Source organism: Artemia franciscana, unplaced genomic scaffold (assembly GCF_032884065.1).
Source record: "Artemia franciscana unplaced genomic scaffold, ASM3288406v1 Scaffold_1012, whole genome shotgun sequence".
NCBI classification, from domain to species: Eukaryota; Metazoa; Arthropoda; class Branchiopoda; order Anostraca; family Artemiidae; genus Artemia; species Artemia franciscana.
The window spans coordinates 59,435-188,951 of record NW_027062722.1 but is presented as its reverse complement, the minus strand read 5'-3'; the positions used below and the strand labels follow the sequence as shown (position 1 = coordinate 188,951).

General features: G+C 33.7%; 1 protein-coding gene across 1 annotated transcript; it reads right to left on the bottom strand.

The window, feature by feature from the left end:
- Positions 1–18,340: 18,340 nt before the first annotated feature.
- LOC136042277 (E3 ubiquitin-protein ligase NRDP1-like) lies at positions 18,341–95,881 on the bottom strand. The gene is made up of 7 exons (XM_065727230.1): positions 88,693–95,881; positions 80,768–80,910; positions 50,143–50,704; positions 30,134–30,361; positions 28,173–28,370; positions 26,468–26,584; positions 18,341–19,895 (listed from the first exon to the last, which is right to left on the bottom strand). Exons 1-7 carry the CDS (start codon positions 88,780–88,782, stop codon positions 19,770–19,772), a joined length of 1,464 nt encoding a protein of 487 aa, XP_065583302.1. The 5' UTR covers positions 88,783–95,881; the 3' UTR covers positions 18,341–19,769.
- Positions 95,882–129,517: the final 33,636 nt, after the last annotated feature.

Sequence of the window (129,517 nt, the reverse complement as noted above, 5' to 3'; positions counted from 1 at the left end):
TTCAAGTGATCTCACTTAAAATCATACCATCAGATCCAGCCAATTGGACAATCCTAATGTTAGAAATTGTTGAAAATGATGCTGTTGTACAGTGTTGCTAGATTGTCAACGCACAAAAACGCCTTAGGGTTTTCAAAACAAGCCCGAACAAATTCCAAAAAATCTTACCAAAATAATCCACTTTTGAGATTTCAAATTATAGTGAGCGTGTCCGAAAGCTTCTTTCACGGAGAATGCTTCATCTGGATACAACATTCAGTCTGAATTTTCAGTCTGAAAACTATTCTCATCGTTTTTTCTTTAAACTTCAGGAAGAGTCGTAATTTTATTGATCTCCCCTCAAAATTCGCAGGGAAAAAGGATAAACCTCCCAGGCAGACGGCATTAATTGACATTTTTTGCTGCTTTTAAGTTTGAAATATAAAAGAATTACCTTGAGCTGTATGGCAGCTTAATAGTTTGAACTCAGGTTTTTTTTTCTGACGCTCAGCTTATGCATTGAAAAACTTATGGTGCGAAAATGAAACTGTTTACTTTGAAAAAAAATCGTTAATGGAATTTTCAAACTCAAGACTTTTGAAATCAAAGAACATGCGTTTAGACTTAGGATTAAAGTTGGACGATTTAATTGTGATTGCTGCTATTTTAGATGAAATGTAAATAAAAAAAAGACAAAGGGGTCATTCGAGAGAGAGAGAGAAGTTTATTATTAAAATACAAGACAATACAAAATAAAATTCAAAATTGAATCAAAATACACTTATTCCCCCTTGAAAGGCTCAATGGGCAGGGGTACAAGGGAGATAATTCTTTACAGTTTTAGTTTTCCCTCCGAATCTACACCTTTAAATAGAGTTGCCGCCTCGCCATACCCTGACAGCTAAATATTTTGGACTTTTATGGTTATTTAAGACGTTAAGACTTTTCACTGAAAACCTTCTTCTTTTCTTGTCTCTTAGTTTTAATGGACACGGTTCTCAGCTAATTCTTTTTGCATTGACATCGTAATACAACAAAAAAAATTTTTCACGAGTAATAGAAAACACAATGAGATCTCTTTAATAAGCAAAATAATTTTAGCGAGCAAAACAAAATCATGACCAAAATATCACCACTAGAAATACACAGGCTTAATTACTTCTTTGAATAGAGTGGTAAAATGCAAAAAAGAATTTAATTGAAGCTTGAAATTCTGTAACACAAAAGGAAAAAAAACTTCAATAGAATCAACGAAATGATTGAAAAGCACTTAATACTTTTGGTATATTTTCTTAATACCTCAAGCAAGAAAAATTAAAAATAATTTCTGAGAAATGAGATATAATGTACAGCTTTTGACAAAATCAAAGTGCTACAACAACTGAAATACCAGTATATTGAACGAAGACGAGGAACTTTTGATTTGGAAAAGCTAACTGCAAGCTAGAAATTCAGCGTCATCACCTTAGAATAATATGCATATCAAAAGCTAATTATTTTGTAGTCCAGTACTTTTGTTTTTAAATTGCAGCTTATCAATTCTTTTTCTTTTACCAATCAGGCTCCACCCCGAAGATTCCTAGTTTTGGCTCCACTGAAGGAGCTCATTTCTATATGAATTTCACAGAATCTGAAAAACTCCAATATTTGTTTTTCTTTCCTATTTGTACCTTGAGGTGCAAATGGAAAAAATTCTTATTGAAAAATAATTTTTTATCTTATTTTGAACATTTTTTGCTAGAATTATGAGGAAAATGTGGAATATTAAGCTTTTTCGTTGGATTTTCAACATTTTATTTTGTCTGCAAAGTCTGCAAAGTGTAAAATATAAAATTTTTTCACTAGAATTTCAAAAACAAATTGGTTGGACTTTCAAAAATAGGGTAGTGGAAAGTTAAAAGAACATGGAATGTTAAACTCTTTTTGCTGGACTTTGAACATTTGTCGTGGGAAAGTTAAAAAAACGTTGAAGATCACACTTATTTGTTCGGTTTTAAACCTTAAACCGCATTTTCTTGCTGGAAATCCTTTTTTTCTAAGTTTATCTACACTTTGAGAAGTTAGAAAAGAACACCAGAATAAGAACAGCATCAGAAGGAAAGAAAACGAATAAAGAGCTAGTTCTACGATTCTATAGTAATACCAGTATGTCATCAAGATAATTGTTAAAATTTACATATGTGGTTGCATCACAACCCCCAAGCCTATATATTTTACTTATGAACCGCAACATTTTTTTTAGTAGGCTCAAACTGCGAACAGCAAATACCATACACTGACAACCACAACCGAAAGACTACTATTGAGTTCAGCATAGGCAACAACATTCGATTCCGAAGTTTCTTCTTCACAATATCCATCATATAAATAACCCCTCAACTACAGCATTGCTTAGTGGCAGGCTGAGGAGGGTGAACACCGAAATGGAAGGACACCACCTGCATCAAGAGGGTACAGGACCTTGACCCAGAATCACTAGGAATTTCTCCGCCACAAGCTGATGCCCAGTCAACTACCAAGAATCTTTTCCAATAACTCTCTAACTCGCTAATATTCAGCACTGGAATAATATCCGAAGTCAAATCACTAAATCGAGGACGCAACTGCAACAAACAAATGGTGAAGGAAAGCACTTTCAGTTTACGCAGAGAATCAAGATCTGGGGGCGAGTGCTTTAAAACTGCTCTAGCAGCTGCCTTGAGATATTTGAGGCGACGCAACTTTACTTCATCCTTTTGATGACTGGTCAGGTTAGATCTTTCAAGCTCCCAAAAGAACTCGCATCCGTAGTCAACTCAGGCTGTAGGAAGGTAATAAATTTCGAAGTCCATATTCACTGTTAATGACACTGCAGACGTGTGCAATATTCTCCGCAGAAGACTTAATACAAACTCTTTTAGCTCTTCAAATAAACGAAAGTGATATGCGCTAGTGTTTCGGAAAAGGAGGTTAGCTCTCTGGAATTAGGCCAATAATGGCTTCAATAAAACAATATATACCATATTTCGTTCAATGACGTACGTTTCACCGAGCATTTAGCTTGTGTAGCAACGTTCCTTTTCCTTCGATAATTGAATGTTTGCTGACAGCTCAGAATACTGCTTGAGTATGTGAACGACAGCTCTACATCGAGACAGCCAACGGGTGTTGGAAGGAGCAATTTTTTCAACAGGGTATTCCCATCGCTTATGAGCTTGAGCATTTGCTAATGCTGTTCGTAGCCAACTAACGTTAAACAAATTGTAAGTCTCTGAGAGCATGAACTCCAAATTGCTTGGAAGCTCTCCAACAGCCTCAGAAGCACACAAATGTCGGGAGTTACACACACATTTGAAGATTTTTAGTTGAAGCAATCCGTTATCTCGTAATAATGTGAACAGCGAATGGTTCCCACCAAACATGTTGTTTGCTCCATCTGTCCCGATACCAATCAGACTTCATAGCCGAATTCCAGATGAAGCTAAGAGGTCTTTCAGTTCTTGACATAAAATTACAGAAGAGATCAAACGTACTTCGACCATGCCCAAAGTAGCACAAAAAACCTTCTTTATCTTAGGTCTAAATTTCATGGTGGCAACATCAGTCGATTCGTCCAGATTAAGGGAATATCCCCTGTCACAAATATCAGCTACAATCTCTCGGAGACTTTCTGGTCCAAGAATATAATTGGTAAGGGCTGAACAATTCATTCTCTTCAGTTTCTTTGTCTCAGAAACTGGTCCAGGAGAGGCACTCGTGATAATGGTTGATAGGTGTTCAATAGTTATAACTGACGAATGACATGCGACACGTGCTGCCTAAATCAGTTTGCTTTTAGTTCTTTGACATTGAGCAGAGTAATTCCTAGAAAAAATATTGGGTTTTAATTCGGCTGGTTAACCTACAAAGTGTCAAATATATCCTGCACCGCTTTCGACAGTTATTCACTTTTAAAAGTGAGAAACGATTTGGAAGAAGACTAAACTGACTTTTTATGTGATCTTTGGATAAGCAACTGACGTAAGGGTAAAGACGCCCTACAGACTCAGCTTGAGGAAAGCCTCATATTTTCAGGTATCGACTTTGAATAAAAAGCTCTGAAATTGTAACGTCCAGTTTGTAATTTTGTTCATACATCAATTGTTTGAGCTGACAGACCACTGAGACAGGCTACTATTTTTGTATGTAATGAGGCCCTGGATATGTAATAAAGCTTGAGGCTATGTTGATATTTTTAGCCTTCTGGTAACTATCTGCCTCCTTACACTCTATTTCCTTGTACATATACTATAAAGGCATCAAAAAGGAGATTTGAAATCAAAACATAATTTCATGAAACCTGTATTAACTCAGAAGAACGCGTAAAACTGAGTCGGCAAAGAAGAAGCAGGACATAAGAAGAATTTCGCATAGGAATCCTGTTAAATTCCCCTGAATAAAGTCTCCCCTGGAAAATTCACTCCATAGAAAATTCTCTCCACATGGAAAGTACTTCCATCAGAAAATTTGATCCCCCCACGGGCAAAATGTACATAATTACTGTAAGAAATACTATTCGTAAGCCATGGGCAGATTTCATAACTTAAAGACTTTTCCGTAGAGGCTGTGGGGGGACACGTTATCTCAAAAGGCACAGATTTTCCGCCTTTGAACTATGCTCTACAAAATGGCTATCTCAAAATTTTGATGAGACAATTTCAAGAAAAAGAGGTGTTTGACAGGCCTTAGTTGCCCTCCAATCGTTATGGCCATTTAAAAAGGGCATTAAAACTTTAAAATTCTGCTGTATTTTAATTTATGCCCTCTCCTGATGTTCGGGAAGACCACTGGAACATCGCCACGATCATGGTGACCCATTTTTCGAAATAAGAGAATCAGGCTTCTGTGATCTTTCTTCTATCAAAAAAATTTTACTAAATTCCGCATTTTTGCAGAAAGGAGCTTGAAACCTCTAGAGTAGGGTTCTACGCTTTTTTTACTTGAAAAAACTACATTTCTTTTATTTACTTGGAATCCATATGCAAGTTCTTAAGCTAAGAGGATTTAACCTAACACACAAACGAAAGTGAAAAAAATATTGATTTGCCCGAAATTAGTCCCAATAAAGAAAATACAATTTTTTTTATCGAAGGATTTGAAAACTACACTTGCAATTCTTTGGGGTTCCATATTATGCAAAAATACTTAGATAGGTAGAACTGACCCTCCAAAAAGGGATCTCAGGAAAGGGCTTGTGTTTTTCTCTATCGGCTTGGAACTATTTATCTGTAAGTCCTTGAGCAAAGGAACCCCAATGTCAAACAACATAAAAATTAAATAAATACTTTGTTTAACCTGAAAGTAGGTTCTAAGAAAAAATACCAGAGAACGTTTCATTTTTTCTAACAATAAGTTGGATTGTGTTGGTCATTGGGACTATGGGAGCCAATTCACAAAAAAATAGAGAAGCACAGTTTGGTATGCCCAGAAATTAAAATCGTAAAAAAATGGTTTTTACAAGGGCCTCGCATGTAAAATATGCTTTTTTTTTCTCAGGTTGGGACAAACCAAAAATTGAGCCCGAAAACAAACCAACTTTTTTATTTTCTGATGAACTTGAAAACTTTAGTGAGCTTTTCATAAAATGAGGGGATCTTTCGTCATTTTATTGGAGAGCGGGAGGGTTTAAGATAGACCGATCAAATTTTGTCTCTTCATAGGTTTGAAATTTACACCTAGAAAACCCTTGGGTGAGGACATTTTAATGTAAAAATAGATAAGATTGGGGAAGTGCCCCCTGAAAATGGTGTCTCAAAACTGCCAGTAAATTTTTATTCAATAGTTTTGAAACTTAGGTGCTAAAGAATTTGGGACAAGGGGTCTCAAAAACAAAGAAAACAAGAAAAAAAAAATAATCACCAGCGGGGTTCTGTTGTTGTAATGTAGCGACTTTCAACATAGGTGTTAGCATCATTGTAAATCTTAATCTGTTGATTTTCTACAACAACTATCGAAGTATAATCATGTTCTTTCTAGATGTATTTATAGAAATATTTTACCGGACCTATTTTGCCAACGATTTCAACAGAGATGGTGCATTGAAAAGTTTTTAAAGTAAATAAATATTTCTGTGTGGTGTGTGACATGACGATCTTATTGTGTGATTCGGTAATTATCTTTGTCCTTTGGAACACTGCAAGGTAATGTGAGAACTTTTCTTGATTATTTTGGTTCAATCTGGGGTCAAAATGGCAGCGATGGTTTGCTTGTTCATCATCCGCTGGAAATAAAATTTCTTTGGATTGCATTGGAAAACCGGAGTGTATTTTAATTTTTTATCAAAATTAACCAAGCATCGGGCCTCTTTAATTAAACATTAAATTTTTAAATACAGGGTCACAAGTTTTGGAATTTCAGCTGAAATTAGATAATTAATTCCCGTTGGACTATGGATTCAATTATCATGAATCACGATGAACAACAGATAAAAATGTAACAGTCTACAATTTTGCAATTCGATGGTATACACATATGGGGTTTAATAATATTGTCTGTTTATTAAATATTTACCATTTTTTGGAGACCCTTACGTACCACCTTCCAGAATTAAATGTAAGTGCCTATTGTACATAAAATAAAACTGAAAATTTGAGTGTCCTTCAGGTTTCCAATGCAGTAGAGTAGAGTTACATCTATAGCGGATGAGGGTAACCTAAGTATCGTCGTTGTTATAACTCAAATTGGACTGATACAAACACGAAGAATTTTAAGATAACCTTTCATTATATAGAATAAGGAAAGGATTATTGCAGAGTGGCATGATATAATCGTCAGAATGCTTTTTCACTAAAACGAAAATCTAATGCCACATCAATGTTGAATATGTTTGCAGGAAGAGTCAGGCAACGTATTTATACAAATACATCTACAAAGATAATTGTACTTCAATAAATGATGTCGACATTTAACAGTGTTTGGTTTATATTGAAGAAGCAACATTGTAGATGGAGGCTGCATTACACCAACTGAAGTTTACTGGTGACTATTTGAACTGGAAATCCAAAGAAAAAGTCATGTCTTTCAGTGCTTGAATATTCGTTTATCCAGGCAACACCCAATGTAAAATATTAAAAAAAAACACAGGAAGATTTGGTACATATTGGAAAACGAGGCTCATTAAAAGCCTATTTTTGATATAACCAGACATTGAAGCAATTGCAAACCAGCCAAAAATTTACTATTATTGGCATATACAAGGGCACATACAAGGCCAATTACATTCTGTCATTTGCTTGTAATTGGTCGAAAAAACAACGTAAATAATGTAGCTCATCTAAAATGCTTCTATTTGTGAATACTTCCGTGTTTGTCATATTTCACAAATCTCACTACTACGAATAATACTCTTTATGTGACATACTAACAAGTTGGCTGAGCTTATTGCCTCGCAGTAAATATTAAATAGTGGATAGATGGCTTAGAACAATTTTCAGTGCCCAAATTGCTTTCCGTAATGCGACTAGTTTTCATTCAGATTCTTGTTTTTTACGGGCTGCAGATAGAAAATGTCTTTAGGAAAGATTGCAAAATCAGTTGACTGATTTTATTCTGAATACACGGCGAAATAATGCATCATAGGTTACTGCCATCAAACGTGGTTATCGTATTATTGCATCCGAGTTGCAAACAAAAGCAAGAGAAGGCCAAGATTTTATTTTTTTGGGGGAACACATGGTATGCACAACATTAAGACTTACAAAGATGGCCAAAAATGAGCGTTCTAAATTCTCATGAGTAGCCTGCTGCTGGAGGACATATATATTGGCAAGGAAAACAGATTGAAATCGTGAACAATATTCTAGGAGCTACCAGTGACCCTAAATATATTGGAAGAAACGTTTTTCATTGATGGACAGGCGGTACCAGTAAAGCTTCTCTGTATAAAACTTATACCACATTTTTTATGGTCAAAACCGCAAAGCAAAATGTATTCTGTTTAGCAGAATCGCATCAAATTAATTGCATTTTCGGACAATTAGCGCGCAAGACATTTGACTTTAAAGTCCTACTTCCATAAGATTCAATTTCCAGCGTAAAATCTGGTTCAAACCGAATTTCGCAATTAGATCGAGTTGACGTTTTCTTTATAGACGATGCAACGATGTTACTTAAGTATTACACATGGAAAGAAAAAACGAGTGTAAGATAAAAAAGGATCAAGAACAATCAAGGAACCGAAACATCAAAAGAAACATCAACCGAAACAAGACATTTGACTTTAAAGTCCTACTTCCATAAGATTCAATTTCCAGCGTAAAATCTGGTTCAAACCGAATTTCGCAATTAGATTGAGTTGACGTTTTCTTTATAGACGATGCAACGATGTTACTTAAGTATTACACATGGAAAGAAAAAACTAGTGTAAGATAAAAAAGGATCAAGAACAATCAAGGAACCGAAACATCAAAAGATCTACTCGCTTGCCTTGTAACAACTAGAATTCATGGCATAGGAAACTTAAAGATGGAATTTTTAACATCCTTTGCAAGATCTTCATTTTATCAGGATCCAACCACCAGGAGATCGCCGAAGATGGATAGAAAGCTCTGCTCCGCATACTCAAAGAGAAAAAAATGAGGAGGACTGAAGGATGTTTGGGATCCATTATTTACAATGAAAGTTGCAAGTACATATACTGTGCCAGCGGGTGGAAGTCTCTCCGATGCACCTGCTATTGGAACTGTTTGCCCTCTAGCTTTGCTTGCAGGAAATGTAACGGGGTGTTTTGTGCTAACGCTGGAGCAAGAGAGAATGAGGAAGATAATGAAGAAGAACAGGAAGAAGAATTAGCTTCAGGTTGTGCTTTGAAATCCCAATTTTTTAGTGATTAATTTACCAGAGTTCTAAATGTGACTTTAACTAACTGATAAAAAGGAAACCTAAAATAGGGAGCCACAGCCTTGTACTTTGCATCGACTTAGAGGGATATGCTGCAAAATTTATCAATAAATAAGAATGTAATAAATAATTTCGCAAATTTAATAAGGAATTAGAAAATTCTTTGTAGTTTTTGATTGTGCATTATATTTTAAATTGATTTCAAATAGCATTAAAATGTTCATCTAAAAAGGTATACAAATCTAACTTTAATATCATAAGACTAAAAAACCAACAGCTTTTATACCTAAGAAATAAAATATCGTTAATATTATGTAAAAGGCGTCTGGAATTTGTGTTTCAGACAAGATTTTTGGTTTTTAAATTCTATTGCAACGAATAAATTTAGCATAAGTGACTGAGAGGATTGGAAGGCATCTAGCCCCCCACAAACGTTCAATTTGTCCAAAGTTGTCAAATCAAAATCTTAAGAAAACCATTCTGTTAAGCATAATAGCTACGCCTCCGCGGATGACATGGCACTCACCACGTGGTAGGCGTAACCAGTAACTGCATATATTATAAATTTTCAAATTACGCATCAAGATAATTATCTTCTTTTTAATTATATTCAGTTATTCTTCAGTTTTAAGTCATGAGTAAACAAATAATTAATTTCAATTGATTTAAAAAATTCTCGCATGAATTCAATTCATCCTTCCTATGTATGATTCATGGATTTATACATTTTTTAAGATTTGTACTCTGCATGGATTCATCATAATACTTACGGTTGCTTCTCTTCTAACCGCATATTTCGTTACCACTTCGTTGCGACTCTTACTGTCACTTGTGTTCTAACCGAAAATTTTATTTTTCATTTTCATTCATCATTACCTCAGACATTTATCCCATGGCTTGTGCTTTAGCTAAACATGATATAACTACACATGACATCATACTGAAAACAGATTTTGCTGTGCCAAATTTTTTTTACTGCAATTTAATGTGATTTTCACTATCGCGAGTTCCATGCCTTTTGCTTTATTTGTTCAGAGTCATTCCTCATCGATAATAATTTGGCATACCTCATACATGTTACAAACATCAAGACTATCCCTCGGAAAAAATGGAGTGAGTTGGTCTTTAAATGGATGGGGAAGTGACGTCATTTCTGCAAAAAATTTTACGATTAGATGTTATCCTTCCTGTCTTTTATTTTCCATCCGCAGATATTGTTGTCTATCAATTTCATTTATGATTCATTGTGATACTTGCTGTCAGATGTCTTCTAACAGTATTACTCGTTGTGCTTCATCATCGTTAATCATTTTGTCAGACATTTTTTCATGACTTTTTTTAACGGTTCAGGTTCATTTATCATCTTGTATAACTTCACATAACCTCATAGATACAAAAAAATTCTTTTTTCTGGTTCTCCCAGCATTTACGTTTTTGCTACGATTACGTTTACGTTAATCGTATTAAAAAACAAATTTTCCAACAAAATTTAATTAATTTGGGTAAGTTTATTTTTACTTTTTACGAAATTTACCGCCAAAATTGTTCCAAGAGTTTATTGGCTAGAGTTTAATAGACATTCAAATCAAGACAATCCAAGTGCCTATTTTACAAATTTCACTTCACTTGACTTTATTAAGCAAGAAAAGACATACATAAATCTTATATAAAGGAGACAGGGAAGCAACTCATTTTGTCTCCTTTAACAATAGAAAAAAAAGAAGTAATTAAACCTCAATAACTAGCACGGAGTATATCTTTTCAGGATGTTCTGATGAATATGATGTACATCCACTCTTTTCATGGAGGAAGTTTCAATACTAATAGTTTTAAATGACACGTGCTTCACTGCTCTCAAACTTTTCCCAAAAACAACGAATTTTGACTTCTCTAGGTTAAGTATTAGTCGATTAGCCTGAAACCAAGAATTTATATTAAAAGCAACAGTTTCGAGGGCCACTCGTAGGCCCTCCTCGTTGCCCACCTTCAAACTAATTGCTCTGTATCATCTGCAAAAAATATTGGTAATTCATTATCCAAAGGCATACAGTTTTGAAGGTCATTTATGTATATAAAAAGAGTAACGGCCCCAGTACAGACCTTTGTGGAACACTTATGTTGTTTAAAGAAAAATATAAGATTATTCCTCACCAACTTGTACTGTAAAACTTCTTTCTAATTAATAAGATATCATTAAATTAAGAGCATTTCCACGAATTCCCATGTGTTCCAACTTATCAAAAAGAATTCCATGTTGTATTGTATCAAAAGCTTTTTTAATGTCAAAAAATACAGTTGCCGCGAAATGTCTATCATCCATAGCATCTGATAAGAAATTATGTAAAGCAGCTACTGCTTGCTTTGTTGACCTGCCCCGCAAGAAACGAAACTGATTGGGAAAAAAAAATATTTTTTTTACCAAAAATGATTTAAATCTACTCTATGTTATTTCTTCATATACTTTAAAAAAAGGTGATAAAATAGTAATAGGCCTATAATTATCTGGATTATCTTTACCGCCTTTTTTAAACAAAGGTAAAACCTTAGCTACTTCAAGATAAACTGAAAAAAAGCATTTTTCAAGAAAGAATCGTAAATAAATAAATTGTGGCTGACGAAGTATTTCAGCTAATTCTTTAAACAGAGAAGCAGACAAACCGTTAAATCCCATCAGCAATCCGTTTTTCAAACTAGTAACAGCTCTTTGAAATTCCATGAAATGGATAGGGTACATAAATATAGTCCTAACTACTATATTTAGAATATATTTTCTATGATTATGTCTCCCAGCAGAAATTTGATCCACCAGATCAAGTCTAATTTTCCTAAAAAGGTTAACAAATGCTTCTGCCATTACTCTTTCATCCGTTATTTTAACAATTTCATTAGTTGTAATGCAGGATGGAATATTTCTTGTTTTTACATTATTTATTCTTTCATTTATAATTTTCCATGTCCTGCGGTGAATCGCATTCACAAAATTTCTTTTGGTAATATTTTCCCTCTGCGTCTCTGAGAACAAAAGTTAACCGATTTTTATATTTTTTTAAGTTTAAATATTAATTTCATTTGGATACTGCATATTCACCTTATATAATCTATTTTTTTTTCTTTCATACTATTTAAAAAGCTTTGAGTAATCCATAGCTTACGAGGTAAGTCCTGACTTTTTCTTAATACCAAAGGACAAACTCGGTCAAATATTTGGTTAAACTTACTATAAAATAAAATAATTGACTGATTCGGGTCTTCAATATTAAACAGATCACTCCAATCTATATATCTTATTTTTATTTTCATCTCATTTTTTTTTACGGTTAATTACCCTGTTATAACTTTTATTTTGTCTGTTATCATGCTTCATTACTGATCCAAAGAAGTCAGAAACAACAATACAATGATCAGACGTATCATTTAAAATAATATGGGTATAAAAGAAATTTTCCGATGTGAAAATGTTATCAATAAGAGTTGCATGGTTATCACAAATTCTTAACGACAGTAAGCAAGTAGGTAACAAACCATGCAAAAATGAAATGTTTGAAAATTCGAATCCCTTATTAGATGTCTAAACATATTGACGCATTATATCAATATTAAAATCTCCTATTAAATAATATGGATGGTGTTGCAGGGTGAGAGCGTCAAACAATGACTCATAATGTCTTCAAAACTCTTCAAGACTAGACGATGGTGGCTGATCTACTACAATTACCAAAAACGTATATCTTCCATCATTCACTTTTACAACACATATCTCAAATGGCATCTCAACATTCCAAATCTTAAAATCATTGCATAAAGAAGATGGAAAGTCATCTCGTATAAAAATACCTACTCGTCCCCTCCTAATTTGTTTGCAACTAACACCAAAAAGTCGATAATTTTCATCATGTTAAAATGTATTATTTTCGTCAAGAAATGTTTCACAAATTCTTAAAATATCTGTTGAAGATATTTATACAAAATAATGCAAAAAATTTAGGCTTCTATTTAGTCCTCCACAATTCCAAAATGACATTCGTCTTATATGATTATTCCAAGGTTGGAGATCCTGAATGCATAAATATTTATTTTTAGGTGCAATTCAAGGAACTGACAAATCTTGATCTTGTTACAAAATTTTAAAATTTTTAAATTTATATCAAGAAGATATTTTTCCAATTCCTCCAGCCCACCACCATTTGCAAAATACTCAAATCATCAATAGTCCCAATTCAATAAAAATACCACATCCCATCTCAGTGAGCCAATGTAAATTCAAAAAGAGGAAAGGAAAGTAAAACGCAAGAGAAAAAAGCCGAATATTTCGAAAATAAGAACAAAGAAAGATAAAAATAGAAATAAGAAGAACAAGAAAAAAAGAAAAAGAAGAATATAATCTCTTTTTGCCTTCTTTTTTATTTCAGTAATTATTCACATTATCATACGAAGGAAAGTGCAGTTTAAAATGGATACATGAGCAAGATCATATCCCAACGACAGTCATAAATGCAGCAAACAAATCGCAAATACTCATGATAAACTATAAATCCACCAAAAAAAATACTAAGCAACTTTTTCACTCTATTTCTCATACATGCATCTCACTTACAGGACTTTATACCTTCTTAATTATAAATTAAGTATAATACAAGCAGGATCACTGGGGGATCTGAACACTAATTCTCTTTACTCTAAATTATTTTTGTTTAATTCTAAGGGAATTGCGAATGTCACGAACTTCTTTTGTTACATAATCAGTAACAAAAGGGATTCACATCAGGCTACTCTTCCGAACGGGTTAACCCGAAATTTTGGATTACAGAAATTACAGAATTTGTCCTCATCATCCTGAAGCAGGATTCTGATAAATCGATCTGTAAACTCCTGTAGTTCAAATCGGATATTAATTCCAAGGTGGGAAACTAAGGCATCAACATGATCTTTACCCCTTAATTTAGGTTTAATTTTAATGTTTCATATATTATTATTCCTTCTTTTATTTATGTTTCCTAACAAAAGGACTGTAAATGGTAATTCACCCAAATCAGGCTCCTTTTCAATCTGGTTTTGTAATGCTGATATTTTCTGCTTGATTCTAGATAATAAACTTCCTTTGGAGGTTTTTGCTAATTCTAGATCTTCAACGCGAGATTTTAGGGACTCTTCAACGCGAGAGATTTAATATCAACGATTTCCATTTTTATTTCTAAAATATCATATTTAGTTGCTTCGATATTAGATATTATTTTTCGACTCTTCACTCCTCTCAATCACTTTGTCTTGGTCGTTTTCCGCTTTTTTTAACCATATTTATATTCAATAATGTTTATAATTTTCGAAAAAAAAAATGAACAAACGCCCCAGATAATTTACATGCAATGGGGATTATTTCATGCCTTTTTTAAAATAAAGTGTAATTTTCAATGTTCAAATTTCATAACTTATGACATTTACTCCTGGGACTGCGATGGTAACGTCCAGATATTTAATATCACAATCCATAATAATAGTCATCTACTAACAGTTGCTGAAGTACAACGGCTACAGAACGGCCAAGCTGAGATGGAGGATTGAAGTTCGAGTCACTCTTAGTAAAAATTCCGGATTTAGAAGTAAAAGTAGTTGTTTGATATAAAAGATATTACTGTCGCACATGTACTTCCACAAATATAATTCTTATACTTGTAGAAGTGATCTGGTATTATTTTGTGGCAGAAACTGCCTCTTTTTTTTCTGAATTTAAATTAAAAAAACTGTTGTTACAGCACTTGTTTAATGTGTTATCCAGCTTTCGTTGAATAAAAGCCAATTTTTTCCTTCTTAAAAACCAGTTTGTTTTTCATAAAAGTCAAATAAATTTGCTCAAATTCTCATAAATCTAATTCCTGAGTGGTCCATCCTTAAGCCTTAACCATAAATGAAAGATTTTCTCCGTATCACAAATGTAAAGAACCTTCGAGTGAAGCCGCTTGTTGAGTACTCCCAGTCTCAAGCATTATCCTATAAGACTCCTTATTTTTGTAACGATGACTAAATGAGTTGAAACTTAACATTCAATATTCTTCTAAATACAGATAGAATACGCCCAATTTGATGATTATTGTCTATAGAGCGGATACATACATTTCTATGGCCTGAGCATTGCTATTAGAATCCAGGAATTCTGTGTAAACTAGACTTAACTATAAGCTTTTGCAGACGAAAATAAAAAGAAACATTTGAACTAAAGGTGAGCAGAAATTCGCCTTTACATGAAAGGGATTGTAGTCCCAGTGTTCCCATTTCGTTTGCGCTAAAGAAAAGTTTGATGGATCGATTGTATTGAAGGGTCGTTCACTTTTTGTCACATCATTAGCTACCTGGATCACCATTTATTTGGAGTCTCAAGAGTTTCTTGCATAAATATTCGGAAACTGTGTTTTTCTCGGGCCCTAGCACTTGGCACGATTGTATATATCATATTCTCAATTTACGCACTAGCTTAATTATTGTCTTATTCTTTAGTTTTAAGCAAAGAGGTGGTAAATCATAAATATGAATAGATTTAAGAAACTCTGGCGTGATTTCAATGTCTTCTTCTTTGGAGTTGTTTTCTCTTGCAACCCATTGTGATTCTCGTTATTGCTTTTCTTATAACCACAAATTTTGTTTGAAAAACAATATAACCACAAATTTTGTTTAAAAAACAGTATAAGCATTACATATCTTCTAATCACAAATTTCGTAGTTCATTTTTGTTTGTTATTACCTCAGATATTTTTCCATGTCATTTTCTTTTAGCTGTTTGGATTCATTCATCATCTTATTTAAATTTGCATGACGCCAGCGAAACCAATTTTTTTTCCACATTATAACCACAGATTTTGCTGTAAAAACTACTTGTTTTGAAATCTAATATGATTCCCACTATCACGTGTTCTGCGCATTCTGATTTAGATGTTTGGAATCATTTACGGCACTTTCAATTGAAATAAGAAATTTTTGAGTGAATTCAATTCATCCTTCTTGTTTGTCCTTAATAATTTCTAAAATAACGCGCTTCTTAATTCCATTCTAATTTGTCTTCATATCGCAGATTTTGTTGTGCAACATTTTCGTTCGCAATTTGATGTGACTCAGTGTTGTCTGTTCAATGCCTTGTTTCCTAATCACAGATTTTGTTGGGCTTCATTTTGTTCATGATCACCTTAGACATTTTCCCATACCTATTGCTTTGGTTGTTCGGTTTTATACATCTGATAATTTCGCATTAAGTCATAGATACGATAAAAAAAACTCCTATGCAGCCCCAATAAGGAACAATAAATTTTCCAAATTTGGAAATTTTCTTAAAAATTCCAATAAACTTTCTTCTGGAGAGAGATCATTTTCCAGGCTAAAACCAATAAGTAAAACTATTCGATATCAACGATAAATCAGAACAATTGTGGACAATAAATCAGATAATAGCTTAGCAATTGTGTTTATTGAAAGTCAAGACGAAAGGAAAATAGACTTTAAAACTGTATCAGAAGAATTTTCAGAACAAAGTAGAAATATGCGAATTCATGTGCCCCTAATCGGTAATGCAAATTACAAAGGTATTTTGAGTAGTTTCATAATTTCTAGGGGACATAAAAGTAAATTATTGTAAGCAGAAAATGGATACAAAATAGAATAAAAGAGGACAAGAACCTATGCTCTAACTGAACAAACTGGACCATGAAATGAAACAAGATCAAGAAATCGACCTAAGAAATGTAGATGTACATGATAATGAACACTGATTTAACAGTGAACATTGATTTGAGGCAATGGTAAATGAAAATAAAGATATGTGCTTAGCACATTAGCAAAACTGACAATTAGAACAGCCTAAAAACGAAACTGAATAACATAGAAATATGTAGTTGAGCGATAAGTGGCAGTGAGAATCACGACGATTCAAAAATGAGAGTGAAAAACAAACAAAAAAATATGCGGTTACAAGACATGTGACCATGAGGTTCGGAAAGGATAAAAATGAAAATGAAAAATAGAGTTGTGTGTGGTTATAAGATAAACAACAATGAAAGTAAGAATTACAAGCAACATTGGCAATCAAAACGTGTCAAAAATGAAAGTGAAGAACAAAGTTAGGTTAGCAGACACACTAAAGCCAGTATCAGAAAGTATAAAAAATGATAATGAAGATAAATAAAAAAATCTGTATGCAGAAGACAGCGAAAATGAAAACGAGTAAAACATGAAAGTGCAAAAGAAATTTAAATATAGAAAATAAATAGGTTAGAAGAACGATACCATTGCATTCTGCGAGGCCAACAAACGCTGGTGTGAAACATATTAAGAACCTACAGAGATGACGTAAACTACGCAAATGTTATTCACAAGTCATTCATACCTCTCAACTCTGTATAGATTCACCATTGAGTTTTTTATTTTCCCACAGGCAAGGTAGCTAACAAAGATGATTTACTTGGAGGCTGCTGCCTTCTTGGTTGAATTCCATCGTGGCATATCAACAATTTCAAAATGAATTTGTTAGGCCTGTTCTGAGATATCATCATTTTCTCTCTAAAGAGTTTCACAAGCAAGTACGAAACTTGAACTTATGTGCTCCTTTAGCTCCTTTCAACGTAAGCAGTGATTGAACCATAAATAATCGTAATGTTTCAGCTTAAAAATACCTTGGCGAATTTTTAAAGTGTATATATATATATATATATATATATATATATATATATATATATATATATATATATATATATATATATATATATGGTGTTGGCTGAATTAAACTTAAAAATTTAAAGTGCAGAGCGGGCACAACAAAAACAAATTAATCGGACCCCGTTTTAAGTCGATTCAAAATAAGTCAGTTTCAAAATAGCTTGACAAATTTATCACAAAATCAATTTAGTGGTACACCCATTACAGACCCCTGAAGGGGATTTGAACCATACTAATATTACTTTTTAAAAAAGTTTTCTAAAAACTACATAGTACTTTTTAGAACTAATGGAAATGTTAAAGAAAGCCTTTCACACAATTTAAATTATTAGATCAGTCCTAACACAACAGATCTATTAAAAGAAATATTGCGAGACAAAAACAGCTATGCTAATGGTTATATAACAATGCGATATACATATATATATATATATATATATATATATATATATATATATATATATATATATATATATACATATATATATATATATATAAAGATATATATTGGCTGAATTTAACTTAAAACTTTAATATGCAGAGAATGCACAGCAAAAACAAAACAATCAGACCCCGTTTCAAGTTGAGCCGGCCCTGCATAGAGTGGCAAACCAATAATTTTATTTGAACTGAGAAGTTCAGGTATGAATTCGATTCCTCCTTCCTAAGGCTATATTGCTATAAATCTATAATGTCACGTTTCTCTATTCCCTTGTAATCTCGATCTTTCTTCTAAATACAGATTTCGTTTTGAAACATTTTGCTTGCAACTGATTCTCGCACATGCGCCGTTGATACCAAAAACATTTCCACATCTGGAATTGTCTAAGAATAGACAATAAAGCCAGCTCTATTCGCAAAAAGCCATTTTAAATCCAATAAATGTCACTCAAGTGTAAGTAAACTTTTTCAGTATTCGAGTTAAGGCCTCAGAAAGTTCAAAAAGAGTTTCAACTCCTTTATATTCCTGTAGATCAAGTCATTTCTTTGGTTTCTCCAACTGAACTAATTTAATTACAAACTTTTATAACATAAACTTCATTTACAAATAACAGACAAGGAAAGCCAACAAAGAACTTGATGAAGGACTGCTGCAACCCTTTGAGTCTCAACAGATTAAAAAAGCGAAAATCAAAATATCATCAAAACTTAATCATCAAAAAATAAAAACACCTATTATTCATTCAAAAATACTTTTTAAAACTATTTTCAAATACCACTCGCAATATTACTTCAAATTTACGGAGCCGAATAACTAATAATGGAGCATGCAGGTAGTGAACTTGCTGTATATGAGGGATTGGGCTGTAATTCTAACTTTAAAGACAGAAACCACATAACACCTTTTGAATCAAACAACAGCTGTGTACGTAGATTGACAATTTATTGGCCTCTTTCGTGTGCGCGTATTTTTTTACTGCAAAATTCGTAATCTGTGGGATAGGAAAATTTTAATGGGCCAATATATACTACTTCTTTAAAATGTTCATGGCAATCCTTATGAATTGCCTCAATAAACACATATTAAAGCACCATCTCTGATCAGTTTTTCACTCTTTGTCTTATAACTTTACATCACCAAGATGTTTTTTTTAACTTAACTGCAATATCAAAGGGAACCTACCTCCCCTGAGCTAAATTAAAAAATAGGTATTTCTTCAAAGCTATTGCTTCATTTTGTTTAAGAAGCATTGAAATAGTAAAAGTGCAGAATATATCCCATTCTTATTATATATGAACTGCATATATTATATACAAAGGGAAACCCAGCCCCTCCACCCCTAAAAATTATTCGTAAATAGCTATTTTCAAAGTTATTTATTCATTTTATTTTATATTTATTGTTAAGGCCTGAGTAAAACAAAATACCGCATAATATAACCCACTTTCATTATTCATGAGCTGTATATACATCACTGCATACATAATGTACTAAGTAAACCCACCACAACCACCATTCATGGTTGGGGGGAGGAGCAGGCTTTAATACAATTAGTACTCTTAATTCTTTTCTTCGTTTAATTGACTTCTTTTTCTAATTCGATTCTCTCCTTTTTCTATTATATTTGCAACAAAAAAGTTCCCCATATATCTGCCCAAATACTCCTCCAAACGCTCTAAAATATCCCAAAGGAACTTTCCCCAGTGTTTTCCCTTTAACTTACTAACAAAATAAATCGGAACACTTTCTTGCTTACAACAAAAAATATAGCTTCGAATAATCTCTAAATGTCAGTCATTTAACAAAAGCAGGAAACCTGCCTAGCTGAACCTTGAGGTTCTTGACTCCCAACTCTCATTGTGTCTGGGAGCTCATTATATGAATCTTCTTGGGCTTCTTGAGCTAAACAATTTCGAGCAACGGTCTGCAAAGAAAGAAATGGAAGCTCATTGAGAAATCACTAACAACAAGCAGTAAAGGCTGACGGACGACAGGTAAAAAATTTTAAACGTAGCCTATATTTTCTTGTGAGGACTAGAAACAGGCATACCAGTGAAGTTATCTTGGAGGAAGAAGCAATTTTAATGATAAAAAAGGAATGTTGCCAAAACTTTACACCTACTTCCAGCAGAGAAAGAAATGGCAAAGACAAAAAGAAAATGGACTTCAGGAAACCCATTAAAGAAATTCTTTGTTCTCATCTACTTCATCTGTTCCAAAAGCAAACCAATATGAAATAGTGCAGTTTTGCAGTTTTCTCAAAAACTTTAAATAAGCAGATACTAGCTTTTGACTGAGAACAGCCGTATTGTATAAACATTTAACAATTGTTTTTATAGCTGAAATTTAATGGTTTTATCCTGAATTTATCCTGAAAATATCCTGAATTTGTTGTATCCTATTTTAATAAGAGGAATTTATTTACTAAAATTCAGTTTGGATTTAGGTCGGGTCATTCCACTGAACAAGCTATTGCTGCGCGAATCTTACAGATTAATGACACACTAAATGGCGATAATTATGTGTCTGCTCTCTTCTATGATATAAAAAAGAGATTTCATACACTAAACCATGAAATTTTAATGGAAAAAATTAATAACATGGGTATTAGAGGTAAAGGCCTAGATGTAATAAAATCTTACCTGCATGATCGAAAAATTAAGGTAGAAATAAATGGACATCTATCAAGCCATATCATAATTGATGATGTTGGAGTCCCCCAGGGATCAGTATTGGGGCCATTACTATTTTTGATCTATATAAATGACCTCCCAAGGTGTTTACCCCAAGATAATAGCTTAGCAGTAATTTTTGCAGATGATGCGGCTGTGACAGTAAAAGCTAAAACCCCATCTTTGTTGGTTGAGAAAATGGTGACAGCAATGAAATCTTTGAATAAATGGTTTGTATGTAACTGCCTAGCTCCGAACTTTTCTAAAGCTGAATTCATGATTTTCGGGTGGTCACAATGGGCGATAAATAAAATTATCATAGATGAGTTAATTGTAAATCAAAGTAGGATAAAAAGAATACATTCATTTCGTTACCTTGGGATTATTCTCGATGAGCTTTTATCTTTCAGTAAGCATTCTGATTATTTGAGATTGAAACTTCCCCATCACTTAGGTTGTCTTCACAGATTGAAACAGATGTTTCCTTTCTCCGTTCTTAAAATTTTATACCATTCTCTAATTGAATCATATCTTAATTATTGCCCCTTAGTTACACATATCTTAATCATATCTTAATTATTGCCCCATAGACACATTTATTGTCCATCTGCAACCTCTTCAGATAATTCAAAATAAGGCAATTAGAATTCTGGGTGCTTTTGTTCATCGCCCCGTGGGACTTAAAAATCTGTCAGAAACCCAAGCTTTATACATTTTTCTCGATATACTTAATCTCAAACAATTGAAGGACGTGCATACAGCAATGTAGTATTATGATATCCAATCCTCAGAAAATTATTTCCATGATTTGGGTATAATTGGGACTCCCACTTGACCTGCCACTGCATCCACTCCAAAAAGTTTCGCCTTCTGCCAATCAAATCAGAAAGAGCTAGATTCTCAATCAGATACCAGATTCCTCATATTGCAAATAAACTTAACTTAGTAGAAATGTCCCGAAGTTTCACAAGTTGATTTTCTTTGAAAAAACATATTTTAAAAATAATTGATTGATTAATAATAATTGGTATTGAATAATAATAGATTTTAGTATGTATTTTGCTGTGGTGTTCTTGCGCTGGGCTGGCCTCCTCTATGATCTCCTACCTTCTATGTTTTTTTTCTCTCGTATGTTTTTTTTGTCTTAGTTTTTTCTCTCTCTTTTTAGAATTATTAGTATGACGAGACTTTGTGTTTTTTCTTATGCATTTGTGCTGCCCCAGCCTTACGAGCTCTGCTCTCTGTTGGGGCATAATATTGTTTTGTATATTTGTAATTTGAATCAATAAATATTGATTGATTGATTGATTGCCACTGTCGGTATTAACTTGGACTTCTACTAACAAATTTGGACATTTCAGTATTAGATAACTTGACTGTATGCTCTTAAGGAAAATTTCTAGTCATAGCAACAACTTTTAGAAGCCACCCATCTTGTATAGCAACCGCCTATACTTTTTCTTAGCATTTAGAGCTGAAACACTTGATTGAATCGTAACTTCTATAATAATGGAGATAATCCCTAAGAGAAACAAATAACCATGGGCCAAGCTACGAATGACGTGTGTTCTATTTATTGTTTCTATGATTTATATTAGGGTTAAACATCGCTTTCTGGAAAATCTTCTGGAAAGTAGTCAAAATTGTTTAGTGAAACTTGTAAGAATTGACATTTCCGCCGATTCTTGAGAGTTTAAAATACCTAGTTTTACTGTTTTCTTTGAAATATAAAAGAGATATTGTCCTCAAAGTGAGTACTTACCATAAACTGGGTGATTTGTTTCTTTTTATCATACTAACTAAAGTTTTATTTTGTTTCGGTATATTATAATATTTTTCTAGTCTTGGTTGATCTATTTATCTATGTAGGCTCAATAGATTTTCTTCTTGAATTGATCATACTGTTAATTAAATCACATTATCAATATCATATAATTGACAAGATTTGAATTATGCTTATGATTTTTTCGAACCAGAATGAATTATAGTTTAGACACAAGTTTAGACTGGTGAAGAACGACACAACTCTATTACGCCTGATTTCCCCCGCCTTATCGTTACAATCGATGATTATAGAAATTAAGAAAAGAGTTCTGCACCTCCAAATTTAGCAAATTCTAAGTTCTGTACCTCTTTAAGAGACGAGACGGAATATTCGATCTACAATCGCATGTTTTATAACCAGTAGCCCGACATGAAATCCGACAAAAATTTCAAAAGGGAAGTTTTAAACAGAAAAGTTGATTATCCAAAACTATGCCTCTAGGGGTAACATAGTGAGTGTAACCCAAAGGGCAAGGAAAGCAAGCTATATAAATGGATCACCTCTATATAGATAAATATTATTAGTAGAGAGTTAGACATATTACATCCTGTTGAAAACATAATAAGGTTAGCATTTTAGTCTAGTGCTATCCCCTCCCATTTTGCAATCGTTAAGGGCCATTAGAGAATAATCGTAAAAATTAAATGTTAGCCTCACTGATTAATTATATAGCAGAAGTTTTGCGGTGAAACTTTAAATATGGAACTTCAGCCGTCCAAGAGTGAAGAAGGGTGTAAAGTTGTACAGCCACTTAAGCTTAATTCTTAATCCTGTTGACAGTTTGTCCCTTCAAGCTCTTAGAGTGATTTTATGATATATATTTCCCTGTCTGGTTTTTATCATTAATCTCTCCATAGAAAAGGGAAGTTTTCCGGTGCAGTTTAAGGTGGTGAATGTCACTCCATCTGACAAAGGTAAATTGAATTCACTAGACTTGATCCATATCAATTCTACCCATCTTTTCAAAGATACTGGAGAAAGTGGTACATAAACGGCTCTATAATTCCCTTTAGATGAATAGGCTTTTGAGTAAGACACTGTTTGGGTTTCGTAAGGGTTACTCCACAACGCACGCCTTACAACACCTGGTTCAAAGTTTTAACTATGCATTAAACTCAGGCAACGTACCTATGTCTATTTGTATTGACATTTGAAAAGCGTTTGATACGATTGACTACCAAGTATTTTTTCATCGAATGAGAGGTCTTAGAGTAAATGGGTTTTGTCTAAGATGGTTTGAGATCTATCTTTACGGTAGGTCTCTTAAAGTTGTTTAAATGATATAGTCACATTGTTCTTCCTGTGAATTGTGGTGTACCTCAGGGTTCTATGCTGGGCCCTTTACTGTATCTAGTTTACGAGGACATGATACGCTTTTATCTACAGGATGCATGTATTACTTCTTTTGCGGATCACATGTCATAACAGTATTTGTAACATCAGTCGATAATTTCATAGAAAAAGCTAATGATACTCTCAAAAGATTAGAGGTGTTTAGAGGTTTAACTTTACTGTGCGTGAATGAAAAGAAAGCGTTCTTACTGGCATTCTATAGAGTGGGTGATTCAGTTGTTGGAAGTCCTATTAGGTGAAAAGCCCTGTTTTACAAGTTAAATTCCTACGATATATTAACTTCCATATTGATTCTAATCTACCGTGGAAGCATTATAGCGACACTATTTTCACCGAGATTGCACGTGGAGGTGGCATTCTCAGAAAACTGAAGCAATATTCTGACGGAACGTATTCTTCACACGATATATTTTGCAATAATCTACCCGTATATACCATGCAGATGTTTAAATTGGAGCAGCAATTCTTATGTTAATTACAAGCCTGTGCAAATTCTACAAAATAAAGCAGCAAGAATAGTTGTTAAATACGTAAGAAATATTAAAGACACCAGTGCTTGCTTTAAGTCTCTAAGGCTATTCGAGATCGGACATATAGGGGACTATCAAGCAGCGGTGTTTGTGTTTATTGATTTGCATAATGTTGTCCCAGAAACTGTTAATCCGTTCTACTGTTTTAGAAGTTCTGTTTGTGAGCTAGATACAAGATACACGAGCATTAAATACTTGCATATGGTATTTTCAAATACAAAATCCTTATATTATTTCTATAATAAATCTGTTCATTTGACTTCCTCGTCCGGATTGTTGGAGGTCTGGGATGTACCGAATTCCCTTCGTAAGTTCTGAAAGGTCAAGGTTTTTGATTAGGTAGCAAATGCCGTTCATTGCAAACAACTTTAAGCTGAAAGACAAAATTCTGTTCTATCCATCCAAAACATCTCCAAAACAAATTTAAAAGGCAAATATTGAAGATTTTTTACTAAAATTTTGATTATTCACCAAAGATGATGGAAAATTAAATTATTTGATCTTATTCTTTGTGTATTTTTTTGTGTCTCTGTGTTTGGGATAGCCTACCACACCCCTTCTGCCCGAAATTTATTTATTTACTTGTTCTTGTTACTACTCTTTTGTGTGTCTTTTTCTATTTTTTTTTTTGCCGTGTTAAATATTGGAATTATTATTATGATGAGATGTGATGTTTTTTTCTGTGTTTTTGCACCGTCCCCACCTTACGAGCTCAGCTCTCTGTTGCGAGATAGTATTGTTTTGTATTTTTTAAGTTGAGTAAAGAAAAAGTTAAAGTTGAAAAAGTTGAAGTTGAGTATGATACCAGAATTTGTGATAACTTGGCAGTGAATATTCAAAATAGTGTAAGATCTGGTTTTAATTTGAAGTGTCTTTGCCCGTCTGTATGGAATTCACTTCTTGTGATTGTTAGGGAGGCTTAGCACCTCCCAATGTTAAAAGAATATTTGTTGTAGAATTAGTTTTTTTTATTTGGTGGGATTGGAGTGGGTTATGGGGCTGAAGGGAAGAGTGGGTTGTAGGGCTTGGGGTGGAGAGAGTTGTATTTGGAAGAAGGTTGTTACACTGGGGGTGTTCAGAGAAGGTGATTGTCATTTTTCTTTTTTTGTTTTCATTATTTTTTAATTAGTGTAGGATGCTTCTAGGAACATTTATGTAGTTTTTTTTTCATTATTATTTTTAATTTAGGATACCTTTAGGAATTTTTATGCAATTAATTCCTACGCGTTAGCGAAATTTAATTTTGTTTTTACTAGTGTAGTGATTTATATCTGTAATAATTTATATTTTTATTTACTATGTAAATGAAAGTCAAAACTCAAAGTAACGTAAAAGATGTCGCTTACAGAAAACAATCCACTAGTAGCAATGGAATATTCCATAGAAAACTTGCTTAAGGCTACTCCCAATTGCGATAGTAATCATGCCACATTCAAATCTAGTTATGGTGATTACCTGTTTCTATGATGAAACAGATCAGAGCAACTGTAATATATATATATATATATATATATATATATATATATATATATATATATATATATATATATATATATATATATATATATATATATATATATATATGGCTACTCCAAATTGCGATATATATATATATATACATATATATATACACATATATATACATATATATATATTATGTATTTTATATATTATCTATATATTATCTTCTATATTATATATATTTGCATCTAATTATATCTATATCTATAATTATATCTAGATTATAATTATAAAATTATATCCATATTATATATATATGTATATATATATATATATATATATATATATATATATATATATATATATATATATATATAAATTACGTTTATGAAGTCAGTATTTAAATTAGATCATTGGCAAAAATTAGTGTCTATACCATAAAGGCTGGATGGAGCATGTTCACCTCACAAGCAACTTTTTGTAATTTAAACCGTATTATTCTCATTGCTATTGACGATACTGAAAATATGTTGGGTTAAAATAACGTCAATTTTTTTTAACTTACTAATAGCTAGTATAATTAATACAACTTGTATAGCATAATTAGCAAATGCAGATACTAGGATTAGATGTAACTTTTAGAAACAATTACTACCTGAAAAGCTTGTTCAACGTTAGTAGCTTCCTTCGCACTAGTTTCAAAGAAAGGGATGTTGTTCTTTTCCAAGGGATTCGTAGTAACGTATCGATTTGTCAAAATTGATTTGTCAACCTAAAGTGAAACAACATATAATAAATGTTAGAAAGGAACACATTACAATTTTTGCACAGAGAGAGAGAGAGAGAAGGATTTATTGACAAAACGTGTAAAAAAAAAATATTGCTACTTCTCTAAGAAGCAAGACTTGTCCATGGGGTAGGTTTAATAGATAGAATGTGGTATACCAAAATTAACTGACGTTTAGAGATATAAGCCGGACAAAGAAAACCAGAGTAGCCCAGTCGTCCATATAGTAGCCCCCTCCCAAAAAAATAAAACAAGGACCACGCCATACAAAGTATATTCCCGACAGCTTCTTCCAATGAAGAGAGGGGAAGAAGATATAAGGAATTTGAAAAGCCTTATTCAGAAGATCTCTACTTGGCTAACAGCAGATAACTACTATTTAAAGTAGAGAACACATATCCCACGTTTTTATTTTGTTAAGAAGATAAGACATAATGTTTGATTTTACCAGATTTTTGGGTCTACATAATCCTTAAAATCTTCATAATTTGACAGTTTCCCCTAGTTTCCATAAAAAGTTTCTGGAAAATTTTTCTATGGAATATTTTATTTTTCTGAGTCGTAGTCCCTCATCCCTTAATTCATCCGACATTCCTCATCTCATCACTCCGTTTCCCCTCACAAAAAAATCCTGAGTAGGTGCTGTTCCATGAACATGCATATTGAACATATGAACATACATATTTCAAAGAATGTTCAATCTTCATAATTAATCACTTTATGATAATTTCCACAACAATGGAAAAATGGTTTCTTATATAAAAAAAGCTTTTAATCACAGCCTTCTTCCTAAGTAAGAAAAAAGTTTAGTGGACTGTATTCCAGTCTTTTTTTTTTTACAGTCAGGCTAGCCTGACGAGAACTATTAAAAATGGGAAAGATATGATGGCTAAATTTCTTCTACTAATAGTCGATTAATTTCTGCCTTCTACTTTCTAATTTGTCATTTCATTCTGTTATATATGTCACTCTGAATTTTAATGCTCATTTAGCGCTAAATATTTCTACGATAAGAGAAACAAAACCTTTAATAGACTGCTTTGACTTTATTTGTTTAAGGTTTCAATATTTTCAAACACGAAAATAAAAACTCATTTTGTTGTGTAGTTTTTATCATTCAATATCTATACTTCTAAAGTCAAACACACAATTCTAATATGACCAGAATTCTCTTATATATTTTACATTGAGCTTGATAACTTCTTAGTGAATTAGCCATTAAATTTTGTTTTTAATAATTGGTTGCCCCTAAATCCATTTACATCAAATTGTAGTGAAAAGTTCACCATTGAAATCGTCGTTTTCGAGAATTTTGATAGAGGATTTCAGTTCCACACCTTGAACAGTAGGAAAATTATATTTTTGCAAGCGTGGACCTGATGTCTCTTTTTTTCAAAAGGTAGGGTCAAGGACCCAAAGAGCCCTTTGAATTACTATTTCTAAGTTATCTTAGAAGTAGTAGAAGAATTTCAGATTTGGGAAAATTTATGTAATGTCCAATTTTTGAAAGCATATTTTCTCCATGCAAATAAAAAAAAGACAATATTCAACTCAAATTTTAGAACTACCTTACCTTGTTCCCAAGGACAACAAATGGGAAATTGTCAGGATCTCTGGGAGAGGTTCGAATGAGAAATTCGTCTCTCCACGAGTCTAAGGATTTGATACTATTGGGAGACGTGACATCGAACACTAAAACGCAACAGTCAGCTCCTCTGTAAAACGCAGCACCAAGGGACCGAAATCTCTCCTGTCCAGCCGTATCCCATATCTGAAAAAAGAAAGAAAATTGACATCAGAAACACAGCTTAATAAAAATTATTAGAAGATGGTTTTTTAAGCTCACTTGTAGCTATGGATGTCAGACATCAATCTTCAATTAAATGGTCCATTTCCGTGTCATCACCATATTTTTGTGTTTTATTAGTTTTATTGACATTTTATTTTACTGATGCAATTATCAAAAGCCCAATGAGTGACATGGCAAAGGACAGGTAGAAATATCGCTTAACTGAAGAATTGATGATTGAATTTAAAAAAAAAAAAATTATTTTACATGCTAGTGTTTTATTATTGTTTTTTTTTCTTCAAAATGATGGCTAGCATAAAAACTGATGGAAGAGGCTAAAACAAGCTTAGATGACCATATTAGTCTACTAGATGCTTCTCAAGAACACCAATCCCTACCATATCACTATTATTATCAAAGAGACTGAAGCGAGAAGGATGTAGAGAGTTGTATATTCAAAACTTGTCAATTTTTCTTATTTTTTTGCCCCTTCTCCTCCTCCTCGCATTATTTCATTCTTTGTCTTAGAGTAAATTTAATGGCATATCAATTTTAATTTCAACCTGTTTTGTGCTTTTAACCTTCCAAACAAATAATGATTTCTATCAGTTATTTATAGTAATTTCAATTTTTTCGCAGTATAGTAACTACAATCAGGATACTAATTCCTTGAGATGCTCTGCATAGCATGAACAAGACATTTTACTTGATAGGCTAGCATCTTTTCATCAACCATCACTTCCATTCAAGGCCAAATCCAGGGACAGGGGGCTTATCGAATTAACATCTCCCCGAAATTTTTGTTCAGCTTGAAAAAAAGCAACAAAAATGCTTATAAGCAAATTTGTAATGTGTTTGATAAAGCTTTTTTTTACCCCCCCCCCCCAGCCCCAATGAAAAAATCCTGAATATAATCTTGCGTCAAATGGTTATTTTTTAGCAGTATCAACCCTTTAATTCTTTTAGCAGTCCCATTCCTATACCAAATAAATCCTGATTATTTTGGCGTTTAATGTTAATCTTTACTTTCATAATAGTAGCGTACACCAAAAAAATTCTCGGAGATCATAAGGAGGTAGATAATAACTTTAACACTTTTGATGCATTATAAGGTTTATTTTATACCCCCCCCCCCCTCTCAAACAATATCCAGATTACGGCCCTGAAGATTATATATTAATTTTTATCTCAAACCTCCCCTCATCTCTCTCTCCTTTATAACTATTTCTGTATTTATCTGATGGCTCAATGAGAGTTGGGATGTTTTGGCATTAAAATGTACTCTTTAAGGTAACTCCCGCCCTCCCTATCTACATAACATTTAGAGAACCCCATTGTAAAAGTTTTAGTACCTTTTCGAGCTTTATCATCTGCCTGTTGCTTACAGATAGTATTTTTTTATTCGGAAACATATGGATATTTTTTGAGGTGGAGTCTCATGCAGGGGCAGGGGTATTGTCTGGGGAAATTTTCCGTTGGGAGAAATTTCTTAGTAATCATTTCCTTTGAGTAGAGATACATTTTCCAGGGAGTATTTTCCAGGGAAGGGGGTATTCTCCATGGGAGGTAAATGCCTAGAATTACCTGCACTAAGATCAACAACTGGTATATTATAAATAAAATGATATATGGTGTTTTACTTGAAGGGTATCCAGTTTATTATCTACTGTAACTTTTACTGATAATTTTTAGGACTGTCGATATCAACGTTTTAAGCAGCTAGGGTATTTAACAAGGCAGCTTACCTGAAGAGTCACCAGCTTATCATCCACCATGACCTCTTTTGAAACAATATCTGTACCAATTGTGGCCTTGTATTCATTTGAGAATTTTCTGAGGACGTACTGGTTCATAAGACATGTTTTACCAACTCCAGAGTCACCCAATATAATCACCTTGAGAAAAATTTTCTTGCGAGATTTGTCTTTCAATATCCCACTCCTGTCATCAAGCACATGTGGCTGAGAATGTGACTGAAAAATAAATTGAAGAAGATAAAAATGACCTAATGACTTTAAAGGAAAATTGAAATGAAATTATCGAGAAAATATTATTCTCTGGAGAAGCATTGATGCTAGGAGCAGTGCTGGAAAAAAAAAACAAAAGCTGGTTAGAGTCCTGAACTAAATCCCACAACTTTGATAAAGCTATGCACAAGACATAATATTTCAGTCCCTCTTTCACAAGGGTTATGAATGCTCAATGGAACAGCTGTTTTACTATGACATGAACTATTTTTTATCAAAATGGCTATCTTGGATTTTTATCAAATACATTTGGGAGAAAAGGGCTTGAGGGAGCTAATTGTCCTCCGATCACTTTTGACTCTTGAAAAGGGCACTATACCTTCTGATTTTTAATCGAATGACTCCCCTCCAAGGCTTATAGGACCCTCCCTTCCGTATGAAGTGTCTCTAGAAAAAAATTATAATCGTAGGCAGCGCAATAGTGCTCCTTAAGTAAAGAGCGATATGAGCACAATGTATTGCTATTATATTTTTTATACCAGGACACTTTGTATAGAAGGAGTTGCCGTCAGAAACTTCTAATAGGCTCATTCGATTGGAAATTGAGAAGGATAGTACACTTTTTAATAGTTTGGGGAAGTGTTCCCCAAACACTTCCCATCAAAATTTGGAAATATCCATTTTGTTCAACGTAGTTGAAAGGTTGAGGTCTTATTGTCCTCTCTTACAGTCCTGAGGGAAAAGGTTTTATGTTATGCCTTGGGGCATATAAGATTTTTGTAGAAAACGTGGTCGTACAAACTTTAGAGAGGGCTCATTGGGCTGGTAATCAGAAGCTTTAGTGTCATTTTTATGAGTCAAAATGATTTAAGGGTATCTACCTCGGTCGAATGTGTTTGTGCCACAAACACACATATATACATCTCATATTTTCCTATTCTTACAACTCAGTCATAGTGTTGGTTGTTTTGTCAGTTGTTTTGTCATCAAACAGTTCGTGGTAACGAACTATAGTAAGGAGTAACCTGGCTCAATAGTAACCGAAACTCTAAAAAATTTAATTTTGATACCAATAGTTACATCAAATGAATTGCTTTTTAATGCTGATTTTAAATATATAAGTTTCATCAAGATCAGTTGTATCCATCAAAAGCTACGAGCCTGAGAAAATTTGCCTCATTTTAGAAAATAGGGGGAAAACCCACTAAAAGTCATACAATCTAAACGAAATTCACATCATCAGATTCAGCGTATCAGAGAACCCTATTGAAAAAGTTTCAAGCTCCTATCTACAAAAATGTGGAATTTCACATTTTTTGCCAGACAGATCACGGATGCGTGTTTATTTGTTTGTCTTTTTTTTTGTTTTTTTTCCCCAGGGGTCATCGTATCGACCAAGTGGTCCTAGAGTGTTTCAAGAGGGCTCATTCTAACGGAAATGAAAAGTTCTAGTGCCCTTTTCAAGTGACCAAAAAAATTGGAGGGCACCTAGGCCCCCTCCCACGCTATTTTTTTCCCAAAGTCAACGGATCAAAATTTTTAGATTGCTATTTTGTTCTGCATAGTCGAAAACCATAATAACTATGTCTTTGGGGATGTATTACTCCCCCACAGTCAATGGGGAAGGGGCTGCAGGTTACAAACTTTGACCAGTGTTTAAATACAGTAATGGTTAATGGTTCATGGGAAGTTTACAGACGATTTCAAGGGGATTTTTTGGTTTGGGGGTGGGTTGAGGGGAGGGGAATATGTGGGAGGATCTTTCCTAGGAGGAATATGTCATGGGGGAAGAGAAATTCAATGAAAAGGGCGCAGGATTTTCTAGCATTACTATAAAAAAAATGGAAAAATAAACATGAAAAGGTTTTTTTTCAATTAAAAGTAAGAAGTAGCATTAAAACTTAAAACGAACAGAGATTCTTACCTATATGAGGAGCTCTAAAAATACTTTAGCATAAAGACCGAGGTATTTAAGAGGAGATGAATACGTCGCTCTTTATGCTAAAGTATTTTTACTAATTTCAACTATTTATTCTACGGCCTTTCTGATTCAGGAGTCATGCTTAAAGAATTGGGACAAAAGTTAAGCCTTAGTGTAAAGAGCGAGGTATTCACGAGGGGACAAAACCCCTCATATATATAATAAAAATATAAGAATATAAAAGTTTGTTACGTAAGTTAATTCTTAAGTTACGTATATTTTCTACTAATAAAAACATAAACTAATAATAAAAAATTGGAGCGCAACTAGACCTTCTTCTCCACCCTTTATTTCTCAAAATCATCTGATCAAAACTAAGAGAAATCCATTTAACAAAGAAAAAAGAGTCAATATGGAAATTTCATTTTAATAATTTATGTGCGGAGAGCAAAAATCAAACGTGCCTTAATTCAAAAATGTTCAGAAATTAAATGAAAAAAATTGTTTTTTTTAACTGAAAGTAAGGAGCGACATGAAAATTTAAAACGAACAGAAATTAATCCGTAGATGAAATGGGTTGTCCCCTCCGCAATCCCTCGCTCTTTACGCTAAATTTTGACTCTTTGCAACAATTCTACTTTTTAAAACAACTAAAAACTTTGGAGTAAAGAGCGAGGCGTTGAGGAGGGGACAACCCATTTCATATATGGATTAATTTCTGTTCGTTTTAAGTTTTAATGTCGCTCCTTACTTTCAGTTAAAAAAACTAGTTTTTTTTTATTTAAAAGTACATAGTACTATCTGTACTATTTTTACTATTTGTCATAGTACAGTTGTCTTGTCAGTACTATGGCTGAGTTAGTCAATGGGCAGAAAAAATTGCCAGCTGTTCAGCTAAAGAGATATTTTTCAGCCAGTCCCAATTTTGGTATGCTACTCGTCATAAGAACTGGCTTGTTGGACCCTGTAGTTTACAAAAAAATGAGCAATATAGACAGAGATTCAGATCGTCAGTCCATCTCCTCATGTCTCCAGTAGTTTATTTCCAAGCTGTGAAGTACAGAAGAACTCACTCAAATCCAACTGAAATTTGTATATTTCCCAATTGACAATGCTCTTGCCCAGGCAGGGACTAACTAAAATGCATCAAATAATCAAGATAAAGAAGTCATCTTGTTAGCTTTATTAATGTTAAATGATGCTGTGATTTTAGATGTTAGCAATTTTGTTGATCTGTTTTTAAAGTTCTTTTTAGTCCCCCCCCCCAAAAAAAGGAATACCCAACGGAAAAATTCTGAATACATTCTTCAATGGCGGCACAGCGTTAAGGACTTTCAAACACAACCGCCCACCCGTTCAAAAAATCATTATTTTTGTAATTTTCAGAATGCTTCCTAAAATTGTCATATCAATTGCCAGTCTTTCGAAATACTCCTCCCCCAACGAAAATTTGCCTTATGCATACTTTCAACTGGGTAGAGACTTGCCATATTTTAGGAAGCGGACAATAAGCAAACCTTCATAATACCCTTTAATGTAAAGAACCTTTTTTCATCGGATTATTTCATTGTTGTTCGAAATGCATTCTCATGTTATTATGTTTGGTTAGTATATCTATCACTATTGGTTGTTGCACACAACTTGAATCCCATAGATTGAATGTCAGATTAATTTATTTAATTTACTTCAATAAGAGAAATTTTCCCTAAAGATAAAGCAAGCCTCATTACTTTATCGCTACTTTGTCCAGTTGAATTTTAGTGAGTTCTTCCGTACTTCACTGCTTGGAAATGAACTAAAGAAGACTTGAGGAGACGGACTGAAGATCTGAATATCTGTCTCGATTTCCATAACCAAAATTTATCACCAAATCCAGATAAAGAGGACATCTTGTTAGCTTACTATTTTGACATAACTGTGCTTTAGATTAACCCTTCAAGTCGAAATACTAACAATATAAGCACTGCCCACATAGCAGCAAATATTATCAGGGCATACAAGTTCACTGTTTTTCTTCATTGAGAGACAAAGATCAGAAACAAATTCTGATTTGCTGAACTTTGGGCAAACTACTTCTACATTTACCCGGAGTTAAGATCAGCTAAATGCATGCATCACACAGTGTATGCAACTTCAGAGCCCAGTAAGAATGCATTTAGTATTGCGGGGTACCTTGCACGAAAGAACTGGTCATGAATATTTATTTGGTCTCTTTATATATTTGGTTTCTATTAATCTATATTAATAAATGTTCACTTTACCTACATTAGCCTAAAAAAAGAAATATCTGTTAAAACAGCCACTTTCAAGTAAAACAAGTCATTTCTGTTCTCAGTGAAAACAGAAACGGTATTTGCATTTTTTGATGTCTTTTTTTTTTATTGCTATATTTTACCATTTTTGTTTTAGTCAGAAACAGAAATGGTACTGACCCCTAATTTGGCAACATTATTCAAAATAATTTTTCATTTTGGAAACATGTAATAGGTCTTGCAAGGTTTCATACAGCAGCTCCATTTCACAGAATTCATTTCACAGAAGAATTTTTATATGTTTGCCATTTTTTGTTTATGTTATTAGTCAAGGTTTTGAAGATATTTTCATTTTTGCTGAGAAAATTGAAAAAGGCCCCGCTAGATTTAAAAAAATGTATATGCCTATTCCTCTACATTTTCTTAAATTTTCGCAACTGGGTAACTTCACTATCAACTTTTAGGAGGAAAAGTAGGTATTTTTTATCTTTTTTAGGTCAAAATTGTGATATAATGTTTATTCTGTTGTGCATGGTGGATACTGAGCCCCCACTCCACCAAGAACAATTTGGCCCACATAACTGTACAGCATTTGTAAAATCGACTGTATTAAAATTATCAGAAATGCAAGGCATAGAGTACATGGATTCATTGAGAAACGGATTTTGGGCTTGAGCCTAGCAATGTGGTCACAATAACAAATTTATATAGGCTAACATAGATTGCAAAATTGGATTCTTTTTTCTTCTTTTGCAATTATGATTCTCACAAATATGGCAAACACAAATAAACTTAAACTTGAATATAAAATTCGTAATAGTATGGAGAAAACTATATGGAGAAAACTATTAGGATTCGATAATTTTTGTATTTTAGCTTTTGCCCCTGCCCTATTTGCAAGGCTTTAAAGATTTTGCAATGACAAGTCAATAAGAAAAAATGTCTTGATTGAAAAAAACTCGACCTAGTGCAGTGGCGTCAGCTGAGGGGTGAGGGCATTGGCCTCCCTCATTTTTGCCCCCTCTTAATTTTCAAGAATACTTCTGTTTTGGTATTTCCTTTGAATTTTTTTATAGTTACTTTAAACAAAATAAAAAAAATCCCTCAATCCCCTTATTTCGTTGAATTGAAACCACTGGCTTACAGGCTTTTTCTCTTGGACTTTGCTCCTTGTTCCCAGGATTCAACCAATATTCACAGTTAAACACTAGTTTTTAGAAGCCGTTATTAGAATCTTTCCAAGCTTACAGGCAAGGGAGGAGTGAGGGTATGAGGTAGAAAATGCTTCCAGTGCCATGCTTTGAGCTGTAAAATGTTATATAAAAACCTATTTCACCTGTCCCAACCTCTATAAATTTGTGACAAGTCGGTGTATTAAATGGAGGAATAGATTTGGGTGTTTAAAAAAATGAGATAAGATCCTATTTTTGGGTTTAAATCTAATTTCAAGCTTAAATTCTTTAATGCAGCAGCTTTTGGTGCTAAAAAAAAAAAAAAAACTTGTCTCTGAATTCAGTACACCTAACTACTACTATTTAGGACCTAAACTATAGTAAGTAAGTAAGTAAGTAAAATATTTATTACCCGTATTTTTCACATGGAACAAAACGGAGTACAATGAAAAAAAAACAAATAAAAGAAAAGAAAAATCGAGAAGAAAAACGGAGAGAAATATAAGACACAACGTGGAAAAATACATAATCAAGAACTGTAGAAATGTTTAAGCCAGGGGTGGTTCCATTTTGCCTGGAAATTAGAAATCAACCGGTTTACCGCGATACTGGGGTCTGCAATTCTATGTTTATCAGTCATATATGTATATCTCGTCCACAAGGGGCATCGCAGCAGGAACTTCGCGAAACTAAAATAAAGGGACCGGAGCTTGCGTTTTTGGGTGTCAGTTAATAAATTCCAAAATGGCGCGATATATAAAATATGCGGCAGTGTGACAGCGTTATACATATTGGCGAGATACTTTTGGCATAAGGGGAGTCTGCTGGCGACGGTAGACCCATACGCGGTGCGGAGTTTTTTCTCGACGTGTTTAACGAGCAGTAGACGAGTTTCATTAAGGTTACGGCCTATGGGTAAATCCAAATACACGACATGAGATGAAACGGTGATTGACTCACTACCCAGTAGGAGGTGTTCAGGCTGAGAAGGACTATCGTTGAAAAAAAGAACCGCAGATTTAGAAGTATTGAAGGCCAGGCCGATTTTTCGGTATTCATCACGCAGGATCGGGAAATTCGATTGCAGACCCCTAATAGACCGACTTAGATTTAACAGATCGTCCGCGTATGTAAGTAGCGACACATTTATATTCTTGGAGATACACGAAACATTTACACATGCCTGGACATTTAAAACACTGTTATTGTACAAACTTGGGGATAATAATGAACCCTGGCGGACACCTTTCTTTACTAGAACAACCACTGATGTGATGTGGTTACCTATTTTTATATGCGCTTTTAAACGGCAATACATATCGTACAGTACCCTAGTGACACGGAGGTTTACACCTTGCTGGTAAATGGCTAAAAGGGCCTGAGCGTGAATCGAAAAATCAAACGCTCTACTCACATCAAAAGCACCAATCACTATAGGATCACCGGATTCGTGAGAATCTGGTAGAATAGCGGCAAGACTGAAAAGAGCGTGAGCACAACCCAGACCCGGTCGGAAACCGAACTGGTGGTCAGGTAATCGGCACGAATATTGAACTTCTTTTGAGACTAAGCTCTCAAGAACTTTACAGAGCACTGGAGCAACAGTGATTGGCCTGTAAGAAGAGCATTGGTTTGTTGGTTTCCTTTTTTTAAGGATGGGCGAGAGCAAACCGAAACAAAAAGAGTCAGGCACTATACCAGTGGTTAAAATAATCTGGAATAGCGGCGTCAGATATTCAATAAGCATAGTAGTACCGTGTAGCAGATTTAGCGCGCATAGTTCGTCCAAACCTCGGGAATGTTTCTTCTTCAGCTTTAAAATAGCTTCATGTACGCTTCCGTAAGTAACGACAAAATCAGGGACACACTGGCTGGATAATACCGATTCTAGCCGGTTTACGAAGGGATTGGACGTATTTGGGTCGGGGGCACTGAATTCGTTGGAAAAATACGATTCCCAATCCTTTTCGCTAATCGAATCATGGGGTTTTCCGGTGACCGGTTTGCTCAACCGGGCTTTCCAGATTAGTTTTGGGTCACTTACGATTCTGGAGGAATACTCTTCTTTTAATTTGGTGCGATGAGCTTTCAGCTGCTTGTCAAATTTTCGTTTAGTCCATAAGCGGATAGAGTTAACAGGACCAGATTTGGGCCTATCACAATCTTGCCAGATTCTAAACTAAAACTTAGCATCGTTGCAACACTTAACTAGGGCCGGATTTTGCGAGAATTTGTGAATTTCTGTTTTCATTTTAACCTTTCTGGTAGGAACTGCTTTTTTTCAGCTACGAGAAGCGAGTGAGTAATCTCGGCACAAAATATATTGATGAGTACTCTTGCATCTGCGGGATCAAAATTCGAATTCACTTGGAGTAAATGAAAGGGGATTCGTATCTTTACAAGAAGTGAGTTCAGCACCTGATGATATAAAGTAGTATTAATTTTATCCCATTCGCTTACTACTTTGCACTTGTCGTTCTTGGGTTGACGCAGAGCTGGTTTTATGCTTAGAGATGCTAGCAGGGGTAAGTGATCAGCGAAGACAGCGTCTTTTAGAACAGTTACACTTCCGTTAATATTCTTAGAGCAGGCCGTATGGTCAATGTTTGAAACGGACCCTGAATTATGAACGAAGGAATAATCACTGTCTTTTGAGAGGATGATAAGTTTGTCATCAAAGATGCCGTTTAGAAGCTGACTACGGGCACACGTGCTGTCAAGAAGGTTGCAGTTGAAGTCCCCCATGACTACACAATGCAAATCTCTCTGGGTCACAGACTTCAGGCACTTGGCTAGTTCGCGAACTGCGTTCATAAACTTTCGCTCCAATTTGTCATCATGGTAGTTTGTAGGAAGATATACATTGAAGAATGCGATATTGCCGGAAGATATAGCCAAGAAGTGATCATGCGTAAATAACTCCTTACTTTCAATATACGGTTTGCAAATAATTGCCAAGCCACCGGAGGGGCGTCCGAAAGACCGAATTTTCGCCGGCTCGAAGTAAAAAGTAAGTTCGTGCGAGAACTTTAGGAGAGAAATATTGAGAGGAGAGAGCATATGCTCTTGTATAAACATAATGTCACAGTCTGCAGAATACTTTTGAATTATGGTGAGTTTGTTGGGGACTCCTCCGTTCATGTTCAATGACGTAATTTTGACGCAGGCTTGGCGTTTAGACATTGGCTATTAGACATTGGGCCGCTTCAGCTCACTGACGATTTTTATTATTGTGGGGCACTTGAAGGAATGGCAAGTTGGGCGTTTTGATTTGCAGAGGGCACATGCTATAGGGTTTCCACAGAGCTAGTCGGGGCTAGAGCCATGACCTCCTTCTCCGCATCGAGAGCAAATTTGCTGGCTAGAGCAATTAGCAGAAATATGACCAAAATTCTGGCAGTTAAAACAGCGCTTTGGGAGAAAGATAAATTCCTCGATGGGGTACCGCTCCATTTCAATTTTAGGAGGGTTTTTCATGGCGTGGTTCAGATACTGGCGGGATGAGAAATATAATTTGAAGGATCTGGTTTTGCCACATTGACTTGACTTGAGTATAATTCCTAAAAAGAAAACTTCCCAAAAAATAAACATTTCAGAGAACAGTAAAGAAAACAGGAAAGAACCGTAATAAAACTCAAGACAATTAGAAATAAGTCCTATGACGATTCAAACTTAAGTTAAAATAAATTGTTACATCAAACAGCAAGATAACAGACATGACAAAGAAACAAATGCAAAAACAAATAGAAATTGAAATGAATGCTCAAGTCAAACTTAAAACAAATAAAAATTACTAAAATCAGGAGTTTGGCTACTCTCCTCTTAAGGGTAAAGCTTTTAAAGTATGTTGCATTTAATTGAAAACTATATCTATTTGAACAGAGCACACTGAATTCAATCTTTCAAAACACTGAATAAAAAAAATCACTATGAAGAACAAGACACCAGGAAAGAACTAATGAAGATAAAATTTAAAAATACTATAAAACATTGTTAATTGAATTATAAGTCTTGCCAAATTAAGATTCAACATAGTATGAAATTTCTTTCAATATTATAATTATAGAAAGATTTAAAAATATATTTTGTTCTCAGTAAAGCAAAAATGACACAATAGACTTTTGAAGGATTGTGATTAGAGGGTGAGGGCAGTACTCAAATACTTCTTTGCAGTAATTTCTGTTTGTTTTAAGTTTACTTTGAGCATTAATTTTCATTCAATTTGTGTTTGATGAGATTGTTTATTTTAATTTTTACTTGCTTTTTGTTTCATTCGTTCTTTAGCAGTAACTTCTGATCTTTTAACTTTGAATTACCATACTTTTTTGAAACTTTAATTAGCTCTTTGGTTTTCTCTGAAAAACTTCTTATTTGGAAAGCCTTTATTTAATTAATTTCCGTTTGTTTTGATTGCCAAAGTTCTACTATTTGTTAATACTTGGAATATTTCACCAGTTTTTCAGCTTTTGGGATTGAGAATACAAATTTTAAGTTCTAATTTATATTCTTAACTAAGTAAGGGGTATTATTACATGTATATATTACCTTTTCGTCAATTGATCTTCCCCTTTGAGAATTCTCTGAAAGTTCCGACTTAATACTCAAATCCATTCTTGAGATACACCCTTTTGACAATAAGTTTGTCAAAGCATAAGTTTCTTTATTTATTTTAAATTCCTTCTCCAGATTTTGTCAAATTTTCACCTTCATACGTGTGGCCTAAGTTGTACTTGTATCATAGTTGTGGTGGTAGTAGTAAGAACCGCAGTAGGAGTAATAGTGTATTTTGTTTGGTGCTAACAGTAGCAGTAGCAGCAGTATTAGTAGCACTTGTAGCAGGCACATTTCGCCTTTCGGTAACCTGGAAATCCCACTCATGATACCTCTGAATTTTCCTATTGATGCGATAAGCCATTCCCAAAATATTGCTTATAAACCTGTATCAGCAATCTCCGTACACATAATATGTTTTGATTTAGTTCTACCCTCCCCTCAACCTCTCCTCAGATGTTTTTTTTTAATATCCTCAACCTTAACGGTACTAGCTAAAAAAGTAGTAGTTTTGGTGATAGTATTAGTAGCAGTAAAAGTAATTGTGGTAGCAGTAGAAACAGCTGTAGCTGTATTAGTAGTGGCTGGCAAATATTGCCATTTTGTTTTATTGATCACCAACCTTATCATTTCTTAAAAGTTCCAAATATACCCAGTCATTCCTGAGTTAAACCCTTTTGACAACCCTCATACTCATATCATGTTTTGATCTAGTTCAACACTCCCCTCAACATTCCTTGAAAGACTCATCTCAATTCCCTTCGTATTTTGGGAAAGTAGAAGTCAAACATGCACACATTTTCTTGATAACACATACTATAGGTAAACAATGAACATGTTGCCTAGATTACAGCCCATATCCAGAGACTTCAGGGAGAGTGGGGGTAGGGTGGGTTGATATCCCCAAAATCATAATTACTGAGCCTTTCGGCAATGCTGACAAATTAGTGTCTCAAAACTTTGTTTGTATGTTTTTTTAGAAATGATGGGCGGGAAGAGAGTTGCTTTCTCTCATATCACTTTGACTCTTAAAAACAGCACTCTAACTTCAAGCTTTTAATCAAATGAGACCTAATTTGAATTTTATACGACTACACATTCCCTAAAAGCTTATAGTTACAGTACAGTCCGGGAGAGGGAGGTGGGTAAATTTAAAGCCTTAAAGCCCTTGTTCAATATCTCCTGGGGGTTTTCATTCAGATTGCATTTGGTGAAAAGAAATGTAATTGGGGAGGGGGGCTGGTTGCTCTCAAATCACTTTTAACTCTTAAGAGGGCACTAGCCCTTTCAATTTCGAATCAAATGAGCCTCTGATTACCCCTGATTGAACTTTTGCATACCAGTCCAATAAGCTCCATCTGGAGTTTATAATACCGCTCATTCTATAAAACAAGCTACATCTTTCCGGGGCTTAACTTTTAACCCTTGCCCTGGGGGCTATGGGGGCAGGGTTTCTTCCACAATGACATAGTTTTCAGACCCTCTAGCCACGATGAATAAAAAGTGATATCTCCAGATTTTGATTGGATGTTTTTGGGTAATTATGGACGTGGGGGAATGGCTGGCTGCCCTCAAATCACTTTTAACTCTTAGAAAGGGCACTATAACTTCTACTTTCAAATTAAATGACCCACATCTGACGTTAATCTCAATCCAAAAAAATACATACCCACAGGGAATGACTTATATCCCCATCCTCAGGGCACAGGGGTTGTATCAACCCAAGAGGGAATGTTGTATGTTCTTTGCACTATTTTGAGCAAAATCATTATTCCATGATTACAGTCAACTTTGTATGGTGAAACAGGTGTTGTTAGGGAGGGTAATAGTTACTCTTCATTGCTTTTGCTCTCTTAAAAGGGTAAACCCCTACTCCCAGGTTCAGGGGCTTGGCTTAACCTTAAAGGCCTTTTCACATAATATCTGGACTATTTTGAATAAAATAACCGGTTTGTAATTGTAAGCAACTTGGCCCATTTGTAAATCCTACTTACAAACATGTTATAACAGGGGACTTGTCAATAATAAAGCAAGATGATCTTCAAATTATAATGAATAAAGGGGCTAATTTCCGTCTTTCTCATCATCTGAAACCATCGAGTGTTCTTGATGGCTTGGAAAATGATTTTGATTTATTTATTGATAAGTGGTGTAAGAAAGAGAATAAAAATAAAGAGAGTTTTCAAAGTTGGAAGAATTTAATTATTAGTAGAGTAAGAAATAAGATATATTCTAACTTAAAAAATAGTAACACTAAATCATTATTTTATAATGCGAAGATTAAACAAGCAATTGCTAATCTAAAGAATGAATTTGTAATTGTGCCAGTGGATAAAGCTAATAATAATTTTGCCATAATTTGTCAGAAGCTGTATTGTGATATCTTAAAAAGGGAGTTATGCACAACTAATGTTTATGAAAAGGTAAATATAGAGGATGAGAATTTAATTGAAAAGACTGAAGAAATACTTTTTAAAAATTTTAATATTAAAATAAATGACAATGATAAAAAGTTCCCTTTCCTATATTGGACTGTAAAATTTCATAAGAATCCCCCTAAACCACGGTTTATTGCTGGAGCAGCTAAATGTCCAACCCGCATTGCTGCTACTGACCTCTCTTTAATTTTAAAGGAAATTGTAAATAAACTTAAAACCTATTGTTCTGGTATTAAAAAATTTTCGAATTTTAATCCATATTGGAGTGTTAATAATTCACTGCAGGTGATAGATTCTTTAACAATGGTTTCAGCTAAAAGAATTGAGTCTTTCGATTTTGCGACAATGTATACTAATTTATCACTTAATTTAGTGTTTGATAATTTAAAAACTGTTATAAAGAAATCTTTCCTCTTATCTAGTAAAAGGTTCTTAAAAATAGACAGTTATAATAAAAAAGCCATATGGACAAACTGCTTTAATACTACAGTTAACTTGCGATGTTATAGCTTGGATATGATTTTTGAGTTATTGGAATTTGTTCTATACAATACTTATATAAGATTTGGGGGTGATTTGTACAAGCAAATTATGGGAATTCCCATGGGGGGAATACCAGCCCATTTATAGCTGACTTGTTTTTAAGTCAACTAGAATATAAATATATGATGGATAAGAATAATCCAATTAATTTAAAACATGCTTTGTCAAATAATAAAAGATATTTAGATGATATTTTGGTCTTAAATTGTAAGGATTTCATTGATATTTCTAAAAATATATATTCATCAGAGCTTATTCTTGAGCCTAGTCATGGCACTGGTCATGAAGATCATTTCTTAGATTTAAATATTAATATTTGTGATAATAATAAATTAAGTTTTAAAATGTATAATAAAACGGATGATTTTGATTTTGAAGTGATTAGTTTCCCATTCCCTGAAAGTAATATACACTAAAATAGCACATATTCAGCGTTTTTCTCGCAGTTACTTCGTTATGCAAGGATTTGTAGTAATTATATTGATTTTAAAAATAGATGTAAAATCTTAAGCCAAAAATTGATATCAAGAGGTTTTTCTGCAAATAAATTAACTTGGCAATTTAAAAAATTTAGTTTTCATTATAACGAACTTTTAAATAAATATCAAAAGAATTATCTAGAAATACTTAAAGAAATTTTAACTAATTTCGGAGGTTCGAGAAATGTTGTCACAGCGCCATTTATTTTGAATTGTGTTTCTAATTGAGCGAATTTTTTAAAAAATTAGCCACATGGTAAAGATGAATTCTATAATTGTTTAGTTCATTCAGGTTTTTTGCAATGTGTTAATATTTGTGATTTGGTAAAATTTATAATATTTAGTTTACCTATTGTTGCTAAAGGGAGGGATATATTAACAGGATAAGCTTGTTTTGGTTTTACTTGGTTGTTTTACATTTGCTGTTTTTTTTTTTTTCATAGGCATGTATTTTGTGGGTGATACCTGACGCGGGGATGCCATGGATATTCTGTGGTAGCCACAACACTGTGCTGGGTAGAGAATTTAGAGTGGCGAAACCCTATATAGGCTAGTGTATTCTCCTGATGAGCCCTTATGTTGGGTGTTGCCTCTGAATTATTTGTCTATATTATTTTTTCTATTGTTCGGTAAATGACTACTTATACTTATTGACGACATGACTGCCTGTCCATGGATTATTCTTTATGGTTGATTGTGTGTGGCTATACTGTTTGACCTATGTGATTGTGTGGATGAGTAGGGTTAAGGCCTCATTCAAGTGCTGGTCTATATTAATCACTAATTTAGGAAAGCAGTCTTCCTTTTCTCCTTCTGTCTTTTTTTTTTTTTTTTTTTTTTGTGTGTGTTTGTGCTGTAGCATTGGTGATTTCTCTTTTCATGATATATATATATATATATATATATATATATATATATATATATATATATATATATATATATATATATATATATATATATATATATATATATATGTGTGTGTGTGTGTGTGTGTGGTACAAAAATATTCGACTGCGGTAAATGCCCTCAAGTCATTTTGACTCATAAAAACGACACTAGCGCTTCTGTTTACCAGCCCAATGAGCCCCTTTCAAAGTTTGTACGACCACGTTTTCTAAGAAAATCTTATACGCCCCAAGGGTGTAACTTGAAACCTTTGCTTTAAGGACTGTAAGGGAGGGGGTTTTCATCCTCAAATACATAATTTCTGGACCTTTCAACTACGTTGAACAAAATGGATATCTTCAAATTTTTATGGTAAGTATTTGGGGAACACTTCCCCAAACTATTAAAATGGGTACTATCCCTCTCAATTTCAAATCGATTGAGTCCTATTAGAATTTTCTGAACTCCTTCTATACAAAGTGTCCTGGTCTAAAAAAAATATAATAACAATAGTTGTGTTAATATCTTGACTAATAATCTTGTGCTAATGTATTTTATGCTAACATTTCTTGACTTAAGGAGCACTATTGTGCTGCCTACGATTATTTTTTTTTCTAGAGGCATTTCATACAGAAGGGAAGGTCGTATAAACCCTTGAGGGTAGTCATTTGACTCAAAATCAGAAGGTCTAGTGCCCATTTTAAGAGTCAAAAGTGATCGGAGGACAATTAGCTCCCCCAGGCCCTTTTCTCCCATATGCATTTGATAAAAATCCGACATAGTCATTTTGTTAAAAATAGTTCAAACATTAGATAACAGAAGCCCGGGTTAACACAGCCCTTCGATCCCTGGGGCAAGTGCTGTAAGCTATGGCCGGGGTTATATGATGTTCTTGCGGAAAGGGGATGGTTGTATAAACTTCAGAAGGAACTCAAATATTTGGAAATCGAAAGTTCTAGTAAACTTTTTGAGTGTAAAAAGTGATAAGAGTGCTATTAGCTACCCCCCAGCCCTATTTTCCAAAATGTATCCCATCAAAATTTTAAGATGGCTCATTTAGTCCTATATTGCTCAAATATCAGACAACAAAAACTCTAGGGAAGACACAATCTCCTATAGCCCGGGAGAAAGTTTTGAAAGTTATGCCTCGGTGGCAGATAAGGCTCTTATGTAGGGAGTGGTTGTATAAACTTTAGAGGAGGATCATTTTATCGGAAATTGAAAAATCTAGTTCCATTTTTAAGAGTCAAGAGTGATCAGAAGGCATAAACCTCTGCACCCACTTTTCTCCAAATGCACCCGATCAAAACTTCGAGATAGTTATTTAGTTTAAATTAGTCCAAAGATCAGATAAATAGGGGGTCAACACAGCCCCTGCCCCCCGAGTCTGGTGGGAAGGTTTGTAAGTTATGACTGGGGGCCCTGTATTTTCAAAACTTAGCCATAGCTAACCGAGAGAGTTCATAAATTTTTCCTTTTTAGTCGTAATGCATGGGTAATTGAGAAGCACATAGTATTTATTTATATTTTTGCGTGTCTTTAGAAAATGTACAGTATTTGTAAAACTTAGCTGTTTCTACCCGAAAGAGAGCGTAAATTCTTTCGTTTTTGTGGTAATATATGGGTAATTAAGGAACACTTAGTATTTATTTCTATTTTCGTGTGTTTAAAAGAAAAATGTACTATCTTTGCAAAACTAGGCCATACCCAACTGAAAGACTGCATAAATTCTTCCTTTTTAGTCGTATTTTAGACGTGTGGGTAAATAAAGAATAATGTATGGGTATTTAAGAAAGTTTTCTGTACTTTTCCAAGGACTCAAGGAGATAAGGCAAAGTGGGCATTGAAATAGGCTATTTCAGACATAAGGCCCCCCCCCTCAGAATAAACAATGACCCACCGCCCCTCTTTTCTAGTACCTGTTGAACTAGAATCCGTCACCAAATATATTTTAATGATTGTTTTTAATCTACTGGGTTAAATCTAAAATTTAGATATTGGTCCAAGTTAGCAATTTGCCAACTTGACTTTTAAATCAATTAACATCCTCGAAATTTTAAATTGATCGCAACTTGGTTCTTATGGGGCCAAATTATGCTTTTCAGGACTTTTTTTTTGAAATGAGGAAACTTCTCAGGCTAACAACTTTTCATGAGGCTGATGGACATTTTAAACTACCTACTTTGTACTTTTTCTTTGGGTGCTCAATTCTGTGTGTGGGGAAATTTCCCGGAGGGAATTTTCAACGGAAGATTTTCCGAGGGGAACATCTTCAGTGGTAATTTCCCATGGGGTAGGATTTTTTTTGGAGGGAATTTTCTGGGTAGGAATTTCCCAGGGGAAATCTTCCGGGGGGTGGAGGAATTTTGCAGGGGGAACACCAGCTCCTAAAATGTTGATGGGGTATTAAGGGGTATAGGAACTAAAGGAAAAGTTTACCATGCGCATGCAGATTGCCACAAGGGTGTAATTCAAGAATGGATTCGGGTATTGCCCTCTCTTAGAGGCTACTAAGTTTTGAAGAAGGAATATGTTATGAATCGACGGTTATTCCAATATACTACTACTACTACTAATAACTCACTGCACCACCAAGCCACCTGAGGCCAACACAGCTACGCACACTCCTCCTTCAACCTATTCTATTTAAAGCCTCCCTCTTTACACCCTCCCAGGAAGTTTCCATTTCCTTTAAATCTTTATTTATGACATCCTCCCAACTCAGGCAAGGACGACCTGCTTTCCGTGTAGCCCCAGACGGTTGGCCAAAAAGGACAATCTTCGGTAGTCTAACATCCTTCATCCGTAGAACGTGGCCTAGCCATCTCAACCTTTCTTTCATTATAGCCACAGAAAGCGGGATTGAACCACACCTTTCGTACAACCTAATGTTTGAAATACAGTCAGTCAGCCGGGTACCCAGAACAATCCGTAGGCAATTTCTCTGGAAAACACTTAGTAAATTTTCATCTGCTTTTCGTAGTGTCCATGCTTCAGAGCCATATTTGACCACTGTCATCACTGTAGCTTCCAATATTCTAATCTTGGTTTGTAGGCTTATCTTTCTATTCTTCCAAACTTTTTTAACTGTGAAAAAACACTCTGAGCCTTAGCTATTCTACTTTTAACATCTTCACTGCTCCCACCATCTTTACTAATAATACTACCAAGGTAACTGAAGCTCCCAACCTGATCAATCTTTTCGTTACCTAAGGTCACCTGTTCATCTTCACTTATTCCTAGCCTTAGTGACTTAGTCTTATTAACATTAATTTTCAAGCCAATTTTAGCACCCTGAACTCGTTATGTTTAGGTAACTCCTGTTACTGTTTATATTGTTCCAATATAAACAGCAACAATTTTTTTCCTGTGCCTTTTTCTATTAGTTTTCAGCCCTCTGCAACGCTCTATAAAGTTGGAACTTTTAGAGAATCAAACAGTTCGCGGTAACGAACTGTGGTAAGAAGCAACCCGGCTCAATAGTAACCAAAACTCTACACAATGGTCACGTCAAAAGAATCGCATTTTTACACTGAGTCTAAATATATAAGTTTAATTAAGATTAATTTTACCTACCAAAAGTTAAGAGCCTGAGAAAATTTACCTTATTTTAGAAAATAGGAAGAAACACCCTTTAAAAATCAAAGAATCTTAACCAAAATCACACCATCAGATTTAGCGTATCAGAAAATACTACTGTAGAAGTTTCCAGCTCCTATATACAGAAATGTGGAATTAGTATTTTTTTTTCCCAAAAGACAGATTGCGGATGTGTGCATTTGTTTTTTTCTTCTTCTTTTCCCCAGGGGTAATCGTATTGACCCAGTGGTCCTAGAATATCGTGAAAGGGATCATTATAACGGAAATTAAAAGTTCTAGTGCCCTTTTTAAGCTACCAAAAGAAATTGGAAGACATCTAGGCCCCCTGCCACGCTAATTTTTTTCCAATGTCACTGGATACAATTTTGATATAGCCATTTTGATCAGCATAGTCAAAAAACCTAATAATTGTGTCTTTAGGGACGACTTACTCCCCTAAAGTCCCTGGGGGAGGGTCTACAAGTTACAAACTTCTACCATTGCTTACATATATTAATGATTATTGGGACGTGTACAGAGGTTTTCAGGGAGACTTTACACATTAAAGGGGGTTCGAGGGGGGCTATAATGTATTAACGCTCCATGGAGGAATTTGTCATGAGCGAAGAAAATTCCATGAAGTGGCCGCAGGATTTTCCAGCATTATTAAAAAAAATATCCCTACCCCTTTTCATCCGATCAAAACTATGAGAAAGCCATTTAGAAAAAAAAAATCTAATACAAATTTCGTTTTAATTATTCAAGTGTGTTAAGCCAAAATAAAAACATACATTAATTAATAAACGGTCAGAAATCTTAATAATAAAAAGAAGTTTTGTAACTACAAGCAGGGAGTGATATTGAAACTTAAAACGAACAGAAATTATTCTGTTTATGAAAGGGGTTGTCCCCTCCTCAACGCAGCGCTCTTTACGCTAAAGTTTTTCATTGTTTTACAAAGTAGAGTTGTGAGAAAGAGTCAAATTTATATATTTGACAAATAGGCTAGTGTTTTTTTTGCGAAATTTAATGCTGTCTATTAAAAGGATTTATCCGTATTTTAACTCTTATTTATAGTTTGATTTTATTATTCTAGTGGGTTTTTGTTACAATCTTTTATTATTTTTTATCTTTGCACCGAGTGCAAAGGCGTACAAGGAGATGGGTTGAATATTCGACAGCTCGTTGACTACATAGTTTCTTAGGTGCATTGTGAAAACAAATCCACACCATTTATCTTAAGGATTGTTAACACAAACATTGACTGGTTACTGACAGTCAACAGCTCCTGCCCCTTCGATGGTCAAACATTTCCTCATAAAAGAAAGTACAATGAAAATTATGTGAAAAAAGAAAAACTTCCTTCCGTTTACAGGGAACTCTTGCTGTTAGGTATATGACAGCAGTAATAAAATACTGTTTGAAACTAGGTATCAGCCACGAAAATGCAAATTTTGGGATTATATTTATAAAAAACTCTATTAATATCTAATTATTATATATAAGGATTATGATTATAAAAAACTCTAGCATTTATTCTACTAATAGTCATGATTTAATTACATATTAACAGAGGCACAACTCTGAAATCAAAAATTTTGTTGCTCCTCTTTGGAAAGTAGAAAAAGTAGTCCTATCATTTCATGGGTAAGCATTTTTGTGGCAAAATTTGATGGGTTTATTGAACATGTATCTTATTCTTTTACAGATTAGGCCACTAAAAGAGGTCCTAGGATCTATGTGATTCAGGATTTATCTAACTATTCTGGAAGTCAAGCCACCAGTCCAAGGAGTTAGGAATTACTTTAAGAGAAACACAACTACTAAAAATGTAACTGTTCCGAAATTTGCTAGTATCTAATAAAATGGACAATTGCGAAGTTGTTATTAGACTAGGAACTGAAAAAAAGTAAAAAAAAAATTTTTCAAATAAAAGTAATAAAAGTAAAAGTAAAATGTGTCTTTACCTGTTTCACTGTAGAACTCTCTATGTGAAGTAAATTCGACATTGATATTTGAATTTTCGCCATTTCAGCCCAAAGTAATTCATATTTGGACTCAATCATTACAATTTTGTCTTCATTTGCTTTTTTGACTCTTTCCAATTCTTTAACGAGATTAGTATTTGTACCAAGTATCTTTGACATATTTTCTTCATTTGCTTTTTCGACTTTTTTCAATTTCGTTGCCATGTCTCTTTGGTCTCTTGACATTTTCGAAATCTCAAACTTCAAACTTTGAGCACTTTCAGCCAATTTTGATTCTATCTCTGACATTTTGTTTTTATTTTCTGTTTCGATATCTACCAGTCCAAAGAGAATTTCGGAAGTTTCTTTCATCTCTAGCCTCAAACTTTGCGCACAATTATGGTTTGCAAGCTCACCAAAGCATATTGTAATTCCACATCCAGAGTTACAACTAACAAGTCTCTTAGGATCGAAGCTACATTCCAAAAGATGAGTCTCGAGTTGTTCCAGTACTACAATGGCAGGACATCCGTGTATTTGGTTGTTGCAAGTCAAGGTTAGTCTATGAACAAAAAATATCTGTTCATACTTTAAATAAATTTATACATGTCCAACCCCACTGGACAAGTAAATAAGTATATACTTGTCCAATGGCTGCAAAAATACATTGGAAAATAATACAGGACAAAGAAAGAAAGAGATAAAACCAATAGTGCGACCTAATCGGCAACATAAGCTTTACAACAAACAAATTCAATGAAACTATAAAAATCATATCCCAGAAGCCTAAATAAGATACTCAATTATTCATTTACACCCCACCCCACGAAAAAAAGACAAAGGAACTAAAATTCATAATCAGTAAAAAGGATTTCTTTTATTTCTCTCTTGAAAAAAGAAAAATGACTATTATTGTTTAGACTTTGATCTAGATTAGTCCAACTTCTAATCCCACTATGAAGTAAAGAAAACGTCGACCGGGTCAAACCAGTCAATGGAATATTAATCTCTCCAGAAGATCGAATGTCATAATTGTGTATCATAAATCTCATATTAACCAAACTTTCAAAACATGAAAGATTTTTACCATGATGCAGCCTAAAAACAAACCAAAAAGTACATAACTCTCATAGTCTAGTGGCTGGTAATATCCTTATTCGCTCTCAGACGTTCCAGACTGAATCCAAGGGTTGTAGGCTAACAATCAAACGAACTGCATTATTTTTTAAGAGCTTGTACGGTCCTGACAATGTAAGGAAATACACCAAGCCTAGCGCTACTAAAATACAAAATACATAGATGGACAAGCGAAAACTGAAGAAGGTGGAGGACATTGTAGAAGAAAATGCTTAAGTTTTTTCATTATATCTAGATTACGAAACAAAATTTTACTCAGAGATTGTTCATGAAAATTGAATGATAAAATATCATCAATATAAACCCTCAGGTATTTCATCGATAAAGCACGCTTTAAAATTCCAATGTGTTACAATTTCATTCTCCAAGGATAATAGATGCTCGAAACTTTTGCAATCAAAAACGTACAAAAACTAATTTAAAAAAATATTTCTCCTAAAAAGAAGGTTTTTCAAAGAAAAGTAAAGGCCATTTCAGAATTCAGATAACCAGAAATCAATTTTAAAAAGTAAATGAAAGCCCAAACGAAAAGAAATTAAATAAACAATCAGCAAAAATATACGACAAGTAATAATGTAAATGAATAAACAAATCACAAGACAATTAATGCTTAAATCGAATATACAAATCTACCTTAAAACAAAAAAAAATATTTTACTATTGAAATATAAATGAAAAGGGGTTTAGTAAGTTTGTCTGAATGTAAACAGTGAGAAAATTGTTAAATTTTGGATTACAATGATTATCTTGGATTGACTGATACAGTGTATCTGTGGATGCTTAAGTGGGCTAGGTAAAACCTACCTTACTAAGTTCTGCCCATAAAGTTGGCATTTGTTTGAAGCTATCTATTGAAATAATTAACTCATCTTTTTTTGGCGTTGACATTATTAGTTTCTTAATAATTTCAACTATTATAGATGGCGTTCATTTAGACGTTGAATCGTGAACGGGATACCGTGATCGGGATACCTAGTTTATTACTCGAAGATGTCCAAAGTAAAATCGTCCCTAGAGACGTCTGATCACGAGTCGTTGGAGTCTCTTACTGTCATGAATGAAAAAAGTGTTGCAGTGCTGCTGGATATGTTGAAGGACGTAATAGGGTCATTCAAAGTCCCCGGTGGCAAATTTAATGCCTCCCAAATATGCAGCAGAATCCAATATCTTCACCAACGAACAATCGAAGAGAACATTGAACTCCTTCGAATCGAAAATTTCCGTCTGAATGAAGTTGTGAATCTACAGAAAGAGCTTGAGCGGATAAAATAGCAAAAAAATGGACAGATTTGTGTACCCGCACCCCAGCAGGCGTCTTATGCCCAAGCGCTCAAGGGTCCTGAAACATTCTCTGTGATTCTGGAGCCTGTATCTGCGGAAAAACGAAACCGTATGAATTTTGACGAATCCATGCAAGTTACGGAATCTATCAGCAGAGTTGTCAAAGGAGAAAATTCCGATTTTTCCGTGAAGAAAGTTGTTCCGCCGAAGGAAGGTAGAGTCATCTTGGAATTGGGGTCGAAAAGGGAGCTAGAGGCAGCCATGTCAGTACTGACAGAGAAAGTGTCGGACACGAAGTACAAACCGAAAGAGGTGAAAAAGCACTTTCCAAGAATGTTAGTCAATGGGGCTCCCTCCCCTCAGGTCAAAGGCAAAAGTGAAAAATACCTGCTGCAGTGTAACCTAGAAATTCAGCGGATGGCCAACGAAGGGGAAAGCTTCAGGATCATCACCATTCTTGAAAACGCGTCGAAAAGGAAAGTTGTTGTGGAAGTTAGTCCAAAGATCTGCCAATTTATACTGTCCCAAAGAGGCTTACGGATCGGTTTTATCCTTGCCTCTTGCGACGACTATGTACACTTGATAAGATGTAGCAAATGTTGCTTATACGGTCATCGGAAGACAGATTGTAGAGCGGACGAAGTATGCTCATGGTGCATGGGCCCGCACACTTATGAAAATTGCGACAAGTCCGTTTCGTCCCGCCCAAATTGCCGGGCTTGCGAAAAAAACAAACTTAATTCAGATGGGCATGCTGCCTATGAGTTAAGCAAATGCCCGGTTGCAAAGAAGTTAACTGCTCGTTTAAAGAATAATATCAAGTTTAATTGACTCAATCTCGAGATGTGAATATTGATAAGAATAACTTAACAGTGCTTCAAATTAATTTGCAACATTCTTATTCAGCAACCTTACAGTTGCAAAAAACAATAGAAGAACTGAAACCGGATATAGTTCTGTTGCAAGAACCGTATGTAAATAAATTCTGTAAAATATCATTTGTTCCATATAGTTACAAGCGTTTTTCAAAAATTGACACAGATGAGAAATTTTTTTTTGCTGCCGTATTAGTGAAAAATAGTCTAAAAGCTGACGTACACCATAACCTCTCGTTTAATGAATGTGTGACAGTTTCAGTTTATTTGAACAGTAGACCTTTGACATTCTGTTCGGTATATTGCCCTCCTTCGGTGCAGCGATTGATAGATAATATCAGCTTTTTAGACAAGGTCAGACATTTTGCTAATTACGTTGTTGGGGGGGATTTTAACGCTAAAAGCCCTTTGTGGCTGAGTAACAGTCAAACTGACAAGAAAGGCAAGGAGCTTGAAGATTTTTTTGCTAGTAAATCATTGTTAGTAGTGAATGATCCTAGTGAGACAACGTATGGGCTACGCAATACAACTAGCCCAGACGTTACTGCTGTAGGTACTAATCTTGTCCAAAGTGTAAAGTGTTGGAAATTTCTTGATGAATACCCTTCTTTTTCCGATCACTCGTACATTTTATTTACTTTGGAGTTTAATTTTCCCATATTTGAGACTGAAGAGCCAAGATACATTTATAAGAAAACTAAATGGGATACTTTTAGTGCTACTTTATTACGTGGAATCGATGACATTTATTCTCTACCTATGTCCTCGGTGGAGGAAATTGATTGTGCTGCTAATGAAATTAAGAATTTAATGCAAAAAGCAACTAAGGAATCGACCCCTCTTAAAAATAGTCACAAACAAAGCAAATATGCAAGGTGGTGGAACCAAGATTTGACAGATTTAAGAAAGAAGTACAGACATGCTCAAAGGGTCTATAAGAGACTTGGTACCGTTGAAAAGCGATCGAATAAAGAATCAAACAGATCTAGATTATAAAACGAAAATTTTGGCAGCGAAAAAGGAAGATTGCAAAAAGTTCTGCGAAGAAAAAGCTAGTTTGGACCCTTGTAACACTATAAATAAAATTTGCAAGTTAAAAGGCTCTGCGACTCTCCCAGTTCATATTTTAAAACAAGATGGGTCGATGACAGATTCACCTAAAGAGGCTGGAGAACAACTTCTAGGTAAATGGTTTTCGTCAGATGATAATTCTAATGACAGTATTGCTCAAAAGTTGATAAGAAAAGAAACAGAAAATATCTCTAGTGAAAATCAGGATAAAATGGAACCTATTACCATAGAAATTTTACAGGATGTTATTAAGTCGATCAAACCCATGAAGGCTCCGGGACCTGATGGTATAATGAATTTTACCATAAAGAAAAATATTAATGTTTTATCACCTACTTTGTTGAAGCTTTTTAATGGTTGCCTAAAGACATCATATTTTCCTGTCCTTTGGAAACAAGCAAATATTATAGTAATTCTTAAAAAAGGGAAAACTAATGATGGTAACCCCGGTTCTTATCACCCAATTAGCTTGTTGTCAAACATAGGAAAAATTTTTGAACGGATTATTATGAATAGATTAGATAAACTTAGTTTGGATAATTGTTGGGTTTCTAAAAGACAATTTGGGTTTTGCAAGGGTAAAAGTACAATAGATGCAGTTGACAATATGGTAAGCGTTATTGAGAAAAATAAAGAGGAAAAGAAATTCACACTTTGTCTTTTTTTTTGACATTAAAGGAGCATTCGACAATGCATTGCATCCAGGTATTTTAAAAAAGCTCAAGGATAAGAAATGCCCAATTCAATTGTTAAGACTAGTGAAAAGTTTTTTATCAGATAGGACGGTATCATATGGAAAAGATGTATCCCGGAAGTTGGAAAAGTCTTGTCCGCAAGGATCACTTTTGTCTCCTTTTTTATGGTTAATCAACATAAATGACCTTTTAGAAATGGATTTTTGTGAAAATTGTGCGATTCAGGCATATGCTGACGACGTCACTGTAATTTTAACAGGTAAAAATATCCTGTTTTTTGAAAATTTGGCGGGAAAAATATTTCAGAAGTTTGAAGTGTGGGCTACAGAAAACAAACTTACTTTCGACCAACGTAAAACAGAAGCTGTATTGTTCACAAGCAAACACAAAGTTCCTGTTGTAAATCTTTTTTTTGCAGGAGAAAAAATTAATATACAACAAAAAGCCCGTTACTTAGGAATTATTTTAGATAGGAAACTTTTATGGACTGATCATGTCTCTTCCCGAGTTACTGCTGCAAAGCAGTATTCGACGAGACTCCTTTGTGCAGCGAAGATGACATGGGGTCTCAAACCACAAGCTTTAAGAAAATTATATAAATCAGTTATAGAAAGTACAATTTTGTATGGGGTATCAGTTTGGTTTTCAGCTCTTAGAAAGAAAAATATTTTACAAATGCTACAGTCTGCTCAAAGAACTTCAATGATAATAATCTCAAAATCTTTCCGTTCTGCCCAAAATGACGTAATTACAGCCATTGCTGGGGTTTTGCCAATCTCTTTCCGAGCAACTGAGCTAGCGACATTGCGCTATGCGAAAAAAGGCCGTCCAAGTCACTTGCCAAATTTCACTTCTCCTGAATTTCCCCTTTCTAAACGCTCATCCAATCATAGTACTTTCACTGATGAATCATTAGTAGATATCTTCGGCCTTCCGACAATACGAGAAATCCATACTTCAACTTTTCATATTAATAGAAAGGCATTGAAAAATATACTTTACGGACGATGGTATGAAGAATTTAAGAATAAAGTTAGTTCTTGGTCAATTCGCTTTTTTGCCTCAACAGAAGATTTATTAGCTGCTTGCAAAGTTCAGCCCTCCTACCATCTAACGCAGATTATTACGGGTCATTGCAGGCTAAATTTCTTTCTTCACCGAATAAACAAAATTGATACGGAGTTGTGCCTTTGCGGTGTAAATGAAACTTGTTCCCATTTTCTTTTTGAGTGCCCTATTTTTGTTCGTGAACGTTTAGAATTAATATTTCACCTTAATAGTAATAGTATTCAATGTTCCTTTCCCGTTTAATCTTGATTTGATTTTTAAATTTAGGAATGTTAGAAATATTTTACTGAAATACATAAGAAAAACTAAACGTTTGGATTTGGGGTTATAATCTTATTTAAAAAATATGTGGATTTTTTTTATGTCTGATAACGGAATTCAGTGTGTATTATTTAGTTTGTCTTTTTGTTTTTGTTTTCTCTTCTTTAGTTAGATTGTATGTACAAAATTATGTGTTTTGTAGTTTATTTTAGATGCTTAGTTTTGCTCCTTTGTTAGTCGTGAAATGCCGTAAGGCTAATTTTTTTTCTTTTTTTTCTTTTTTCTTTTTATCCATAGTGTTTAGCTTTAGAATAGAAAGTGAAATACTTTTTGTAAGTCAAATCACTAAATAAATTTATTCAAATATAAATGAAACCCAAAATGAACAGAAGTTAAAAAAACAACCTTTTGCATCATTGGTGTTTTACTGAAAACGCTATAATAATAATAATAATTTATTTATCACCCATACGATACAGAAAGTAAATATGGCGGAGTAAGAATAAATTTGAAACACAAAGAGAAAAACAAATATACACAAAAGATAAACGAAATAAACGGATAAGACGGTGGTGAGGGGATAGGCGCGCAAAATCAGTACTGAAGAGTTTCCTGTGTAGATTTTCCAACTTTAAAGTTCATGAGAAACTGAAAATTTGCTAATAAGAATTAAGTTTTTTGTCCCAGGTGGAAGATATTGAGAAGATTCACAAAATTTGCCTTAATATGGGGGAAAAGAGCTGAGGCATAAAGGAGAGTATAATAACAGAAAGAAGAATAAAATTTAGCCAGCACACGTTTATCATAATTCTCTCTGTTTGCAACAATCTTTGCATAGCCAATCAGGATCTTTTTACATATATCACAAACAGTAAGCTGAAACGGCTTTTTGGAATGGCTAATCAGAAGTAAATCATCAGCATATGCAAGATAAGAAACTTCCGTTAAAGCACAAAGGTATGTACGTGAAATCTTAGCCACCGTATTAGAAATACAAATCTTAAAAAGGGTAGGGGACAGAACACCACCCTACCTAACTCCTCTTCTTACATTTAAAATAGTGTTTGGTGTAGATTTTAATTGAAGAACAGAATTTGAATACCAAATCTAAGAAGCATTGTAACAGAAATATTGACTCCAGAATTATACAGAGAAAAAAGGAAAATATATTTGTAATTATATTACTAAAATTTACTTTTGTACTTAATATTGAAAATAAACATTAGAATTATAGTAAAACTGTTAACTGATGAGCTTTCGGATATTAATATCATTATACATCAAATATTCACTTTAATTTATTAGCTTTTTCTAAAATTTTTCAACACGAGCATGGTTGCACTAAAAACAAGGGTTTCGATGCTACACCCGTCTTTAACTGTAAGAACCTAAAGCCTACTGTATCGTTTTCACTGAAAACAAATTATATTACAAACAATTCTTTTTCCAGTTCTAACAGCATTCAAAATTAAAATAAAATTGCAGTGAAATAAAATCTTGAACTGATGTATCTATCAACAAATATGTCATCATATATCAAATATTCAATTTGGTTTCGTTTATACTTTACAAGACTCTTCAAAACACTTATAAATTCAAATATAGTTCGGACAACGGACTTGCAGGAAAAATAAGATATCATTGAACGGACCTCTGCATGATAAAACATTATTGCGTAAACGGAAAAAAATGGTAAGTAGGAAAATAATTCTATTTATTTTAACAAAGAATTAAACCTATTCAAAACTTTAAAGAAGAAAACCAAAAGTTTGAAGCTTAGTGGAAATGATAATAAAAAAACATCATTACCAAATTTCTTTTCTTATACTACTACTACTACTAAGGACTCACCTTAGCACCAAGCCGTCTGAGGCGAACAGGCCAATATTTTATATACTTTTCTTATAAGTTCAGCAATGCCTTTTTAAGACATGAAAAAAGCTGATATAATTTTTTGAGTCCACTTCAGAAGCACTAAAGTTATTATGTAATCTAAAAAAATATTTAAGTTGAATGAGCAATATTCTTAATATTTTAATTCAAACAAGAAAAATTCGTAAGAATTTTTAATTAGTGGTATTTTTTTGTTAGATTACATCTACTCACTACATGATTATACTTAAGGGTTTGAACTCAGCCAGTTATATAATGTTGCTAGAAACCCCCCCCTAAATTTTTTTAAGTATTAAAAATGACGATTCGATGCAGCAATTCAAAAACCTTAAAAAAGAAAAAACTGGAAGGTTCACGCTTGGTACCTATCGTTGTTCAAAATTGAACTAGCTTCAATAATCAATTTTTTTAAGAAGATGAACTTTCAGATATTAATATCTTTATACATCAAATATTCAGTTTAATTTATTAGCTCTTTCTAAAATTGTTCATTAAAATATGGTTTCACTAAAAACAAGTGTTTGTATACTGCCCCCTTCCTTAGCTGTAAGAACCTCAGGCCTACTGCATCATTTTCACTGAAAACGAATTATATTACAACTATTTCCTTTTCCAGTTCTTACAGAATTAAAAATGAAAATAAAATTGCAGTGAAATAAAACCGTAAACTGATGGATTTATCAACAAATATATCATCAATTATCACATATTCAATTTGGTTTTGTTTATAGTTTCCAAGACACATATAGTTTTTACATATACTTTAGACATCGGACTTGCGGTAATAATTAAATATCTTTGAATAGACCTCTACATGAAAAGACAATAAATTGTGTAAACAGTAAAAAACTGGTTAAAATATAAATAATTACTTTTTTATTTACAGTTTTTTGCTGTTTATGCAATTTAATGTTTTTTTATGTAGAGATCCATTCAAAGATATCTGAATTTTTCTGCAAGTCCGATATCTAACTACATGGGAAAACTATATGTGTCTTAAGCAGTCTTGTAAAGTGTAAACAAAACCAAACAGAATATTTGATATATGATGATATATTTGTTGATAGATCCATCTGTTCAAGATTTTATTTCACTGAAATTCTATTTTCATTTTTAATGCTGTAAGAACTGGAAAAGGGAGTATTTGTAATATATTTTGTTTTCACTGAAAAGGACGCAGTAGGCTTTAGGTTCTTACAGTTAAGGAAGGAGGCAGTATTCAAACTCTCATTTTGCTTAAACCATATTCGTATTGAACAATTTTAAAAAGAGCTAATAAATTAAACTGAATATTTGATGTATATTGATATTAGTATCTGAAAACTCATCAGTTCACAATTTTACTGAACTTTTAATGTTTATTTTCAATACTATGTTCAATAGAAAATCGTTCAAATGTAATTACAAATATTTTTGAAATAGTCTTTCTGTTATATTACTTCTTAGATTTCGATATTCAAATTCTGTTCTTCAATTAAAATCTACACCAGACACTATTATAAGGTTAAGAAGAAGAGTTAGGTAGGGTGGTGTTCTGTCCTCTACTGTTTTTAAGATTTGTATTTCTAGTGCGGTGGCTATTTTGCGGATGTTTCTTATCTTGCATGGGATGACGATTTGCTTCTGATTAGTCATTCCAAAAAGTGTATTCCCAAATTGTCTCTACAGTCTCTGATGATTTTTGTAATATAGTCCTTTCACTTAAATTACATAAGTGTGAGTTTTTCCCTATAACTGTACTTCTGCTAACCCTTTTCACTATAAAAACTTCAATATCCCGCTCTTTGATTGTATCCGCCGGCAGTATCCTCTTACTGCCAAGTTGATTGTGTCCTCTTGTTGATTGTATTACCAATAATAATTTATTCTTACTCTGCCATATTTACTTTCTGTATCGTATGGGTGATAAATAAATTATTATTATTATTATCGCGTTTTCAGTAAAACACCGATGATGCAGAAGGTTTTAGACTTACAGAGAGAGAAAGAAGCAATATCCAAATTCTTATTTGTAGTGATTTTTGTTCGTTTCAGCCTTGATTTGCATATTTTAAATTTAAGTTTCACTCGTTTTGAGCTTAATTTACTGATTTATATTATTAACTATTTTATGTTTGTTTGCATCTATTGTTTTTTAATTTCTGTTCGCTTTGGGTTTCATTTATAGTTGAATACTAAAATATTTTTCTTTGTTTCAAGGTTGATTTGTATATTCAACTTAAGCATTAATTGCCTAATGATTAATTTGTTCATTTTTTTATTATTACTTTTTTTATATTTTTGCAGGTTATTTATTTAATTTCTGTTCGTTTTGGGTTTCTTTTATTTTTTAATACTGATTTCTGGTCGTTTTGATTCTGAATATCAGCAGGTGTGTATCTACTGATCTTAAGTCTGAAATGGCTTTTACTTTTTTTGATATGACTTCTTTTTTGGAAATTATTTTTTTTATTTTTTTTTTTAAATTACTTTTTGTGCGTTTTTGATTGCCAAAAGTTTCAAGTTGTTGACAAATCCTTACTACAAAATTAATTTTTTTTTCAAAATCAAAAGTTCATCAAGGTATCAAAACTAGAATCAAAGTAGCAATATCAAAATCAAAACAAGGACATAAAGCATCCATTATCAAAGGATTAATGAAATAGTATTAGTTTGTGGAATTTTAAAGCATGGTCTATTGATTAAATACCTGGGGGTTTTTATTGCAGAGATTTTTTCATTCAAGTTTTAACAACAATCTGTAAGAATTTTGTCTCGTAATCTAAATTCATTATGTCCTACGCCTCCTTTATTTTTCCTTTGTCCATCCGTATATTTTGTATTGTGGTATCGTTAGGCTTGGTACATTTGCTTCCGTTGTCCAGCTCGTAAGAGCTCTTCAAAATAATGCAGTTCGTTTGATGGTTGGCTTACAACCCTCGGATTCAGTCTGGAACGTCTACGAGCGAATAAATATACTACTACCCTCTAGACTAGGAGAGATATATATTTTTTTGTTTATTTTTAAGCGATATCATGGTACATATATATATATATATATATATATATATATATATATATATATATATATATATATATATATATATATATATATATATATATATATATATATATATATGTATATATATATATATATATATATATATATATATATATATATATATATATATATATATATATATATATATATATATATATATATATATATATATTGGCTTGAACAGCAAGGAAAATCTGTTGACTTGCAAAACAAGGAAGGTGGCTGAAACAACTATATTTTGCATTTACAGCAAGTTTGTCATTTTTAGCCCGCTCATGTTTTTTTGCCGTACCATACAGATGGGAAAAAATAAATGACAATATTACTGATGGTGAAGTCATACCTTTATTCAAATATTTCGAGTAAACTAGAATTAGGTTATGCTTCTATTCTAAAGAAACGTCGCCTTTCATGGCTGAAATCAAGTCTTGTGTTGAAGATCTAGTTTATTATTTAACATCGACCGTTACCACAGCGTATTGAACTCGAATCCTTCTGAGCCGAAGGAAAATCCTTTCTCCACTGTACTGTAGCAACTTTTATATAAATATACCATTCATTTTATGGATGCTAAGACGTGACAAATGTGTTGAAAATTATCCCTTATGATTACGGAGTAATTAGCTATTTTATCTCCTTTGTTATAGTTTAGTATAAACTAAAAAATTATTATATAACTTAATTTTTTTAATTTGTGGCCGGATTCCAATGGCAGCTGGCAATCTAGTAAGGGACAATAGCCCTTAACTCCAAAATTTAGAGTCAGATCGAAACAAAAGTATACTATTAGGATGACAATGTCCAAAACCCCTATGTAGGAAACCTACAGAAGAAAATCCATTGGCTTGAAAAACAAGATAAGTGGCTGGAACTACGCTATTCTGCACCAAAGGCATCTTTTTTCCGTTTTTATTTTTTCCGTTAGAACGAACTCTAGCCTATACGAACCGAAATACTTACTCTAAAAAGCAACTTCCGAGAATGATGAATAATATTAAAGAACAAACTATAGCCAATAGTAATTAAAGTATTTATATATATATATATATATATATATATATATATATATATATATATATATATATATTAGAGGGTCAGTATTAATCTAGGGCTTGGGTGGGGCTGGCTGTACACAACTTTTCCGTGATGGCTCTTTTTTTCACTAATCTGAGCGAACAACTAAAAAAGCAAAACAATAAATCATCAAACCTTATTGCCTTTTTGACCTTTAGATTTTTATTGTACAAACTAAAGCTTTATACAAGAGATAACCATTCACAAGCAGTATATAGAGCTATCCTCTTATTCGTGCTGCAAATGGGAAGATATTAGGGGGGCAGGCATAATTCTAGGGCATGGGTGGGGCTTACTGCACACAACTTTCCCGTGGTGGTCCTGTTTTCATAAGTCTTAGCACACAATTAAAAAGGCAAAAAACACCAAAACCTTATTGACTTTGTGACCTTAGTCTTCTGTGGTCTGAAATTATGTAAAAGAAAAATGTTAGTTGCAAAGACCTAAAACAACTTTACACAAGATATAAACACTCACAAGCAGTAGGCTATATGGAGCTATCCTCTCATTTGTGCTACAAATGTGAGAATATTAAGGGGTCCGGTTTAATACTAGGGGGTGTGTCATATGAGTCCCCTTCAAATTTTAAATGACCACCTCTTCTGTTAAAACCTTGTATACCCTTGCGTCATAACTTACAGCCCTTCCTTTGAGCTTGGGGTGGGGGTGTGTGTATGTTGACCCCAAAATTTCTGCTATTTGATCACTTCAAACAAATTAAACTTAAACAAATTAAAACACATCAATTAATTAAACAAAAACTTAAACAAATTAAAACACATCAATTAATTAAACAAATCAATCTTAAACTTTGATCAGATACATTTGGAATAAAACGGTGTTTTTGTTCAGGGAGAGGGGGGGAGAGGATGCCCTCTGATCCTTTCTGACGCAAAACAGGTACCTTGAACTTTCAATTTCTATTCAAATGAGTCATTTTTAAAGTTTATGCGGCCTCTCCTTACATAAGAACCTTATACGTCCCAGGGCACATATTCAAACACTAGCCCTCGGGGGTTTATGCCAACCTCACAGTTTTTGTTATCTAATTTTTACACTATTTTTAACAAAATACCTAACTCAAAATTTTTATTGGATGTATTTGTAGAAAAAAAGGGCGTGGGGGGCTAATTGCCATTCGATCTTTATAACTCTTTAATAGTGAACTAGAATTTTAAGTTTTCTATCAAATGAGCCATATCTGAAGTTTATACGAGCATCTCTTTTATAAGAACCATATATGCCCACAGGACATAGCTTACAACGCCTATTCCCTTGGGGATTACAGCGACCCAGGAGTTATAATATATAGTGTTTGAACTATTTTTTAACCAAATGGCCATCTAATTTTTTTTTATCAGATTGTTTTAGGGCAAAAAAATATGGAGAGGAAAGGGCTAGCTGTCTTGCGATTTTTCTTCACTCTGATAAAATGAACTACAACTTTTAATTTAAAATTAAATGAGCCCTCTCTGAAGTTTATACAGGCAACCCTTTGATAAAAACCATATTTGCCCCATGTTGTAACTTACCACACCTTCCTCTGGCCCTGGTGGGTTCTTTTGAAACTAGATTTTTTCGTTATCTGACCTTTGAAAATTTTGTTGACAAATTGGCTATCTCAAAATTTATGTCGATGGCAAATTGGGCAGAAAAGGGCATGGGGCCTAACTACCCCCCGAATACTATTGACTCTTAAAAAGTGAACTAGAGCTTTCAATTTCCAATCTAATGAAACCCCATTGAGGTTTACACGAGTATCCCTTCCATATGACAAATATATGCCCTCAGGGCATAACTTCTCCCGGGTCCATATGGTTTGTGTCGACCCCGCAGTTTTTGTTATTTGATGGTACTTATTTTATTGTTAAAGTGATGTTATTTGAACTAATTTTCTTTTAAATGGCTATCTCAAAATTTTTATCGGATGGGGTTGAGTAAAAATTGGTTGGCGGGGGAATGGGGGTGGTTGCTCTTGGATATCTTATGACGCTTAGAAAGTGAAGTGGAACTTTCAACTTTAAATTTCCAATCAAATCAGCTCTCTCTAAAGCTTATACGACCATCCCTTCCAAAGGAACAGTTCATTCCCCCGGGGTATAACTTACAACGACTGCGCTCGGGCCCTGGGGGCTGTGTTGACGCCAGATTTTTGTTATCTGACCTTTTAATTAGTTTTAACATAATCTTTATTTAATAGGCTTCATTGATGCATATGGGAAAAAGCTCATGGACAGGAGGGGGGGTAATCACTCTCTGATCCTTATGACTCTTGAAAAGTTGAACTAGAACATTAACTTTCCAAAGAAATGAGCCCTCTCAGGGGTTTTTATGAGCATTCCTTCCATAAAAACAATGTATACCCTTGACTTAACTTACAACGACTACACCTGGGCCCTGGTGGTTTCTGTCGACAAATAAATTTTCGTTATCTGAGCTTTGAAATTTAAAAGAAAATGACTACCTCAAAATTTTTACCTGATGTATTTCGGGAAAAAAGGGAGTGGAGGAGGCTGGCTGCCCTCTGAACACTTTTGATTTTTAAAAAGTCAACTAAAACTTTCATTTTCCAATCAAATGATCCCTCTCTGAAGTTTACTCACCGAACCCTTCCATAATAACCTTATGTGCCTCTAGGGCATAACTTACTACACCTGCCCCAAGGCCTCAAGGGGCTGTGTTGACACCGGAGTTCTTGTTATCTCAACATTGAACTATTTTTTATCAAAATATCTATCTATAAATTTTTATCTGCCAAATTTGGGGTAAAAAAGGGCTGGAAAAGGGGGGGGGGGCAGAAGCCCTCTGATTACTTTTAACTTATGAAAAGTGAACCCGAACTTTCAATTTCCAATCAAGTGAGCAATCTCTGAATTTTGTGTGAGCATTTTCTTCCATTAGAACCTTATATGCCCCAAGGTATGACTTACAATGCCTGCCTCCGGACTTCAGGGGCTATTCGGCAATTTCTAACAAAATGGCTATCTAAAAATGTTATCCGATGCGATTGGCGAAAAAAGGGCGTGAAGGGTGGGGGTTAGTTTCCTTCTAATCTAAATTGAATCTAAACAGTGAACTAAAACTTTAACCCCCAGGGAATAACTCAAAACTCCTGTGCCTGGGGCTTATGTCAACCACAGATTTTTTTTTATCTTTGAACTATTTTTAACAAAATGGCCACCCCAAAATTCCTATCGGATGTATTTGGGATAAAACGGCTTGGGGGGCTAGTTCACCTCCGATCACTGTTTAATCTTACAAAGGGAACTAGGACTCTCGATTTCCAATCGGTTGAGCCTCCTTTGAAGTTTATACGAGGACCAAATCCATATGAGGGGCCTCTGGGAAAAAAACAACATTGAGGCCGTATGGCCTTTTCTAAAGGTAAAGCTATTGCACTATCTCTGATTATATATATAAATATATATATATATATATATATATATATATATATATATATATATATATATATATATATATATATATATATATATATATACACTGGGACTCTGCATTATTTCAATCATAACAATATTTCAGCACCATCTCTATTATATCAATTTAAAAAAAATATTATATCCATTATGAATCAATCCATTATAAACAAAATTTCCTTGCAAAATTTTAAATTGGTTAAAAAGGTGAACTGGGGTAAAGTAACTAAGTTAACCTACATGTTTGCTTTCACTACACTGCTTTCTATTTTTTTTCTTCTTCTCAGTGCTTTATTTTGTGTTAAACACGTAGAAAAATGCGTGGGTAACTAAATCCCCGTTTATTTAATCACCAAGCAACTGGCCATCTATAATTGAACCTCCGTGCAACTAAGCCTCTGTTAACCAAACCCCTTATAAATGAACTCCAGTGCATATGAACCCCCTTGTAACTGAACCCTCATGCAGCAGTACCCCAATTAAATGAAACCTCATGTAACAGAACTCCCAAACTACTAACCCCTTTTATTGAGCCCTTTGTAAGTGAACTCCCTTGTGACTAAAACTCTGTGCAGCTGAACAATCTTAACACTTTCACAGCTGACTACAGACTAACTACCAAATAGAAAGATTATTTCTACTTCGGGAACATCTTTGAGAAAGGAAAAATCCCTATTAATAAGCAAGTCAATACCTAGTAGCTTTTATTAGTTTAGAATCAAGTTTTTTTTTGTAGGTTATCATTCCTCTCTCTAGGGATACCCCTGAAGTACAAAGATTCTTTTGGTTCATTAGTTAATGCGCAGTCAGCTGTAAGAGTGATAGCTGTAGTTATTAATGGAAGGATTTATGAAACATAAAATTATCTGGAATCTTGTGATTTTGGAAAAATGTTTTCAAAAGTTATCAGTCCAAAAGAAACTTTTCTTTCAAAGAATGCTCGATGATGTTCTGAAAGATGAATGTAAAACTTTGAATTATTATATGATGCTTATGGATCTTGGTCGAAGTGCATTTACTCAAATTATTGACATATTACTGGAAACAAAACAAAATATTATTGTGTATTTGCTTTTGAAGATTACCATAGATAGTTAATGATGATTTAAGAATATTCAACTGAGTTTCCAATCTATATTTTCTCATCTGAACAAAAAATAAGTCGACCATTTATAAAATCCTTTCCAAACATATTTACAACTACTACTGCTACTACTAATAACTCACTGCAGCACCAAGCCGCCTGAGGCCAACACAGCTACGCACAGTCCTCCTCCAACCTGATCTATTTAAAGCCTCCCTCTTTACACCCTCCCAGGGAGTTCCCATTTCCTTTAAATCTTTATTTATGACATCCTCCCAACCCAGACAAGGACGATCTGCTTTCCGTGTAGCCCCAGACGGTTGGCCAAAAAGGACAATCTTCGGTAGTTTGTCATCCTTCATCCGTAGAACGTGGCCTAGCCGTCTCAACCTTTCTTTCATTATAGCCCTAGAAAGCGGGATTGAACCACACCTTTCGTACAACCTAACGTTTGAAATACGGTCAGTCAGCCGGGTACCCAGAACAATCCGTAGGCGATTTCTCTGGAAAACATCTAGTAAATTTTCATCTGCTTTTCGGAGTGTCCATGCTTCAGAGCCATATTTGACCACTGTCATCACTGTAGCTTCCAATATTCTAATCTTGGTTTGTGACTTATCTTTCTTTTCTTCCAAACTTTTTTTAACTGTGAAAAAACACCCTGAGCCTTAGCTATTCTACTTTTAACATCTTTTCATTTTGGTAGATATCACCATTATTTTTACCGTTTTGAAGTTCTTAGACATAAGACTACCGAGAATCTTTTCATCCTTGGTGTCTCGTAAGTGATGTTACAGGCTTAGCGTCTAGGATATTTGACACTTTAAAAAGTGGCCCATAAGGAATTCCTCTTTAAAAAATCTTATTAGTCCTATTAATTCCAACTGTACCACCAACATTGAACTTTTTCTTCTTCTTCTTCACGACCTTTTCACTGTATGTTTTACTATTTTTACAAAAATTGTTCAAAATTCACAGTTAAAAATTCTAATTCTTATTCGTTTATTTAAATAGCTATCGTAGCACTAACAAATGAACACTAAATTACACTACTTTTACAATCACAAGAATCACAAAATTACAATTAACACTTAAATTACAATTAACAGTTAAATACTCTTACGAAATATGGTACAAAGGAGTTTGTGTATCTGTTCGTACGGCACTTGACCGGTTCTAGTTTGTTGTAATGCCTAGTATGTCTGCTGACTGATGTGGAAGGTGGTATGAATTGGTGCTTCTCGTTTGTTAGTAGTGATTTTCCAAATTTCACTATTAGCTCATGTCTTCGATCGAATAAGGTGGGCAAATTCAAGAGCTCAAGGGCACTTTCGTTGCTGCTAGAACTGGTTCCAAGTAATATCTTAGTAGCGCGTTTTTGGACATGTTCTAGTTCATCTGCCAGTTAAACTGTGTTCTGAGTTTGGGGACCACAAACGGAACAGCAATACTCGAGAAAAAGTTCTGATGTAGGTTGTATACGCCAACAGGAGCTGACGATCAGAAAAGAATAACCTGTGCATACTTTTTAAACTATTGATTGAGTAGTGACCTTTTTGCTCAATATTGTCTACATGCAGCTTAAACGAGCAGTCACTTGTAAATGTTACGCCTAGGATTGTTGAAGAGGAAAGAATTGGAAACAGAGCATCTAAGAGATTGATATCTCGCTTGAGTGGATTAAATCATAAGACTTTTGATTTCTGCTCATTCACTTGTAAACTATTCGACTTACATTTGTTGATGAGGTCTCTGAAGAAAGTTGGGTCAGACTGCTGCTTTGCATTTTTGCATTTTTGACTATTTTTTTTAGTCATCAACAAACTTGAAATGTTTGGACGTTGGCTTGGAAAAGACGTTTTCCTTTAAATTTTAAAACCTTTCTTTTGCTATTGCTTCATGCTAGTGCAGGTGCAACAGAACAATGTTGCTTTATACGTCGGTTGAAAACTTTTGAAAGTTGAACATTACCTTCGGTCAAATTTAAATAAAAGTTCATATATGAAATTAATAAACTCTTTGTCAATAGAGTGTTTGAGTATGGCTTTCCTCAGTGCCAACTTTGAACTACTTAGAATGGACAATAAATGTCCATTTTCATGTAGTTTCCTCAGTGTCATGTTGGCAACTAATGAATTTTTATACTGTTAAAGGGAGGATATAGGTTAGTTTAACTATCAAAAATTTTTGTTACAACGTGTGAATTTTCTAGTGCATTGAGATCCAAACTATTGAGATCCAATAGAATGTAACCTTAGAATGTATTTGTTTCATGGTTGTATGTCAAAAGTAAGTAATTCTGGAGCATCGGGATATATTTGTTTATTGAGAGTTATTAAAAAACTTGAATCACAAACAACACTATAGATGATGTAGTGGGTACAATTCAAAGCAAGTGTTCTCATAAATTTGCTCCGAGGGAAGAGATAGTGTAGGACTAGTATTATAGAAATTTTTTATGATGCGAGCAGGACAGTAAACGATTGTGGCATTTTTTGAGACCATTGTCCAATGGATTTGGCTATATCATTAGATATAAACCAAGAATTTTGTTCCAAGTATAAATTTTGTGCCTGATGCAATACCCCTTAATTTATCTTAGGACTCTTGCAAGAAAAGTAGTGATAATAGATTTTTTGGGGTTTCCCAAAAACGCTTGTGATCGTTTGATCACAATTTTGTTAAAAGTGCTGTTTTGTTTGATATTTAGAAGCCATAAAGGAATGGTCTGAAAGATGTTTTAAATTGATACATATTGTTTTCAACATCTTCATCAGCTGGAATACAACTAACTGCAAACTTTAGTTGTAAAGTCAATAAGAAATTATTTCCGCATCATTCCTGTTGCTACGATATCGATATCTTTGAAAACCACACTACCTTTCCATGACGAAAATATAAAAGTTCAAAATAGGGATGAAACCATTTAACAGACAGTGAAAAAAATATAAAAATTTTCAACTGGATATTTCAGACACATATAGAGTGTCCATCACCAGAATTAAAACTAAAAGACATTGATAAAAACAAAAAAATATATACCCAATAAACCAAAAAAATATAGTTCACTCCTCTTTCAATAGAACAGCGGAAGCAAATCTTCTTTACCTTTTCGGTTCCGGTTCATTAGATTTATCTGATATATCAAGTGAACAGCGGTCAAAGCTCTTTGGTGAAATGGGATTTAATTTATTTGACCTCAGTAAAATATTATAAATTGAATTCAATTCAAGTTCACCTGTATGTCTGTTTAAGGAATTATTCTTGAATAAATTTTTTTTTTTCAATTGTTTTCTTGAAAGTTCGCTTTAAACCTTAGTCCCTAGAAATCAAAGAAACATTCTCTCACAAAATAAAATGTTTTAAATAGTCATAAATATGTCCGACGAGAAGAGCCGATAGAGCCGACGGGAAGTCTTCAGAACTGGAATTTTGCTTTAAGGACGATGACAAAGAATTAAGATATTGCAGCAATCTCATTTTCAAATTCTGGCTAGTACGTCCCACATAAAAACTTTCACAAGCACATAGGATGTTATCAGCCCAGCTTTGCTGCTCTAGGGAAAGACGATCCTATCTGGAATTTAAAAAACAAGCCAAAGTATTACTACCTCTTAAAGCTACCTTCAAACTATTATTTTGTAAAATTCCTTTAAGTTCTTCACTCAGCCCTGGAACATATATGGCAAAGAACAAAAAACATCTTTTTTCTGTTATTTCCAGGATATGGTTAGAAAATTCCAGAAATTCTTTCCTTCTTTTCAAAAACGTCTGGCCGATTAACCAGCCTGGGTAAGAGTTACCTATTAAAGTTTCTTTTGGCAGTAATAATTCTACCTCAATGAATTTTGGAGAGCAAATTATAACAATGCGGTCAGTTAAGGAAACGATTAAACCAGTTTTTACTTGGTGAGCGTGACCGGAGATGAATGTCAAAAAGCTATTATTGTTAGTAGGTTCTCTGAGACAGTTTTCATTTTTGAATAGTAGTACATTCCAGAAAAGGAAGTTTCTTGTTCTCTCCTTATTCTATTGTAAATTTTAAATCACCTCTCCAAAAATTTATATATTCTAAGAAACTTTTTAGTTCCTCCTCCCCATAATTCCATATTGAAATTATGTCATCAATATATCTCTCCCAAAATTTGTGTTTTAAAAAATAAGAATCTAACGCTATTTATTCAATATTTTCTACAAAACAATTGGCTAATAAAGGACTTAAAGGGGCCCCAATGTGTAAACAATTTACTTGTTTGAAAAAAACCTCCGAATTGAAAAAAATAACAGAACGTAATGCACAATCTAGCTAAACTCCTAGTTACACCGACTTCCAAAACTGTTTCACCACTAAATAAGTCCAAATCTCTCAATGTATTTCTTTCAAGAACATTATCTTTGGCCTTTACATCAATATTCGTACACAATGATGCTACATCGAAACTTGAGATTATAGAATTTTAAAAAATTTCCACTTTTTTTAGTTTTCTCACAAGTTCTGACGAATTCTTAATGTAAGAAATTTTTTCAACATGACTGGTTTACATAATGATACTAATCAATTGTTAAGAGCACTTTATGGTGACTTTGTACGTGCAACAGTTGGTTGTAATGGCAAGTTTGGCTTATGTATCTTTGGAAGTCCCTATAATTTAGGGCAGAAGGAACTTCTATGCATTTGTAGTAAGGTTTTTGTAAAAGTTCCAGTAGAATAAATCATCTATTCAATAGAAACATCTTTACACAGAAGCCCCACCCGAATCAAAGATGTTAGCCTACTAAGAACTTCTACAGTGAAAACACTGTCAAAGTTTGCTTTAAAATCAGAAATCCCTAGCAATTCTATCAAAGATGTAACGATTCTTAATAATTATACAAGGGGTGAATCTATTTCAATTACAAAAGCAGACAAGGTTAACACTTTAATGGTAGAGGATATCAAGGACTTCGATTCAAAATTAAACATTTAACTGAAAGATGAAAAACATTTTTTTTTTCAATTCAGTGGGGTTTTTTGAACAATTAAATTGCTTACCCATGGGGGTCCCTTCAATTACTCTATTAACAAATTGTTTTGTAGAAAATATTGAAACAATAGCCTTAGATCCATATTTTTTTAAACGCAAGTTTTGGAGGAGATATATGGATGACATAATTTCAGTATGGAATTATGGGGAGGAGGAATTAAGAAGCTTTCTAGTGTATATTAATTTTTTGGAAGGTGATTTAAGATTTAAAATGGAATAGAAGAGGATAAGAAACTTTCTTTTCTGGATTTTCTACATTTAAAAAAGGAAAATAGTATGGATTCTAAAATTTACAGAAAACCTACTAACAATAATAGATATTTGTCATTCGTCTCCGGTTATGCTCGACAAGTAAAAATTGATTAAATCATTTCCTTAACCAACTGTATTTTTAGAATCATTTCTCGAAAATTCATTTAGGAGGAATTTTTGTTGTTAAAAGAAATTTCAATTGGCATTACCGAGGTTTGTTAATTGACTAGACTTTTAGGAAAAGAAGGAACAAATTTCTAGAATTTTTTAATCATGGCCAGGATACAACAAAAAAGATAAATATTTTTTGTTCTTTACCATATGTTCCAGGGCAGAGTGAAAAACATGAAAGAATTTGATAAAATAATGGTTTAAATGAAATTTTAAGGGGTAGTAATACTTTGGCTAGTTTTCTAAATTCTGGAAAGGATCAAACTTCCGTAGAGCAACAAAGTGGGATTTATAAAGTCCCATGTACTTGTGGAACTGATTCTATGGGACGTACTAACCAAAATTATCAAAATGAGATTACTGCAACAGTATGATTCTATATTATCGCCCTTAAAATTCCAAACCTGTAGATTTCAAGTTGGATCTATCGAAACATATTTATAATAATCCAAATCGTTTTATTTTGTTTCAGAATGTTTCTTTGATTTTCTAAGGACCAAGGTTTAAAGCAAAATTTCAGGAAAAAGAATAAAATTGAAAAAAAACTCATTAAAGAATAATTCCTTGAGCAGAGATACATTTGAATTTGGATTAAATTTAATTTATGATATTTTACTGAAGTCAAATGAAGTAAATATCATTTCACCTAAGAGCTTTGACCTCTGTCCACCTGAAATGTCAGATAAATCTAATGAACCGGAACCAAAAGGTCAAGGAGATTCGCTTCTGCAATTGCATTGAAAAAATAAGAGCAATAAACTATTTGTAATTAGTTTATTGGGCATAAATTTTGTTTTCTTTATTAATGTGTTTTAGTTTTACTGCTGGTGATCGACACGTGATCGACATGTGTCTAAAATATCCAGCTAAAAGTTTTATATTTGTTTCACTGTCTATTAATGGGTTTTATTCTTTTTTGAAATGTTGTATTTTCGTCATAAAAAAGCAGTGGGGTCTTCGAAGTTATCTACGTCAAAGCTTATAGATATAATGTGACCAAGGTGGTGTCTAGATGTATTAACACCCATAAGAGACACGCAATTGTTATAAATCAACGAGATTTTCTTCATCAATGGAAGAAGAAAAGGATTTTGCCACCCTCAATAAAATTCAATTTACGTTTAGCCAGTTTTAAAGGAGAAGAGTTCGAACGAGGTCTACATTTCAGGACTTTAAATCATTTGATTAAAAATAAAAAGAGAAAAAGGTCTTTATTAATGAAAGACAAAATTTTCCTGGAAAATGATATATATATATGTGATTTTTGTTTTATTCAACAGACAACAAGAAATCATTTCGATCATGACTTTCACCTTTCCAGAGAAAGATTGTTTAATTTTTTTTCAAAATTATCTGAAAATGAAATTGTAATACCTTCCTTAGCTCTTGGAACAGGTGTAGTTAATTTTTCATCAAGGACCTTAAAATTAAAACAAAAAATGTCCGTATTGGAAAAAATTCCAAAATTTTTCTTTAAAACTAATAAATTCCAAGTAGTAGAAATAATTTCTTTAATAGAAACATCTTTACACAGAAACCCCATCCTATTCAAAGATGTCGCCCTAGTATGAGCTTCTACAGTGAAAACTCTGTCAAATTTTGCTTTACATCTACACATCCCTAACAATTCTATCAAAGACATAGTGATTCTTAATAGTTTAAGAAGGGATTAATCTATCATTATTAAAAAAGCAGGCAGGGATAACACATCTGTGGTAATGTATACTAAGGACTACGATTTGAAATTAAACGTTTTACTGAAAGATGAAAAAACGTACAAAAAACATTCTTTTGACCTAACTGACTCGTACACAAAGAAGCTTAAGAACAAGTTAAAGAGTTTGAAAAACGCAGGGAAGATTAAACCTCAACTTTACTACAAATGCTTACCAAGAACTTTTTTGTACCCTAAATTATATGGACTTCCAAAGATAGATAAGCCAAACCTGCCATTACGACCATTGTTGCAAGTACAAAATCACCAACTAGTGCTCCTAGCATTTGGTTATTGTCATTATGTAAGCCACTCATGCCGACAAAAATTCTTACATTAACCATTCGACAGAACTTATGAAAAAACTAAAAGAAGTGGGAAGTTCTTCAAATTCTATAATCTCAAGTTTCGACATAGTATCAATGTATACAAATATTGAGGTAAAAGCCGCAGAAAATCTTTTTGAAAGAAAGATATAAAAAAATTTGGACTTAATTGGTGGTAAAACAGTTTTGGAAGTCAGTGTAATTATGAATATAGTAATCTTTTTCAATACGCTCTCTTATTTTTTTCAATTTAGGGGTTTTTTCGACCACATAAATGGTTTGCCCATGGGGCCCCCGTTAAGTCCTTTATTACAAATTGTTTTGTAAAAAACATAAAAACTATAGCGTTAGAATCATATTTTTTGTATAAATTAGGGAGGGGGTGATAAATGGATGAAATAATTTCAGTGTGGAATTATGGGGAGGAGGAATTAAAGGGTTTTTATAACATCTTGACTTTTGGCGGGGTAATTTAAAATTTACAACAGAATAAGAAGACGATAAGAAACTTCCTTTTCTAGATGTTTCACTTTAAAAAAATGAAAATAGTCTGGATTTTAAAATTTACAGAATACCTTCTTATAATAATAGATTGTTGTCATTTTTCACCGGTCACGCTCACCAAGTAAAAATTGGTTTAATTATATCCTTAACTGACCACATTTTTAGAATTTGCTCTCCAAAATTTATAGAGGAGGAATTATTGTTGTTAAAAGAAGTTTTAATAAGTAACCATTACCCAGGTTAGTTAATTGACCAGACTTTTTGTAAAAGAAGGAAGAAATTTCTAGAACTTTTAATTATATCCTTGAAATAACAGAAAAGAAATATATTTTTGTTCTTTACCATATGTTCCAGGGCTGAGTGAAAAATTTAAAAGAGTTAAACAAAATAATGGCTTAAAGGTAGCTTTGAGAGGTAGTATACTTAGCTAGTATTTTAAGTTCTGGAAACGATCAAACTTCTGTAGAGCAGCAAAGTGGGGCTTATAAAATCCAATATACTTTTGGAAGCTTTTATTTGGGATGTACTAACCAGAATTTGAAAATGAGATTGCTGCAACATAATAATTCTATTACATCGTCCTCAAAGCAAAATTCCAAACCTGAAGATTTTATGTCGGCTCTATCTGAACATATTTATAATTATCCAGATCATTTTATTTTGTTTGAGAAATTTTCTTTAATTTCTATGGATTAAGGTTTAAAAAACATTTTCAGGGAAACAATTGAATTAAAAAGAAAAATATTCAAGAATAATGCAATAAATAGAGATACAGGTGAATTTTAATTGGATATCAATTTATAATAGTTTACTGAGGTTGAATAAAATAAATGTCATTTCACTGACAAGCTTTGTTCTCGGTCCACCCAATATGTCAGATAAATCTAATAAATTGGAACCGAAAAGTTCAAGGAGATTTGCTTCCACTGTTACATTTAAAAAATTAAGAGCAATAAACTATATACAATTAGTTTGTTGGGTATAAATTTTGCTTATTTTTTTAATGTCATTTAGTTTTTCTGCTGATGATGGACACTGTATATGTGTCTCAAATATCCATTTAAAAAACTTTATGTTGTTTCACTGTCTATTAAAATGCTTCATCCCTATTTTGAACTGTTAAATTTTTGTTATTACTGCGATGTTCAAGAACAAAAAATTAGAACAATATATGTTTTTCTTTTATTTTATAATAAATGCATATCCTTTTGTATCGACACAGACAATATTACACTTAAAAAAAAACTCTTAGAAAAGCCCGTTACCCTCGAGGGTGTGGCGGCCTCTGGTGGTGGCTAGCTGAAAACCACATCCCCTATCTCCAGGCCGGCTGCAGGCACAGGGGTAAAATAATTTCAAAGTTTGTAAAAATACATTGAAAATACGACAGCAACAACAACAATAAGTCTGCCCTGCTTACACAAAAAAATAAAGCTAAGAAAATTCTTCCATCTCCCGCCTACTATTTAATTTAAAGGATTTTTTTCAAGACCGAGACCAAGACCTTGTCTATATTGAAGACATAAATATCAATCTGGATTGAGGTAGGTCCGATAGGATAGTAGCCTTCCAACACCCTCACATGCATAACCCTTTTCTGATATGGCTTCTATGGCAGTTTTTCTACTCTAACTCTGTAGTTTTTAATTTTAAAGATTAAATCACCGTTACTTTAGAACTTAGAATTAAACTTCTCTACACAGAGTTTCTATAACCCTTCGGATCCTCAAGCACACCGTGGGATATCAAATCGCTGCCTGTCATGGATTTTAGATACGATAGTATTTGGGGTCTGGTACTTCACTAGCTCCAATAAATAGACTCGTCCCAGTTGGTAAAATTCGTGTGAGAGCTAAAATTTTCACCAGTTTTCACATCATTCAATAGATTGTCAGCTTTAAATTTTAACCAGAGCAAATAAGTGTCTCAATAACACTTGAAATTGTCCCTTCTCTGGATACTGAAACTTACACACATTGTAAAAATTCAAAAATCTTTTTTGGAGATTTCTAAAATTGCGCTACCTCCAGCAATGCTTTTATTCAAATAACATTTCTTTTATTCTCCTATGCAAAAAGACCATGGTGGAGTCTATAATGATAATCGATGTAAAGTTTGAATGGGAAACGATTTGAGCACATTCTTTTGGGTCAGTGAGAACGTCACAACGGATCCTATTGCACAGACTCTCACACATTTTACCAAAGGCTTGATTTAAATGAGCCAAAAGATTTCTCTTCAACCTTTTTTTTGCTTCTAAAAATTCACCAACAAAAGTGTCAATGAGAGGTTTCATGTACAACTTTTGATAAAATTGGAGGGCTCTATGAATCCTTCTGATCCTGAAATCGTTGGCCACCATCCATTGCAAAGAAACGCGGGGATCAATAATATTCTGTTTATTATTAAGGTTGTTTGGAAAATTTCCAATGCTTAACCCCATCCTTTGCCAAACAAATATTATGTCAACTCAAAAAGGCCTTATAGTAGTAGCAGTAGTAGTATTATTAATAGTAGAAGGTAGTAGTAGTACTAGTATTAGTAGTATTGGTAGTAGTAGTAGTAGCAGTAGTAGCAGCAGTAGTTGTACCGAGTAAAAATAGTCATAAAATAATTTGAAGTAAAATCTAATAGAAATGCCAAACGAGCAAATCTTTCTAAGAATCAAAACGAGCAAAATTTACAATGAATAATTAAGTAAAACCAGAGATAGCAATTACCACAAACAATAGGGGAGGTGGGTAACTTCCATTAAGGATTATAAAGGCCAGAGTATCTTTGTGTTTCCCGGTAACAGCTTTTAATTTAAGTCCTGCGTTTTCAATTATATAACAGCAATAAAAATTATATCTCAAGGTTAAAAATAACTAAATTTTGACTCCTATAAAAAAGGGTGAAAATAACCCAAAATGCAACATGACCTATATTTAAATTACGTCACCAAAAAGTAATTATAAAGGGGAATGTAAGAAGATTGTCTTTTGTGAGTGTGCATGTATATGAAAAGTGTTTTAAATCAATATACGAGTGGGGGGATTTACTCCCCATTTACCCTTTATTTTTGCGAATATCTTCTGATCAAGCACCAAATAGGGCAGCAGAGAAGACGACACCTTCAACTCTATTCCAAAAACACTTGATTTAAAAGTCAAAGCACTGCGGTTAAACAACATTGAGCTCTAGTGGACAGACTAGGGAGAAGGAGTGGTAGCCATTGCTCAATTTTACTTAAGATGATCCTCCCATCCCCATATTGAAGTTCCTGGCCTAACTGCGAAGAAACGAAGATCAGTGTCCCTGGTTTGGACCTTAGGGGTTGAGTGCTGTCTTATTTTACTTACTGTATCTTCGTGTATCATGGGGGATGTGTACTATCTTCTAAAAATTTTGCTGTTTTGTCTGAGACAAAAGGGTGAAAATGTTTGCTTTTATCTTTGCCAGCCCCTCCCCTTACCAAGGGACTAAGAAGCGGATTCCGCCAGATTAGCATTCGCTGTTAGCTGTTAAAGTATAAACCCCCATGATATAATTGCTGAATAAGAGCTAAACACTCGGAAGTAATTTCAGATACGGGTTAGCTTACAACTATTTGTTGAATAGTTATCTAGGAACTTGTGTTTTTTTAAAATTTGTGCGATAAAAAACTGGGTTTTGATGTTTCTATGAGCAAGGCTTCATGAATACATTTGATGACTAATTTGAAAGTAATTACTTATAAAGGTTTATCTTGACTTCGCTTATTCATTACAATGCAAGCACTAGATGAGCACTAATAAAAATCTCTCATTCAGAAGAATCTTGATGCAAATAATCATGCCATTGCAAATGGTTTTTTCTACGAATAGAATATGTGCTCATGTATGTATACAAACTATATGTCTCTTGTACTATATCAATTTTTTGCCTGTTGGAGTATGTAAATGAGGCTTATGTTACGTGCAATAAGGTTCAGGCTATAATCTTTAGAGATTTTTGTCCCTTCCCTGGTGTCTGAGACTATACTACTGGTTGCAGGGGTTAGGTTGCATGGGGTTCAGTTACCCTTAGTTCAGTTGCAATAGGACCATATAGAAGTGGTGAAGTTGTTATTCATTGTAAGAATCAATACTAACTCATGGAACCACCTTATCATACAAAATTATAAGCCACATGTTTACAGATGAACAGTTCTTATAAACAAGGCTTGTTCCTAAGTTATGTGTTAAAAAAGGGCCCTGAGTATCCCACACGGTGAGTAACTCTGTGAAAATTCAAATATAATTGGAAAATTTACAGGGGGAGCTAAAGACCGCCTGAAAAACAGGTTGCTACCATTATATGAATTACTGTTACCACTGTTATAACCATTGCTAAGTGTATGAAGGTGAAATTTTCTGGGAATATTAAGGAGCGGGGTTGAAGTGAATCTCAATATACCGTCTGCATACAATTTGTCAATATGATGTATCAGTAATATCCCCAAAAACAACCTAGTGTCTAAAGTTGAAATTTACAGTCTTGATGTGGGAGATGTTGGACTAACAAAAAAGTAATATTTGAATTTATAATTTACTACTTCTACTGCTACTAAACTACTACTTATGCTAAACTACGATGCTGCTTCTATTAAGATTACTGTTACTGCAACTGCTTCAAAGATACAGCTTCTGCTGATTGTACTGCTACTGATATTACAAATGGATGTACTGCCACTGAAGCTAAAAAGGCAAAAATTTTAGAGAATGTTGAAATATTTTCTTCTATACAGAGAGCTCTTTGAGAAAACAATTTTTGGCAAATTTTTTTCAGGAAAACTGGATGAAGTACTCGGGAAAACTTGCAACTTGATAATGATTTTCCAAGGGTAAAATTATCAAAAATAACCATCAATAAATGACTAAGCCCAAAACGAGCAAAAATTACTATGAATAACAGAGTCAAACTCAGAACGACCAGAAAAAAACATAAATAGGACTGGCACTACCAATACATTTTGATTACCCGAACATAAATTGCATTTTACTAAAAGTAAAATAAATAATAAATGATTTTGACTTAATAACCAAAATTCATTAAGACTTTAAGTAATAAATGAAGTACCTGTACATTAAAAACTAACCCACATTCATTTGTGTTTTAGGAATTTAGGTTATGATATTTGCTTTTTGATATTATAAGAAATAGGAACATCGAAAAGGATTGTTTTTAGCAGATTATAAATCATGATCTAGTCTTCAGAAGTGGTGGGAGGGGGTAGTCAGTCCTCCTCATATTAACTGTTGCCTGTTTTGAATGAGACTCGGTTATCTATTGTAATTCCTATTCATTTTGAGTTTTATTTATTTATTGATGGCTGTTTATGGTAGTTTTAAGTTTGGAAGATTATTTGACTTTATTTCTTCTCGTTTTGGTTTAATAGACCTCTTTAGTTTTCTTTGAAAAACTCATTTTGTGGAGAATTGTTTTTATTAATCAAAAAAAAGTTATTCTAGCTCTTAACAATATTTTTTTAAATGAAACTTTCAGTTCCTTTTAAATTCATCTATAATCCAATCCATCAAACCTAGGTTTTTGAAAAACTGCTAAAAACTTCCGGTTTTATACCACAAATTAAACTGTTTCTTTATACTTTAAGCATCTCTGAAAAATAAGAAAAACCTCTGATTGAACGTATATGCCCATGGCTTTCATTTTAAATTCAAATGAGCTGTCAGGTTCTACACAAAAGAAAAAACCAAATACCTCAAAAGTAAAGATCGCAAAATCCTTGACACAGGCCTCAAATCAACTACGGTTAATTTTTTTCTGTCAAGTGGACACGAATGATTTGTGTTCAACCACGTCAATATACAAAGTTTACAAAAAGAATGTTCGCATTTAGGAGCCTGAAATATAAACACAAGAATTATCTAGTTAAAATTACTCATAGTACGTTTAATAATATATATTTGTTTTCTTGGTTTAGAATTTTCCCAGCTATTCGTACAATTATGTTTATGTATACACAACATAAATGGTTTATTATAAAAAATATTATCGTATTTTAACCTATGAATTTACACACATAGCCCAAAGAGTTCCAAATTGCTGGAATATAAAATATATAGTTTAAGAGTCCCAATGACTTCTTATCAGTAGCTGTGTAGTTAAACCTATAATATATTAAAAGCTATAAGCGAGAAAATTTGTCTGACACTCAGCAATTCTCTCAAACTAATGGTCCTAGAAGTGCGAGAACCCATTTTACAAAAAACCTTTGCCCAATAGGGTATTCGAACAAAATTTTGACATGGGCATTAGGTTCAGCATTGTTCAAAAGTCCAAAATCTATCGATCTGAAGATAGTATACCACTCACAACCATTTGTAAAAATACTGTATGTTATGCAATTTAATTACTGTCTGAATACAGAATTTTTATTAGTAAATATGCCAATATTTTCCCAGAAGAATTGTTAATATTTGGAGATTTTCCACGATGAGAATTTTTAATGAAAAAAAATTGGAACCGGTGGGGAGAAGTTTAGTCTCTGACTGTTCAATTTTACCTGCCGTGAGAACGTTCACAAGGACTTATCCAGGGAATTTTGAGCGTCGATCGAATTTTTTTATTTCCGTGTTGGGGGAGGGGGATTTTTTGCGGAAGTAATTTTTTTGTCATGGGACTTTTAAAGACAAGAACGTAAGATTTGTTTAAGAATATTGCAGAGAAAATCTTCCCTGAAGAGGAGGGGATTCCCTTCATCATTTGAAACAAGATGCGAAGTTGAATAAAAACATGTTTTTAAAAATTAAAGTGAAGAAAATGTTTAACTAGGAATTGTTCGAAATCATATTTTTCGGTGATATAATTTTTAATACATTTAATACAGTAGAAAGTTTTCAAGGGAAATAGAGAAATATCCCACGGAGGAGAAAGGTGCATTTTCCAATATGATTTTAAAAAGGACCAGAAAGTCAAGTAAAGTAGTTGTGAAATAGCATTTATTCAGTGAACATTTCAAATACCAATAGTGCCTGCTTATTGCTCCCTATTCTGGATGTGAAATAGCTGTTATTGCTATTGCTAGTTTGCTTCAAGTAAGTAATTGACGGAGTTTTACGAATTATGCTACAGTTTATTTTTCTTGGAGTCAATTAATATTTTGTATTATGAAAGGAAAGAGGAAAAAGGAAAATCTGACGAGTCTTTTCTTACATCCAGTCCTATGGAATAAATCTAATTGAAATCGCTAGCTGATAGTTTGAATCTAGTTTTACAGACTGTTAATGAAAGTTCAACTACGTTAAATGAACTGAAAGCTACTTTTGGAGGACTAGAAAAAAGAATTTCTAAGATCAAAGAATCTATATTGGCATCGAAATTGGAGGTGGAAAGTATTGATCCTAAAGTGACTAGCCTTGATATAGAAACCAAAGGTTTGAAGAGCCACATTTCATTGTTTGTTGATGAAAATTCTTTTCTGAAATCACACCTATCTAGCGTAAAGCATAAAATGATGAAGCTGGAAAGAAAGAAACTGATATTTTCTAGTATGAAACGTGACAGTAAATGACACTGGAAACGCTAAGGCGATTGTTGATAATATAATTTTGTCAGGCCTTGGGATTCATGAGGTACCCAACTACACAACAGCTGATCTTAAGTCTGAAAAAAGTCTGATAAAGGTTGCTATGGAAAACAAGGAGCTGAAATGGCAGTTCTAAAACATGCTCAAAATCTTGATGAAATAAAAATAATATTAGTGACTTATATAATGGGAACCTCTGCAACCACAAATATTGTGTCTTTTTATTATATTGTTGTTATTTTTTGTGCCAACAGGAGCTTTTGCTGACTGACTATATTTATGAATTTTTTTGTTATTATTTGTAACATATGAGGAGGTATACAGGTATGGGTTCAGGGTATGTAGGTAGGGGTAAAAATGATTGTGATACAACTTAAGGATAAAATTGAACTGCTTGAGAGAAATTCTGTGAAATTTTATGAAGAAATTAATGAAATTCTGCGTAATGATTGGGAGGAGGCAATTTTTTAAGGCATTAAAGGTGTAAATGAGCCGTCAAAGTATATTTTTGTTTGTGAATTAATGATTGTTTCGGATTTGAATTGACAAGATCATTTAGTGCTTTTTCATTTAAATCATCAAAGGCTGAATAGTTCTTATGATTATTTATCGGAGTTGTGTTATAATGTGACTGAAACTTGTTTAAGTGCTGAAAATGAAAGACTATTAAATATTTTGTCTCATAGTTTTTTTAGGAGGAATAGAAGCGTATCTAAGCATGGTGGGTTGACGGTTTACGTTAGATCGGGCTTCAAAGCTAAGGTAAGAGAAAATTTATGGCAATATGTTGATATGATGTGTGAGACTTTGGTATTGGAGGTTGGAACCCAGACACAAGATAATTTTTTCGAGGTTATTGTGCATAAGTTGCCTCCTTCAAAATTATGCAGTTTTATGGGTGATTTTAATATTGGTTTGATGCAAACGAATGATAAAACTTGCCAAAGCTCTTGCGATTTAATGAATAGTTTTAGTATGTTTCCTACTATTAATGTTTGCACGAGAGTAACGGAGAATACCTCTAGTTTAATTAATAGTATGTTTGTCAATATACTGTCGGGCTTCAAAGCTAAGGTAAGAGAAAATTTATGGCAATATGTTGATATGATGTGTGAGACTTCGGTATTGGAGGTTGGAACCCAGACACAAGATAATTTTTTCGAGGTTATTGTGTATAAATTGCCTCCTTCAAAAGTATGCAGTTTTATGGGTGATTTTAATATTGGTTTGAAGCAAACGAAGGATAAAACTTGCCAAAGCTCTTGTGATTTAATGAATAGTTTCATATATGTTTTGAATATGTTTGCACGAGAGTAACGGAGAATACTGCTAGTTTAATTGATAGTATATTTGTCAATAAGACATTTAGTAGGCCAAAAGTAATCATCAATGACGTGTCAGATCATTATGTGATTATCGGTTGTTGTGATATTAAAGCTTCTTATAATGGTTCAATTAATCGTAATAGTTTTAATCAGCAGATTTTTATGAAAGGTGGTGTCCTGAAGTTTCGGAAAGTATTGAGCAGGTCTGATTGGTCCTTTTTAATCCAGTTTACCACTTTTGGTGAGAAATTTAGTGAATGGTATAGCAAAATCACTGGTATTCTTCGTGAAATATGCATAAGAAAAGCAACAAAAGCCTTGGATAACATAGAGTCTGAATAGTTCTATTGAAAAAATACATTGATTATACAGAAAATGTGTTTTATGTAACAATGACTTGGACCGAGATATATATATATATATATATATATATATATATATATATATAAGAAATACAATATTGCATTTAACAAATTATTAAGAAAGGCAAAGCGGCTATTTTACAAAGCAGTTTGAAGAGGCTAAGGGTTCCTCTGCAAAGAGTTGGAGAATTATTCTATTGGTTATTGGTGATAAAAATTTACCATTGCCACAATTTGTTGGTAACACTAACCATCACCAAGTTTTAAATTAAATGATCCATTATTTTTCAAAGTTTGAATAAAAATAAGAGCATTGATTGAGAAACGCTTTGAAGAAAGAACATATGAGAAATATTTGCCTCCTTCAAGTGATACAAGCTTCCTATCACAGAAAACCAACGTTCTTGAAGTGACAGAATATGTAAACGACAAGAAAAACGGCACTCCAGGATCTGAATTGGTATCTCAAAGTCTTGTTAAGGCCATTTTGCCATCTATTTTACACATATTTGTGGAAATGGTAAATGGGTGTTTCAAAGATGGAAAGTTTCCGGATATTTTTAAAAGAGCGAGAATTGTGCCATTGTATAAAGGTAGTGACCAAGATGATTACAATAATTTCAAACCGATATTTCTTCTACCTATATTTTCTAGAATTTCTTAAAAATAGATTTATGTTTGAATCGAACAGTATTTAGAGGAAAAGAATTTTTTTTAGTAATCAGTGTTCAGAAAGAAATATTCAACTGAACACACATTGCAATTTTGAAGACTTTGGTTGATTGTGCCTTGTATAGTTAGATGATGGTCGCTACAGTATTCTTAGACATTTTGAAAGCCTTTTACACAGTTAACCGAAGAATTTTATTGAAGACATTGGAGAATTATGGAGTGAGAGGTAGTATCATATATTTAATATCTTCATGTTTGAGTAACAGATACTTGTTTTTAAAAGTAAATGGTACGCAGTCTCATGATTTTCAAACTACATGTGGGGCTCCCCAAGGATCTCCCCTTGGCTCGTTACTTTTTTCTACATACAATAATGATATTTCTAATTTGATTTCTAACTTGTATCCAAGATTTGAAGTTAGACCCCTAAACGAGTAAAAAATCTAATATTATTCGCTGTGACCTTTCATATACAGTGGCAGGAAGGTCTGAACAAGAGCTGTTTCAGACGCTATCGGATAAATATGGCCAAGATTGGGAAGTGGCTGTGGCTCAACAAACTAAAACTCAATTACAGTAAATCAGCGTTCATAGTTTTTGGCATTTCAACAAATTATCATCCTTGGCTTAAAGAGTTTAAATAAGAAAAAAAATACATTAAAATTGGTATAATTCGAATTGATATTTCGCATGATTAATGTTAAAAGCTTTTTCCACAAGACAAGTTTTTCAAAAAAGAGCAAAGAGCTCCATTAAGCCATGAATGAGCAGAAATAATGTCAAATAATCTTCCAAGCGCAAAACTACCTCAAATAATTATCAATAAATAAATTAAACTCAAAACGAACACAAGTTACAATAAATTTACGAGTCAGACTCAAAACAAGTAAAAACTAACATGAGTATGGCTGATAACCCCTATGCCTTTTCAGCTTCAGAACACAATTTGCGCTTTACTGAAAAAATAAACAAACAAATGACAGTGGATTGCCAGTTTAATTTAAATATACTGGCATTTCTTCCTTAAAGTTTTATGAAACTCAAAACGAGCAAATATTAACATGAGTAGGGATGATAACTATTATGCCTTCTCAAGACCAGAACATAATTTGCGCTTTACTGAAAAGAAAAACAAACAAATAAATGACCGTGGATTGTCCGTTTAATTTAAATACTGACATTTCTTCCTAAAGGTTTTGACAATTTTTCATTTGTGAAAGTAAGAAAAGTGAAAACATTTCAAACGTATTTTGTCTCAGAAGTAGGTATAGTGTTGGACCTAAATGTTTCAACTTAATGCCCTCATTCGTTTTCGTTATATTGCTGAGATGTCTTATTGACAATCATAAAAACAACGCCTTTTGATTTATTTTAAAGTAACATTTAGTTTTAAGGCATAATGGGCAAATCGCACAATTGCGATGGTTGAGATGCTTGACATGCTTGTAATGCGATGCTTGACATGCTTGACATGCCTGATGGTTGACAATGATTGATGACATGCTTGCGATGGTTGACATCTGCGACCGTTGATTATCTGTAAAAAGCATACCTGCTGCACCGTTCCACTCTGAACAAAACGATTATTTCAAAATTTCAACTGGATGCATTTAGAAAATAAATGAGCTTGAGAGAAGTGCTGCCTAACCTCCAGTCTCTTGTTACTTTAAAAAATGGCACCAGATACTCGAGCTGTCATTGAAGTGCAAGGAGGAGGACTTCCCACTTCATATATCTAGTAAGAACATTTTAAACAAGTAAAAACAAAGTGGAAACATTTTAAAAGTATTTTGTTTTCAGTTACGTGCAAACTATGATCTGGTCTTGAGATAGCATGGGGGTTTCCAGGCAGGCTTATGTTAATTTTTAATAATTTTGAGTTATTTATTCACTCGGTTATTTATTGTATGATTTGAATTTAAATAAATATAATTAAAATTTTTTAATATTTTTAACTTTAACATATGAAAAATTTTCAAACCTTTAGGGAAAATATACATCAGTATGAGTGCATTAAACTGAAAATCAAAAGCCTTATTTTTCAGTAAATTACAAGTTATATTCTAATCTTAAGAAGGTATGGGGTTGTTAAACATAATTTCCATACCTTTCAACTATACCGAATAAAACAGCAATCTAGTAATTTTGATCCGATTTTTGTTTTAAATTGATGAGTATTGGGAGATGGTTGCCCTCCAGTCACTTTTGACAAGTAAAAAGAGCGATAGCCTTTTTAGTTTCCAAACAAATGAGCCTTTTTTGAAGTTTCTACGACAACAAATGGCAATCTCAAAATTTCTGTCAGATCACATCGGGAAAATAAAAGGTTCGGAGGCGGGAGTTATCCACCTCTCCATTCACTCTGAATCAAAAAATGGCACTAGAACTTCTTATTACCAATCCAACGAGTCCCGTCCTACGTTTTTGCGATCACCTTATCTATATATGCCTTATTTTACCCCCACAAAATATCTCAACTCTTGCCCTAAGGGCTGGTGGGTTGTCATCCTCAAAGACAAATTTTCAGTCCTTTCAATTACGTTGAACAAAATGGCTATCTAAGAAATTTCATTGAATTTGTTTGGGAAACTGATGGGAAAGGGAGAGGTGTTAGTTGCCCGCCCTCCAATCACTTTTTACTATTAAAAGGGGAACTAGTCCTTTCAATTTCCAATCGAAGGAGGCCCTTTCGAAGTTACCACGATATCTCATTTGGTGCAAAGCGCCCAGGTCTAAAAAAAAGAAAAAATATATTGTTCCCATATCACTCTTTACTTAGACAGCGCAATTGTGCTGCCTATGATACCTTACATGCCCTCATGCTATAACTTACAGCACTTGCACTGAAGGGTCTGGGGGTTGTCATCCTCAAACATATATGGCTATATTATTTTGAAAAAATAGCTGTCTCAAAATTTGGATTGGATGTGTTTGGGGAAATGGTGGGTGTGGAAGAGGTTTACGTGCCCTAAAATCACTTTAGAAGATTAAAAATAACACTATCCCTTGCAATTTTCCGTCGACTAAGCCTTTTTGAAGTTTTTACGGTAACAAATAGCTGTCTCAAAATTTATGTCAGATATATTTTGGGAACCCTTACCCTGAGGGCTGTGGGGGGGATATTCTCAAAAACCTAATTTCAGACTTTTCAATTTACGTTGAAAAGATTGCTATCTCAAAATTTTGATTCGTTATTTTTGGGAAAATAGAACGCTTGGGAGAGGGGTTTGCTGCCCTCCAATCCCTTTCGACTATTAAAAATAACCCTTTCAATTTCCAATCGAATGAGTATTTTTCGAAGTTTCTACGACAACAAATCGTCATATTTAAATTTCTATCAGATGCATTTCAGAAAAATACGAGGTTTTGGGGGGGGGGAAGTATCTACCCTCGGATCACTCTGAATCTTAAAAAGGGCACTAGTACCTCTAGTACCAATCCAATGAGCCGGAAACTAATAAGATCAGCCTTTTTATATATATATACTTTATATGCCCCAAGGATTCACTTACAACCCTAGCCCTAAGGGCTCTAGGTTTGGAAGGGGATCATCCTCAAGGAAATAATAAAATAACACATTGTGCCCACACCGCTATTTACTTAAGCAGCAGTTTTGCACTGTCAATGACATTGCTTGAATTTTTTCTTTTAGTTCAGTGTTTCTTTCAACATCGGTTAGATTTCTTTCCAGCTGAAGGTCTTTTATTAGCTAACCATCTAATATTTATAAATCCAAACCTGTAGAGGATCCTCTAGGACGTCATTGCATATTGAACAGACGAAATTTGAGTCAACATCTCCAACGAATCTGTCAATATTTATCCCCATCTTAATGTCGACTAGTTTCCATGTTCTAATAGCAATAAAATAATATGTCTTGTTTGACCTAGCTAATTTAGATCAAACTGTATAGAGCCTGAATGTGTCTTGGTTGGACGATCTTTACTTCAGCAACAATATTGTAGCTGAAAAATAAAAGTTATTTTACACCAAGTTAACACAAAATATAGTAGCAAAACCATAAAGGACGAACGGGTCAAACCCCAAACAACAAAACAACCATAAAGGAAAATTTGTTCCAGTATATTATCCAAAACAAGAACAAAGTTACCTCCCCTTAAAGGCTTTAAAGGTCCATGTTTGTCGAGCTATTCTGAAAAACAAAAACGAAAATCACGCATTCTGAAACATATTTCTCAACAACAAGAACAAAAATAAATCATCTATATTTATATGTGTAGAATTATTTTATGACTTAATTCTATTTCAATTCTAACCATAGAAAATTTAAATGGAAGATTATGAATTTTTCTTCAAATTCAATCTATTGAAGTGATATTTTAAATCAACAAATCAGCAAAATATTTTGTTAATTAAATTCCCATCAAGCTGAAACGAATGTATATAACATGAATAGAGTATCAATCAAAATAACTCAAAGCTAAATTTATTGCTTAAACTGTCATTAAATCATTATTTCTTAAAAATTATATAAAATTTTATTGAGTGATCGAGATTATTTTCTAGTGCTATAAAAATGTGTGATCAAATAAAAAGTACTGAAGATATCTGAACAAAAATGTTGCCAGAAAATATTTTCGGACGTCATGAATCTATTCTTTCTATTATTATTATTTATTGAAAAACCTGTCATATAAAAAAAGCAAAAGACAGAGCAACTAATAAAAGAAAAAAACGAAATACACACTGAGCGCTAAGACAAACACTTAAAAAAAAAAACACAGCAAAAACATCTTAACTACTGGGCCAATACCGATGACAAGGGATGGTTCAACTTTTGCACTCGGGAACTAATAGCAAGAAAATAAACCATAAATTAGTAATAAAATTTTAAAATTACGGCACGCCTTAAGGTCATGTCACAGATATACAAAATACAAAGTCTTGAACAAGACGGAGCAAAAGAGATAGAGAAAAAAAGGAAAACAAACAAACAAACAACAACAACATAAAAAGAAGCACAGAGTACTGGAATAGTACAGAATACCAGTCATATTCCCTGTTTTAATTGTGTTTAGCTATTAATCTCTGTGTTTATATTAATATATGTGTTGAGCTATTAATCTAGCTACTGAAACACTTGGGTCAGCAGTTTTAAACTGACGGACAATTTTTGAGTTGCTTTGCCAGGAAGGAAGGTGGAGAAAATATTTTGCAAAACGGAAGAAAATTATGAAACTAAAATCTAAGGTAAGGTGTCTGAGTCACCTTAAGAGCTTCTAAAATTTTACTGAAACGGCTCATAGGTTGAATGCGTAAGGTGTTTGGCTAAGAAGACCCTTATATTACAAATAAAAATGATTTTCAAACGCTGACTATTGAAGTTTATTAAGCCTTAAATTGACAAAAAGAAGTTTTTGCCTATAATCACTTTTGTTTTTAATAGCTAGAGCCAGAAATGAAACACCTTCCATTTTAAAAAGACAATTAGAAATGTTCATTATTACGTCAGATACACACCAATAAGTTCTATTTTCTAAATTTTAATTGAGTAAATGAAAATATTTTTTGTGAAATGTAAACTTTGAAATTTGTGTTTCAAAATTTTTAACGTTGGTAAGTGTGTTCGAGGTGATGTTCATTAGTTGTTTATCATAAGCTAGAATCAGAGGCAACAGTGTGCTGATTTTTTTTTTTTTTTTTTTTTTTTTTTTTTTTTTTTTTTTTTTTAAGTAGGGCAATACATAAAGAAAGAATTGTCGTAGAAATTTCGGACAAGAGTCCTTTTGATTTGAAATTGCAATGTCTAGTGCACTTCTGATATTAAAAAGGGATTGAAGGTCTGTCGAACCCCTTCTCCTTTGTCCATCATTTCCCCAAATACATCCAATTAAAAATTTTGAGGTAGAAATTCTCTGTTCTGCGCTTATGAAAAACGGGCAAATGTATCTTTGAAGATGACAACACCTCTCAGCCCTCAGGTCAAGGGTTGCAAGTTATGGACCGGGACATATATGGTTTTTACTAAATGGTGGTCATATAAACTTTGAATCGGGCTCATTGGATTAGAAATCAAATGTTCTAATGCCTGCTTAAAAGTCAAACTGATCAGAAGGCAACTAGAATCCCCTACCACTCAAAACATATTTTTCTCAGTTGCATCCGTTAGAAGTATATATATATATTTTTTTTCAATAGGAATCGGTACAGTTTATATTGTTCTTATTTCTTGATAAATAGTTTTGCCGTTACACCAGAAGGATCGGTTGGATGAATTAGAAAATGATGCTTTAGATGTTAATGAAATTTTAGAGTGTAAAATTGCTCAAGATAGTGTTGTAAAATGCCCTGAGCCAGTAACAAAAAGTCAGTATGTATCATTTGAATTTCCAATACGGAAAGAAAATAAGAGTTTTGTGTGTCTGAATGGAATTGCAATGTTACATCATCGTCTGAGGATATTGAAAATTTTTTGTCTGCTATGAATAGTAGTATTGATGTATTAGGTATTTGTGAAACGTTTTTAATTGTGGACAACTGTCTCTCGTCATACATTTTTCCTGGTTACCAAATGATTTCGAAGGTTAGAAATCGGATGAGACAAGGAGGTTTGTCTTTTTTGTTGAAAAATGGAATAAAATTTGAAGAAAGGGATGATTTATGACTTTGGATTGTAGGGAAGGTGGAAATTTTTTTTGTGGAAATTGTATTTGTTGAGAATAAAAAGATAGTAATTTGTTTGGTTTATAAACCACCTAGCACTCCCTCGGTTGAGTTCCTTGATTTATTTGAAGATTATTTATGTAAATTTCTGTCTGTAAAAAATGAATGCATAATCATGGGTGATTTTAATTTTGATTTGTTATGTTTGAATAGCTGTAATTTTAAGTTTTTTAACTTGATCTTATCGCATGGTTATTTTCAAATGAATCGCCTTCATTCTAGAATAACTGAACATTCTGCTACTCTTATTGATAATGTGTTTCTCCCTTCAAATTTAGTTCCTGATTCTTATTGTGATATCATGATCCATCCGGGATCTGATCATATTCCTGTTTCATGTACGATAAAGCAACGGAGTCCGACTTACGAAAAGTCTAGGCGTAAACTTATAAGAGATCTTCGGCCGGCAAATTTACATGAATTCCGTCAACAAATAAGTGTAATATCGTGGGAGAAAGTGTATGAAGAACCGGATCCCTCGCGTGCCCTTGACAACTTTCTTGGGATAATTGCTCCGATATTCGAGTCTGCTTGTCCCTTGAAACTTACTAGGAAAAAAGAAGAAGATATACCCGGAAAACCCTGGATTGATGAGGAAGTTGGTGAAGCTACAAATGCTCGTAACGCTTGCTTCTTTAAAAGTTTAAATGACTCATCTGAAGAAAGTAAAAATGAATATATTCGTCAAAGAAATCTAGTGAATAAGTTAAGACGTTCAAAAAAAAATATTACATCGAAAAATTTAATGAACAAAAAGGTGATATGCGGGGCACTTGGCAGACCATTGATAGCGTGATTTAAGGCACAGGTAAACATTATGGCCTCATAAATGCTATCACTGTCGAGGGTGTTACAGTCACTGATAAGCAGCAGATTGCTGGCGAGTTTGGTAAATTCTTCTCTGGTATTGGAAGTAGAATCAGGAAAGACACTTCTCACGGAGACCAAGCGAAAAGTGACACGCTCTTTGAAGATAATCGAGGTGATCATCATAAATTTCAATTTGAAAAAGCATCAATTAAAGAATTAACAAAAATTGTGAAAAATTTAAAGTCAAGTGCTCCTGGTATTGACGGTTTAAATCTGAAAGCATTCGAAGTAGTTTCAGTGTATCTACTACCTTGTCTTCTCTACCTCGTTAACCTGTCACTAAAATTCGGCCACTTCCCTAAAGCGCTTAAGCAAGCAAAGGTTCTACCACTGTTCAAATTAGGCAATAAGCAAGATATGACAAACTATCGACCTAAAAGCTTGTTACCACTATTCTCAAAGATATACGAGATATAGTACATCGACAGCTGTATGAATATTTAGACAAGCTATGAATATTAAGTGAGTCACAGTTCGGTTTCAGAACTAAACATTCAACTGTTCATGCGGCATACCATCCAATGGAGTGCGTTAATAGTGCCCTAGAAAGGAATCTTATCCCTCTTACTGTGTTCATAGATTTTAAAAAAGCATTTGATACCGTTGATTTTAATCTTTTATTAAGTAGGCTAGCTTGTTTGGGAGTCCATGAGAAGTGTTTAGATTTGCAAGGTAGGTCCATCAAAGTTATGATAGATGATGTGGTAGGGAAACCCTTCAATGTGAATTGTGGAGTGCCCCAAGGTTCGGCATTAGGACCTTTACTCTTTCTTATATACATGGATACAATGCGTTTTTACATTCCTGGTGCCGTAGTTACATAATTCTCAGATGACACAGGGCTTACAGTGATTGGGGAATCTGTCGAAGATCTTATAGAGATAACTAATGTAGCCTTGGAGAATTTATCCTAGTTCACAAAGCATAGTTTTCTTGCAGTGACTACTGAGAAGACTAATTATATGTTATTTAGTCGTATTGGTAAAGTTGTAAATAACTGTCATAGTATTCTTTTACAAGGTGTTTCCATTAGTCAGGTTTTTCAATGTAGATTTTTAGGATTTTATTTTGATGTAAATTTTAGTTGGATTCATCATTGCAAAGTTTTATCTTCAAAATTGGCTCGCGGAGTCGGTATTTTAAAAAGATTCAATATTTTTTTTCCTTTACATGTCCTGAAAGCAATTTATTATTCAATTGTCCATCCTTATTTAGTGTATAGTTGTTCATTGTATGCAAGCAATTTTTCTAGTCATGAAAAAGGGTCCAGATTATGCAGAATAAGGTAATTAGAAGTTTGGGTGAGTATCTTGCGTGTGGTAGTACTAGAGATAGTTTTAGAGATTTAGATATTTTGAAAATCGATTCTATTAAATCTCAACAGATTTTAATTTTTGTATAACAGGTTTTAAATGGATTGTCTCCTCAATATTTTAGAAGTTCTTATCGATATAACTCAAATTATCACGATTATTATACTAGGAGCTCTGATCAGTTGACTTGTGAAATCAGGCATAAAACGTGATCTGGGCTTATGATTAAACATGTAGGTGTTGTTATTTGAAACTCCATTCCAGAGAGTGTTGGGTGTTCTGAAAACCTTATGTTATTTAAAGTAAGAATAAAAAATTATTTTTTGAATAAATTATAAATCATATTGGTTAAATTTTTATTCCTTTTCTTTCTTTCTTTTTTTATGATGAGAGATGGCTGTTTAGAGATTGTATAGTGTTTCGTCTGTTTTTTTTTGTATTTTTTGAATTTTAATTTTGAATGAATAGTTATCATTTATTTGTTGTAGTTTTGCTGCTGAACAGGGACATTTTAGGTCCCTAAATTGAGCAGCATATTATTGATTGTAAGTGCAATTTTAGTAATTTTAATTTGATGGAATAAACGCATACCTACCTACCTACCTACCTACCTTATTAGACTGGAAATTCAAATTTCTAGTTAGAGTTACTTTTCTAGTTAAGATTCTAGTTAGAGTTAAGTTTCTCTTATCAGTTAGAACAACTGAAAAGAAAAATAACATTTTTTGATCCCTTCCCGTCCACCTGAATTCTTTGATTGTGTGGTCTTTCCTGTTTATATCCAGTATGTTTCATATTTCAATCAATGTTTTGTCTACCACTACCTTTTTAAAAAGCTTCCTTGGTTCACACCTGATTAAGTACGTACGCAAAGAACTAGTGCCTAAAATACTATAATACACAAAGAAGCTAGATTTAAAAATACTGAAATTTCCTATGATTTACTTTGTTCATGGTTGCAGCAGTAGCTGCAACCAAGTAAAGAGTGAACCACAGCCCTTAAGAACCAAAGTTTAAGAGACGTGTTTTGGAAAAAATGTCAAGAATCTTTCTGGTCGGAAAAAATTGCCATCTGGCACTGATTCAGAGATGGTAACTTTTATTTCGATGCATCTTAAAAGCAAAATCAAAAGCGAAAAGTGTATAGTGATTTGAAACAAAAGCCTGAAACCACAAAAGGGTTAAAAATGAAAAATACACCATAGGAGTCAGCAAGGTCTAAAGCCCTGTAAAAGAAAATTACAGTCCTTCACCTTGAACAACAAGGAAAATCGCTTTTTTGCGGGGGTAGCAGTGATATGTATGTTGTTTTTTCTTTTCTTTTTCCAGGACTGGTGGGTTACCAGAATACCATAGATAGATGCTTAAAAGCTCATTTACAAGCCGTTTTTGCATATCTACGTGCTTTTTATGATTCTCAATCTCTGCATTTGTCATATGACACTAAAATAGCACTTTTTGTGCCATTTCCCAAGGGGTGGGGTCAGGTGGGATATAATAACCTCGTAAACAGATGTTTAAAGAGCGAGGTGTTGAGGAAAGAGCAACCCCTCTCATATACGTATTAATTTATGTTAAACTTAAGTTCTAATGTAATGTAATGTAATGCTTATATAAAAGATACTGTTCATCTATGTATTACTATATATTACAGTGAATATTAATATATATTACTGAAACGTTCAAAAAATATGTTACAGGATTTCTATTTGCCAACATAAGATTCGTAACATATGTAACAAAAGATCTGTTTAATTAGAACAATAAGAATTTTTTTTATAGAGCTATAAACTTCAGCGTAAAGAGCGAGGTTTTGAGGAAAGATCAACCCCCTAATATGCGTACTAATTTCTGTTAAACTTAAGAGTCAATGTCACTCCTTATTCTTGTTATTTTTGTTTGTCAATTTTTTATATTTAATCTTCAATCTAGAACATATGACAATGTATCAAGCCTGCAGCTGTAGCCTACTTCAGAGTGACAACATACTTACATACTTGGATTCATTGGTCTCAAATGTATTTATTTACCGAACCAGAATTATGATAGTAATTGCAAAATTCTCAACTTTTTCTCAAAGGCTATTAGCTAATTCTTAGGATTATTATAATGCCATTGAAATTTTTTCTCATTTCGTCAAAAATGAAAATCCTTTGGATCCAAAAATTTCTTCATGATCTGATTCCTAGAATACATAAGGTTTTCGATTTTAAGGACAAAAACTTAAGGACATTTTTAGAAAAATACTGTCTAGTATGAAATATTGGGACTGGTGTTTTCCCTCCATGTAAAATATACATGGATATTCGAAATATACGTAGGATATTCACCTCCGCCAAAAATCAACCCATAAGAATCGTCCCAATATAAAGTAATGCAGCTCGGAGAAAGCACAGAATTAGTAGCTCAAATGTTAATTCGATTCCCTAAGAACTTTTTCATAGCCCCATGCTCCCCTCCCCCACTTTCTGCTTTTCGTCAAATCTTAAAAATAGGCAAAATATTTTTCTGTCGTCTAATGTAATTCCGCATAACATGTTAAAAAATCCTTATTATAACTTGGAACTCCTACAGATACATGTCTTCTACCCCCCCCCGCCCTTATGTTAATCCTATAATTTCTACAATCTCTCTCTAGGCCTAACTGTTGCCCTTGGAAATATACATCAATTTCTATTCTCTTGTCTCTCCCTAAAAACTAATTCTGTGTGAATGTAAAGGCTCAATTAGACATAGGCATGTTGTAGCATAATTCGCCCTCTCTTCGTAACTACATAATGAACAGAGAACCCAATTTTAGAATTTTCAAGAGTTTTAGTCCTTTTTTTATAGGTCGAAAATTCTTTGGGACTAACCAGCAGCACGGAGGAATATCTTCCACAGGGGATAATTTTCGGGGAGGGGGAACGCCTAAACCCGGTCTTTTTACTCCTGTAACAAATTCAATCTAGTTCCATGAAAACTCCCCCCCCCCGTCGCTCCAGTGGAGCAAATATCTTCCGGAGACAATTCTAGCAAGGCATTATGTTCCAAGGAAAGACCTTTTTATGGCGTTTGGTAAATACCAAGTGCCATACAGTGATCACAAATTCTGTCGGTTTGTCGGTCTACCGGTCTGTTGCTTTGTCTATCGGTCCCGGTTTTGCTAGATTAGGCACTTCCAGATAAGCTAGGATGATAAAATTTGGCAGGCGTATCAGGGAACAGACGAGATTAAATTAAAAATATTCATTTCCCTGATTTGACCATCTGGAGGGGGGAGGAGAGAGAAGGGGAGCAGTCAATTTGGAAAAATTGAAAAAATTAGGTATTTTTAACTTACGAACGAGTGAACGGATTAAATTGAAATTTGATAGTTAGAAGCATATCATATCTCAGAGCTTTTATTTAAATTCCGACTGGATCTGGTGACGTTGGGGGGAGTTGGGAGCGGGAATCTAAAATCTTGGAAAACACTTAGAGTGGAGGGATCAAGATGAAACTTGATGGGAAAAATAAGCACAGGTCCTAAATACGGAATTGACACAACCAGAACTGATTCGCTCTCTTTGGGGGAGTTCGGGGAGGGTTAAGTCTGAAAAAATAGACAAAATGAGGTATTTTTAGCTTACAAAAGAGTGTTCAGATCTTTTTGAAATAGTCATATTTAGAAGGGCCTCGTAACTTTTATCTCTTATTTTAAATTCCGACTGGATCAAGTGTCATTGGGGGGAGTTAGGGTGGGACTGGAAATCTTGGAAAACGCTCAGAGTGGAGAGATCAGGATGAAACTTGGTAGGTAGAATAACATCAATTTTTAGATATGTGATTAACCTAACCAGACGGAATCTGTTCTTTTTGAAGGGTGGGAGGGGGTTTTAGTTCGGAAAAATTAGAAAAATTGAGGTATTTTTAACTTACGAACGGGTGATCGGATCTTAATGAAATTTGATATCTAGCAGACTGTTGTATCTCAGAGTTCTTATTTTAAATCCCAACTGGATCCGGTGTCATTAGAGGGAGTGCGAGGGGAAACCTAAAATCCTGGAAAACACTTAGAGTGGAGGCATCGGGATGGAACGAGGTGGGAAGAATAAGCAAAAGTCCAAGATACGTAATTGACACAGCCAGAATGGATTCGCTCTCTTTGGAAGAGTTGGGGGGAGGATTAGTTCTGAAAAATTAGAAAAATTGAGGTAATTTTAACTTAAGAAAGAGTGACCGTTGAGAGTGACCGTGAGGTAGTTTTAAATTTGATATTTAGAAGGAACTCATGTCTCGGAGCTCTTATTTTAAATCCTGAACAGATATGGCGACATTGGGATGGGGGAGTTGGAGGTGGAAACCGGAAATCATGGAAAACGCTTAGTGTGGAGATATCAGGATGAAATTTGGTGCGTAGAATGAGTAAATGTCGTCGAAACATAATTGGCGTAACCAGACTGTATCCACTCTCTTTGGGGAGTTTGGGGGGTTCCAGTGCTTTGTTGAGTTCAGTGCTTCTGAACGTGCTAGGACGATGAAAATTGGTGGACGTGTCAGGGACCTGCACAAATTGACTTGGTAAAGTTTTTCTCCCAGATTAGAGCATGTGGAAGGGGGAAGGATGGGATGAAGGGAGAGAAAAATTCAAAAACGGGAGGTATTTTTAACTTACGAATGGGTGATCGGAACTTAATGAATTTTGAAATTTGGAAGGACCCCGTGTCTCAGAGCTATTATTTTATATCCCAAAGGGCATCAATCCTCTGATTTTTCTTTTAAATTAATCTATTGATTCCTAGAATTTTGCCATAGCTCATGCCATATGAGCTCTTTGCTCTTGGCTCTTCGGACCTCGTAACAAGTACCAAATGAGCTCTTAGCTATTGTTAATTATAATACGGTTACTTTTTTATTAAAACTTCAATCCATCCCTTCTGAGAAACATCCTGTCGTGCATTCCTGCTCCTACTTAAGCTAGTGAAACAAATATAAATATTGCTGATTGCCTTACATGAGGACACATATCTCCTATAAGAGAAATACATCTGTGAGGAATTATATTTAAAAAAAAAACAACTTAACATGGCAATCGGTTCAATGCAATAATAAATAAAAAAAAGTTTTTTAACTGCATGTAAGGAGTGACACTAAAACTGAAGACGAACAAAAATTATTCGGTATATGATAGGGGTTGTCCTCTCCTCAATGCCCCACTCTTAAAGCTAAAGTTTGACTATTTCTCACAACTCTACGTTTAAAACAATAAAAAACTTTAGCAGAAAGAGCGAGGCGTTGAGGAGAAGACAGGACATCCCTTTTTCTACAAGGAATAATTTATTTTCGTTTTAATTTTAATTTTGCCCCTTACTGGCAGTTAAAAAAACTTGTTTTCACATTTACTTTCTGTACGTTATTAAATTAATGCAGGTTTTGATTTTGGCTGACCGCACATAAACAATTAAAACGAAATTTGCGTATTAATTTTTTTTTACTAAATAGCTTTCTCATAGTTTTTGATCGGACGATTTAGCTTAAAAAAGGGGGGGGAGGAGGCCTTGTTGCCCTTGCTCAAAAAGGCAAATAGAACTTTTTATTTTTTATGGAGATTTTTATTAGCAATTAATATACCTATCCTACGAATTAACTTGCGTAACAAACTTCTATATTTGTGTATTTTTACTACGTGTATGAGGGGGTTCAATCCCTCGTCAATACATTGCTCTTTATATTAAAGCTTGAATTTTATCCTAATTCTTTAAGAATGGCCCCTACTCACAAAGGCCGTAGAATAAATAGTCAAAGTCACTAAAAAATATTTTAGTGTAAAGAGCGAGGTATTGTGAGGAGATTCTACTTCCAGTTATTTTGCTTTACTTCCAGCTAAAAAAAATTATATTTATTTTCTCATTGTTTTTTTTTAATATTCTAGAAAATCTTGCGCTTCCTTCATGGAAATTATCTTTCCTCATTATATTTTCTTCCATGGAAAGATCATCCCACTTGACTGAATCCCCCAACCCCCCCCCCCCATTAACGCAAAAAAGTCCTCCTGAAAACGTCTGTACACTTCCCAATAACCATTACTATATGTAAACAATGGTCAAAGCTTGTAACTTGCAGTCACTCCTACGAAGACTCTAGAGGATTAAGTCGTACCAAAAGACATAACTATTAGGGTTTTTTTTACTATGCTGGAAAAATGGCTATCCCAAAATTTTTATCCAGGGACTTTTCAAAAAATTTGTGTTGGAGGGGGCCTAAGTGCCCCCCATCTTTGTTACTTGAAAAGTGCTTTAAAACCTATAATTTCCGTTAGAATGAGCCCTCTCGTGACGTTCTAGGACCACCGGGTTGATACAACTACCCCTGGAAAAAAAACATATCCGTGATCTATTTTTTGGCAAAAAATCAAAATTTTTTATATAAGAGCTTGAAACTTGAACAGTAGAATTCCTTGACACGTTGAATTTTACCGTGCGATTTTCATTAAGATTCTGTGACTTTCAGAGTGTGTTTCTCCCTCTTTTCTAAAATAAAGCAACTTGTATATTCACAATAAGAATACAAATGCGATTCTTTTGATGTAAATAAATAAAAAAAACAAGTTTTTTTTTAACTTAAAGTAAGGAGCAACATTAAAACTTAAAACGAACAGAAATTACTCCGTAAATGAAATGGGTTTTCCCCTCCGCAATCCCTCGCTCTTTACGCTGAAGTTTTTAATTGTTTTAAAAATTAGAATTGTGGCAAAGAGTCAAACTTTAGCGTAAAGAGCGAGGGATTGTGGAGCGGAAAACCCATTTCATGTACGGAGTAATTTCTCTTCATTTTAAGTTTTAATGTCGCTTCTTACTTTAAGTTAAAAAAACTAGTTTTTTCCATTTAATTTCTGAACGTTTTTGAATTAATTCATGTTTGATTTTGGCTCGCCACACATAAATTATTAAAATGAAATTTGCATACTAAATAAGGCTTTCTCTTAATTTTGATCAGACAATTTTGAGAAATAAGGGGTGGGGAAGGAGGCTTAGTTGCCCTCCAATTTTTCGGTTACTTAAAAAGGTAACTAGAACTTTTAATTTTTAACGAAAGTTTTTGTTAGTTAAAAATATACGTAACTTAAGAATTAACTTACGTAACAAACTTTTATATTCTTATATTTTTATTATGTATATAAGGGGGTTTGTCCCCTCGTTAATAACTCGCTCTTTATACCAAGTCTTTTTATACTAAGCCTTATACTTATACTTTTATACTTATTTTAAGCCTTAGTATACTAAGTTTTGTCCCAATTCCTTAAGAATGACCACTGAATCAGAAAGGCCGTAGAATAAATAGTTGAAATTACTAAAAATACTTTAGCATACAGAGCGATGTATTTATCTCCTCCTAAATACCTCGCTCTTTATGCTAAAGTATTTTTAGAATCCCTCATATGATTAATAATCTCTGTTCGTTTTAGGTTTTAATGCTACTCCTTACTTTCAATTGAAAAAACTTTTTCCTGTTTATTTCTTTTTTTTATAGTAATGCTAGAAAATCCTGCACCCTTTTCATTGAGTTTCTCTTCCCCAATGACATGTTCCTCCAAGGAAAGATCCTTTCACATAGCCCCCTCCCTTTAACCCAACCCCTTAAACCAAAAGAATCCCCCTGAAAACGTCTGTACAATTTCCAATAACCATTACTGTATGTAAACACTGGTCAAAGTTTGTAACTTGCAACCCCTCCCCCAGGGAGTGTGGGGGAGTAAGTCGTCCCCAAAGACATGGTTGTTATGGTTTTTGACTATGCGGAACAAAATGGCTATCTCAAAACATTGATCCGTTGACTCTTGGAAAAAAATTAGTGGTGCCCTCCAATTTTTTTGGTAACTTAAAAAGGGCACTAAAAATTTTTATTTTCATTAGAATGAGCCCTCTTGCGAAATTTTAGGACCAATTGGTCGATAGGATGACCCCTGGGAAAAAAATAAACTCGCACCCGTGATGTGTCATGTGGCACAAAATACAAAACTCCACATTTTTGTGGAGTTTTACATTTGTGTAAAAAAAAACTTGTTTTTTTTATTTAATTTCTGAACGTTTTTGAATCAATGCATGTTTTGATTTTGGCTCACCACAGAGGAATAATTAAAACGAAATTCACATATTTATGTTTTTGGCTAAATGGCTTTCTCATAGTTTTGATCGAATGATTCTAGAGAAAAAAGAACGGTGGAGGAAGCCTAGTTGCCCTGCAATTTTTTGGTTACTTAAAAAGGCAACTAGAACTTAAAATTTTTTACGAATGTTATTGTTAGTAAAAGATAAACGTAACTTATAAATTAACTTAGGTAATGAACTTTTGTAATCTCATGTTTTTATAACATATATAAGTGGTTCGCCCCCTCGTCAGTACCTCGCTCTTTACTCTATAGATTAAATTTTGTCCCAATTTATTAAGAATGACCCCTGAATCACAAAAGCCGTGGAATAAATAGTTGAAATCACTAAAAATACTTTAGCGTAAAGAGCGCTTTATTAGGAGGAGGTGAGCCCCTCATATGCGTAAAAATTTCTGTTCGTTTTAAGTTTTAATACTGCTCCTTACTTCCAGTTGAAAAAACTTTTTCATATTTATGTTTTAATTTTTTTTTAAATAATGCTAGAAAATCCTACACTCCCTTCATGGAAATTTTCTTCTCCAAAGACAAAATCCTAGATGGAAAGTTCACCCAACATATCCCCTTCTTGTCAACCCCTCCCCCAACCAAAAATCCCCCTGAAAACGTCTGTACACTTCCCAATAAGCATTACTATGTGTAAGCACTGGTCAAAGTTTGTAACTTGTAGCCCCTCTCACGGGGACTGTGTGGGAGTAAGTCATCCCCAAAGACATAGCTATAAGGTTTTTCGACTACGCTGAATAAAATGGCTATCTCAGAATTTTGATCCATTGACTTTGAAAAAACAATTAGAGCGGGAGGGGGTCCAGGTGCTCTTCAATTTTTTGGTCACTTAAAAGGGCCACTAGAACTTTTCAGAATGAGCCCTCTCGCAAGATTCGAAGACTACTAGGTCGATACGATTACCCCTGAAAAAAAAACAAACAAACAAACACGCATCCGTGATCTGCCTTCTGGCAAAAAATACAAAATTCCAAATTTTTGTAGGTAGGACTTTGAAACTTCTACAATTGGGTTTATAAGATTTTATGACTTTTAGGGGGTGTTTCCCCCAGTTTTCTAATTTAAGGCAGATTTTCTCAGGCTCATAACTTTTGATGGGTAAGACTAAACTTGATGAGACTTGGCATGCAGGTTGCTGAAATGCATACCAATTTCCATTAACCTAGCACGTCCAGAAGCACCGAATATCAAATATCATTAATATCTGAACACCCAATTGTAAGATAAAAATACCTCATTTCTTGCAATTTTTTATCTCCCTCCAGCCCCAAGATGGTTTTATCGGGGAAGTGACTGTTATCAAGTCAATTTTTGCAGGTCTCTGACACAGGTCCCTGACAAGTCTACCAATTTTCATCGTCCTAGCACGTCCAGAAGCACCGAACTCACCAAAGCACTGGATATCCCACTATTCCCCCAAAGAGAGTGGATCTGGTCCATTTTTGTCACTCACGTATGTAGAGCTTGTGTTTATTCTTTCCATCAAGTTTCATCGTGATCTCTTCAACCTAAGCGTTTTCCGAGATTTTTGGTTTCCAAAATTTTGTCTCCCCTTCCAACCCCCTATGTTCCCAGATACAATTTGAATTGAAAAGAGAGCTCTGACGCATAACATTTTTCTACATATCCAGTGTCATTAAGATCTGATCACTCATTCGTACGATAAAGATGCCTCAATTTTCACGTTTTCTAAGATTTCTGGTTTCCCCCTACAAATCCCCCAGTATTACTGCATCTGGTTAGTATTTAAAATAAGATCTCTGAACCATAGGATCCTTCTAAATATCATATTTCATTAAGATCTGACCAACCGTTCGTAAGTTACAATTACCTCATTTTGTCTAAATTTTCTGAATTAATCCCCCCCCCAAACTCCCCCAAAGAGAGCCAATGCTGTCTGGCAATTTCAATCACGTATCTAGGACATGTGCTCATTCTTTAAACCATGTATCATCTTGATCTCTCTACTCTAAGTCTTTTCAAAGATTTCCAGTTTCTTCCTCCGACTCCCCCAGTGTCACCAGATCCGATCAGCTCTGAGACAGGAGGTCCTTCTGAATATCAAATTACATTCAGAATTTATTGCTTTTTGTAAGTTAAAAAAAGCCTACTTTTTTAATTTTTCCGAATTACCGAATGAGGCCCCCCCCCATCTCACCAAAAGAGAACATATCTGGTCTGGTTATATAAATCATGTATATAGGACCTTTTCCAAGATTACCGGTCCCCATTTCAACTCCCCCCTATGAGTCTGGATCCAATAGGGATTTAAAATAAGAAATCTCAGTTAAAAATACCTCATGTTCCTAATTTTTCAGAATCAACCCTCCCTCAAACTCCCCAAAGAGAGTGGATCCGTTCCAGTTATGTCAATCACATATCTAGGACTTGTGCTTATTTTTCCCATAACATTTCATCCCAATCCCGCCATTCTTAGCGTTTCCTGAGATTTCAGGTTCCCCCTCCAACTAAAAACGTTTATTTTTGAATTAAAATGGAATAGTTGTGTTGAGGTTCTTTCAGGTTCATCATTCTCGGTTTTTCCAATATTTGTTTATAAATGGTTATAGGGACATTCAAGCTCCAACTATTTTGTATTCTATAAATTTTATCTTCTTAAGAACATTCGATATATTAAAATTATTTGTAAGACTCAGAGTCAGCTGACCGTGTTAAAGACAAAGAGCTCATAGCAAAATTTCCCAACATACTTGTTAACATTGAAAGCTGTTAACTTGTAAAAGATGGTAGATCAAACAGTTCGTGGTAACGAACTGTAGTTAGGAGCAACCCGGCTCAATAGTAAACAAAACTCTAAATAACAGAATTCTGATGCTAAAATATACATCAAAAGAATTGGATTTTCATGCTAATTTTAAATATATAAGTTTCATCAAATTTGGTCTTTTTCATCAAAAGTTACGAGCCTGAGAAAAATTTGTCTTATTTTAGAAAATAGAGGAAAACACCCTCTAAAAGTCAAAAAATCTGAACGAAAATCTCACCATCGCATTCGGCATATCAGAGAATCCTATAGCATAATTTTCAAGCTCCTATCTACAAAAGTGTGGAATTTCGTATTTTTTGCCAGAAGACAAATCACGGGTGCGTGTTTATTTGTTTGTTTTTGTTTGTTTTTTCTTTTCCCCAGGGGTCATCTTATCGTCCAAGTGGTCCTAGAATGTTGCAAGAGGGCTCATTCTAAAGGAAATGAAAATTTCTAGTGCGCTTTTTAAGTGACCAAAAAAATTGGAGGGCACCTAAGCTCCCTCCCACGCTCATTTTTTCTCCAAATTAAACAGATCAAAATTTTGAGATAGCCATTTTGTTCCACATAGTCAAAAACCATAATAACTATGTCTTTAAAAATGACTTACTCACTCACAGTCCCTGGGGGAGGGGCTGCAAGTTACAAACTTCGACCAGTGCTTACATATAATAATGGTTATTAGGAGGTGTACAGTCGTTTTCAGGGGATTTTTTTGGTTTTGGGGATGGAGTTGAGGGGAGGGGGCTATGTGGGAGGAACTTTCCCTGGAGAAATATGTACTGGGGGAAGAAAAATTCAATGAAAAGGGTGCAGGATTTTCTAAAATTACAATAAGAAAAACAATGAAAAAATAAACATGGAAAAGTTTTTTCAATTGAAAGTAAGGAGTAGCATTGAAACTTAAAACGAACAGAGATTATACCCATATGACGGGTTCTAAAAATACTTTAGCATAAAGAGCGAGGTATTTAGGAGGAGATAAATACCTCGCTCTTTATGCTATATTATTTTTAGTAATTTCAACTATTTATTCTACGGTCTTTCTGATTCATGGGTCATTCTTAAAGAATCGGCACAAAGCTTACGATTTAGTGTAAAGAGCGAGGTATTAACGAGGGTAGAAACCCCCTCATGTACATAATAAAAATTTAAGAATATAAAAGTTTGTTACGTAAGTTAATTCTTAAGTTACGTATAGTTTTTACTAATAAAAAAATTCGTTAAAAATTAAAATTTATAGTTGCCTTTTTGTGTAACCGAAAAATTGCATGGCAACTAGGCTTCCTTCCCCATCCCTAATTTCTCAAAATCGTCTGATCGGAACTAAGAGAAAGCCATTTAGCCAAAAAAGGAATTAAAATGTAAAGTTCATTTAATAATTTATGTGTGGAGAGCCAAAATCAAACGTGCATTAATTCAAAAACGTTCAGAAATAACATAAGAAAAACTAGTTTTTCTAACTGAAAGTAAGGAGCGACATTAGAACTTAAAACGAACAGAAATTACTCCGTATTTGAAATGGCTTGTCCCCTCTTCAATCCTTCGCTCTTTACGCTAAAATTTGACTCTTTACCACAATTCTGCGTTTTAAAACAATTAAAAGCTTTAGCATAAAGAGCGAGGGATTTTGGAAGGGACAACCCATTTCATATACGGAGTAATTTCTGAACGTTTTAAGTTTTAATGTCGCTCCTTACTTTCAGGTAGAAAAAAAACCAGTTTTTTTATGTTTACGTTTAAAACCGTATGGACGTCAGCAATAGCGTTTAAAACATCCATTAAACATTTTTCCAATTATTTTGTATTCTATGAATTTCATCTTCTTAAGAGCATTCGATATATTAAAATTTTTTGTAAGACTCAGAGTCAGCTGACCGTGTTAAAGACAAAGAGCTCATAGCAAAATCTCTCAATGTACTTATTAACATTGATAACTGTTAACTTGTAAAAGATGGTAGATTACGTTTAAAACCACATGGACGTCAGCAATAGCGTTTAAAACATCCATTAAACATTTTTCTACGACGGTCTAGTAGCCTGCTAGCCCTGCTAACTTTGCAATAGCCTAGTGGTGAGCAGATTATTTGTGAAACTTTCTTAGAGGTCTCAGAGGGGAGCATACAATATGGGCTCTTAAGCTATTTTTTACTAAGCTAAAGAGCTAACCGTTTTGTAGGTACCGTTTTATCCTTCCATGTTTTTTGACTTAAGAAGTGCCCACACAAGTACCATTTTTTTTGCTATATTTTACTTATGGATGTTATAATTCATAATAATAAAAAAAAAAACAAAAAAAACACATAGCTCTGAGTAATATCTTTCAACAGAGCCATTAAACATCTCTTTAAGAAGTTTTTCTATCCCACTGACCCCAACTTTACTACTTGTGACTTGGCACCAAAAGTACCGCTCTAAGTTCAATTTTGCAGTAGCATATGGCGAAATTAATGAAAAGAATGTATAATTCACAGAAAAATGTCAAAATCTAGTTAATGTTGATATTCACCGGTGAATGTCTGAGATTCCTTTGGATTCAATTAGCTTTGAAAGTAGGCCTTTTTAATCTTATGAAAGAAAAGCTAAGGTTAGGATAGATTATGTTAGTTTAGGTTAGGCTAAATTTGGTTATAGATAGCAGAAATCGGTTAAAAGCCTTGCATAAGCAACTTAACCTAACTTCCCTTATTATATCCTAACTAAACATAATATAACCGAACCTAATGTGTTATTATCAAACCTAGCATCAAATTGAACAAGTTGACTGGGAACACTGATAAATCCAAGAAGAAAAAAAAAGATATTTTGGACATTCACCAGTCTTCGGACATTCATGGTAATACATACATATGCAATATATTTTATATAAGCTATTAAACATCTATTTACGATGTGATTTTAGCTCATTGTCATTTTTAATGTCATTGTTTATGTCATTTTTAACACTTTTAGTGGAGTCAGACTTTTTTGAAAACAGCAAACATTTCTGTTCGCAGCAAACTTTTACTTTTGAACCTATAAAAAAGTTACCATTCCTGAATCAGGAATGAGTCAGATAGAATGAATCAGTCAGATAGCAATGTGTTCTGAATAGAAACATTCTATACAGATTAAACTTTGATTCTAATAGGTTGCAGCTCACTCTTTACTAGGTTGCAGATACGGCTGCATCCATGAAAAAAATAAATCATAGGACGTTGTAGCCTTTTTAGGTATAGAGATGGGCCACGGGTCCCTTGTGTAATTAGAAAGCTTTTTAAATAGGTATTGACATCTTTGGTGGACAAAATATTGATTGAAATATGAAACATATTGGAAATAAAAAGAAGGACCAGACAATCAAAAGAATTCTGGTGGGTGGGAGGGGAACCAAAGGGGCTATTAATTGTGTCAGTTGTTCAAATTTTATTTCTAATATTCGTTTACTTTGTTAGACTGAAACTTTGGGCTCTGTTTCTCAATTTTTTCCAACTCAGGGAGACAATTCACTATCATTTGTAACTCTTAAAAGGGAACTCGAACTTAAACTTCAAGTCAAATGATTATCCTTTAGAGCTCACACAGCCAACCCACCGTAAAAACCGTGGGTGCCCTGGTGTATAACTTACAAACCTTTTCCCCAGACTCTGTGGGACTGTGTCAGCCTCTAAGACCATGTATGTAATCTTTGATGGCTTTTGAACATTTGGGAAGCTAAAAATTTCCATCGGATGCATTTGGGAGAAATATTCCATGATTGCGGGGGTGGTTCTAGTTGTATTCTGATCACTTTTACTCTTAAAAGGGGATTAGAACATCTGATTTTCAACCTAATGATCCCCCTCCAAAGTTCATACGGTCACCCTTTTCATAAGAACCATACATGCTCCGGGGCGTAACTTATAACCCTTTCTCGGAGGGCAAGGGTTCTACCTTTCATCTACGCTGAACAAAATGTTTATCTCAACATTTTGGTTCGATTTATTTGGGAAAATGATGGACATTGTGAGGAGGGGATTGTTAGCCCTCCAATCACTTTTGACTATCAAAAGAGCACTAAATATAGCAATCTCCAATCGAATGGACCCTCTCCACAGTTTCTACAACACTACTTCTTTATGTTTTGCCTTGGTCAAAAACCAAAAAAAGAGAAAAAAATCGTCCCCATAGCTCTTTAATTAGGCAGCGCAATTTTGCTGCCTCAGATTCAAACTAATAAGGAAAAATTGGAACACAAAAATTTTGAAACACAAAGTTCAAAGTTTAATTTTCTCAAAAAAATATTTTAGTTTAGTCGGTTAAAATTTGGAAAATATAACTCATTTGTATTTATCTGAGGTAATAAAGGGAAAATTTCAATTGTATTTCTAATCAAACAACAAACAATTGCAAATCTAAATCAAACAACAAAACTAGGAAAATACTAATACTACTGAAAACACGTTAATATTCTTTTATATTTCTCAACATTTTGAGATTTACCTGCTAATCACACTGATTCAACAAAACAATAAAAATGTAGGTTGCAGAATAAAAACTGAAATAAAGATGCAAATTTACTAAATCAGGCCAAAAATATTCTGTTTTTATTTGGAAACTTACTTATATTCCTAGGCCAATATACTCCAAATGCACAAAAAGAAATTTATATGGAGGGGGGATAGGACCCATGGAATAGGCACAGAAAATTCTCAAAAATGGAGCCGACTACCTTGAACATAATATTCTGAGCAAATCCTAAAGACGAAATATCCCTAGTGTTTTTTTTTTTGGTTTTTTGTTTCTTCTTATGTTTTTTTTACTTTGCCTTTTTTTAACTATTGACTAGTTTTTTTTATAAAATTTGAAACAATAAACACCATTTAAAAGCATCCACCCAAGGAAAGCAGCAAAACACTTAATTAGAGAATGCTGATATCTTTCGACCCTAATCCTTTTAATTACCCTTGGATAGAAATTAAGAATATAAGAAAATTTAAATCAAAAACTAAAAAGGGATAAGAAAAAAAAACTGTCAAAGAATCTAAATGAGCAAAATTCATAACACAAAGATTTCCTTAAAACTTATTCTTAATAAGCTACTATGTTCAATATGGCAATATTTTTTCGAATGTCTGGAGCTAAATAGCTACAATATAAAGAAGTCTCAGTTTGTCCAGATGAAGTGTCGAAAAAAAAAACTAAACCATTTTTCATTTGAAAGTTTTGAAACTGAGATCTGTAAATATTTCACTATAACAGTCATTTCAAAGGAAATAAATTTTAGATTCTGGGGATGAGTTCCCAAAAGTTGGTCATAAAACGGCAGAAAGAATTTTTGCCTTTAACATGCTTAAAATTGAAATTTGTTACTGAACCATGGGGATTCCAGTTACAAAAATTAACTAAAAAAAAAAGCTGACCTCGGAGTTGAACTTTTTTCAAGTATTTGGAACTGGAGGTAGTATATTTGATCAGTCTAGATAAAATGGAAGTAACTAAGTCATGAAATGGAAGTCATGGTAGCAGAGGGGGTATTTAAATTGTATAATTTTAAAAGATGTTAAAGGATATAGAATAGGGGCTGCACCATTTTAGGAGATTTCAGAGGCTATAGTACTTGGAATATTTAAATTGTGCCATCATAGGGGGTCTTTGAGGCGATATAAGTGTGGATATTTATATTATACCATTTTAGGAGATATTAGAGGCAAGAGCACTGGGATATTTAAATTTTTATTGTGTCATTGAAAATTATGCCATTTTAAGAGATGTTATGAGCTGTACACAGAGGCCATTAAAAATTTCAAATACCCTTCAGTACAAAATATTTCAAATTTAGACTATTTAAAATTTAAATACATGACAACAAACAACAATGAGTGATAAAACTAAAAAAAAAGCATCAAAAGAGACTGGGGCCAATAGAAAGAAATGATGAAAGACTAAAACAAAACGGATATTCCCCTGTATGTAAACTAGGCGTCCTCAGCACAAGATAAAAGAAAAAACCCTAAACTAAAAATAAAATAAACCACCACCAATAATAATAAATACAAATGTCGCTACTGATCCACTTAGGGAAAAGAAGCTAATTGAGTTACTTCAACGAGAACATCAAAGCAACTGAGGACGCCTAGTTAGCATAAAGGCGCAGTCTCATTTGATACTTTTTTTTTTCTAGGACGTCATTGCATATTGAACAGACGAAATTTGAGTCAATATCTCCAACGAATCTGTCAATATTTATCCCCATCTTAATGTCGACTAGTTTCCATGTTCTAATAGCAATAAAATAATATGTCTTGTTTGACCTAGCTAATTTAGATCAAACTGTATAGAGCCTGAATGTGTCTTGGCTGGACGATCTTTACTTCAGCAACAATATTGTAGCTGAAAAATAAAAGTTATTTTACACCAAGTTAACACAAAATATAGTAGCAAAACCATAAAGGACGAACGGGTCAAACCCCAAACAACAAAACAACCATAAAGGAAAATTTGTTCCAGTATATTATCCAAAACAAGAACAAAGTTACCTCCCTTTAAAGGCTTTAAAGGTCCATGTTTGTCGAGCTATTCTGAAAAACAAAAACAAAAATCACGCATTCTGAAACATATTTTTCAACAACAAGAACAAAAAAAAATCATCTATATGTATATGTGTAGAATTATTTTATGACTTAATTCTATTTCAATTCTAACCATAGAAAATTTAAATGGAAGATTATGGATTTTTCTTTATATTCAATCTATTGAAGTGATATTTTAAATCAACAAATCAGCAAAATATTTTGTTAATTAAATTCCTATCAAGCTGAAACGAATGTATATAACATGCATAGAGTATCAATTAAAATAACTCAAAGCTAAATTTATTGCTTAAACTGTCATTAAATCATTATTTCTTAAAAATTACATAAAATTTTATTGAGTGATTGAGATTATTTTTTAGTGCTATAAAAATGTGTGATCAAATAAAAAATACTGAAGATATCTAAACAAAAATGTTGCCAGAAAATATTTTCGGACGTCATGAATCTATTCTTTCTATTATTATTATTTATTGGAAAACCTGTCATATAAAAAAAGCAAAAGACAGAGCAATAAATAAAAGAAAAAAACGAAATACACACTGAGCGCTAAGACAAACACTTAAAAAAAACACAACAAAAACATCTTAACTACTGGGCCAATACCGATGAACAGGGATGGTTCAACTTTTGCACTCAGGAACTAATAGCAAGAAAATAAACCATAAATTAGTAATAAAATTTTAAAATTACGGCACGCCTTAAGGTCATGTCACAGATATACAAAATACAAAGTCTTGAACAAGACGGAGCAAAAGAGATAGAGAAAAAAAGGAAAACAAGCAAACAAACAACAACAACATAAAAAGAAGCACAGAGTACTGGAATAGTACAGAATACCAGTCATATTCCCTGTTTTTATTGTGTTTAGCTATTAATCTGTGTGTTTATATTAATATATGTGTTGAGCTATTAATCTAGCTACTGAAACACTTGGGTCAGCAGTTTTAAACTGACGGACAATTTTTGAGTTGTTTTGCCAGGAAGGAAGGTGGAGAAAATATTTTGCAAAACGGAAGAAAATTATGAAACTAAAATCTAAGCTAAGGTGTCTGAGTCACCTTAAGAGCTTCTAAAATTTTACTGAAACGGCTCATAGGTTGAATGCGTAAGGTGTTTGGCTAAGAAGACCCTTATATTACAAATAAAAATGATTTTCAAGTCGCTGACTATTGAAGTTTATTGAGCCTTAAATTGACAAAAAAAAGTTTTTGCCTATAATCACTTTTGTTTTTAATAGCTAGAGCCAGAAATGAAACACCTTCCATTTTAAAAAGACAATTAGAAATGTTCATTATTACGTCAAATACACACCAATAAGTTCTTTTTTCTAAATTTTAATTGAGTAAATGAAAATATTTTTTGTGAAATATAAACTTTGAAATTTGTGTTTCAAAATTTTTTACGTTGGTAAGTGTGTTCGAGGTGATGTTCATTAGTTGTTTATCATAAGCTAGAATCAGAGGCAACAGTGTGCTGATTTTTTTTTTTTTTTTTTTTTAAGTAGGGCAATACATAAAGAAAGAATTGTCGTAGAAATTTCGGACAAGAGTCCTTTTGATTTGAAATTGCAATGTCTAGTGCACTTCTGATAATAAAAAGGGATTGAAGGTCTGTCGAACCCCTTCTCCTTTGTCCATCATTTCCCCAAATGCATCCAATTAAAAAATTTGAGGTAGAAATTCTCTGTTCTGCGCTAATGAAAAACGAGCAAATGTATCTTTGAAGATGACAACACCTCTCAGCCCTCAGGTCAAGGGTTGCAAGTTATGGACTTGGACATATATGGTTTTTTCTAAATGGTGGTCATATAAACTTTGAATCGGGCTCATTGGATTAGAAATCAAATGTTCTAATGCCTGCTTAGAAGTCAAACTGATCAGAAGGCAACTAGAATCCCCTACCACTCAAAACATATTTTTCTCAGTTGCATCCGTTAGAATTCGGTACAGTTTATATTGTTCTTATTTCTTGATAAATAGTTTTGCCGTTACACCAGAAGGATCGGTTGGATGAATTAGAAAATAATGCTTTAGATGTTAATGAAATTTTAGAGTGTAAAATTGCTAAAGATAGTGTTGTAAAATGCCCTGACCCAGTAACAAAAAGTCAGTATGTATCAATTGAATTTCCAATACGGAAAGAAAATAAGAGTTTTCGTGTGTCTGAATGGAATTGCCATGTTACGTCATCGTCTGAGGATATTGAAAATTTTTTGTCTGCTATGAATACTAGTATTGATGTATTAGGTATTTGTGAAACGTTTTTATCTATGGACAACTGTCTCTCGTCTTACATTTTTCCAGGTTACCAAATGATTTCGAAGGTTAGAAATCGGATGAGACAAGGAGGTTTGTCTTTTTTGTTGAAAAATGGAATAAAATTTGAAGAAAGGGATGATTTATGACTTTGGATTGTAGGGAAGGTGGAAATTTTTTCTGTGGAAATTGTATTTGTTGAGAATAAAAAGATAGTAATTTGTTTGGTTTATAAGCCCCCTAGCACTCCCTCGGTTGAGTTCCTTGATTTATTTGATGATTATTTATGTAAATTTCTGTCTCTAAAAAATGAATAAATAATCAAGGGTGATTTTAATTTTGATTTGTTATGTTTGAATAGCTGTAATTTTGAGTTTTTTAACTTGATGTTATCGCAAGGTTATTTTCCAATGAATCGCCTTCCTTCTAGAATAACTGAACATTCTGCTACTCTTATTGATAATGTGTTTCTCCCTTCAAATTTAGTTCCTGATTCTTATTGTGATATCATGATCCATCTGGGATCTGATCATCTTCCTGTTTCATGTACGATAAAGCAACGGAGCCCGACTTACGAAAAGTCTAGGCGTAAACTTATAAGAGATCTTCGGCCGGCAAATTTACATGAGTTCCGTCAACAAATAAGTGTAATATCGTGGCAGAAAGTGTATGAAGAACCGGATCCCTCGCGTGCCCTCGACAACTTTCTTGGGATAATTGCTCCGATATTCGAGTCTGCTTGTCCCTTGAAACTTACTAGGAAAAAAGAACGAGATATCCCCGGAAAACCCTGGATTGATGAGGAACTTGGTGAAACTACAAATGCTCGTAACACTTGCTTCTTTAAAAGTTTAAATGACTCATCTGAAGAAAGTAAAAATGAATATATTCGTCAAAGAAATCTAGTGAATAAGTTAAGACGTTCAAAAAAAATATTACATCGAAAAATTTAATGAACAAAAAGGTGATATGCGGGGCACTTGGCAGACCATTAATAGCGTGATTTAAGGCACAGGTAAACATTATGGGCTCATAAATGCTATCACTGTCGAGGGTGTTACAGTCACTGATAAGCAGCAGATTGCTGGCGAGTTTGGTAAATTCTTCTCTGGTATTGGAAGTAGAATCAGGGAAGACACTTCTCACGGAGACCAAGCGAAAAGTGACACGCTCTTTGAAGATAATCGAGGTGATCATCATAAATTTCAATTTGAAAAAGCATCAATTAAAGAATTAACAAAAAATTTGAAAAATTTAAAGTCAAGTGCTACTGGTATTGACGGTTTGAATCTGAAAGCATTCAAAGTAGTTTCAGTGTATCTACTAACTTGTCTTCTCTACCTCGTTAGCCTGTCACTTGAAGTCGGCCACTTCCCTGAAGCGCTTAAGCAAGCAAAGGTTCTACCACTGTTCAAATCAGGCAATAAGCAAGATATGACAAACTATCGACCTATAAGCTTGTTACCACTATTCTCAAAGATATACGAGATATAGTACATCGACAGCTGTATGAATATTTAGACAAGCTATGAATATTAAGTGAGTCACAGTTCGGTTTCAGAACTAAACATTCAACTCTTCATGCGTCATACCATCCAATGGTGTGCGTTAATAGTGCCCTAGAAAGGAATCTTATCCCTCTTACTGTGTTCATAGATTTTAAAAAAGCATTTGATACCGTTGATTTTAATCTTTTATTAAGTAGGCTAGCTTGTTTGGGAGTCCGTGAGAAGTGTTTGGATTTGCAAGGTAGGTCCATCAAAGTTATGATAGATGATGTGGTAGGGAAACCCTTCAATGTGAATTGTGGAGTGCCCCAAGGTTCGGCATTAGGACCTTTACTCTTTCTTATATACATGGATACAATGCGTTTTTACATTCCTGGCCCCGTAGTTACATAATTCTCAGGTGACACAGGGCTTACAGTGATTGGGGAATCTGTCGAAGATCTTATAGAGATAACTAATGTAGCCTCGGAGAATTTATCTTAGTTCACAAAGCATAGTTTTCTTGCAGTGACTACTGAGAAGACTAATTATATGATATTTAGTCGTATTGGTAAAGTTGTAAATAACTGTCATAGTATTCTTTTACAAGGTGTTTCCATTAGTCAGGTTTTCAATGTAGATTTTTAGGATTTTATTTTGATGTAAATTTTAGTTGGATTCATCATTGCAAAGTTTTATCTTCAAAATTGGCTCGCGGAGTTGGTATTTTAAAAAGATTCAATAATTTTTTTCCTCTACATGTCCTGAAAGCAATTTATTATTCAATTGTCCATCCTTATTTAGTGTATAGTTGTTCATTGTATGCAAGCAATTTTTCTAGTCATGAAAAAGGGTCCAGATTATGCAGAATAAGGTAATTAGAAGTTTGGGTGAGTATCTTGCGTGTGGTAGTACTAGAGATAGTTTTAGAGATATAGATACTTTGAAAATCGATTCTATTAAATCTCAACAGATTTTAATTTTTGTATACCAGGTTTTAAATGGATTGTCTCCTCAATATTTTAGAAGTTCTTATCGATATAACTCAAATTATCACGATTATTCTACTAGGAGCTCTGATCAGCTGACTTGTGAAATCAGGCATAAAACGCGATCTGGGCTTATGATTAAACATGTAGGTGTTGTTATTTGGAACTCCATTCCAGAGAGTGTTGGGTGTTCTGAAAACCTTATGTTATTTAAAGTAAGAATAAAAAATTATTTTTTGAATAAATTATAAATCATATTGGTTAAATTTTTATTCCTTTTTTTTCTTTCTTTTTTTATGACGAGAGATGGCTGTTTAGAGATTGTATAGTGTTTCATCTGTTTTTTTTTTTTTTTTGGAATTTTGATTTTGAATGAATAGTTATCATTTATTTGTTGTAGTTTTGCTGCTGATCAGGGACATTTTAGGTCCCTAAATTGAGCAGCATATTATTGATTGTAAGTGATCTGATTCCTAGAATACATAAGGTTTTGATTTTAAGGACAAAAACTTAAGGACATTTTTAGAAAAATACTGTCTAGTATGAAATATTGGGACTGGTGTTTTCCCTCCATGTAAAATATACATGGATATTCGAAATATACGCAGGATATTCACCTCCGCCGAAAATCAACCCATAAGAATCGTCCCAATATAAAGTAATGCAGCTCGGAGAAAGCACAGAATTAGTAGCTCAAATTTAATTCGATTCCCTAAGAACTTTTTCATAGCCCCATGCTCCCCTCCCCCACTTTCTGCTTTTCGTCAAATCTTAAAAATAGGCAAAATATTTTTCTGTCGTCTAATGCAATTCCGCATAACATGCTAAAAAATCCTTATTATAACTTGGAACTCCTACAGATACATGTCTTCTACCCCCCCCCCCCTTATGCTAATCCTATAACTTCTATAATCTCTCTCTAGGCCTAACTGTTGCCCTGGGAAATATACATTAATTTCTATCCTCTTGTCTCTCCCTAAAAACTAATTCTGTGTGAATGTAAAGGCTCAATTAGACATAGGCATGTTGTAGCATAATTCGCCCTCTCTTCGTAACTACATAATGAACAGAGAACCCAATTTTAGAAGTTTGAAGAGTTTTAGTCCTTTTTTTATAGGTCGAAAATTCTTTGGGACTAACCAGCAGCACGGAGGAATATCTTCCACAGGGGATAATTTTCGGGGAGGGGGAACGCCTAAACCCGGTCTTTTTACTCCTGTAACAAATTCAATCTAGTTCCATGAAAACTCCCCCCCCCCCGTCGCTCCAGTGGAGCAAATATCTTCCGAAGACAATTCTAGCAAGGAATTATGTTCCAAGGAAAGACCTTTTTATGGCGTTTGGTAAATACCAAGTGCCATACAGTGATCACAAATTCTGTCGGTTTGTCGGTCTACCGGTCTGTTGGTTTGTCTGTCGGTCCCGGTTTTGCTAGATTAGGCACTTCCAGATAAGCTAGGATGATAAAATTTGGCATGCGTATCAGGGAACAGACGAGATTAAATTAAAAATATTCATTTCCCTGATTTGACCATCTGGAGGGGGGAGGAGAGAGAAGGGGAGCAGTCAATTTGGAAAAATTGAAAAAATTAGGTATTTTTAACTTACGAACGAGTGAACGGATTAAATTGAAATTTGATAGTTAGAAGCATATCATATCTCAGAGCTTTTATTTAAATTCCGACTGGATCTGGTGACGTTGGGGGGAGTTGGGAGCGGGAATCTAAAATCTTGGAAAACACTTAGAGTGGAGGGATCAAGATGAAACTTGATGGGAAAAATAAGCACAGGTCCTAAATACGGAATTGACACAACCAGAACTGATTCGCTCTCTTTGGGGGAGTTCGGGGAGGGTTAAGTCTGAAAAAATAGACAAAATGAGGTATTTTTAGCTTACAAAAGAGTGATCAGATCTTTTTGAAATAGTCATATTTAGAAGGACCTCGTAACTTTTATCTCTTATTTTAAATTCCGACCGGATCAAGTGTCATTGGGGGGAGTTAGGGTGGGACTGGAAATCTTGGAAAACGCTCAGAGTAGAGAGATCAGGATGAAACTTAGTAGGTAGAATAACAACAAGTTTTAGATATGTGATTAACCTAACCAGACTGAATCTGTTCTCTTTGAAGGGTGGGAGGGGGTTTTAGTTCGGAAAAATTAGAAAAATTGAGGTATTTTCAACTTACGAACGGGTGATCGGATCTTAATGAAATTTGATATCTAGCAGAATGTTGTATCTCAGAGTTCTTATTTTAAATCCCAACTGGATCCGGTGTCATTAGAGGGAGTGCGAGGGGAAACCTAAAATCCTGGAAAACACTTAGAGTGGAGGCATCGGGATGGAACGAGGTGGGAAGAATAAGCAAAAGTCCAAGATACGTAATTGACACAGCCAGAATGGATTCGCTCTCTTTGGAAGAGTTGGGGGGAGGATTAGTTCTGAAAAATTAGAAAAATTGAGGTAATTTTAACTTAAGAAAGAGTGACCGTTGAGAGTGACCGTCAGGTAGTTTTAAATTTGATATTTAGAAAGAACTCATGTCTCGGAGCTCTTATTTTAAATCCTGAACATATATGGCGACATTGGGATGGGGGAGTTGGAGGTGGAAACCGGAAATCATGGAAAACGCTTAGAGTGGAGATATCAGGATGAAATTTGGTGCGTAGAATGAGTAAATGTCGTCGATACATAATTGACGTAACCAGACTGTATCCACTCTCTTTGGGGAGTTTGGGGGGTTCCAGTGCTTTGTTGAGTTCAGTGCTTCTGAACGTGCTAGGACGATGAAAATTGGTGGACGTGTCAGGGACCTGCACAAATTGACTTGGTAATGCTGTTCTCCCAGATATGAGCATGTGGAAGGGGGAAGGATGGGATGAAGGGAGAGAAAAATTCAAAAAGGGGAGGTATTTTTAACTTACGAATGGGTGATCGGAACTTAATGAATTTTGATATTTGGAAGGACCCCGTGACTCAGAGCTATTATTTTATATCCCAAAGGGCATCAATCCTCTGATTTTTCTTTTAAATTAATCTATTGATTCCTAGAATTTTGCAATAGCTCATGCCATATGAGCTCTTTGCTCTTGGCTCTTCGGACCTCGTAACAAGTACCAAATGAGCTCTTAGCTATTGTTAATTATAATACGGTTATTTTTTTATTAAAACTTCAATCCATCCCTCCTGAGAAACATTCTGTCGTGCATTCCTGCTCCAACTTAAGCTAGTGAAACAAATATAAATATTGCTGATTGCCTTACATGAGGACACATATCTCCTATAAGAGAAATACTTCTGTGAGGAATTATATTTAAAAAAAAGCAACTTAACATTGCAATTGGTTCAATGCAATAATAAATAAAAAAAAAGTTTTTTAACTGCATGTAAGGAGTGACACTAAAACTGAAGACGAACAAAAATTATTCGGTATATCATAGGGGTTGTCCTCTCCTCAATGCCCCACTCTTAAAGCTAAAGTTTGACTATTTCTCACAACTCTACTTTTAAAAAAATAAAAAACCTTAGCAGAAAGAGCGAGGCGTTGAGGAGAAGACAGGACATCCCTTTTTCTACAAGGAATAATTTATTTTCGTTTTAATTTTTAATTTTGCCCCTTACTGGCAGTTAAAAAAAACTTGTTTTCATATTTACTTTCTGTACGTTATTGAATTAATGCAGGTTTTGATTTTGGCTGACCGCACATAAACAATTAAAACGAAATTTGCGTATTAATTTTTTTTTACTAAATAGCTTTCTCATAGTTTTTATCGGACGATTTAGCTTAAAAAGGGGGGGGGGAGGAGGCCTTGTTGCCCTTACTCAAAAAGGCAAATAGAACTTTTTATTTTTAATGGACATTTTTATTAGCAATTAATATACCTATCCTACGAATTAACTTGCGTAACAAACTTCTATATTTGTGTATTTTTACTACGTGTATGAGGGGGTTCAATCCCTCGTCAATACATTGCTCTTTATATTAAAGCTTGAATTTTATCCTAATTCTTTAAGAATGGCCCCTACTCACAAAGGCCGTAGAATAAATAGTCAAAGTCACTAAAAATATTTTAGCGTAAAGAGCGAGGCATTGTGAGGAGATTCTACTTCCAGTTATTTTGCTTTACTTCCAGCTAAAAAAAAATATATTTATTTTCTCATTGTTTTTTTTTAATATTCTAGAAAATCTTGCGCTTCCTTCATGGAAATTATCTTTCCTCATTATATTTTCTTCCATGGAAAGATCATCCCACTTGACCGAATCCCCCCAACCCCCCCCCCATTAACGCGAAAAAGTCCTCCTGAAAACGTCTGTACACTTCCCAATAACCATTACTATATGTAAACAATGGTCAAAGCTTGTAACTTGCAGTCACTCCTACGGAGACTCTAGAGGATTAAGTCGTACCAAAAGACATAACTATTAGGGTTTTTTTACTATGCTGGAAAAATGGCTATCCCAAAATTTTTATCCAGTGACTTTTCAAAAAATTAGCGTTGGAGGAGGCCTAAGTGCCCCCCATATTTGTTACTTGAAAAGTGCTTTAAAACCTATAATTTCCGTTAGAATGAGCCCTCTCGTGACATTCTAGGACCACCGGGTTGATACGACTACCCCTGGAAAAAAAACATATCCGTGATCTATTTTTTGGCAAAAAATCAAAATTTTTTAGATAAGAGCTTGAAACTTGAACAGTAGAATTCCTTGACACGTTGAATTTTACCGTGCGATTTTCATTAAGATTTGTGACTTTCAGAGTGTGTTTCTCCCTCTTTTCTAAAATAAAGCAACTTGCATATTCACAATAAGAATACAAATGCGATTCTTTTGATGTAATTAAATAAAAAAAACTAGTTTTTTTAACTTAAAGTAAGGAGCGACATTAAAACTTAAAACGAACAGAAATTACTCCGTAAATGAAATGGGTTTTCCCCTCCGCAATCCCTCGCTCTTTACGCTGAAGTTTTTAATTGTTTTAAAAATTAGAATTGTGGCAAAGAGTCAAACTTTAGCGTAAAGAGCGAGGGATTGTGGAGGGGAAAACCCATTTCATGTACGGAGTAATTTCTCTTCGTTTTAAGTTTTAATGTCGCTTCTTACTTTAAGTTAAAAAAACTGTTTTTTTTCATTTAATTTCTGAACGTTTTTGAATTAATTCATGTTCGATTTTGGCTCTCCACACATAAATTATTAAAATGAAATTTGCATACTAAATAAGGCTTTCTCTTAATTTTGATCAGACGATTTTGAGAAATAAGGGGTGGGGAAGGAGGCTTAGTTGCCCTCCTTTTTTTCGGTTACTTAAAAAGGTAACTAGAACTTTTAATTTTTAACGAAAGTTTTTGTTAGTTAAAAATATACGTAACTTAAGAATTAACTTACGTAACAAACTTTTATATTCTTATATTTTTATTATGTATATAAGGGGGTTTGTCCCCTCGTTAATAACTCGCTCTTTATACTACGTCTTAAGTTTTGTCCCAATTCCTTAAGAATGACCACTGAATCAGAAAGGCCCTAGAATAAGTAGTTGAAATTACTAAAAATACTTTAGCATAAAGAGCGATGTATTTATCTCCTCCTAAATACCTCGCTCTTTATGCTAAAGTATTTTTAGAATCCCTCATATGATTAATAATCTCTGTTCGTTTTAGGTTTTAATGCTACTCCTTACTTTCAATTGAAAAAACTTTTTCCTGTTTGTTTCTTTTTTTATAGTAATGCTAGAAAATCCTGCACCCTTTTCATTGAGTTTCTCTTCCCCCATGACATGTTCCTCCAAGGAAAGATCCTTTCACATAGCCCCCTCCCTTTAACCCAACCCCTTAAACCAAAAGACTCCCCCTGAAAACGTCTGTACAATTTCCAATAACCATTACTGTATGTAAACACTGGTCAAAGTTTGTAACTTGCAACCCCTCCCCCAGGGACTTTGGGGGAGTAAGTCGTCCCCAAAGACATGGTTGTTATGGTTTTTGACTATGCGGAACAAAATGGCTATCTCAAAACATTGATCCGTTGACTCTGGGAAAAAAATTAGTGGTGTCCTCCAATTTTTTTGGTAACTTAAAAAGGGCACTAAAAATTTTTATTTCCATTAGAATGAGCCCTCTTGCGAAATTTTAGGACCAATTGGTCAATAGGATGACCCCTGGGAAAAAAATAAACTCGCACCCGTGATGTGTCATGTAGCAGAAAATACAAAATTCCACATTTTTGTGGATAGAAGCTTGAAATTTTTGCTATAGGGTTCTCTGATAAAGAGCGGGGTGCTGATGAGGAAGCAGCCCCTTTCACATACGAAGTAATTTATGTTCGTTTTTAAGTTTTAATGTCGCTCCTTACTTTCAGTTAAAAAAAATTGTTTTTTTATTTAATTTCTGAACGTTTTTGAATCAATGCATGTTTTGATTATGGCTCACCACAGAGGAATAATTAAAACGAAATTCGCATATTTATGTTTTTGGCTAAATGGCTTTCTCATAGTTTTGATCGAATGATTTTAGAAAAAAAAGAACGGTGGAGGAAGCCTAGTTGCCCTGCGATTTTTTGGTTACTTAAAAAGGCAACTAGAACTTAAAATTTTTTACGAATGTTATTGTTAGTAAAAGATAAACGTAACTTATAAATTAACTTAGGTAATGAACTTTTTTAATCTCATGTTTTTATAACATATATAAGTGGTTCACCCCCTCGTCAGTACCTCGCTCTTTACTCCATAGGTTAAATTTTGTCCCAATTCATTAAGAATGACCCCTGAATCACAAAAGCCGTAGAATAAATAGTTGAAATCACTAAAAATACTTTAGCGTAAAGAGCGCGGTATTAGGAGGAGGTGAGCCCCTCATATTCGTAAAAATTTCTGTTCGTTTTAAGTTTTAATGCTGCTCCTTACTTCCAGTTGAAAAAACTTTTTCATATTTATGTTTTAATTTTTTTTTAAATAATGCTAGAAAATCCTGCACTCCCTTCATGGAAATTTTCTTCTCCAAAGACAAAAATCCTCGATGGAAAGTTCACCCAACATATCCCCTTCTTGTCAACCCCTCCCCCAACCAAAAATCCCCCTGAAAACGTCTGTACACTTCCCAATAAGCATTACTATATGTAAGTACTGGTCAAAGTTTGTAACTTGTAGCCCCTCTCACGGGGACTGTGTGGGAGTAAGTCATCCCCAAAGACATAGCTATAAGGTTTTTCGACTACGCTGATTAAAATGGCTATCTCAGAATTTTGATCCGTTGACTTTGGGAAAACAATTAGAGTGGGAATGGGTCTAGGTGCTCTTCAATTTTTTGGTCACTTAAAAGGGCCACTAGAACTTTTCACAATGAGCCCTCTCGCAAGATTCGAGGACTACTGGGTCGATACGATTACCCCTGGAAAAAAAAACAAACAAACAAACACGCATCCGTGATCTGCCTTCTGGCAAAAAATACAAAATTCCAAATTTTTGTAGGTAGGACTTTGAAACTTCTACAATAGGGTTTATAAGATTTTATGACTTTTAGGGGGTGTTTCCCCCAGTTTTCTAAAATAAGGCAGATTTTCTCAGGCTCATAACTTTTGATGGGTAAGACTAAACTTGATGAGACTTATATATTAAAATCAGCATTAAAATGCAATTCTTTTGATGTAGCTATTGGTATCAAATTCCATTTTTTAGAGTTTTGGTTACTATTGAGCCGGGTCACTCCTTACTACAGTTCTTTACCAAGAACTGTTTGATAAATACTAAGGCAACATGTATTTATCAATTGTTTGAATATGTAAAGAAAATTGAATAGAAAAATATATGTCAGTATGTATTTCGGCTATGAATATAAATTTTTCATATTATGTTTTATTTTTTCATCATATTTAATTTCATATTCCAAAATAGAAAAAAAAACATAAAATAAAGATAAAAATATTAATTTGAAAGTAAAAATATGAATATGACCCACCCCTTTCTTCTCTCTCCCTATTCTAATCCTTGAAACAGAAAAATTTGTTACTGAATTTAGCCTACACAAAAATTAATATGTAAGCTATGAATTTGATTTACTTGGAATGTGACTGACTTGAGAAAAGAAAAATCTTCATAGAATTTTCGATATGAAACACTTCAAGCGTTCTAAGGATACCCTATGAAGATTTTCTTGAAAAATACACACTTTCGATTCAAGGAGACTTTTAAGTTATGAATTCTTTTAATTTGAACTTCATTTCTTGTTACATTCTGTTTCGTCTGTTTTTGTCTTCTTATTTCACCATATTTCGATAAATATCATTTGGATTCGCCAAATTTTACTTCCCGACCATAATGTATACAACTACCGTGCTTTGTTCCTAGAGGAAAAATTTTGCTGTACTTTTTCTCTTATTATCAAGGCGAAATCAGCTTTAGTTTCAAATGCACCAGATTGCCTTTTCAAACCCTAAAAAAAAATATAAACGTAGATTTGGGGTGCCTGAAAAAGTAAAAAAGCCCGAAGGACTCTGCCAGAAAAAATATTATAATGAAGACACGGTCTAAAGTAATTATCCTAATAATCCTTTGGATTCTGGTGTCTTACCCAATGAAAAATATTATAAAAATAAATATTAAATAAAAAAACGAAATAAAATAAATATTTTAAAAATTATATAAAATAAAAAAAAATTAAAATTATTTTAAATAAAAAATATAACAAATAAAAAAATATTATAGTGAAGACACGGCCTAAACTAATTATCTTAATAATCCTTTGGATTCTGGTATCTTACCCAATAACAGCACACAAGTTAGAAAGCTTTGTTTCTGAACATTCAGCTCAATCAGCTCAAATGCAACTGACAGCAACAAACTGCGGAAAAGATAACAGCGAAAAACAAATACTTTCTTTATTGTTTAAACTGTAAAGTGTTGTCATTCTGAAATTATTTGATGATAAGATTTGGTGACGAGAAAATTGTTGAAAACTATATGTTGTTTATTCTTTTAAAAAGTAGAGCTGTGAGAAATAGAAAAACTTTAGTGTAAAGAGCAGGGCATTGAAGAGGGAAAAGAAACTTTCATAAACGAATAATTTCTGTTCGTTTTAAGTTTTAATGTCGCTCCTTATTTTTAGTTGAACACTTGTTTTTTATTTCATTATTGAAGTTTTATGAACTATAGCAGGTTTTAATATTGGCTCACCGTAAATGAATAATAAATTAAATTTGCATATTAATTTTACTTTTTTGCTAAATGGCTTTCTCAAAGTTTTGAACGGACGATTTTGCGAGAAAAGGGGAGGCGAGGGGACCTAGTTGCCCTACATTTTTTTGCTTACTTAAAAGAGCCACTAGAACTTCTAATTTTATTTACGAACTTTTTTTTAGCAATAAATACACGTAACTTACGAGTAACTTACATAACAAACTTCAATATTCATATGTTTTTTATTATCTATATGAGGGAATTCGCCACCTCGTAAATACCTCGGTCTTAAACAAAATTTCAAATTTTGTTCCAATTCTTTAAGAATGACCCCTGAAACAGAAAGGCCGTTTAATTAGAATAAATAGCTATTTTGAATAGACTATAGATATTTCACCTTAAAGAGCGAGGTATTGAGAACAGAACCAACCCCCGTATATTACGTATATTATATACGTAATAATTTCTGTCGTCCTTTCAGCTGAAAAAAAAACTTGTTTTTTATTTAATTTCATTTGTTTTTTTAATAATGCGGGAAAACCAGCGCCCCTTTCATAGAAACTCTCTCCCCCCACGATAAATTACTCCATGAAAAGATCCTATCACGTGACCCAATCTCAACAGCCCCCCTCATAACCACTCAAAAAATCACCCCTGAAAACGTCTGCATACTTCCCAATATCCAATACTATATGTAAATAATGGGCAAAGTTCATAACTTACAGCCGTTCCCCCGGTGACTGTGGGAGATTAAGTCGTCTTCAACGAGAAGATTATCAGATTTTTTGACTATTCTGAACAGTAAGGCTATCTAAAAATTTTGATCCACTGACTCTGGGAAAAAAAGAGCCTGGGAGGTGGCCTAGTTGCCCTGCAATTTTGGTCACTTGGTCACTTAAAAAGGCCACTAGAACTTTTAATTTTTGTTGGAATGAGCCCTCTCGTGACATTCTAGGAAAACTTGGTTAATACAATCACTTCTTGGGAAAAAAACAACAAATAAACACGTATCCGTGATCTTCATTCTGGCAAAAAATACATATTTCACATTTTTAGAGATGGGAGCTTGAAACTTCTACAATTGGGTTTCCTGGTACGCTTGATTTTCTTTTGTGTGTTTCACACCATTAGTGACTTTTAGGGGGTGTTTCCTCCTTTTATCGAAAATATGGCAAATTTTGACCGAACTTATATATTTAAAAACAACCGAGTGGCTGCTTACTACCAGTTCGTTACCACGAACTCTTTGAAAATTACACTTCTGAATTTGAGTAGAAATTGGAAATCCCTATGCATTCTAGGAAATCAGATCATGAAGAAATTTTTGGATACAAAGGATTTCCCTTTTTGACCAACTGAGAAAACGTTTCAATGGTATTATAATAATTCTAAGAACTAACTGATGACCTTATGGAAAAAATTAAGAATATTTGCAATTACTATCATAATTCTGATTTAGTGAAAGGATACATATAAGACTAATAAATCCAAGGGTGTAAGTATGTTTGCACTCTGAAATAAGTTATAGCTGTAGCCTTGATTGAAAATCAAATGTTTTAGATGGAAGTTTAAATTTTAAAAATTAGTTTTTTTCCAAATAATAGTAAGAAACGACATTAAAACTTAAGACAGACAGAATAAGACAGACGTAGATAACTTCGAACTTAAAGGTTTCTTATAACTTAAAAGGTTTCATCCCTATTTTGAACTGTTTTACTTCCTTCCTCAACACATCTCCATTTGCGCTAAGGTTTTTAGTACTTTTAAAAAAGCCACTTGTTGTTCTAATTAAAGGAATCTTGTGTTTCAGGAGTCGTTTTCTAAAATGTGACAAAACTCAAACTTTAGCATAAAGAACAAATATTTGAAGAAGGAAAAACCCCTTACTTGAATAATAATTTCTGTTTGTTTTTAAGTTTTAGTGTTGTTCTAAAGTTAAGTTCTTTTTATTTTCAGTTGAAAAAACTGTTTTTTTTTCTTTTATTTAGTGTATAATCGTTTTCAAATATTACTAGTAAATCTGGCTCCAACTCAATAGAAAAATTCCTCCTCCCCACAAATAAATCATCTAGACAATTCATTTATGGTAATAATTTTACCCCGAGCAATTACCTTTAATGTATCCACACTTAAAATTGAGTCGGCAGCGAAGAAGCAGTACATAGGAAGAATTTCATATAGGAATTCTTACGAATCCCCCGTGTGCAAGGTTTGCGATGGAAAATTCACTCCATGGAAAACTGTGCAATGTTTGCGCTGGAAAATTCACTCCATGGAAAACTCCGTCCATATGGAAAATACTTCCAGGAGAAAATTTTAACCCACCAACCAGTAAACTGAATGCAAAATTTCTCGTAAGAAATACTATATGTAAACCACGGGCAAATTTTATAACTTAAAGACTTTTCCCCAGAGTCTGAGGAGGGACAATTATCTTCAAAGGCATAGTGGTTTTGTCTTTGAAGTATGCTGTACAAAATACTTATTTCAAAGTTTTGATCGGATAATTTTGAAAAAAAATAGGCGTAGGATGAGGCCTAGTTATCCCTTTCTCCCCATTATTTTTGGCCAGTTCTAAAGGGCACTAGATTTTTCATGCTCCGTTCTAATGAGCCCTCTCCCGGTGTTCTAAGACCACTGGGTCACCACAATCACCTTTGGAGAAAACAAACACGGATTCACGCATCCCTAATTTATATTCTAGCAAAAATGTATTTCAAAAATCGTCATTTTTACAGATAGGATTGAAACCCCTACAATAGGATTCTTCACTTTTTGTACTTGAAAAAACTTTCTTTTTTTTGCTTAAAACCCATATACATGTTCTTAAGCTAAAAGAATTTAACCTACCACTTAAACAATTGTGAAGAAAATATTCATTTTCCCAAAATGAGGCCCAATAAAGTATATACAAGGTTTTAAACGAAGAATTTGAGAACAACAGCCGCAATTCCTTGAGCTCCCATATTATGCAAAAATGCTTAGATAGGGGTAACAGAAACTCCAAAAAGGGATCCCTGAAAGGCGCTTATGTTTTTTCTCTAATGGTACGAAACTAGTATCTATAAGTTCTTGAGCCAAGCAACCAAAAGACCAAACAAAAAGGAGTTAAACGTATAATTTGTTTTACCTGAAAGCAGGTTAAAAAAAAAAACCTTTTCATTTTCTCTGAAAACTTTTCATATATATATATATATATATATATATATATATATATATATATATATATATATATATATATATATATATATATATATGTGTGTGTGTGTGTGTGTGTGCGTGTGTGTGTGTGTATAGAAGCAAATGTTGGTATGCCCAATAATTGCATAGAAGGAAGTTTTTTTACAAGGGCCCCCACATGTTAAATCTGTTTTTTTTTTCAAACTGGGGCGTCAGCACCCCGTAAATTGAGCTAAAAATTGAACCAAAATTTTTATTTTCTGATGAACTTAAAATTTTCAATGAACGTTTCATGGATCGAGGTGATGCCACATCATTTTATCGAAGAGGGAAGGGTGTCAGGTGGTCAAAGAATAGGCCGAACAATTTTTTTCTCTGATAGGTTTGACATGTTCACTTATAAAATCCTTGACGAGGGTATTTTAATGTAAAAAGATAAGTTGAGGGAAGTACCCCTGAAAATGGTGTCTGACAAACAGCCAATGAATTTTATTCATTTGGTTTGAAACTTAAATGCTTAAGTATTTGGGCCAAGGGGTCTCAAAAGCAGAGAAGAAATTTTACCCGAAGAAAGCAAAATTGTGTGTCGTTGCCAAATATTCACCAGTGGGGTTCAGTTGTTGTAATGCAGCAATCTTCAACACAGGTGTCAGCATCATTGCTGATGATTAATCTTACTCCGATGATTTTCCATAGTTTCTAATATTAGGATTTTCGAATATGCTGAATGCGATGGTATGGTTTTCTTAAGATTTCTTGAAGCTTTAGGGGGAATTGGGTCCACTTTTGGGGAAATTTTCTTCGGCTAGCAATTTTTGATGGCTTAATGTTAATGAACTTTATATATTTCGAATCAGAATAAAAATTTGATTCTTTTATGTGTCTTTTGTCATGAAAACTTTGTTTTTACTGTTTTGGTTACTATTTAGATGCATCGACCCTTACTTGCAGTTCTTTTACCAAGAACTGTTTGATCAAACAGTTCGTGGTAACGAACTGTAGTAAGGAGCGACCCGGCTCAATAGTAACCAAAACTCTAAGAAATTGAATTTTGATATCAAAAGCTATATCAAAAGAATTGCATTTTAGTGCTGATTTTATATATATAAGTTTCATCAAGTTTAGTCTTACCCATCAAAAGTTACCAGCCTGAGAAAATTTGCCTTAT

Excerpts from the sequence above, each read along its gene's own strand:
- LOC136042277 (XM_065727230.1), bottom strand. The coding sequence starts at position 88,782 with ATGGGGATAAATATTGACAGATTCGTTGGAGATGTTGACTCAAATTTC. Across the intron at positions 50,705-80,767 it reads TTGCGATCTTTACTTTTGAG|ACTAACCTTGACTTGCAACA; the intron begins GTATTTGGTTTT and ends TTTTGTTCATAG. Across the intron at positions 30,362-50,142 it reads AGAGTTCTACAGTGAAACAG|TCACATTCTCAGCCACATGT; the intron begins GTAAAGACACAT and ends TTTATTTTTCAG.